This window comes from Chamaea fasciata, unplaced genomic scaffold, assembly GCF_029207755.1.
Source record: "Chamaea fasciata isolate MVZ Bird 193981 ecotype frontalis unplaced genomic scaffold, bChaFas1.0.hap1 SCAF_7, whole genome shotgun sequence".
Classification (NCBI taxonomy): domain Eukaryota; kingdom Metazoa; phylum Chordata; class Aves; order Passeriformes; family Sylviidae; genus Chamaea; species Chamaea fasciata.
The window spans coordinates 53,523,108-53,667,286 of record NW_027094092.1 but is presented as its reverse complement, the minus strand read 5'-3'; the positions used below and the strand labels follow the sequence as shown (position 1 = coordinate 53,667,286).

Here is a 144,179-nt window from a genome sequence, read left to right as displayed (position 1 = left end):
ATATTGGACTAAATGGGCAATTAATTTAATCCAGTACAGCAATTCCTAAATGTTTCTTTCCCTCTAAAATACACAAATATAGAAATATAAACACGGTTGTAAAAACTTGAATTTGATGTACTGAAGGTCACTGAACAGCACACAATACTCCCTCCCTCTCCAATCCACAGAAAAGCGTGCTTGGTTTTCTTATAATTAATTTCTATTTCATAACTAAGCTTCTAGATAGCTTGTTACTCAGAAAAGAATTAAATACTCATGACTGTGAGGTTTAAATTGGTCTTTTCAATAGATAAAACGATTAGGGCAGTAAAATATCCTGATTTCAAGACCAAGACACATAACTCAGAGTTCAAGCAGTAAAGCAATTAATCTTCAACAGAACAGCACATGGTAGCTCTGAAAACAAAGCTCTAAATTCTGACAATCATCCTAAAATATTTAACACTGAATCTCTTCTGAGACTTCTGTTAGAACTCAATAGAAAAGCCCCATCATCTGCTCACAAAATAAATGCAAATCCTTACAAGGCTGGATAACTGTAATATGGCTCCAGGCATACCTTTGGTTCTTTCTTACTATCAGCTCCTAGGAGAATCACTATATTCCCTGATGCTTAGGGAAAGCTCTTTAAATGCCTGTTTTTCCCATTCTCTTCCAACACAGTAATTTTAAAACATCACCTCATTTTCCTCTCACATTTAACACTTCCATTAATGACTGAGAGCAAGAGTTCACACTTCAGTGATTCAGTCCAATCAGCTCTCATCTTGTGATTTTCATGTTGTTTTATAGTTTATAAAAAACTAAGCAGCAAGCTAAATAAACAAATAAACAAACAAACAAACAAACAGTGTACCCTGCCAAGGTAAATTCAGAAAAAAATTATTTACAGTCAATTCTTAAAAGGGATTAGATCACTTGTGACTGATGCTTACACTAGAGCTGCAAGAGCAGACCCCCTGTGCTTCACTGTCATGGTCACACTGAACACACACCCAAGGTGGCAGCACTTTCAACCCCCGATTTACAGCACACACATTTGGGTGACAAATTAACCATTGGGTTTGAAAATTGCTATGATTTCCAAAAGGCCAAAATGAGGAACCCCAAATTTAGCTTCCTTCTCTCACTGATCCATACAACACACAGTCTTCTTGTGTGCCCTCAACTTGTTTCTTATGTTTTTGGAACCACCTTTGGGACATGTGTCTCCTCATAGAGGTACAAGGACCAGGACAATGGCTTTATCCCAGTGGCGACCTCCAAGTAGAGTTCAAAACGAAGTTTCAGGACAAAACAGCAAAGAGGTAAAGGGCATTTCTCAGCTCAAACTCAGAAACACATTCTCACTCCAAAGTAAAAACAAATTATTTTTTATGGATTATGCTAATTCACCAGGAAAAAAGGCCAACTTTTTTTTTCTTAAAGGTGGGAGGCATCATATATGAAATATTTGTCTCTTAGTATTTCTTACATGAACTCAATTCAGCCAGTTACATAATTTGCCCCAGCTAGAGGTCCTAAAAAAGTGCACGATTGGATGTTAAAGTTCATCTCAGTCTCATCCTTAGAGAAACCCTCCTTCCATGCTTTCTTACTCTTTGTGTTGATTTCCATGAACTCTTCTCACCTCATGTTTTATCACCTCTTTCTTAAAACACAGCCCCAGAAGGAATATTCCACACTCTGCTGCATCATCACATCATAACCCAGTATATGCTCCTTCAGTTAATGTCTCAGATTTCTGCCCAAGAAAAATATATTATATATTGGACTCATCAGATGGCGCTCTTCAGAAATTAGATTTGCAAATACTTCTTCAATTGTGATTAAACACAATAAATCTAGCACTAAACCATAGGGCACTGTTACGGCAATGAAACTCAAATCAGACACTTTAGTTTCTTTTATTTGCATAAAGGTATTTCTTCTTGGCTTGTCTGCCCTTCTATATGCTTGTGAAAGGGCTACTCATCTCTGCAGTAATAAAGCAGCGTGTCCAGTCAATCACACATTACTGCTGTAAATCAAATAAAAAACAGTTTCTTGCTTAAAACACAAAAAAGGTCAGAACCCAACAGAAGAGGAAAGAAATTGAGAGGAGATAGCTGAATCATTCAGAAATGAGTATGCAGTTATAAAACAGCTCTTGTTTTTCTGTGAGGCTGTATTATCAAGTCATTTGTGAAGGTTCAAGAAGCCCATTACTATTAAGAAAAAGAATCTTGAAAAGTTGAAGAGCTGAATAACTTTAGTAGGTGGATTATTTCTCAAAAAACTTCAGAATCATATTTTTTATTACATACTATCCATTTTGAGTTCAGTTTAATGTTTTCCAGCCATCCAATGGTAAGAAAACTACATGGCTCCTGATACCTTTGAATCCCATTTAAGTGAATATCTGGCAGTTGGGGAAGTTTGGGCATCACCAGCTGAGAGCTGCCCTGGAAGAAGTCAGAGTTGGAAGTATGTTTATCAAGTTTTCTTTTCTCCCCCACTGTCTTATAATTATTTATATTCTTCTTGTCATGCCTGCAGAAGATCTCTGAAATAACACTATGTCTCAAATGGTCTCCTTTCATTAACTGTCTCCAGACAAATCAATATATTGTGTGAGAGATGTGGGCAGCATCTTTCAAGAGAAACAAATTGCCATTGTAACTTATAACATGCAATTAGTCATGCAAAAATGAAATGCTCTGGAAATAGGGTCTGCTTTATAAATGCTTCATTGTGAAGAGTAGATGGTACTTCAAAATGCTGGTGGAGTAATAAGTTCTTGTTTGTCAACATCATATTCCCATATGTAATTAGAAAATTGTGCGTAAGCTGACCACTTTACTTTGCTCTATTAAGGAAATGGACCACCAGCATTAAAAATACCATGACAAAACATCCACTTTCAACTACGGAATGAAGAATAATTCCAGTCACTAAGATGTTTTCACTGCTTGTCTCTGACATTTCATCTGTGCCCTTTAACTGAAGTGAAATTTTTTCACAAATATTACAGAAAAAAAAAGTAATTTTTAAATAATTAAGAAAGAACTGCCAATTATTCAAACATTTCCTGTGTTTATAGGGTAAACACAAAGAATCAGCTTAATTGCATCTAAAAAAACTTGGAACGAGGACTAGGAAATCTTTCTACCACTAAAACTCATAACACACTAAAGTAAGGCTGCCAAGAGAGGTCACATAATCTCCTATACTGCCCTTACACAAGATTTTTGACAGCTCCAGAAGAGACCCACAATGTGTCAGTGCAGAGCAGTGGATTCAACTGCTTCTCAAAGTCCTTTCCAGCCTGACATTTCCATTATTCTCTGCTTATGTGCACCCTGGCTCTATAAGGACACTGCTGGACTGCTGCATTCATAGAGATGAAGCTGACAGGGCTTGGCACAAGTATAGACTGCTGTCAAAATACTGATACATGCTGAACCAGAGCTTTTCTTTAACACTCCATGGTTTTTCATTATTGACCACACTTCAGTTTCCTGAGGTCATCACAGCATCATTTTTATTAACTGCTTGGGTTTTCTGCAGCTGCAAAAAAAGACCTTCCTGAGTAATATGAAATGCAGCTTCAATTCCTGGTGAGCACAGCTGCATAGGAAGAGAGGTGTAAAAAGTTATTTATTATACTAAAACAAGGAAAAAATAGGTACTCGTGGTAGCTGTCCTTCAAACAGCAAATTACAGAAAATTTTATGCTTGGAGAGATTTAAAAAAAAAAAAAACCAACAGATATAATGCAATCTCCCTTCAAAAGATAATCAAAACTAAGTAATATGCTGGTTACTCCCTTGTCATCCTCTCTCAAATCAAAAATCTTTCCACAACTAACATGACCCAATCTGAAGATAGATAAAAACATAGCAAAACCATACTTGGAACAGAAGTGTTCACATTTTTAGCCATACTTTCGGCCTCCACAAATTGATGTGGGTATCCAGTTTGCCTTTTATTTTATTTTTAACTACATTCATAAACTAGACTGATGCCCTCAGGGAGATCTCTAGAGCTGGCCCACCTAATACTATTCCTGGTCAGTATAGCATGACTGCTCCCTTCAATACATACTCCCTAGTTTGCTCCATTACCCAAGAAATCACATTTTTCCACTAGCCTGAGATAAAAATCAGGTAGCAGTCATGAGATCTGATGGAAAAATATATTTTCCATAATCAGTCTTTTATGCTCAAGAAATAAAAGATATCGTTTCTTTATTGTGTACACAAAACATAAAGGGCCAGGGCAGGAAAATTAAAGTGTTTCCAAGAGACACTAAAATGGAAAAAACTTTCAAGCATTTCAGAGTCTGCAGGGTGAGTACCAGGAGCATAATTCCCCATCTGAAATAAAACCATTTCAAGTTTGATGATTCAAAGTGTTTGTTTCTTCTTTTTTTTCTCCTCTGAACAATGTCTGCTGACAGCAGACATGAGTAACAGGGCCATCAGGGAAACTTATTTTCAAGTAGCCAATCTTTTCTCTCTCATCACTGCTGAAACATGGTTTGGTAGTGAACATGTCACACAACTGTTCTAAGCTTGTTTTGTTTCCCTCTATTGACAGCTCATAAGAGCAGGATTTCACTTAACTAGAAATCCTGCCAATTCTAATCATGCAAAAAGACCTAGGCAAGCATGACAGGCATTAAAAAGAAAGCATAATTTCTTCAAAGATGTTACAATCAGATTAGTTTTCATAGAGAAAGACATAAAATCCATGAAATTTCTGGTTTATTAAAGTCTAAACACAAGATGGATATACCTGAACTCAATTTCAGACAATCCATGACCCAGTATTACAGGTTACTTTTCTTCCCTCTCACCACAGCATATAGCATTTCTTTCACCTATTGCAAAACATATGTTAAACAATCTCTGATGTTTCTGTACATTCACACAAAAGATAACAAATACTCTTAGACCAAAATCGGGCTGCTTGTGCCACAGGGCTACACATATAAAAATAAGCATCATCACACACTATATCATTTCCTTCATCACGTGAGACAAAAGCAAAAAGACTGCACAAAGCTTTATCCCTAAAATAAACAGAGACACGCATAGATTCCTTCGCCAATGGGAACAAAGGCTCAGGAAATTTCCAAGAGAAAGATATGAAATTCTTTCCTCAAAAAGTGGTGTAATATGCTCTGCTCCTCACTTGGGATAAAACAAAACATTTCTGTGTGACATTTAAATTCAGTGGCTTTTGTTGCTTCCATAATTTCAGAAAATAGAAAGATATTAATCTTCATGTGATATCTTTTCTTCCTTTAATACTGAGAGAATTCTCTCTCCCTCTAAATTGTCTTATTTTTGATGAGCATGAGTCCTCATGAGTCCCTACTACTCATTCTTGGTTTGGTTTGCTGCCTCAAATTTTAGCAAATTTACCCCTTTTTTGACAGAGCCACATTTCACCTCTTCTGTCTCTCCGAAGACCAAAAGAATCCAACAATAAATAAGCAAGCTTTATTTTTGCTTTTTCAAATAAAACAAGTATCAGCTGTTTCCTCATTCTCCATCTCAAGCTCTCTCCCAGCTCACCAGGGAATCAGCCCTCTGCATACCCACACACCACTGTCAGTATATTTGGAAAACCCTTGACCTCAGGTTAGAATGTACTGCACAGCTCTCCATGCTCAGTATTGATATTTACTCTCATTTGTCTTTAAAACAGTTTTGTTTATACAGCCAGTTGTATGTTGGAAGCTGCACAGTTGTTGCTTGCATCCTGCCGCGAGCTGTTTTCCCACAAAGGTCTCTGCTGCCCCTTTGCCCACACACTTATTCCCTGAAACTGGGATCAACATCAGCTGCAATCCCTCTGACCACCACTCCACCCCTGTGCTGTAAAGTGATGAATTCTAAACAAGATATCTCAGGGCATTTTACAGTCTCTCAAAGTCACTTTCGTGTTGCTTCATCTACTGCCCTCTCTTAACAAGTATTCCAAATTGGATGATAGCTCTAGAAGGTTTTACTCAGATACAAGTAGTATCCATTTTCCAGCCTTATTAAATCATAAAGCACTTGATTCATTTCCAGGGATTAGGTCCAAAATATCCTCTGGCTATATTGACCATTCAACAAATTGCATTATGAAAGCAGCACTACACTAGAGTAGTCCTAAAAGCCTGCTTTCTTTGGATTTTGCGTGGTTATTATTGCAATCAATATTGGAGCAATTCAAATCCCTCATGATCAATCCCCACGGCTTCTTTAAGGTACTTTTCTTATAGGTACAAACATTACACCAATATTTTTTGAACCACCCTCAGGGTCTGCAACAACAACCTGCCTTTTCATCAACTTCTCTTCATACTGCCTCTGGTTTACAGGACATATCAACACATCTCTTGGGAAATTCTTTGCCATCTTTCAGTATTAATTCTTGCTAGAGTCAGTTTTGTTTTGGAAATCTCAAAGCTCTAGAGCTTTCCTGGCTGTTTGGCTTGATATCACACCCTTGAAAATGATAGCTCATTCAAAACCGTGTGACAGAAAAGTTCCTTTTAAACATCAAGAGCGACAAACAAAATTCCTTGCTGTATTAAATATTTCAGAACATTTTAATTCTGAAAATAAAATGCCTTTTCCCCACCAAAAAGATGTGTAAGTCAGACTCTAATCAGGAGTCTGGTATTTCATTTCCTTATTATTCTAAAAGAAAGAAAATCTCTGGTTTCTAAGTCTCTAACTTACGAGAAAATTCCATCTCCTCACTTGGAGAAATGCTGCTTTTGGTATATGTTTCTAGAATACTGTACCATAAAAATATATCGGGTCATTCCATTCTATACCTTAATGCAGTATGACCTCCACCACATCCCCCAAACAGAGGTTAATTTTAACCTGTCTACTGCAGGGGTTAAATCAGTTAAAATCCAATGGAATTTCTATTTGATGCACTCAATAGTGTGACAAATCGAGGGAAACGGCAGGGGCACAAGAAGGGTGCACTAATTTCAATCAAGTTTTTCCAAGTGTGTGAATGCCAGAGAATGATTTGATTTCAGGTTTCATCATATGTGTGAGTATTGCTTTATTGTGAACATTTACATTAGTAGTTTAATCCCTTTAGGAAAAGAATACTGGAAATTGGTTTCAAAATGTTCCCTTCATTAAATCTGCTGCAATTTCTTTTGAAATAAAAAGCACAGTCTGAGGTAGTGAGAACCTCACAGATGAACTGTTAGAAACATTAGGTAAGGACCTCTCAACCCTTAAAAGGAATGAAATTGTGCTGCACATTTCCCAGCTGAATAGTTTGTAACATATTAACATCATTTGGGGGAATAGAATTTTAAGTAAAGGCTGTCAATGTGTATCACACCGTTAAAGGAAACCAGAGACAAAAATGAAGAGCTTAAAATGTGTGAGGAAGCCACATCCACACACAGCCACTCACATATTTTCTAAGCACTCTTTTCTGCCCATTATTGTAGTTTATTCACAATATTTCACTGTGCTGGGAGACAGAATGATACCACCATGATAAATCTCAGATTTGTGCTTCAGCAAGGTCCCACCTCAGATAAAATCCCACAAGATTGTCAAAAATCTTGATTTCCAATATTTCATCCACTCAGCATGTCTCACATTGGCAAAAGAGATATTGTGTAAAAATCAGCGGCCAGCAGGCACCTGCACTGGGTGCAAGGTCAGATGTCAAGTGCAGAGTTCCCTTCTGGGAAAAATGCTTTGGAGGAACCTCTTGCAGAAAGCAGAACTTGGTCCAGCAGCATGTCTTAAATTCATTCATGCTTTTCTGAGTCCTGTGATGTGTTAAAAACAGTTAACCTTGCCTGGTGCATGCTAAGTAACCTGCTTTTGTCTCTGTCCTCAATCTTCCCCAAACCACATGAACAGCCAACTATCAGATTATTAGAAGTATCTGTGCTTTCAACCTTAAACAAATTCAAATTTTCTCAGATCTGCTGTATACAGCAAACAGACAGGTAGGGACTGCTCTAAATTAGTCACAATTTATGATAATGATGATATGGCTCTAGTCCCTTCCCTGAAATTGCTAAACTTGACTCTCCCGGATGCCAGGACATTTGGGGGTGGCTCACACTTTCCAGTTCTCACAAAAATAAATGAAGGAAAGTTTCCCTGAAGCTGGTCTGTTCTGTGAACTTATACACAGAAGATTTTAATGGATTTAATGGATTCACGCTTTTTAAACACAGAACATAGAATTTACCTAAAATTTCTAAACACACCTAAAGGCAAATTGTTTCAGACACTTTAAAAAGTTTCTTCTGGAACTACAAATTAAGGATAAGCATCTTACAGAAACACTTAACTTCTCTATTCAGCAGTGTAGCACACTGAATTAAAAGCATGATGATACTGAAGAAATTATATAAGTAAGGCATATTTTTTAGATGAAATGTTCTTTTGTTCTCTCTACAAAATTTTCCAATAATTCTTTCTTTCTGTGCAAAGCACTTATGAATTATTAGAATATCAGAACCAATTTTACAAAGACATTTGACAAAAATGCGTATCTGACCCACACAGAAAAGCTACAGAAAAAACTTAGGTACTAATTTATGAATGAGATGAAACGGGGCACTAGGAGATTGATGTACAAAGAAGCGTATTTGGTGGAGTCTTCAAAAAAAAAAAAAGATATTACAGAAGTAACACTAAAAGGGACAGCACACAGGCAGCCTTAAAATTCTCCAGTTTCACTGCTGTGGGAATACTTTGGAAATAGGAAAGTAGGAGTATACTTAGATTAGTAACTGCCACCACACTGGTGGCCAGATACACCTCAAATGAGAGGGAATAATTAACTCATTGGAAGCTTCCCATATCACACACCTCTGATGCCTTTTTACTGAGTAAACAGGGCATCTTGTGCCTGCTCAGAACAAATATCAATGACTTTAAATCCAGGAAGGTTAAAAACCTTCTGCTGACACATATTACTGTATGACACTTAGAATTATATTGATAACAAAACCAGAAATTATCATACCAAAACTAAATGAGGTTTTCCCTGAGCTTACTCTTGATCTACCCTCTGGTATCAGTTGTTCGAAAAAAAGAGAGAATCATGGAGAAAAAGTTAATTTTCTGTCGGTGGAACCAACACAAACTAAAAACACATGCTGTGTATTCTCCTTGGTGGATGATTTTTCCACAAGTCAGTTCAGAAACGGAAATTTATAGATTAGTCTTCACCTGCAAAGATGCAATGGCTGAGAGAAAGAGCAGGAAACATTCCTTTGGACCAAGCTCTCACTAGGAGGGGACTGCACAAAGCAGTCATTCATTTTCATTCAGAAATCCCATTTAGGTTGGCAAAGCATAGCTTCAATACAACCTAAATGCAGAAGTGCACAGGAAAATATGTGAACACTTTCTCATGTTCTAGCAGAACATGTGGTTGAAGTTACGCATTTGCTTTTGTCCTTTCCCAAACTACAAGGCAACGAACAGACACTCTTCAGCCTTCATGTGTTCTAAGTAAGGAACAGCAAACTATTCCATCTATGACAACTGACTCTATGTATCAAATACATCTAAGGAGGTATCCCAAAGTAGGGCTGCAACTCTTTAAAATACTAATCCTAAAATCTGCAACATACCATTAGCTGAGTAACCATGCTGGCTGCAACTAACAAGAAACCAATTTAACAAAAACTCTCCCAGAAAATCCACAGCAAAGAAGGCATTGTTTTAAAAGTGCTTCATATAAATTGATTGTATTTTATCAATTCAGTGTTGTTTTTTAGTGCCAGAAGTCCAGCATTAACTCAAGAATGCCTGGGTCTGTGCTTACACAGACATCGAGTCAAACAATTAGGAACTTAATCATTAAAGAGTTTAAGACAGAAAACAGATGTTTCAGCCAATTTTGTCAGAGCTGGGAGCCTCTGAAGAGAGAATTCTGGATTGTTTAGCTTGCTTATTTCTGCAGAGCCAGAGATCATTCTCACTACTGTGTTTTGAAGCAGTAATTTCTGAATGATGACGCTGGCAGAACTACAAACAAAGAATTACACTAATCCAATCTGGATGTCACTAACACATGTAAGACTGTCTTCAGATTTTCACAGGTCAAGCAGGATTTAAACTCCACTCCATTAGTAAGACCAAAAGACACCATTCTTGGGCTTTTAAAAGTGTCTTTGCCTAAAATGGCACAGGAATCAAGAGTGGATGACAATTCTTTGTCCTGCAGCAGGAGCTTATGGAAATAATTCATGTACATTTTACTGCCAACCATGAAATTGTTTTAAACAGATAAAGCTCATCTTACATCAAATACTTGCAAAACAATAACCTTGCTAACCCAGAACTGCCTCTCCAGGGCCTGTCCATGTACATAAATTTTCATTGCAACTGATAGTTCACTCTCAAAGAACAAGAAGCAATATTTTAGTAATGAACTATAACTAACACTCTTCTCCAAGATATTGGACAAGAGGATTAAGGGTTGATTCAAACCTCTGGATCCATAGCACAGGTATTTGGGGTTTGGTTTTAGATCCAAGCTGGAAATCCAATTAAAATAATTATACCTCTAATTTTGATATTACCTAGAGCAGCTTCAGAAACTGATGAATTCTCAAAAAAGTTCTCTAATTACAGAAAATCTTACAAGGCAGTTGAGAACAAGCAGCTTCCCATTTCTCCTTCCCAGATATAAAGCTTGTGTGTGCTCCAGCCCTACTGGAAGAGGCAAGAACTATTTTTTTAAAAATTGCAAGACCAGAAACAAGAAGACAAAGTCCCCCACTGCTCAGGCCAGAGAAGCTGTGGCCCATGGAACACGCTACATATCATGCCTGCATTACTAGAGGAAAAATTCACAGGCACGCATTCTGAGTACTTTCAAGTCAAGCTGTCCAGATGTTTCTGCATAACTGCATGTTAGTAATGTTCTGCAGGCAGCCTGCAACAGACCCAACAAGCCTGTCTTGCTGTGCAGAACACCTGCAGGAAAATGAAAAGCACAACCATAACTCACAAAAGCTAAAATTTACTTCTCTTGTTCATGCTTTATAACTAAAGCTCAGACAATGTGCATGAAAGAAAAGGGAAGGGTAACCCAGATGAAGACAGCTAAAAAAAGAGAAAAATATATCCTTGCATTGGTTTACAATTTGGATTGTAATTATGATGGTGGTTTTTTTCCATTTCTCTAAGCAACCTATTTTCACATTCTCTTTTCCTTCTCTTTTTGTTCTGCATATTGCTGATTTATGCTCCTTCACGGAGGAATTTAATCATTTGGACAACTTCAAACCACAAAAACTCTAAAAAATGAAGCAGGCAGGCTGAAATAGTAATGACTGGTTCCACTCAAAGAAGCTCTGACCATGCCATTTCTGTTAAAAGATGTTGCATAGAATGTTACTGATTTTAATGACATTTTTGATAATAGCATTGGCAAGGTCCACGATGAAATTTTCTCCCATTTTCAGAGTATCAGAGTGAAAGTAGGGCTTTTTCTGGAAAATAAGGCTTTAATCGAGCTTCACACAAGAAAAAGATACATTTTGCCCTGCTATAAAGTAAAATAAACTTTAAAATGTCAGAATGTGTTGTCTGATCAAAACCTGTCTCTATCTAACCAAAAATCAGCTTTTTGAAATGCAGACTCTTGAGTACTTGAGCATGGCAGGAATTCGGTGAAATGTGGAAGAAAATTCAGAAACCTTTAGTACTTGGAAAAATTGCTCAGCTATCACCAACATAAATGCCTACAACTTAAGCTAAAAGCATCTGAGATTACATCTTATACCATTTGAAGCAGTTAAATTAACAAAGTTGAATCCTTGCTTGATAATCCAAGAATTTGAACAAATATGTATTGCAGCATCTCTCATAAAGGTCTATTGAGAAGATTTTCTGCTCCTCATATCTTCAGATAATCCTCAATTTTAAGCTTTTTCAACTAAAACCTCCCCAGTATGCTATAATTTTCCGAGCTCAAATAGTGATAGAGACAGAGAAAATCCAAACATATGCAACAAGAGCATTAACTCAGGTTTTCCAGGCATATTTTCTGTGGAAAGAAGCTCTGTGGCCAAAGGCACTGAAAGAAATTTACTGAAGGAGAAAAGCCTACAGACTTATTCCAGCGCATCAGAGGGAGCATAAGTGAAGGTCAGGGTTAGTGTTACACCTGTCCTTTGGATAAACAGAATCCTCACAGTTGTCAGTTACTATAAGGATTAAAATGAGATTCTCCTTTAACAACACAGGATTTGCCTTGTAAAAGGCTTAGAAACAAACTCTCCTCAGCAGGGAATTTGTAAAGGAAGCTTCAAGCCTGAGAGACCAACCCAAACCATACCTCACCTTCACTTAACCTAGACCATAAATGAGATCAGGAAAGAAAGCAACAGCTTCACTCAGTCTATGCACTGGAGGCAACACAGGTTATTAAAGAAATTCAAGGATGCTCATACAAGCTGGACATCCCAATGAGGAGATATGGTACAAGAAATGCAACAACATAGCAGCAACATCAAGAATATTAACCACGTAAATACCATTAAAAGTAACTGATGACAGGTGTAACTGCATTGCCTTTCAAAAAATAGATAATCAATCTGGTTTAGATGAAACCTCAGAAGCCTAAGGGCTTGAGACAAAGCCAATGTGAAAATTCACACTACGATGACCTTTGGATCAAGTGTTTGGACTGACAAGACTTCAAACCAGGGATCTCTGCTGCTGTGCCTCTCCTCCTCCTGCCATCACATCTCCTTTCTCACAGGATCTTGTTGAAATCTGTCCCACCTGCAAACTCACCTTCCCTTTCTTCTCTCATCACACAGATCTCTCTTGGCTTCCTAATTTTCAGCCCTTTACTTCCTCAGTAAACTCCCATCTCCCTCATGTCTATTCTCACCTCATTTTCCCCCTTCTTATGTTTCTCCCTATGAGGGTCTTCCTTCCCAAGTTACAATTATTTTAAGATCTTGGCCTTTACAATATCCACCCTTCAGTCCAGTTTATTATGAAGCTACCAACTCTTTTCATGATTCTGTTTTTAATCTCAAAACATGAACTGTGCTGTCTAGTCTGCCTGAAGTAGAACTGGATGTGAATCAGTTTTCCCATGCCATGAAAGATCCTGAGCTTTAATTGCCTTCTTTTTTGCTGTTTCACAATGAGATAAAACTGACATCGTTTGATATTTTTAATAAAACGAGAGACAGAGATATCTATCTCAGACTAGACAATAAGTCTTGCAAAGGTGCTCACGTGGGAAAATCTTGGTCTACCTAATTAGCATGAGAATTTTTCAAAGGATCACCCAGATTAATGATTTTCATATTGTCCTCAGGGCTAAAATAGGAACCCAGCACCACCTTACTTCCTTTCTCTCAAAAACTAATATTGAGGTGGGGAAAAACCCTCCATAAATGTTTCATTCAGAAAAAATATGGCCTCAAACAGGTAGAGTTTCAACAGAAAACTGGCCTAGAAACCATTTATCTGCTTTAACCTGAATTGCCTCCTACAGTTCCTCTCCACCAAAAAGGGTCTCCAGTAATTCTTAGCTAAAGCTTGCCTGAAGATAACCGTCAAGCCTAATATTTTCATCATTTATCTGGTCTTCACAAAGCATCTTTGTGTCCAAATTATTTTTGCATTCTCCTTTCCTATCATATCTCATATTAGCTCCTGGAATTTCTTCACGATGTGGGAGCCATGGGACTGGCTTTGGTGGGCTCCCTGTGAGTGAGAGGAGGTAACCCAAGACAGATACCTTCTGAGGAGTCCTCCTTTTTACTACTGAAAGGGTCAGCTTCAACTCTGTCCCAGTCTTCTGGGCATGAATAATGGAGCACATTTGACACCAGCTCTTGGTCCAGCATCTTAAGCAGATTTTAGCCACATATTTACCTACAAGATTACTCTGAAACAAATCAAGCCAAGTAAATCCGTCGCAGGAGATGGCTAGCAGTAGTGGATGCCATAGGAAACATAATCGAACTGAATAAATCTGTAGTCAAATCTCTCCAGTTTTACTGTTCTATTTCCTGAACCAGAGGTTTCTGTTCTCATTTAAGAGTTCCTATGAGATTTTCCCACTAATTTATATAAATGTTACTTCTCTGAAGCTCTTACAAGTCATTTCTCACCTGGGTTCTACCTGCAATCAGCCCATGAGCCAATCTAACACTCATTACTAAGCTCTCAGATATACCCTTCTGTTTTCCCTTACGATGCTCCTCATAGCAAACATGCATATACTTTAATTTTTGTGACCATGACAGTGTGTGGTGCTTGACAATAGCCTGCAGCTACAGCTGGGTCTGCCCAGAGCTACATCATCATGTTGTCTGCCAGTCTGTTGACATCTTGTACTTACCAGACACATTAGGACAAGGATACCCTGGATCTGTGTTTGACAAACAGGGAAATACTGAACAATGTCCCATGACTAGACAGTAAAGTAACAACAACAACAACAAAAAATTACAACCTGGGTAGCCAAGCTGTAGGATTTGGGGTATGAAACATCATTTGTAAAGTGGTTTGCCCACATCCTGGCATAAGGCTGCCTTTTAAACCAATTTGTCTCTGAGGAAAAAACTCCAGGTCCTTCCAAGGAAAGGTCAGCCACATCTGTCTGCCCAAAGTCAGTCTCCTAGTGTCAACAAAATGGCAACCATCCCCAAAACAACAGGTAAATGTAGTTTGAAGGAGGAGGAGTTCCACAAGTAATAATGACAGCTGGAGTGAATATGACCTCAAGGCTGCCCTTCAGGCCATTTGAGAATGGCAGGTGATTTAACAATGAAAATCTAATCACATTAACACGGGGCAGGGGGGGATATCAAAATAAATGTACTAAACCAAAATGGGCATCACTTTGCCTTTGACTATTATAAAAATAATACCAAACCTTGTCATTTTAGTATGTTTCATGATTTGGGTGATTATTTAAGTAATACCTCCTACAGAAATGTTATTGGCATCAATGCCTTAGCTTTTACATAGAAAAAGAATTTCAGAAAAAGATTAAAGACATGAAAGTCAAACCACATAAATCAGAAAATAAATGAAATATACCTTTATTTACTTGGAGGAGGAAGACACCAGGCACAATGATTTGGAACAATCTTCTAACTTTGCCTGATTAAACCTTATCCAGAAGTCTTTATTAATTCTAATATTACCACTACCCTTTTCCTGTAAAAAAGCTTTCATTAAAACAGACCTGAAAATTAAAGCTTGAATAAAACACAGTTTGTAGTGTTTGGGAATGAGGAGGATCTAGGAGTCACCCAGGGAAGGGCTGTAAGTAGATCAAATATGTAAACAACACTTACAGTCAGAATAATCCTGAAGGATGCTGAACTCCCACCATTCCTGCCTCATCAATAGCCTGTGTTTCTTCTCAAAGAGATTTTGTAATTTCCCCCTGGCATAATTATCCCTTTAACGAAACTAGTTTGTCAGTATGCAGAGGACACAAATAAACAAGTCATGGGCAATAAAGCCTTGCAAATCTTCTATTGTACTGCTCCAACTCCCTACCATCCCTCCAATTTCTAACTGAATGTTGCTATTAAATGGTTCACTTTAATATGCAGCCAGTGAGGTTCCTTTAACATGCAAACTACTGTACTCCCAGAATAAGCATTACTTGCATGACATTTCTAATTCTAATTATTTTAGATTATTTTCTACCAGTCATTAAAAATAGAGGGGTTTTCTATATTCAATTAAGAAATAGGCCAACAGCCTAAGAAAGAGCCTTAGCAAATACACTTAAGGTATTCTCAAATATTAAAAAACTGCTGCCAGAGGAAATAAGCATGATTTCCAAAGCTGCTTTCCAAGACTGCTGCTAGAGATAGCAGGATAAGCTGTTGTAATCCTAGGTCTGGAAACAGGGATACCACATCTTTCAAACTGCTGTAGGCAGCAACCAGGAGACCTTTCCCCCTCCTTTCCCCATGCTTTAAACCTGTTTCCAGCCCACTGGAGTGGGAAATACGTGCAGTGATACCACAGCCAGTTTCTGCCATCAAACAGATGGTGACTGTTGGAAGCCAGCAACACAGATCCTAGTCACTGAAACTTTATTGGGAGAGCCCACCAGTGTGAATAAATGTCTTTAGATGGACTAATTAAAATGACTCTTTTCATTAGTTAGGACCATCTGTTAGGCCGCAGACCTCGTGGAATTGCACACAGGTGGACATTCCTAGGTGGGAATTGGCGAAAGAGCTTCTCATGGCTCAGAAAGCTATTGTGTCCCAAGAACAGGTTCCTGAGCTTTCACACAGAATGGTCCCTTAGTCTGTGACCACAGAAGGACTTCTACCCATCTCTCCAACTCACCTAGATAGGCACTGACTCGTGTTGAGCACCAAGCTCAAAAGCCACTTAAGTCTTTCTGGCTAAGTGTATCCAACTTGTCTTCATGTTACAACTGTCTGTACCATCCCATAATTACCCTGGTACTTGCATGCAGCAGCAAAAGGGGAGGGAAAAAAAAAGCGTTTTTACCTCCCAAAAATTACAAAATACTAGCTTGTAAAAGCTCAGGAAAAATCCACAAAAATAAATGTGGAATCCACAATATTGAGCTTTGGGGCAGAAAGGATAGTGATACATAACACTTCCAAGCTTTTGCTTAAAATCAAATCCTTCACACAATACAAGGTCATCCATATAAGACTCAGCAGTTTAGCCTTACACACTCTTGTTCAACTTTCCTATGAAATGCACAGAGACATTACAGATACAGTGCAATGGGCCTGACTTGCAGTTTTACATTTATTCTTTCTTTTCCCTCACCCTGGAACACCCAGCATTGCTCAGTGCTCACACAACCTCATATTCAAAGCCATGATAACAGAACTCCTGCTGACTCCATATCTTCTGACTGCTCAGGGCTTTATAAAAGTCAGGCCAGCTCACCCCTGTGAAGCAAAAAGCTCACATGCAAACACAGAGTCATGACTGTGCATCACTGCTGGCAAGCGCTCGCTTTTCCTGGCACAGCAGCCTCTGACTAGCTACACTGTTCTTTCATATTTGCTTTCCTGTAATTCTCAGACAAACTAGAAATTGCACAAAATTAGGTTGAAAGTTGCAGTCTAAATGCACTAATAGATGTACTGGTCACTGCAATTTGTCTGCACTGCCCTGTACAATACCAAGACTTCTGGACATGAGAGCTGGACAGAGGAGGTATCATCGCCAAAGTAAGATAAAGGTCTGAAAGGAAACTATTTCAAGAAAACAGTTGTTTCAAGCCTTAATTTACACAAAAGGTCACCAACAGTTTATCCCCACCCCCATATATCACCTTTAGACAACCAAAGAGTTAAAGCAAGGCAGACATCCAGGAAGCTGGCTAGCCAACACGCAAAGTACTTTAAAAAGAGCAGTGAGGCCAATATGCTTCTATTTACAATATTTTGTGACCCTAACCTACTCATCATGTTTTATTATTTCCTCATTTCATAGCTCTGCTCTTTCACAAGAGCCAGCAGCCAACATTTCTTCTCCACTGGCCAAAGGAGCAGCCAAGTGTCTCCTTCGCAGCCAATATCAGTTACTGAGCCATAAGCAGCCAACATGAGGTTGTGAATGCACAAGGCAGCAGCTGATGCCCTTCCACTGGAAAATTAGACCTGGGTTTTAAGCACCTCAGGATTTTTTTCCTATCAACTTAATTCATTCTGGGAGCCCATTTGAAATGATTTGATAAAATTTGGTTTTAAATTAGGGCAACCAGTGGAACTATACCAATTTATGCCAGCTGAGGAGCTGACTGTATTTTATCACTACAGTCTCTTTCTTTTGTATGAGAATAAACAGAAAATAATTCTTGCCCAAAGAAAGCAAAATAGCATTGTGTAGTTTCAAGGCCAAATAGAAGGATGTGTGCAGAAATCAGATGCTCTAATTTTAAAAGCCTTGGAAAAACAGGGAAGATTTTCCCCAGTGTGGGAATCTGTAGAACTCAGTAGAAGGTGTTCAAAGCCCAGCAAGAAGCATCACTTAAATATAAAACTAATCAAGAGTTTTCACATGGTGCACTCACTTATAAACCTGTGTAAATAGCAGTCACAGCTCTTGGATTCCTTTCCTTGGTGCCTCTACAAGCAACCAAACCTTTGGTAGTTAAAACCAAATGGTAGATGGTTATGGCTTGTTCCCATGATCTGAGAATGATACATTGCTCCATTCTTTACAAGACTTTCAGCCCCAGCAATGACTCAGTCTTCTCCCTGTAACATTGCTCCTGAAAACAGCTGTCATGGAAATGGAAAAACACCATTTTAAGCCTGTTATAGTCCATCTTACCTGAAGACATGGTCAAATGTCTAGAGATTCACATTTAAAGACCATCTCATCGCAAAGTTTTATGGACACACCTCTGAAAAGAATTACTGTAAATTTAGGGCATAAATCCCCAGAGGATCCATAGGTTTCCTGCTGAGAGGAATTTGGGGAACTGGACCCTTAGGGGGGTTATTGGTAACTTAATTCTAGTTTACCCAATAAAATGCACCTTCATGCAGTTTTATGTGTTTTAACAGCTTCTGACTACAAAAAAAAGCAACGGAAGCTCTTGGGCAGCAGCAACCAGTGAAATTTCAGGCAGGCATCTGCATTTGCCCATCACAGCCCAAAGACAAAGTAAAATAGCTCTTCAGTCAATCTGGTAAATATAAAAATGGGATGACTGGATGTCTAGAGTATTTACCTTTTTTACATATTCATAAAAATTAATTCTGCTTTTAATACCAGCAACAACAGCTTTATCCTTAAACTGCCGTAATTTTCTTGCACCTAAGAGTACAGGTTAAAACCTACACTACAAGTTACTGACATCACATTTTACCTCTTGTGCTTTTAACTGGTCTCCTTTTTCTTTACTTTTCACTCTTGTTTTGCTCAAAAAGCAGACCTCCTAACAGTTCATTCACAGCCAGCACTGAATATGTACAATCAGTAGTAGACCAGCTTTACCCTTTAAGTGTGAACATGCCGCTTCTGTGACATTTAAACTCTCCACTGGCCCCAAACCAAGAAGCAAAACTTGATTTTTCAGCTTGGAAATCCTTGAGTACAAACAGCACAGAATCTTCAGCATTTCAGGGGGGGCTACAGTTGATCATTTACAAAGATCATAAATGAAGAGGAGGGGATTAAGGTGCACAGCAAAGGGGATGCAAAAAATTGAGGGAAAGACCATCTAGAACAGACATTAAATAGGAATGAAAACTATTTAGAGTAACTAACCACGCAGAAAGCACCACAACTTGTCACCCCAGCCCCACACAGTCTAGCAGTAGGGATGGGGGCCTGGGAGCAGGCATGATTCACATACATTGTAATAGCATCCTGAAACTACTGGCAACACCAGAAGCACAACAAAACAAGCAACACCACTCAGCTAAATGTGCCATTACAATGCATGCACAGTTGTTTTATTATGCACAGGCCAGTAGATTAGCACACATCACCTAATAATGTACAATTAGGTTCATCTCAGAAACAAAAACAGACGGGCAATGTGGATGTTCACAGAAACTGCACAAGCAATGAAAACCTACGTGCATAGGAAAACTGGACAAACCTTGCCCTATGACAGATGAAGCACATGGGTAAAAAGAGACTGGTGTTTTCCCTCACCACATGTCAGGGGATAAAAGGTGTTATAAAATCTTCCATTTCTTGATTACACACAACCATGAATGCCAGCTTGTTGTAATTAAAAGGATGGAACATCAGCATTCAACAACATTTAGAAAACTGCTTAGGAGACAGGTTCCCTTTACCCTTCTGTAATATGCCACTTAGAACACCACAAGAACCCTGTACCACACATGAAGCTCATATTTTTCAGCACTGCTGGTTGGGGCACCCAGCATTTCTCTATAATTTCTGCACAAATTACAATAGTGGGTGATGAATGGTAATGTCTGCATCAGCTACCTGACCATGGACTGACTGTACTCCAACAGCTTCCATGGTGCTGTAGTCACTGTCTGCAAGTGATTCTGTCTAAAATGGATCCTCTAGAGCAGAATAAAAGATGAATTCTCTAATGCTTCCAGGAGGCTGCAATCAGCCACCAGCCTGGCCATAAATATTTGTTGTGCATTGTGTAGCATCATTTCTCATCACTTCTTCCACTAATCACCTTCACCATATGAGCCTGTTTTCAGGCATTCAGTCCACCAAATAAAGTTTCCCTTTACCCCAGTTGTGATCAATTTTTTCCCCATACTACCTTCCTCCTTCTCCAAATAATGGCTTCAGAGGTTTGACAGTGTTGGTAACTGTAAAGATTTTAATATATAAATTTGTGCTTACACTATTCAAAAGGAACTTTGATAAATAATAGAAGCAGACCCAGACCACATACTTATTTTAAATATTTTTTAAAAGAAAATAAAATTCAAGACAATCTTCACAGATTAACCACAGGCTGAAAGCCAGGTCTTCTACAGTTGGTCCAGTTGGTGTCATCCACCTTCAAAAAAAACCAGACCCTAATGAGCCATGTTTCCAACACTCAGGAAGCAGTTGGAAATGCCATCATTGCTCACACGAGTTTTTTAGAGATTATTAGGGCAATTGAACCACTTTTTCAAACTTCTTACCATAAAGCTTAACCAAGGATTTCAAATAGTAGCTTGAAATAAGGTTGACAGGCCTTTAAGATTAACATCAGGCATTAACACCCATGATGAAAGCTGAAAAACTGAAAACACCAGTGCTTCCTTGTAAGACCAAGAGAGCTGACTCCACTGAAAGACAACTCATGTTACCAGTTCAGCAGTCAAAATAATGTTTGCAACCCAATGCTCTGAAGATGTGATTAGGAAGCAAATCTTCAAGAATTAATTGCCTCTCTACCCTTCATTTCAGCAACTCGCCCAGGTGCTTATGGCAAGTACAAACCAGGGTAAGCAAACACCCCAGGCTGGCAGGCAGGAAGCAGACCTTCACTATTAACTGAGCAAAGTCCTACTTCTTCTCCAACCTCAACCCACACACAGTTGAGATTTAGCCATGACATGCAATTGTTTCAGGAATGCGTAAGCACTCCGCCTCAGTCCTTATGGCAATGGGTTCTGCAAATTAATGAGTGAGGTCAATCAATTATCTACCACAATTAGTCAAGCTTACATGGACATAAAGATGTTCATGTATATATACAGAAATACAATAGCACAGCCTCCATCATAAGCAAAAGATTCCAAGCACTCAGTGCAAGGAAAGGAGAGTGGGCACAATTCTGCTGCACACTAGAACAGCCCCAGGATTCCTACAGCACAACAGCCTGTAAGGGCACCTCAAGACCACGACATCCTGGGTCAAATGCCTTGGTGCAGAGCACACACCACCTTCTGGTCCATAAACACTCCCTTCATGCCCTGAGATCCAACTGCTTCCGCACACAGCCCAGAGGGCAGCTGCAGTTACACTCTCTGACTTGGCCACCTGCTGAGTTTATTTCTCCAGCACATTTTTTGGACAGAAAAACAAGAACAAAGAAATTTAAAAGCATGCATGCATTTGAATAATGTTAAAGACAAACATTAAAGCAAGAGCAGACAGACAATTACAAACTGAAACTACTACATGGTTCATTCTGCAACTCATGGCAGCAGCAGCACTCTTTCCTTCCTCTTCCAGAATTCCTCTCTACATCAGATGGATGATTATTTAAATTCATTTAATTAATTATTGCCCCTTCCTCTTGCAAAGGAGACAAAATTCAAGCAGACAGTGATCAAAGACTTTAAAAGATCAGCAGCCAGAAGGACATGTCTATTTTATCCTCCCTTCTCTCCACCCATTCCAGAATAAATTGCAGAGGCTTACTGAGAATGAAAAGAAACTGGGACTCTCTGGTTGCTTCTGGCCATTTAATTAGAGCAGCAAGGTAGAAATAAACAAAGCCTGCCTTCTACCTTCACGAGCTTTGATTTCTGACACTGAAAGACACTCTGAAGAAACATTTTAATAATAAAATTCCTCTTCTTAGAGAAGAAGAGTCTGATCTTCCCCTTCTGGTACCATAGGTTTCTTAGAGGTGAGACTGTGGTGTATTTTTATTCAGCAAACAGCTCTATATTACATTACTGCTCTTTAGTTAGTAGGGGTGTTTCAGAGTCTGAAAGAAACTGCATCAGACAGTTACTGGTGAGCAATTGGTTCTCACTTTCATAATGAAAAATCAATGCAGAACCTCAATTAACTCAGCACAAACTATCCCATAACATTAGAGGAAGAACAAGTTTTTAAAAGTACTTCTGGTTCAATTTCAAAGTGAACAGTTCTACTTAAATTTCGATGTAACCCTGCAAAGCTTCTCTTTGTTGTTAATTTTTAAATCAATAACAGAAATTTTAGATAAATTGGAAAAATTCCTAAATGTAAAAATTCTCAGCTAGATGAAATCACCGGCTATAATCCAAATTTTTGACCGTTTTGGTTAATTTGGTTGACTTTTCAGTAGATTTGATGTTTTTTAAAGCAAATCAGTTCACTTAATATAATTTTACACAAAATTTGTTTGCAGACTTTGTTTTAAACTGCAACCAAGTTTACTGGCCTCTCTTTTCAGACAAAACCTCTATCAGAACAACAAAAATTGAGACAGATCCTCAAACTGGCATAATCTAAAGTAACTTCTCTGGCTGGTAGATTTGCACTAGACAGATTCTGGCTCTTCAGTTGAGCAGCAAACTTTGCTTTTATGATTCGTTCAGAAAGCATATTTTGTAGAAGAGCACACAATACTTATTTTAAAACAAACAGCTATGATCATCTGGTGTAGTTCTTCCAAGTGTACTAATCCAATTCATTTTGATCAGCAATTGTGTGGGTTTTTTTACACACTAGAGGCTCAAGCATAAGCAGTGATGAATGCACCAGATCCATGACCAGCAGGAAAACTGATGATTTCAGGAGATCACTCCCCATCAGTTTGGATCAGACAATGATTTGGTCCAATTATCTTATTCTTCCCTCTCTGTCTCCCTACAAATCCTGACCTATGATACATTTTAAGTGTCTATAATTTAGGAATTTTTTAAATTATTTGGGGTCTTTATTTTCAACATACTGCAAGAATACCAGTAAAGCTTCACTTCTCACACAGCCATCCAAGAAAGGGCCTTTTTCAAAGAAAATAGTCCTCCATTTCTCTCAGCAGCACAAGAAAATATCCCTGAAAAGCTTCCTGCTATTCTGCAGGGTGTCTGAAAAGGAGGGGAATTGCTGCTTTAAATATCCCTCTCAGGTTCCATTGTTATCAGCAACCGAATTCTTTCTTTGCCCATTTTCTTCTCACCTTTTGCTGCTTATATTTCCTCAGGCATAAATTTCTTGCTTTTTTGAAAACAGATATCTGCCTACTTCATGAGAGAGGATATTTAGAGTTAGAAAAAAAGAAAACAGAAAATCAGCACAAGTTTTACATGAGTTAGTGTAACTTGAAGACATGATGGGTTCACTTTTCTTCTGTAAATCCACACCTTCATTTTACAATGGGCACACTCATGGTAAGGAAGTGAGGCTCCATGTAATTCCCTTTCCTGCTGGTAACCCCCCAGGAAGCCTTGAGAGACATTTAGTCTGTTTCCAACACACTGTATCCCCCCGAGGTGTCAGAAAACTTTACTTTGGTTGTTATTAAAATCACTAATTCTCCAATGTTCAGTGGTTTGTTCTCAAACACTAAAATGAAGAGGGATAAAAATGGAGGTAAATACTACTGGGTTTTAGTTTTCACTGGTTGAAACTGAGGTATGTACCCCTGTTATAATTCTTTGGACATATGTTAATTATTTGCATTTAAAAGTCATCGATGTCTTGATGTGGCTTTCATATGAAAGATCCTTTAATTTGCTGAAAATATGAAATTGACATTCAGGTATAATTGGACATAATGTAGATTTAATATCTCCACTCTGTAACTGAGTTCCTGGCTGCTGCAAAGCAACTGCATGGTCTGAATAACCACAATCGTTCAAAGGACTGATATGTGCCAAAAAGAAGTTCTCCCCCCTGAAAGAAATGCTTTTGCTATCTGACTGACCACTTTCTCTGCAAGTCCCACCCAAAAATACTCTAGATGTACTTTGTAGCTAGCATCTGACTCACACTACATTTTCACCTTGGTAAAAATACAAGATCAAAAGAGCAAAGCCAAGGGGTATAATTTTCTCCTCCTTTGTCACATCCCAAAATGTTAAGTACATGTTCTTTTCCAGGAGTCCCCATACAAAAGGATAAAATGAAGAGCAGTGAACTTCAGTCTACTAAATGTCACTCCAAAACAGGTAATTACCATATGAACATTAAACTAATGCACTCCTCTCCTTACAAGGTTCCTTTTTACAAGCTAAAGATATTACCAGATGTTAATTGATGTAAAAATGAAATCTCTTGGAGCTGCAATTCAAAGACCTCCAAAACTTCACCTACCAGCTAGTTCTAAACAGAGTTGATAAGCCTGGGCCAAAATCAACCTTTAAAAACATTCACTAAGCACATGGACGTGGAGCGTGTTCTTGAGCCAGAATTGCATGCAGAACTTTGAATTCATGTCTATGCATACAACCTACATGGGTCACTTCTCCACCAGTGGAAAGGTTTACTGTGGAAAGGTCTATTGCATCCATCTGTGTCCTTCTCTGTGAGCTTCATGGTGAAGCACAGATATCTGATATCAGTGTGTTACAGGCTAGAAGCAAATCAAATGTCAGCAACAAGCATCAGCTGAGTAGTTCAAATCACAAGCTACAGGCAAAATTTGGCTGAACATGAATTTAGCACTTGGTTCATTCACTGAGGGGAAAGCAGCCATGCATTTCAGGTTCTCTAGAAGATTTACCTCTAAAAGTCAGAGTTACATGAAGACAATCTGATTTAGCGTTTCTCCCAAGAAGTACTTCACTGGAAATATCTCTTCTGTGATAGCTCCTTCATCAGCACTTTCCTAAAATACAGGAAAGGGAGAGATACCCCTGAGGAGATGACAGGGTTGCATTCATGGTACACCAGGACAGCCACGAGAGAAGTCTTAAAATTAGGAATCAAAGGAAAAAGATTAGAAAGAACTCTCAGTCCAGACAGGTTAAAGCATGAATCCATGGTACGTCACATTATTTTAGTTTAGGATGTCCTGGACAGTTTTATTCCTATATGAACTAACACAAAGTTCATTTTTCTGCTAATGAAGCACGTAAAGGAGAGTTCATATAAAAATACATTGATGTTGAAAGGCGGAACAAACCCTGGCATGTTTGAGACAATGATCTACATTCACTTTCAAACATTCATCTACACCCTTCCAAACTTAAGTAGCTAATATGAACTATGAATGAAGAGTAACTTTTTTTTTTTCCTAGAAGAGTTGAAGAGTCTGAGAAGTTACTTGGAAAGGAAGCAAACATTTCAAAAGTTATGCAAGCACTACGATTTTAAGGTAATGTCATATTATTGATCAGTCCAGGTAATCTTCACATTAACATGGAGAGGTTAAATATGAACATACACTATCATCTTTCCAGAAGATCTCTGATAAAGCCATATCTTTCCATCGACTCAGGAGATTCTTGGATGCTCAACACTCAAAAGCCATAGCCTGTAAAATATTTTCCCAAGCCCACAGTTTTCTACTTAGCTACAAATTTTCCTTAACAAGCAGCTGTGAACAGCTCTGTGCTCATAGTGATAAATGTGTTTCCTTGTTTCCTCACTGCAGATTTCATGTAGGAAACATCAACAACACAGCAAAAAGCTGTGAAGGAGGCATGTCACAAAGCTGGAGCTTCCAAAAGCTTTCAACGCAGACATGAGTTTCCATACTTCTATTCCAATTTGATGGCACTTTTCTCAATTTGTGTCCAAAGACAAGCCTCATCCCCTCTCTCAGTCCAAATGGCACTGCTAAGCTCACACAGGCTGGATGCACAAAGCTACCAAGTCTGACATGAGTTACTGTCCCTGTTCCACAGATTTCCTCTCTGCCAGAGCAGCCAGGGGAAAAATAACAGGGCTCCAATCTGCTTAGAAAGGTCTTATTTTCCACTTCTCAGTATTCATCACTCCAGAATTTATTTGGTACAATCACAGTCATCATGCTAAATTGACAGAAACTGGTATTGCTGATTTATTCCCATAGCAGGAAGATTCAAAAGCAGCACAACATACAATTCAACAGCAGTATGTAACTTCTGCCCCCAAAATTTTATGAGAGAGTTGTCTCATGTTACCTCCCTCCCAGCTGCTACAGTCCTCCCCTCTCCAAGCTCTCTGTGGGCTCCTGGGGCCTCCATTCCCTTCCATCTGCTCAAGCCTGGAAGTCAACCCTGGACCAGCACAGCTCTCACGAGCACCAGTTCCATACAGACTAAGTTTTACTGCTGCTTTTCAGCCTCTGAGCCACAACTCATGGACTGATTCATCTGACAATACCTTGCCAGCTCCTCACTTGATTCTGCTTGAGGAGAACAAAAGCAGCAGCAAAAAGGGTCACAAGTGCCACTGTTCAGCATGCATATTTTATATGCTCAAATAGTTTTTGCAAGAGGTAATACAGATGGAAAACAAAAAATCTTTGCTCCAGGATGCTGGCAAGGAAAATTGTTCCCTCTACTGACATGCTGGCAAGGAATTTTTTTTTCTTTTTTTGCCCCTTCTCACACCAGCACTTTCATTTTGGAAATTCTCCCTACAACAGGATGCTGGCCAGACTCACGCAGGCCACAAGCATCCTAAAGATCCTAAAGCTTCCCTCTTTTTATTTGCCTGACAATAACACTGAAATCTTTTAATATCATCTTCATTGACTGGATTAAACATCAATGATTACTTTTAATACATAAATTTTTACCTCTCTCACTATCACCTCTATGGAGACCGATTTTTAGGTATATGAAGTGCTCTACTGTGAGGTTAGGAGATAGCTAGATTTTGTGTTGAGAGAGATTGTGTACAGGGGGTGTTACTGACACATCTTGTCCAGATTAACTGTCATCCTTAATCCAGATCCCAAGGTCAATTTTGAAGCAAGAACATCCTGAGTTTGGCTGCTAACATGCTACAAGCCACTAGATCAAGGAAAAACAACCTCCACTTTACAATGTACTTGAAATAAAGAAGGATTTGCAAGAGCTTACTGTGACACTACTCACACACCACTTGACAGAGCAGACACAGCTTCTAGTTGGTAATCCATACTTCCTGTAGCATCAGATAAACTGGAGTGGAAGAGGGAACTATGAGTCTCATCGTAGACCCAGAAACTGAGGCTATTGGAGCCTGCCCACAGCTTCAAGATCTCCACATTCACATTATCACATCCCTTAGTGTGCTATACACTACTTCACAGCAGGGTTAATTGGGCTAAGGTAGTCACTGCATGACTTTTAGGCAAGACTAGGCTTGAGACATGGGTCCAGAGTCTTCTGCCTCTGCCAATACTAGCTGATATCTGTTTAATAGGCCTTGAATGTTGCAACATCTACCAAGGCCTCTTTTGACTTCAGACAGGAGTCATGGTGGGTTTAGCAGCAGTATTTCACAATCAAGGTCCTGCACAAACAGTTATTCCTGCAAGATGAAAGGAGCCTCCCTGGACAGCGAGTAACTGGCTCCCTGTGAAGTTAGTGCTCCATGCCCTTCAGATTAGGGAAACTGCAGATTTGTTTTCATTATGGGAAATAAACTGATTAGCAGATGGCTATTCATTTTTCCCCCTCTGTCAACTCTGATAAAATAAAAATGGAAAATATAAATACAAATCTTACTTCAATTAACATCCAAAGAGCTCTCAAAAAAATCAAAATTCCTGAACATTAAGTGTATGGTTTTGCAAACGAAGTAAATTAATCTTTTAAAAAGCTAGCTTGTTTTTACACTTGACTGATATTATGTAATATGATTAAAACACATTGATCTCCAAGCTTTAAAAAGATGACTAAAGATTCACTTAGACATTGGACCCACTTAACTAGGTTTTACCAACTGAGTGGATATTCTTCAGGCTACACAAGTGTCATTTCTTGACTTTATTTCACCTTCATATCTTCATCAACCTGGCAAACTACAATAGGGTGTTAAAGAATAAAAAAGTCAAGCAAGCAAATCCCACTTTCAGCTTGCCATACTCTCTTCAGGGCAAACAAGTCGGAAGCTTTTGCCTGGACTTTGGTTTCACATCTATTCAGCAGGGAGTGGAATGAGCCTTTGAAATAGGGAGGAAAAGAGCTTGTGCAGGGGGCGCTCAAGTGAACGCTGCAAGAAGAGTTAGAAATGATTTGCCATTCTGAATTTGTTGTTCCACGTCTTTCATCTCCCACCATTTCTCTGCCTGCTCTACTTTGATTATAAACACTTTTTGGGGCTCCGCATGACAGACTAGGGAAGTCTTACCTGAAAGGGTCTTCCCAAGGGCAGCATAATGTGAAAACCAGCAGCTCTGCAGGGGATTTACAGGACTAGAAAAATACATAGAAAGTATTTCTTCTGTAAGCTGTTGGTCAGAAATCACTGTAAAGTACAAAAATCACCATTACACTGGTGCCCTCCCCTCCAGATTCAGCAGATGCTACTTTAATGACAATGTGATCCTGCCTTGCTAGAAAATTTTACAAAATATACCACAGCATTTCAGTGTATTGCTATTGTGTTCTCACAAAGTGTATGCCTTTTTGATCCCCAGCTATCACCTACCCAAACCACCACCAGCAAATACATTCTCCCAGACTCAGAGAGATAAGGGAAAGTATAGGCTACAATAATTTCCTTCTCTTCCCAAACCCAGCAGTCAGAGCAGCAGCCCATCAGGCTCCAACTGACCAATGAAAAAAGTATGAAAAATACTACTGTATTGCAGTAGCAAGTACAAATTCAGACCAAATAGGAGGCCTGTGGAGCAAGGCACACAGTCCATGAGTGTTTGCCTCTCATTGGGAACATGCCTCGAGTCAAGAAAACACTTTAACATATGTGTATGACACAGTGCAGTCACTGAGCCTTAAAATTATTAAATGCTTTCCTGAACAATAGCTTATAGAAGAAATAAAAGAATCTCCTCCTCTACTTTCATAATTTATTTCAGAAGAGGCTTCATTGATTAGAATACTGTTTGACTTATAACTCTTTGACTCATGGCTTGAATTTCCTGCCATATAGAGCTTCCCCAAAGAACGTCTGCAAATTATGAAATAAGAATTTGTCTTAATGGCCATTTCCACTCTTGCAGTAAGGCAAGTTTCTCCTAGAAAACACATGATAAATTGGTATCTAAAATACCCAGCCAGGTATTAAAAACATATTCTGTATATAAGAATAAGATCTAGACATTTCATTCCAACCCCAGGGCCTGGAAAGGAATTGGACATGAAGCCCACAGGCCCTGCCAGTTCCCTTCATTCCCAGTATGTTCCTGCCTTACTCCTCTGATTCCCTGCTTGCTAAAACAATCACTGTATCTCAGCGGGCAAACCCACATCTCTGTTTCTCAAATCCAGGTTTGCCATTCTCAAAGTGCTCGGCTCCCACCTCAGCTAATGTCCCAGAGCCCTGCAGGAATTACAGAACTGAGAAAGCTTTGCCACCTTGCCCCCATGGCCATCCCTAGAGAGGCTGCCTAAAGCAGAGCACTCCTCAGCCCAGGCCAGCAGCAGCAGCTCCCTACCCTTCCCAAGGAAACCTTGGAGTCTGGAGCACTCAGCCACAGGAAGAAGTGCCTGGTTATGGGACCTGGCTCACAGTGCATATTGTCAAGTATTCTCCTCATCACATAATGCAAACTCTCCAGGGCTGCTTTATCACCACACAACACCCTGCAGTTTGCATGGCTTCTAAACTTTTTGAGCTTCTTAGTTATTTCACCTCAAAAGAAAGAGTTAAAGAATTCTGAAGCCAAGAGATTGGAGTTTTAGTGTGTGAAATGAATTCAACCAAACACTGCAACCCAGTGGAAGCTCCAGACCTCTTTAAATGAGCCCCTGCAGCAGATAATGTCTTTTTAATCAGTTTGATGCTCTGATAAATCGACTTATTTCCTAGCGGAGGAAAAAAGGAGCAACTGAGTTGATGCTTGCTTGAAACAAAGTATTTTGAGATAGAAGCTATTTGTGTTCATAAATGCCGGAAAGCTTCTAATTTAGAAACACAGGCAATTCCTTTCTATTTCAACCCCATAAATCTGTTTGTCTAATCCTGGGATATTTTGAGGGATTTTATGATAGCCCATGTGCATATCATTCCACTTGCCTGCACAGCAAAATTTGCTTGAGTACACAAAACATATAGCAACTTGTTGGGCTGAGTAATAGTAATAATCCATCTAATCACAGTCAATTCAGCTGCTGGTTGCTTATGGGCATCCTTTACACATTAATTTAAAGACTGAATAAGCAAGATCAGAGCAGCTATTTAACAAAAGCATGCTCATAAAGCTCCTCTAAGCATCCAACATTCATTTTCAGAGACTTTGTGATCTGGCAGCATGCTTTTAAAACAAGTTTACCAGCTTTAACCTTTCTGCCTGTCATGAGAAACTCACAAGTCAGGAGAATTTTATGTCATTTCTTACTAAATTATACACATTTCTGAACACTAATTTTGGCATTAAGAAAAAGGACACATGTACACAATGTTGTGGGGGTTTGTGGTTTGACTTTTTTCTTAAATAAAGCACATATTGCGTCCACTCTCCAGTCTCAACTAGCCTTATTTTCAGTCAAAATTACCCCAGTGAGGTGATGGGTAGCACAGAAGGTCTAGGGGGCACCATCAGTCTTTCATTAAGAAATATTTCTTGTTTAAATGTGTTTGAGCAGGAAAACCATGCATATTAATTGGCTGAGGTTTTGGCCCATAGTGAGTGCCCACTTTTTCAGCTGCCGCAGAGATGAATGGCAGCAAAGGTCACCATCACAGAACAATCCATGACCCACTCAAACACACCACCACTGCAAACCCTCACTGCTTAAACCTTGCGTGCCTTACATTGTCACAACAGGGCAATAAAAGCAGTGCATGACCTTGTGGCTTTAAGGGTGGATGTGCAAGAACTAAGGGTTCAATTCTGCCAACTGGGTGGACAGTCCCATGTGAAACAAGCACTCCCTGTATGGTGTGTCAGGAGGTGCTATTGCAAAGCACACAGTTACTAAACATGACTCCAGATTTACGTCCAAACTTTTGCCACAGGCAAAGCTATCATGAAGATCAATTGACTTGTCCCCCAAGGCAACAAAACAGCAGTTTGACTCCAGGAGAAGGTGCACTCATTTCTTCAACGCTAAAGGTATTAGAAATCAAGCATCAAAAGTCCCCTCAGCCTTTCCAGGAGGAACATCAACAATAAATCAGAAGTGGGATCTGTGGACACTTAAGTGGATATATGAGGGCCTAAGAAACACCATCCACTGAGAAAGAAATCCCAGCACATCAGAGAAAAGAACAACTCTTCCAAAGTTTTTCCTGGCTTTTTGCTTTAAAGCCTGAGATAGTGAATGCAGGCAAAAATTACAAGAATGAAAACCAGATACAGTGCAAAAACTGAGTGGAAGTGTCAGTGACCACAGACGCCTCTGCATGACAGTAGCTCTTCTGCAGGGTGCCTGTAACAACCCCAGCAAAAGGCCATCCAAGAATCAGGCCTTTTTGTGATAGAACTGTACTGATCAGTGAATTGCTACCCTACTGACCACAATGCCATCACAGCAGGGGGTTCAGGAAAGCAGAGATCAGTGGAAGCCATGGTGTTGAATCTCTGATTGAAGCAGGGTAGGGTGTTTTAGAGGTACATTTGTCATGAGAGGCAGGTATGCATCAAAAGGCCACTTGCTTAGCTCCACCATCACATGCAGAACCTAAATTTCAAAATTTCAGTTGGAAGTTACAGTTCTATGCATTACTTTCCCCTTCTTCTAGCTGGAAAAGAGATACTAGAAAAATTCCTAGCTCTTCATACAATGCTACCTTCTTTTTAAAACACTTCTTTACACATGACTAGGGATATGTTAAGTCCTTGACTATACTTCTAGTTAATATAAATTTGGCTTGTCACTGTAGCATCCAAACTGTTGGTTTATAGAGCAGGAAAGTCTCTGGGCAATGAACTCCGCTGGTTCAAAAAACTGGCTACAAAAATTTAGAGTCTAGTTATAATACATTAAAATTTATCACCTTTTGATCAGTAGAGATATCATTATTACATCATTGCTATGCTGTATTGCAGCTGGGTTTCTCATGGACGCCTATTAATCACCACAAGCTTCATCATATTCCAGTTACTATTACTGTACCACTGCAGAAGTAAACAGAGATTGAGAAACCAAGTATCTTGCCCTCAGATCCCTTAAATAGTCTGTGGCAGGTTCAAAGTGTTCTTTATAGCAAAGAAAAGGAAGGCAGCTTAATAGCTAAGCACCAGATTGATACTTGGGAGATCTGAAGTCACTTCTTTCCCATACACCTTTTGTTTTGTGTCTGGCATGCTTCCAAATATCTCCAGGTTCATCCTTAGTACATAGTGGGTGAAACTAATTAAACAGGAGTTAGAAAAATACAGAAAGCAAAGTAACCCAGCCACGCACAGCCCAAGCCAGTAATGTTTGTGCAGTAACATTGTTTGTCATATGTAAGAAGGGAAAAATAATTCCTCTTTTATTTCCCAACTGCTTCGTCCTAGACAATAGGAATTAAAGCACAGGTTAATCCAAGGAGATTACACACCACCCCCACTGCAGGTACATAAAGCATCTTATTCCACCTATCCTTTCAAAGCAGAAAATGATTTCACATCAAGGCAGTTTGGGAGTCCCAAGAATGTGGGCAAGTTTGTGCTAGTGCACTCTAACTTCACATCATGACTTGCTGCTTGTGACATGTGGATGGTCCTACACCCCTTGGTGAGTGTGCAGCTGCTTCTTGGCAGCAGAGGCATTGGGACACACAAGGAAATACACAGAAGGCTCTGCAGGAAGACTTGTAAATGCTGGTGGGAGTCAGCTAACCTCTTCCAGCTGAGAGAAGCTTCAGGATAAATGTTCATTCCCATGGGCTTCAGCAGCAGTGCCACCACTTCACCTGATACTATATGGGAAACAATCTACAGAAGCAGCAATATGGATCTTAGTCTTATTGAATTAAAGATGTGAAAGCAGAGGGATCTTGGCTTTGACTCCACAATTCCTTCAGTTCCGTGGTATCAACTGACTTATTAAAAAACTTGCTTAATAAGAGAACACACCTCATGCATGTGGGCTCCTAACACACTGTTTTGTTTTCAGCCTATCTTTGATACCTTCCCAGGGCTGCTGCAGTACATAGCACACATTAGCTTCAACCTTTTCATTCAATCAGCTGTCAAATACATGCTATACATTGAAATACCTTTCCTTGTCTAGAAAGAAAAATGTAAGATTAACAGAAAAGACCCCTGGGTCAGGCTTAGAAAAAAGGTACAGGAAAGATCTGGCTTTTCAAGCTTTCCTGTATATATTCTTCTGCAGCTCTCCCAGTATCACTAAGTCTGTTCATCTCAGGGGAATTACATTTGATAGCATATTTAGTTCACAGGACTAGCACAGTTACACTAAACAGAGGCTGCTGATAAAACATTACATGTCCCTCCCCCCGGCACTCCATTTGCTGGGATGTAAAACGCAGACACCCCATAGAGAAATTAATCAGAAAGAAGGGGAATGAATCTAAAGAGTGAAAATTAAAGACCCCATGACATCAACATCCATCTACTACATCCAGATGAAACAGTGTCCCAAAACTCACGGATGTATTAAGATCCCTCCGAGAGATGGAAGGGGTTACAGAATTCAGCATATTATCATCAATATAAATTACAGCTATTTTAATGGAAAGACTTCTCTTTGCTCAGCACTGAAGCTCCACATAGAACACAACGTCTTTTAGAAAAAAGTACACTTATTGCCTCTGCAAACTGATTAAAAAGACGTCAAGCTAAAGGATAACTCATATAGAGGCAGTATCAGTCTAACTTCAGTAAAACCACACTGCTTTACCTTCAATAAGGATATAGCCTAAGTATCTACATTTCTCCCACAAAAGGAAATCTAAGGAAGTGTCTGTGTTCAAAAAAACACCACAAACCAACAAAACAACCATAACTGTGTGTCCTCATATTTCAGTTCTTCCCCATTTGGTCTAATGCTCTCAAAGTTTTTCAATGCCAGAACTATTGCAAAAAAAGGAATCCCCAAAACTGTTTTAAGGTTATCTTGATTTCCCTTTATCCCTTAACCAGGTACTCATTTATCAGAACCCCTACAAAGACATTTGCAGAATCAAATGGTGCGCTATAAGGGAGGGATTCTAAATGCCTTAGCTAACATATTTGGCTGAAATGGATTAACCTGGATAGAATGTGAAAGAAGAAATCTTGGCTTTAAGCATAGATGAACTACTCTAGCCTTTGCAGACTTGAACTACTAGCACAGAGAATGGATTTAACCAGCAAGGAAAATTGCAAGACGTGGAGAAAAGTGAATGGACTATGCAGCCTCTTTTAATCACCATGCAGGTATGCAGGTTTTGTTTGCAATACCCTAACTAAATGGCAGGGTTTAAATTTATGATCCATGAGCAAAAGCATACGCAAGAAGAACCTCATGAACTCTTACAGACAGTACCACATTTATGAAGCAATGCTCAGATTACAGCTTCCTCAAAATGGAATTCAGTAGAGCAGGGTTTGAAATGCTACTTTCAAATCTATTAGGCTTCATTCAGGTAGACCTGAATTTGAAGTGTGGAGCATGGAGAGAAAGACTTTTAAATTAATCAGATCCACAACACAGGATACCGAGTAAATATATTGTCTTTCCTGTAAAGTTAAATCACTTCAGGTGTTTGCAGATCAATAAGCCTGAATCAACCATGCAAGCCTACTTATTTTACCAAAATCAAAACTTAAGTTCATTTTAAATGGAAGCTCACCTATTCTAGAGACACATAGCAACCTTAAATCACTTTAACGGAGATGGCAAAAATCTCTACAGGAGAATTATCAGTATAAAACTGCTTCTATTCTCAAAATACCAGCATTACTCCAATCTTGGCAGTTCTGGGTGAGAGATCAGAACTGGGCCTTGAAAGATTATTAAACAAGTATTAAAGTAGAAGAGGACTATATTGCATGTTCTTTCTGGGAAGGCTCATACCTTCTGTCTCTCAAATGCTGTTTCTTTGCAGCATGTGGCTGTACACCAGAAGACAGGAAATTTTAAGTTTAGTCAGAGCTGACTTTCAAACCACATCATCATTTATTCAGAGTGAAAATAACTTCTTAACCTCCTGCTCAGATGAGGAGAATACAATGATCTCTGTCACCCTGATTTTTTCAGCCTTCTGACGTTTACATTCTTGTACTAGAGTTTCTCACACATTGTAACATAAACAAAGAATGATGTTTTGAAAAACTGCACATTCCTTTCCGGGGGGAGGACAAATTGATGGACTTCTAGTTTGACCAGTGGGGTCAAAGAGGTGTCAACCTCGTCGTCCAATCCCTGATCAAATGCCAAAAACTATTTAAACCCTAATCCCAAAACAAACTTTTTTCGCGTTCTCACAAGCTGACAGTTGAGTGTGACCTTTTTGTGTCCATCTGACAACAGATCTCCTCTTCAGAAAGGATGGTAACATTGGACTGAGGGTGGGAAGGGTCTTCTCACATATTAAAGAATCCTGTTCATAGCCACACTCCAGTGAAAAAAATTAAAATTATACAATGATAGAGACTGCAACCAAATAGGAAGACAGACAGTGTTCCAAATAGTTGCTACCCATGCAACCCCACTACTTGACAGTAACAGCTTTGGTACAGTCCTGCCTAGTTCACCTTTCTCACTTTATCTCTCCAAATTCTCCATTTCCTTCACTTTCACAACAGTTTCCTTACCTTTCTGCCACTGCCTATGCAAAAGAAAGAAAAACTCACTGGCTGTCCAGGCCCCGTGTTTTTCAGAAAAGCCCTCTTGAGCCCCTCAGCTTATAAGGAGCCCCCTGCCTGAAACAGCCCCTAGAATCATAAATAGGCCAAGTTGGAAGGGACCCATCATTATCACTGGTTCCAACTCCAGCCCAGTGCCCAAGCAGTCTCTGGTACTAACACTACAGACATTTGATTTAACACATTTCTCTAGATCATAGAATCATTCAGGTTGGAAAAGACTTTTAGGATCATTCAACCAGCATCATCATGCCAAGTCCTTAAGCACAACATCCGCACATCTTCTAAATACCTCCAGGGGTGGTTACTCTATCCTTTCCCTAAGCAGCCTGTTCCAATGCTTGGATTTTCATTATTTATTTTATTATTTTATTAACCCCTTCCATGAAGAAATTTTCCCTAATATCCAATCTAAACCTTCCCTGGCATAACTTATAGCATTTTCCTCTCATCCTATTGCTTGTTGGCTGGGAGAAGAGGCCACCTTGCTATACCCTTTGGGCAGTTTTTGGGGGTGATAAGGTCCGCCCTGTGCCTCCTTTGTCCAGGCTAAACACCCCCAGCTGCTCCTTTATAACAGTGGCACTCCAGACCCTTCTCCAGCTCCATTGACTTTCTCTGGACTTGTCCCAGCACCTCAATATCTTTGTTGTAAAAAGGGGCCCAGAACTGAACACAGCACTTGGGATGTGGCCTCACCAGTGCTGAGTGGAGGGGGACAATGCCTGTCCTGGTCCTGTGGCCACACTATTCCTGATAGAGGCCAGGATGCCATTGGCCTTTTTGGCCGCTTGCACACAGTGCTGGCTCATGGCAACAGCACCCCAGGTCCTTTGCCATGTTCCAGTCACTCTGTCCCCGGCCTGTAGCACTGCAGGGGGTTGCTGTGACCCAAAGGCAGGACCTGGCACCTCACCTTGTTGAGCCTCACACAACTGGCCTTAGGCCCATCAATCCAGCCTGTCCAGGACCCTCTGCAGAGCCTCCCTGCCCTCCAGCAGATCAACACTCCCACCCAACATGGTGTCATCAACAAGCTGACCAAGGATACCCTCGATCTCCCCATCCTGAACATTGATAAGATGTTAAACAGAACTGGATCATTGCTTACTAATAGATAAGACACCTAAGAGTAAAAATTCCTTCCAGCGTGACCATGTAATGGACTTCCAACACCACCACCAACAGAACAGCAAACCACATGAAAGTATCATGACTATCACCAAGACTGTCCCAAGACTTAACTTTTCAAAGTAATGATGAAATACATCTTGGGCTGTAGCAACACCTGTGAGATCAAGGAATCCCTTTCTAGCTCTGCAGAGATGGCAATGTGCTTCCTGGCTACATCAAAGAAAAGAACAGGTCAAAAATAATGTTCAAATAACATCATTTCATAAAAATATTTGTGCCACAACTTCTGGGAGTTAAGAAACATTCCAGATACATCCTACAAATGTTGTTAGGCTGTTTTTGTAAAAGATAGGAGGGGAAAGGATGAGACCACCTGTAACAAATGTTCATGACATACTAAGTCAAGGTGATTATCTATGCCTAAATATTCTTTGGAGGATGTTGGTTTATCGACCTTATGAAAAACTTACATGGACTAGATCTTAGTTCAGATCAGCATCACACAAGCAAAAACTCTGCAAAACATTAAGTGAAATAAAGTGAGCTGGAAGTTTTCATATGTTTCTGACTTTGTATAATGCCAGGTTTTTCTAAGTTAACTCTCACTGGCTTATTCTTCCCATTTCCCTTGATTATTCTCCACTACAGCCTTACAAACCAATAGGCATTATTTCATTGCTATGTGCAATACCATGGTTTCCTCTCTTTTTATGTTACCATCACAAGGACAGGGAGGAGAGCTATTCTCTCTACCTTTAAAAAGAAGTTCTGGTGCCATGGGCACTTGCTGAATTGAAATGCAGAGGGCTTTTTGCCCTTGGCACATTAAGCCATTCCCTAATACAGTAGGCAAACAATAATTAAGATAAAGACTTAGGTATATGAATAACTTTCACTATGCATTAGACTTCACTCAAGGATTAATAATCTGCCCAGGGTTGAGGTCTGTGTGAAATGTCAGGATTTATCTGAAGCTATAAGGAGGGGTCTGTCCTAGCTTTCAACACCAGCAAATAAAACACCTTATTTTAACAAGATTACAAAGCACAGCAATACAATGTTGTTGCTGCCACAATTTTCTGCCTGAATGTGTGTCTGTGTGTATAATAAAATTAATCATTTCATCCACATCAACTTTCTTCAGGAATGTGACAATATCCAATTGTAAAAATACCAGTGAATTCCTACTTGAGGCAAGTTGAGGAGAATTCAGATTTGTTAGTGTTACAGTGATAAGGACCCTTTTCTCAGAAGTGCATTTTCGTCCTGTAAATAACATTTCTGTATTTGATTCAAAACCTTTTGGGCAGGTCCAGGCAATATTATACTAGAAGCTGTGGGATTTGGTCCATCTTCCAACAGTCAGAGTGAGGAATAAGGAGCCAAGACACACTTGCCTCACTAACTCATGTGCCTTTGCTTTTCCTCAGTTTACCTTCAATAGCACTCTTCTTATAATAGCTTGCTTTAATATTTGCAAAACATACCAAATGCATGTCCTGTGCACGTAAATACATATACAAATGATTTCACAGCAGAGTATTCGGCTCTCAAAAGTATTTTGGCATGGCATACAAACATGAGAAAAGGCTTAACTGAAAACTGCTCCTCAGATTAAGTACTTCAGTGCAAATTACCAATTTGCATTGGAATACTTCACATCCACTTCAGGCTAAGTTGTATTTCAAACTAAAATAACTTTTTGCACTATGACAAGAATAAGAGGACTCCAGTAGGAAGTACACACATCAGCACTTTCTTCACCCTTTAAGCACAGTGCAGGCTTTGAAGTAGCAACAAATAAGAACAGGTGTATTTTACAAACAAATTTCTATATCAACTTTTAAGACTACACTGCAAAGTGATTAAAATATTCATCTTTGTTATTGTAAAGAGTAACATAAACAATTATTCTCTTTTTTCTTTTTTTTGCAAAGATATTAGGTTGATCAATTATGCCTGTTGCAGAAAGACTTGAATTAGTCTGATTAGTCTCAGCTACATAAATTCAGAAGCAGATGCCTCACTTTGCAAGAGTGGTGATTAAAGGCTGCATTCACAAAAAAAATTGGATTACGCACACTTAAGACAATACCTACCATTTTTCAGTTCTCCCCCTCACAGCAGATGGCCCATACAATTACTGACTTCAAAAAATTCTCACTAGAACTCCTCCAAAGCTCCTCTCACTTTTTGAGACAAAGGTATGTGCAAGTCAAGACTATTTTCAAATGTTCTCCTCATATTTAGACTCGCCATGCAGGTCAAGAAAACCATTCGCACAGGATTGTAAGTCAAAATACAGTGCCCACACGTTCCCAGAAGAGTCACCCATATGGCTTTGAGCAGCAAGGGAGAGGCAGAATAATAACATAAGAGCCTTGGCAGCAAATAAAATCCACATCTCACCCTCACAGCACTCCAGCCAGCACAAGCAAGTGAGAAAGCCAGGACTGAGAGATACAAAATGGCTCATTATCTACCCCAGAAGGCACAGCACTGCCAAGCCGCTCTTTATCAAGTCCTTAACAGGTGTAAAATTAGCACTTGTTATTAAAGACAATGGAGTTACATTTATTGCCAGCAGCTGAAGAAATATGCTAGAATTGTTTTCACCTCCAGTTAATTCAGTACCATTCAATAATGCGCACGAAGCCCGTAAATTAGAGAAGTGCCTCCTGAAGCATGGCAGGGAGTTAAGGCAGTGTGTGCGAATCCTTTCTAAAACACAGGTGAACAAAGGACTGAGGACCAAATCCTCTTTTCATCAGCAGTGATGTAGGTTCAAACAAACTGCATTTACCTGAGTGTACTCCCAGGTAAACCTGTGCCAGCACAATCTGTAACCAGAATCTGGAGCTGTCAGAAATCCTCGTAAGCAAATGCCAGGACAGTACTGTTATCAGCTTTTCTAACCCCACAGAGCACAGATCGACTGGCTGCACTGACAACCTCTCTTCTCAGCTACTTACAATTCATTCCTGGGAATAATGCAGAGAAAGGTGTTATTTACTGAGAAAAGCAAAACCCTATTTCAGATGTATCTCATTATAGGTAGATCTCATTATAGGCGAATGACCTCTGGTTTAGGACAAGAAGTCACTGAATCACTCAGGACTGTGTAGCTTCATTGTATATTTTTCTGTTCTAAAAGCATGCTCAGCTCCGAAAACAAATTATTTAGATACATGCTGCACATAGGAATGCATCTAACTGCTCAGCCATATTATTCAATAGCACTGTATATCTCACCACTCTCCCTCTTTCAGCAGTAACTGGGAGAAGGGTTGGCCAACATCAAACAAATCTGATCAGGGACAGAAATCTCAGTGATAATTACATTCCCACAGGGTTTCATGAAAACTGGCAGTGAGATAGAGGAGGAAATTAACTCCTCCACCAAGGGGAGGCAAGTCAGACATCTCGCTATCCCTGTGGCAGCAATTGGCCAGGCAGCCAGCACACAATTTTGCTCTGCACTAGCCAAGGCACACACTGCCTTTTGTCTGCTGGGACTGTCACTGGGAGCATGTCAGGAGGTCAACTTTAGGGGGAGGGGGTTTTGAGTCCATAAGAAACTGCTCCTCCTGCCAGATACCATGCAGAGTCTGAAGTGCAAACCATGGGACAAAGCTGTCTTGCTTTAATATTAATATTGAGTCTGTTACTGGTGTGTGTGGGAATGGTGCTGGTCTAGTGAAGAACAATCAACTCAGAGTTACTAATAGCCGCAGGTTCTCTTCTGCTCTGGTGTTCTGCAGTTTTCCTACTGTCGTTTTATGATGCAGCCAGAACATGTCTGAAACATCCAAGATAAAAAGCAAACTGTGTTTCTATTCAAAGGCCGCTGGACAAGTTCAGGTTTGGAAAAAATTGGTAGCTGTTTGCTAAGGTATGAAACATCTTACCACTGCCCTTGGTTCATCATGCATCTTAGAAGAGGCAAAAATCAACATAAAGCAAATAAAAAGAGCAGTTTCTTTTTATACAGAGCAAATCTCCAACTCTTGTTGGATTGATAGGTGTGGTGAGTCACCAGCACACTGCCAGGGCTGTCAAGTTGTCACTTTAGCTGGCTGCAGTACAAAGCTGAGTCCTTCCACATGGTCACCACTCCCCTCTCTGCGTGCAAATAAAGACTACAGCCTTTTCACTCCTTTTTCCAAATGCACAGGGAAGCCTGTTATTTCTTCATCAGTCTCGCATCCCCCTGGGCAATGGGAGTGCTCATCATCTGATCCATGTAAATGCTAACAAAACTCTCATCTTGACATCAAATGGTTTTAAACCTATAAAATGGCAAGTGCAGTGTAGTAATGACAAAAACTGGCAGGTTGAAGGTGGCCTACAGGGTTCTGCCATGCTGGCACTGACATCTGTGACATTGCTAAACTAGACCCGGGACTTCCCAAAGGCTGGGAACTAGCAGGAGAACTTGAGTTATAGTCTGGTTGCCACAGGTATGTCTGTCAACCAGTGGAGCTGCTGGGTCATGCACGGACCCTCCCCAGCCCAGGTGGGTGCACTCCAGAAAGGAAAAGGAGCAGCAGGTTCCTTAGAAGAGTTCGTGCAAGTGCGCTGCAGGCTGGCAAAACTCATCACTCATTCACTCTGATAAGATGATAGCACAACAAAGGCAAGGCTGATGCAACACCTTTGTAAACACAGAGCCACGCTGGCTTTGTTGAAGTATTGCCACATTTCAAACCTACATACAAACAGCAGAGCTCCTGCAGCATGTTGCTGGGGTAGGTTACAGCTAAATCACCCCCTGCAATGCATCGGGGGTTCTGTGCAAGCAGCAACACAAGTGGAAGCCACTTGAAATGCGTACAAAAACTTGCATGGGTCCTCGAGTGCTGCCAGCAGCCTTGCATCTCAGTTACCATCAGCTGGAAAACTAGTAACCAGCTGCATCCATGAAAAGAGCAGAGAGAGGTTTTGCCAGGGAGAGGGAGGCAGGGCACTGGCGTTTCCAAAGGCTCGCAGTTAGTTTGCATACAGTGCTGTCAGACTGCTGTGCTCCTTTCCAGCCTGGTTATTAACACTGCTGATGGGGAGAGGACTGTAGAGCTGCATGCCTTGTGCACACAGAGACAAGATTCCTGGCCATATTCCCCACTTGTACAGACCTATCTATTACATCAATGGGTTTTATAACATCAGTGATTCAAACAGCACATCCGTACCATGTTAATTTTACGAAAACTTTCTATCCTGTATTTACAATTTACACACCTGAAAAGGGATCTTTAGTTGTTATGGTAAACTAGCCAGTTTATTGGAAGGCCTTCCTTACCTAGACATGGATAGATTTCCTAGTTCTGATTTTGGAGGAAAAATAAATGAGACATTTCATTGACGTTTAATGCTTTGATGCTATTTCAGAGCTTGGTTTGTGTTGGGTCACCTGTCTATCAAGGACAACCCCATCAAGTAACTTCATTACCTCTGCACAACACCTAATAGCATTTACAACAGGATTATTAGTAAAGAACAGGAAGAAAAGGGAGAGCGATCCTTTAGATACTAAGGAGCAGATCAGAGATCAAGTGAGACATCCAAAGAGGCAACAGTGAGAATTGACAATGTCCAACCAAACACTTAAAAACTGGAGAGAAAAAAAAAAAAAAAAAAGAAAAATCAAACACTTAAAAAAAAAAAGAAAAACCAAACACTTTCTTAAAAAGAAAAACCAAACACTTAAAAACTCACTTAAAAAAGGAGAAAACAGGGAAACTTTGTGTTTGCAATAGTGTTTTAGAGAATTTCTACATCAAAGCTATACACAGTGGGGTTGCGAATGATTTGGTTGGTATGAGGCTGAGCAGAAATGTGACCAAGGATAAAAACAGGGGAGCAACACACAACTGCCCTCAATCTTCTCCACTCCCTTGTGCTTGCCCAGAATGCACAGCTTTGCAAAGAAGTGCACAATCCATGTACTGGCATTTTCTTCCATCATGGATGTATTTGTATACATTGTTACATTTTTCTCCTTCTGTTTCTCTCCCCAAAATCGAATCAAATCTCTCCCTCATTTCCTGCTGCATAACTAAATAACATTATCTTCACTTTGAAAACTGAGCATTTTGAAAATGGCATCCCATTGGAGCCTGTCTGCAGGGTTTCAGCTGCCACAGCTGAATGTTTTGCTCTGTATTCAGGCAAGGACATTGGAAGAGACATATTTTTAAGAACTTTTATGTGCTCAATTTGAAGGCAAACACAGTAGCCCACTTTGTCCTTCCCTCTCGTTCCCTGCCTATTTAGGCTAAAAAATTGTGTTTGTACAGCACTTTGCCCCATGAGACTGAAACCTTTAGGTACAAATGTAACTCATTTAAATGGTAATGTACAACAAAATGAGTGGCACTCTTCAAAACAAGCAGTATTTTTAAGTGTATCTCTGCCAGGCACTGACAAATGGAGGGTCATGGTTGCGGGCAAAGGGAAAGGTCTCAGTGAGACAATATTTAAAAGTCAGTTTTTCCAGCCAAAGGCCAAACGCTAAAATGTCTGCTTATTTCTCTACTGGCTATGCCCTGAAGCACTGTGCCTGCTTCCCAGAGAGCAGCACACGAGGACTCAAAGGTATTTCCTATACAAGGTCAGATCAATTAAAATGCGCTTTAAATAGAGTCACGCGAGCCATGTGCAGGAACTCCAGAGTCTGATTAGATCCCTGACACACTGAAGGGCAGAGTGTGAGACAATCTGCTGACCTTGGGTAGGAAAGCCAGATAACAAGGAGGTGGGACCTGCTTTTTCCCTACCCTGGGACTGAAGGCTTGGCTCCTTCTGGTCATCTAATATTGCTTTAATACCAGAGATGCCAGGTGTTAACTGGTGACCTGGTTCTTTTCCTACTGAAGCTAACAGCAGAACTCCAAAACCTAGTCTTTCAAAAGTCAGGGCAAGCTCTTTTAGCTGTCCCAGTGAACCCAAGCAGGAAAGGAGCTGCTGCCGTCCTTTTCCAGACCTGATAGGAAGCTCTCAAAGAAATGTTTATATTAAAGAAATAAATGAAGCAAAACCTTGGCAGAGTGAAGCTGTACTGGCTCATGCCAGGGCTGGGCTGTCCACTTGGAAGACAAATCAAACAAAACCTGTATCAGAGAGATCCCCTTATAACCAAGATTTGAAAGGTCCTGGTCTCAAGGGAGAATATGAATATAAAAGTGCAGCAAGTGAATTATGCTACTGAATAAGGGTTGATGCAGTAGAGAGATGGCAGAGATGTTATCTGCGTCTGCTGTAAGAGCATCCCTTTACTCTCCACCCCCAGTGAGATGGAGTACAGTGATGCCACGCTTCTGTCTCTTATGGGGGTCCCAGGAAAATATTAAAACCAGTAATGACCTGTCTCAAGCTAAATTCAGAAGCAAAAGACATATGAACAAGGTTAAAAACAGGCTGCTGAGGGAGTGCATCACCCAGAGCCCCAATGTGGGTTGTTCTGAAATACTCCCCTCCTCATGGCTCCAGCTGTCCCACCCACCCTCCGCCTGTGGGGAGGCTCTTGGGAAGGGGAAACAAGGAGAGAAGCCATTGGCTTCCCTGTAAGCTGCTCTAAGGTCACCGTCATGCCAAACACACCCCGTCATCCTGCAGTTCCCCTCAGGTGTGATAATAAATCTCTGAGCATTTACACTGTCAAGGGTTATGTCTTATTCTCTGTATTCCACGAGCATATTTCTGCAAGTCAAATTCTGCATGAAGCCATGAGATGCTACACACAGGAGCAGCCTGGAAGGCAGTTTCTACTTTCTAATTTGCACTTGTGATATCACTGCGCATCAACAGAAGCATTCTTTCCTTTCTTCTAAATACCACTGATAAATGAAAAGTTTTTAGCAGGATTTTCATCTAGTGGAAGTCAGGGTAGCTCCACTGAACCACTGCTAAAAGAATTTACACCATCTGAAGCCCTGGAGCAGAAAAAAAAAGTCCAAGTCAATGGGATATAAGCCAAAATTGGAGCATTTTGCTGGATACAAACCAGATTTACTTGCTTGCTTAAACAGGTGCCTAAGTGTTGTAGTGAACTGGGTCCCAAATATGTAAGCATTTTTTATTTATGTCCACTTCTGCCAGCTTAGACATCTGATACAGAAGTCATCTTATAGCTAACATTTTTGGCTTAAACCCTGCCTATAGCCACACTATAGAACAGCTGTCTGTGGAGTTATGTTCCACATATAACTTTAAAAATAAAATGTAAGTGACTGGAAAACGTGGGTTTATAGCTAGAAAGAGAATACAAGGATACCTCAAAATAGAAATAAATGAAACATTTTCTGCATGCTTAGAAAAGAACTCACAATCTTATATTTCTACTGCATTCTCTTTTTGTACTAATGTTTCAATACTGCAGTTACAGTGTCCTAGAACTGCCCTGGCTGGAACTGGTTAGACCAGAAGCACTGTAGGGGAAAAGGGTTTACACATACATTAAACAAGTTTTTTTCTACAGAGCATCTTCCTTCTCTATAGGGAATCTATTTTTGTACTAACTACAATTCCAAACACTTGTAGCAATGTCCCCATCTGAAAGCTCATCTCCCAGGAGTAGTTTTATATATTGAACCACGACCATTGAATGGGAAAAGGCCAAAGTAATCTTAGAGGCCATGTTCAAAACACAAGTTCCTCCTCACTTTCTCCAATCCCTGGTCACCAGATGAGAGTCCTGCTTTCTCACTTGCTTTCTGTTCCAGTCCATACTCCATCTCCTCCTGAAATAGGCCTGATGATGTGGGGACCTCTCCTCTTCTTGTCCCTTACACACAGGCAAGCTCACCTTTGGCCTCCTTGTGAAACCTAGTGAGCCATGAAGTTTGAGGAAAAAGAAATTTCTGCCCCTGAAATTTAATTTTTAAACTTTGAATCACCATTGCACTGGTTCCAAAAAAACCCAGCAGATGTCAATACTTTCTTTTCCTGTTGTTGGGAAATAGGTGTGATGTGAGCTGCTTGATAAACTGGGCCATCAAGGGACCTAGAAAGTGTTACCCCAGCAAGGAGATGAGGGATTTCACAGGAAGAACTGCAAGCAAAGGAGAAAGAATTCCAGTGTGAACTATCCCTGCCAAAAGTTATTCAGGCAGCTCTCCAAAGCCAGTGGGTTTCTAAAGTTTAATTTGATACTGTAACAAGCTCAACAAAATCAGGTGCTTATGTGCAATTTAATGGTTATTTTAAATCATCACGTTTAAATAGACAAGGAATAAAATAAAGCACCCAGTTTAATTTTGAAGTTATCATCTGCAATCTGATTTAATTAGGTCTTTGTAAAATGGACTCCAATAAGTTTTAGCTGGACAGAACTGCAACGGCTAAAACAGTAAGCTAAAAGATTATCTCAAATCTTGAGATATGAAAGATAATTTACAACCCAAACTACCAGTAAAGAACAGTATTTGCATAGGGAAAACTGTATTTCATCCATCAGTGCCTCACCTTATTTTGCATCTCAGGCTTGCTTTGTGCCACCAAGCCAGAGGCTAAATGCATTTAATATGAATTTTATTGCCATATTGACATGGAACTCAGTAGCCCTGAAATGTCTCATTTGTTGTTTGGTGTTTTTTTTTTTTTTGTGGCAAACATAACCATAGTTAGAAACAAAGGAGAAAATACCAAAGGATGCAAGTCTGATCAGCAAACACTATACAGGGGAATATTTAAACAAGTTACTAGATTTATGAAAACTGGGATGGATGATTAGCAGCTTGATTTTTATTTCAGAGGATGGTAATATTGCCAGGGTGGGGGAGAAACAATGAAGACCTCCAAGGAGAGAATGAGGCAATTAAATAAAAGAAACAAAACCCCTTGGATCCATTCAAGATGGTGTTAGAGGCTACCTTGAAAAAGAGTGTGTGTCCAGCCTCACTGTGCCCAGGGCTCAGAGGTACCACAGGTCAACTCATCCTGCCATGGCACCACTGAGATGTGCATCTCCAGAGGACACTGCAATGGCACCAGTGCAGAACCCAACACCAAGTGCAGAGCTCCTCATGAATACATTCTCTTTTTGCCATCATGTTTGTGGAGGTTTTCCCTTCTGCTAATAAATACTTGTTCCTCAGCATGCTGCTCCTTCTTTTTATTTCGCTTTTATTTATCTAACCCTTGCTCTGAAAAACCCACCATGTAGTGAATCACTACATGGTTTTGATTCTATATTTGAAGAACTGTGACTTTCTGCACACAGAAAGTAAATATAGATGGAATTTACAAGTTAGTAAATATAGCTGGTATTCAAGAGTATCAGCAAAGGGATCCTCCAGAAATTCTAGATGCCATATTCCCTTGCACACAACCAGACACAGTGCCAAGTATCAGTAAACAAACATGATACACCCTTTTCCATAAATCAGAAGGGATAAGCCAGGATAGAGAAGGGTGCTCCTTGTAACCCATGCAGTCAAAAAGCTATCTAAGCATCAAACTCTTGCTCTGACTCTCCCACTTCTCCAGATGCAGAACGAGGAGGAAGGAATTTACCCCCACATCACAGGCCTCTTGTGAGGGTAAGAAAACAGTGCATGGATGCCATGCCTCCCTAAGGACAGAAAAAAGAGGGAGGGAAAAACTTCACACCTACTGGCCTTTTGGCCAAATGGCTGGAAAACACTGGAGATGGTGCCACTAGAAGAACAAGCTTTACATTAACCCTGCCTGGGGAGGCTCCAGCCAGAACCAGGAGCTGAGTACCAGGCACAGCTGCTATCCAGCCAGGGAGCAAACATAGCAGTGTCGCAGAGAAATGAATGTTGCAGTTTGCCAGGATGGACCTATGGGGCCCAGGGCTTGATTCCACTTCCCAGTTTTCCTGTGGTTTCAGAACCATTTTTAATTGCTTTTTCTCATCAGGGAAAACGAGCGTGTGAGCCGCAGGTCTTTCTTCTGTAAACTATCAAGTGCTAAGAGAATATAATTATTATCACTGCTATTTATTTCACCCTTTCGTGTTTTGTCTCCCTTTCCTGATTGGTTTATGATGACGAATGTCAGGACTCTGTTCTCAGTTATGCACCTCTTGGGCAGAGACGATGCAATGTGACATTTAGCACAGTGTACCAGACACCATCCTCCGTCTTCTGTATATTAAAATCACATACACAGCAAAAAGCACTCATAACAATAGATGTATCTTTTATTCACAGATAAAAACTGAAGCAAGCTGTTATAATACATATTTATACAAAGGATTTGAAAAAACCATAAAAAGGAAGATGATTAGAAAATATGATTCATTATGAAATGTGGTATTACATACACTATTAAACCTTTTCAAAAGTATTTGTTTGGCAACAATTTATCAATAGTTTCCACACTTAAGTGGCCTCCTTCAAAAAAGCACAAATCTCATGCAGCATGTATAAACTTGATCCTGAGGGTTTGCCTTCCTTAGAAAAACTGTAAAAAGATATACTATTTGTCTTAAAAGTTCAAAATGCAAATGCTATATTTATAGTCAAAACTATATAAAAATATGGACCTAACTTAACATTTACAAAAACTTTTTGCTCCTTTTTTTTTGCTTGTTTTATGGTTTTGGTAATAAACATAAATCTCAATTCCTGCAGTCAGAGAGGAAAAAAGAAAACCAAAACAAACCACAGTGCCCTTTGTAGACTTCCTCACATTAAGTTTACGACTCCAAAAAAGACCAGGTCTGTGAAAAGTGAGGTTAGTAACCAAGGAAGTAGGTAAGCAGTTAATATATATCTATATATGTATATATAAAATGGAAAAAAACATTTATTTTGATCTGAAAAAGTAATAATACAAAACCTGAAGGTAAAACAATCATCTCAAAATGCCATAATACTCCTTTTCAATAGATAAATGTTCATAAAAATATCTTGAACCCTAACCAAGAAAACAATTATAATACAATTTTAATTCTGCTACATAAAACAGCTTTTCTATGAAACAAGAAGGCAAGTTCAGGTATGAAAACATAATTTACTTATTGCTTTTGCTACAATGTTGTTTGTTTTTTACATATAGTCATAAATACACTATACAGTATAAAATATTTCGTAGGAATACATTTTGTGGTCTGCTTAGGTTTGCTGGCTTTAATTCTAGCACCAAATACAAAAATGAAAATCAAATGAACTTTAAAGGCACTTCCATTTCATGTTTGTTCATTTGTTCGTTAATTAACATCAGGGTTTGTACTAAATTTCTTCACTTCCCTCTGGCAGAAGCAATACTTGATCCTACTTTTATCTTTGTACAGCTCAGGTCACGTTGAGGCACCAAATGATTTATGAACATTCCCATTCCTCAGCTGTTTCTTTCTCTTACAACATTCATTGTTGCTTTTTAGTCTTCACCTTTCCTCCTTCACTTCCCAGCTACTTTATCCCTTTTCTTCTTCATGTCGGACGACCCAGCTTCACTTCCTCCAGTCCCTTGAAAAGCCTCTCTTCAAACCTCCACTTCCCTCACTCCATCCGGCGCGTCGGTTATCCCGATATCGAAACACGTCACTATCATGATATGTGACTTGCACAGATTAACACACTGCTCCAGTTCTTCTGTCACTTGTTCCAGTGCCTCCAGGTACTCCTGTGACTCCTTATCAAGATCAGGATCCACTTCAACTGTCAGACAAAAAAGTACTGAGTAAGAGAAAGTTTTTATCATAATAGGGATGCTGACAGCCTGGTCAAAGAGAAATTTTTTGGCATCAGGCAGCAGCAGAGCCTGTGAGAAAGCAAGTCAGATTGACTTTCCCAGGCATTGCTCTGGAGGAGCTGGGAGAAGACATTCCAAACAATTTTTAGTATTTGCGATTTTAAAACCTGCTGTTTTTCCAACTTGTTTACTTGCAAAGATGTTTACTGAGAGGTGTTGGTCTGAATGACCAATCATGTCCAATTGTATCGGAACAGTGAATAAAAAGAGTGTGCTTTTAATAAATGTTATGACTCCAAGAAGATTGGAGTCACACCGTTATTTCAGCCATCCCAAATACAATAACAATACTCATTAAACATGATTCTATCACAAAGGAGCCAATATGGTAGAGTAGAATTTAGTTTTTCTTGAACTAAGATTTTTTTTCCCCTTTGTTCAGCAGAGGCAAAACTCTACCTTGAGGCTCCAGTTATGAACAGCACTCAGTCTCGGAACAAATCTCATGCCTCAATTTCCCAGCTACAACATGGATATGGAAACAATTTTTTCCTTCTTTGGAAAGAAGAATAATAAAAGAGTATATATTTAATGTTAACAAACATCACATTTAATATTAACATTTTGATGTTCTCTTCTGGTTGGTTTGGATTTTTTTTGTTCAAATAGCATATTTCACACACACAGATTGAGTCATAGAGTATTTTAGGACTCTGTTCAGCAAAATATCTTAGCAAGTGATTAGGTTTTTCAGCGGGACTGCTGACATGCTGAAAATCTGTTAGAGGCTGATCATACTGCTGTTTTTGCAAAATACTTACAGTCTTCCTTCCATTTATTTGGATCCATCATCAACCTGCACTTTGTCTCTTCCAACTCTTCCTTCAAACATTCGTGCTTTGCCTTTATTTCTCTGATTCGCTGCTGGCGCCTCTCTAGTATCTTCAGCTTAGTATGGAAATACATCAGACCCTTTTAAGACAAAGAAAGACCACTCCATGAATTCTCCTGTTTTGGGCTGGCCCATAACAGTCTGACAAAAATTGCTCCCAGCTCATGTAAGAGTGAACAGGTGGGTTGTTTTATTTGGTTGTGGGGTTGGTGGGGTTTTTCTGGGGTTTTCAGGGGTCTTTTTATTTGAAGTTTACACTAATGGATTCTAATCTAGAGGAACTGCAAGCTACATCACTTGAGCATTTGTTGCACTTCTCCAAATTAGCAAACATCTCTTAACACATTCTGAAATTACTACTGTTTGTAGATAATTTTTTTCCAGTAGTGACAATGATAAACACAGCCTAATGATAATGTCAGAGTTACAGTTAATACTAAAACATAAATTCTTATTTTCTAAAAAGCATTCCTACCTTCTCAACATCCTGGAAAGGCTATTACAAAAGAAAGGGGAAAAAGGCATCAGTAGAAGATAGAATTCTGGTCTCTAAAATAGGATTAGCTGAAGTGTTTTCCAATTACAAGTAAGCTAAACTCAGTATATCCCTGATTTAATAGAATCTTGTCGTTTACATAAAGATTTAATGATCCTATCGTTGAGGGAGGCTGTAAGGTTCTACCAGCCAGGCTAGGATTATGAAGTCTTCTCACAATGTATTCACTGGTAACTTTCATTTACACCATCAGTCATGTTAGACACAATTAATTTTAGACAGTAATCATCTTCATTTTCTGTGTTAAGGGTACCCCAACATGTGAATTGTAAAATTAATAATTATAGTACTTTAATTGCACTCAATTTCCTGAACACCATTCTGGCATTCAAGCAAGGACTCTGTCTGTATATTGTAATTTAAGTTGTCTACACTTGTAAAATATGTGCTGACCTCAGTTTCCTCTTGTCTGTGTCGCTGTAATCGTTCCACATCATCAATCTCATAAACTTTAATTTCAAATGGCTCTTTCAAAGTGCCTGGCAAAGGTGGTAGATCAACCCATTGGCCAGTGACACTGGGTTTTCTTCCTAAGGAGGCAGCATCTGGCAATGGTGCAGGAATCAGTCTGCGACGCTGGAGACCTAAAATACAAAAACAAACATTCCTCAGGCTCTGAGAGACTAAAACGCTGGAGAACATACTGCAGTGAATTAAAGAAAGATCTAGGTTCTCAGCATACTTAGGAAGAAATGCTTTTCTTGATCTTTTCCTTTTAGTAAAATACCCTCAGGCTGCTAATTGAGTTACTGCCTTGACAAAGTAGGTTTCACTTGGTTCCCAGATGGGAGCAACAGCAGTTCCTCTCCCAGAGCAGATGTCTGAACATCAGTTCTTTATTCTCTCCTTGCAGAAGTATTTTGCCTGGATTGATTTTTCTTTGGTGGACTACAATGGAATTCATTACCTTGCAAAGCCAGTGAGATAGTGAATAATCTAAAACTGATACTGATAATGGCTAATTTATCTGGAAATCTTCTGCTCCCCCAGTTAAAGCCAAGCAAGCTTATCTAAAATCCCTGTCACTACACTACATCTTTGCAAAGCTCAAACAGTTCCCTCCAGAACTACTACTGCTATTTTAGGGTGCTAAATACCAGCAGTGACTTAGTGGGACTGAGAGGCATTCACAGAAGGCATCAGCCAAGCTGCACCCTGAGCACCTCTAAAGTTGAGACATCTCACACCTTTGCACCAGCACCCACAAGCTCAGTGCATGACAAAACTCACTAATTCCAGGAGCCTTCAATTAGAATGCTCCCAGATTTTGCAAGAAAATCATACTGCTTCATTATGCTTCTCCTAGGGTTCAAGTTTCATGAAGCAGAGATGAGTTATATCCTTAAAAAATGCTGATGCTTTTGATTGCAAGAGTTGGCACTCTGGTGTGTCCAGTGCTTTTTTCGTGATTATTAATTCTCTTACCATTCTCTAAAAATCTGACCTTTACAGTATATGTCTCAAGCATGAGTACATGCACAGAGCTGGTCAGGCAACATTAACAAGCCTGTAGTCCAATCCCTCAGAAGAGGAGGGCTGAAGGCCACCAGAAACAAGCTGAAATAACACAAGGTAGCAGTAAGTATAAACTGGCTTTGGGTGACTGGTGACAATAAATTAAGTACTCAATTGCCTCCTCTTACGAAAAGCTAACTTAGAGGTGAAGACTCTTGTTTCCTCTGCTCTTACAAAAAGGAGCACATCAAACAGACAAGGCAGCTCTGCTCAAAGGACAATGCTGCCAAAATAACTCTTGGGCTGAGACCTCTACAGGAGACGTAAGTGCAAGTTAAGGCTGTCAGATAAGCCCTGTCATGAACTTCAACAGGAAATGAAGACAAAATCCTGGCAGGCACCCCCAAAGCAACACACCTCCACTGATACCCTGAAAGTTACCTGCTTTACATATTCTTCAGAAAAGAATATTCTTAATTGCATCCTTGCTTATTTCCAAGTAATAAGAACAAAATGGGAATGTTTTCAGAAGGGGAAGACTTGATTCTACTTCTACCAGACTGTTCTCACAACCCCAATCCATTCAGCCTGAAACACCACTACAGTCCTGTCGGGCGAAGCCACACATTATAACCCTGATCCTGTAACTGCTTTGGGGACAGGAGATCCCTCTGAGGAGGACACCAAACAGATGAGGTCAAATACATGAAATAAACAGGCAAACTTCAACTCCTTTCACTGTACAACCCAGAGTCAACATCATTTCTCAAGAATGAAGTTACAGGATAAGGGGACAGGTTTACAGTGACAAACATGGGAGTAGGATCTGTCCTTAATTCCAGAGACTCCAACATAGTCTGGTGTTACATAAGCTACTCCAAGAATATCTAATAATGTGCAAAGATTACAATCATTTTAGAAAAATAATAGGTCTGAACCAAACATTTCTCGTAAGAAATATTTGATGCACTTCCTAGTAAACCGCATTTCATGCATAAAACACATTATTTTCTCAAAGTCTACAGCACTCCAAAAAAGTAATACATAATTTACTGATATGGAGCAATTACAACTGGAAAAAGAAATAGTTTGTCATTTTTAAAGACCTTATAAGTATTTCCTGGGGCAAAAACAAATACAAATCCATCAGTGGGTAATGCCTTCTCAATATGTGTGCAACTTATACCGCTGTTAATATTGATTTGTAGGAAAGGTTTAAGAGGCTGATATGCCATGGAAAGTGAAGTGCAGCAAATGTTGCACTAAGTTTCCAAAATGATTTATCGCTTGCTGAAGAAACTCATTGTCCTTGACCAGAAAGCACCATGAGATCAACTTCATTCATTTGGTTTTACTGCCAGAACTGAGCATCGTGGATATCTACAGGGATTGCAGTAATGGCCACTTTCCAACCAGAAGTTCAGATCCAGCACATTGCTGATCTTAGTTCCTACTATATCTCCAACAGTCAGTATGCCCAGGTTGCTGAAGGAGGCTGTTGGTCATGATCTACATGGCACTGGTTGCCATGGATTCTTTACAGTACCACAGGATCTCAACCTAGATCTGAGAAATGAACACTGTAACACCCATTATATGAGCCAGATTTTGAAGCTGACTACAAATACACTTGATGGCAGCTGCACTTATATGAGCACCAGTAGTGAAGGCAACACGGAAAGGCACTAGAGGGAAGGAAAGGGGACTTGGCCCCCATACACCCACTTTTGCTTGGTGTGCTCAGACACAGTGAGCCGGAGTTGGCCCTTCCAAGCAACTCTCCCAGTCAGTTTCCTACTGCTCATAGTATACACATACACACCCCCTAAAATTTCTTACTATGAATACCATTAGAGTGCAATACAATAATGTTGTGATTAGCTGTAGCATTAACCCAAGAGTTGCTGCATCTTATGCACATGCCCTACTGCTCTAAGCCTTACCTTTGGGTAATCTAACACACATTTAGCAATCCTCACTAATTCACAAGCACTCTCCTCCCCTCCCAGCCTATTCCTTTCTCTCTAAAATACAGTCCTAGCTGGTCTCTCTGGCATTCCCTCACAGACACCTAGCAGCAGAGCTCCTCCTCACTTCACTGCCCTTCTCTCACCAGTCTTCCAGGACCACTCTTTCGATCCTCACAAAAACCCATCAGCACTCACCCAACACCTCCTTTTTCCCAACCCACCCATAACACCCTCGTATTTGGGCCACCCTGGTCCTGGCCCTGCTGAGGAAGGAAGGCATGTCCCCCATCTGCCGGAAGCCAGCTGCTGCCTTCTCCCTTCACAGGGAGGCTGCCGGCACCCCGGGGCACCCACACCTCTCCTGCCCTCTCCACCACAGCACCTGTGTCACACCTGCAGCTTTGAAGTAAAATAAATGACAAGTAGCAGCTGTCACAGCAATACACATGCACACACAGGCACATGCAGTCAGTCAGTCCACCTCCCTGCTTCGAGTTCCCTCCAAACCTCCTCTCCTCTCTGTCAGAGATGCCACAGAACGCCTCCATCCTCAGGATGCAGTGGAGCACCAGCGAACACCTGGCCACCTGTCCCTTTTCGTCTTACCTGTTGACCTTTTCTTGGGAGATTTAAGGCTCCTCATCCGACCTGGCGACGACATCCCGCTCTCGCTCATGGAGTCGTGTGCCGAGGAGGCGCTGCCCGTGGCCTCGCTGTCCCGAATCATGCTCTCATAGCCACTGCTGCCCCCACTATGGTAGAACAGAGCCGTCCTCCCCATGGCAGGCGGCAGCTCCCCGCTCAGGACACTGCTGTTGTCACTGCCGTGCCCACTGCTGTAGCGCTGTGGCCGCCGCGGGGCCGTGATCTTGCTGTAGGGAGACGGCAGCACCGGCAGCTGTGACTTCTCGTCGCTGAGGTTGATGCCACTGTCATTGCCGCTGTCAGAGTCGGTAGAGCCTCGGAAGTGTCCCACCTTGGCAGAGCCACCTGACACCAGCTCGTTGACGCGGCTGTTGGCCGCCCTCATGGCCTGTTTGGTGCCCATGATGGTCCCACGGCCGGGTTTCCCGCTGACAGGCTGCACGGAACGGGGGGCTGCCTTCCCACCAGGGGCCACGCCAGAGCCCTTCCCTGCAGGCTGTGCCAGGGACTTCACAGAGGAGCTGAGAGACTTTGACCCACTGGCAGAGAGGCCCCGGTTTTTATTCCCGTTGGCTTGCACCTTCTGGTTAGCGGTGGGTTTTGCCTGGCTGTTTTTACCAGGTGCAGGGGCAGTGAAGGGCAGTGGTAAACCCATGCTGGAAGCAACAGGAGGGACCCCCAGCCTGGGAACAGAGCGCCCTGCCCGGCTGTTGCCAGTGCTCCCGCTGTCCCTCACCACACTTGCTTTGGATCCAACTGATGTCAGGCTGTCACACCTCTCCAGAGACATGTGGCTCCCGTATCGGTGCACAGTTTCACTCTTTGACGCCTTCACCTTCAAACTGGATGTCATCTTGGGCAAAGAGTGGTCACCCTTCAAGTTCATTTTGCAGCTGGCACTTTCACTAAAGTAAGAGCCAGCTTTCAACCGCAAATCTGCTTCATCTTCAGCCTTTGGCGTGGCAGCCCTGGCAAAATCCATGCCAGAGGCTTTCCCCCCACCATTACCCAGACCAACAGGTTTCTGCTCCAGGCTCGATTTACGTACAGGAGGTGTTGGAGGTGTTGGCCCACCTGGTCTGGGCAACATGGCTGATTTTTGTGGTGTGCTCTTCCTTCCCAGGGACGATTTCAAGCTGCCAGTGGCCAAGGGAGCATCTGAATTCCCTCGGGTCCCAGACTCTGGCAAAGTACTGTTAGCGTGTGACACTGGCATCACTCCCAGTGTGGTGGCTCCTCTCTTCAGCTGTGGCATCTTTATCGCCACTTCTGACTTCTTTGCAGCTCCGCTGGAGGATTTGCAGGCCACTTCACAACCATCCACAACCCTCTGCGAGCAGGCAAGCATAGTCTGTGACTTCGTTGGCCTGGATGCTGTGCCAAAACACTGGGCAGCTTTTTCTGGCTGCTTCTCAGTACCAAACATATGAGGTTTTGGAGACAGCAGCGTCTCTGCAGGTTTTGCTTCCAAGTGATAATCGGTGCGTAACAGCCAAGGATCTTCAAATATGCCATGTGGATTCTGCAGCTCTTTATAGTTGAGGACAGTATTATTGTGGATTGGAGAAGAGGTAGTTTTTGTTTTCCTAGGAAGACTAGAATGTATTGTTTCTATCACAGGCGCATCACGAGAATTACTAAATTTAATTTTTACTGGCTGATCAGTGACACAAAAAGCACTTTTTATCTGAGATGCTTTGGTAGTTTCAGAGGTTTGAGGGCTTTTGCTGATGCCTGAGGAAAGCTTGCTGGAACTCAAGCTCTCACTCTCCAGCTCAGAGAAGCAAAATCCACTGTCATTCAGAGCACTTTTCAGGGGGACACATAAATGGGATGAGTCCAAGTTGAAGGGTTCCTCGGACTTATTACAGCTGTAAGATGACTGTGCGACAAAACTGTCACTAGACTGGGCCCCATCACTTTCAATTGTACAAATGCTGACTTCACTAAGCCATGAACTGATGGAGGAACGTCTGCTGCTGGTAAAGGGATCCTTAGCAAAGGGCACAACAATATCAATATTTACACCAGTAGAAGTCTCCTGTGAGGTATAAGCATCAAACTCATCATTTATGCTGCTGATAATACTGACCGGCCTCGAACCTGATGCAAGGGCCTGAAGGGAGCAGTCACTGTTAAAGCTAATGATACTGGAAGGTCTCCCATTGTCCATAATTCCACTAATAGAGAGCTCTTCCACCACTGTGAAAACAAGCTCATCCTCTCCATTCAGCTCAACAGGCTGCTGCAAAGTCACTGTGGTGGTCAGTATATCCCGATCAAAACATTTCCCTCTGAATGCTGACCTGAAGCTGTGTACCTCTATTGCACCTGACTGACTCTGGGTGTTGCTACCAACAAGGAATGTGCTTCCTAAAGGGTTTTGCTCAGGCTTGTTTCCCATCTGTTTGCTCATTCCCACAGGAGGAGTCCGAACTGCATTGCTATTGTCCAGCTCCGAATTCTCAGCTTTGGAGCTTGGGGAGTGTTCTCTCTGCTGTGGAGGGGGAGGTGCTGGGCTTGGCAAAGGTCTCTTCACGTACAAGGACTTTTCCTTAGAGACACATTCAGCTGTGGCCTTATTCTGCTCCGGATTCCTCAAAGGGCTACACCTTGAAGTCTGCAGGGAATCAGTGATTGTCTCTCTCTCCCCCTCCAGGACAGAGTCTATTATTTTGCTGTCAGCTCTGCTCTGCAGCTTGGAAAGCTCTGCTTTCAAGTGAGGTGTGCTATTTTCTTGACAGTTGCCATTGCCACCCCTTGGTGCAACAGCCTGGAAAGGAGGGTTATGTCCCTTTTTGGGAGATGCAGTTTCTTGTGGAATCAGTTTCTTAAATCCTCCAGAAGGGGAGGATACTTTTTCCTTTATCAACTTAGACTGTGCATTTTCTGTACTTCCAGGAACAGGACTACAATTGGACCCAACAGAGATTTCTCCACAAGCAAATTTCATGGGTTCTTCACTTCCATCAATGCACTCTAACCTTTCCTGCAGTTCAGCAAAAGTGTTGCATTTGAAATGGTCCTTGTCAGAACTCCTGCCAATAGCAGAATTGTCTTTATTTCTCTTCTTATTTAGGGACGGGATAATGGGTACAAACTCTGGTGGACCTTCATTATCTGTCAATTCCCTGTCGGACAAAGCTGCACCGTTGGGACCAACATAGATGACAGTATCACAAGACTGTTCACTGCTGGAGGAATAATCAGGATCACTGGATATGCTCAGGACAGGGAGGTCAGGGTCAAGGGCAACAGTTCGTGGGTGGAATGGTCGCAGATGGGGTGGTCTCCGGACATGTCCTTCTTCACATGAACTCTCTCCTCCAGAGGAGCTGGATGCATACTGCAAATGACAAGTGACAGGCAAGTTATTAGCATCAATTGATAAACAAGTATATACATATAGAGTAAGTGATTTAAAGGTCAGGTTGCAATGTACTCTGTGCTTTGTGTATACTATCACAACTACATCTAGTGGGAAAATATTAGAGGGGAGGGTAAATCAACATGCTACATATATTTTACTGTATTAGTAATAGTATAACAATCACACCTTTTCAGATACTTTTCATAAAATATGATGCATTTTCTTTCTCCTCAGTAGTTTTCTGCTCCTCCTCTATTGATTTTTAATACTGATAGAAGCTTTTGAGATAGTTTCACATGTAAGCAAAGAAAGAATACGTGTTTGAAACAAAAAGAAGGGAATATCAGGATTAAGGATTGGGGGCAGTATGATGGCTCAGTGCCAAGTCATTTGTCAGTTCCTCTCCTGAGATTTTATGCATTTTGTATTACTTCCTACCATCAAGAAATCCCATGTTCCCCTGCTGAGAGGTTAGGAAAACTCATTTTCAAATGAATTCATTTCTGCTTGTTTGTGAACCAACCTTGGATTTCTTCTTTCTCATGCGGTGGATTCGCGATGCGAGCTGAACAGTGGTGAGAGTCTCTGCATAATTGGCTGGGGAGTCAGAAATGTGTGCAATCATAGTAGTCCTGCAGTTGATGTTCCCAAGAGATTCCCTCAACAACATTGTCAACTTGTTGTCCCTGTGCAAAAAAATGAAAACACCAGGATTATTTAAAGAAAGCACCAATTTTTTTTGCAGAATTTTACACGATAAGTTGTGTTTTCACTCTCGTGCATGCATCACGGTACATGTAGATAAGAAATATGACCCTGTTATTGGCCACACTAAAAATGTGTCTAAATGTACACATACAAAGGTACCAATGTTTTAATTTATCTGCCTGTGTATTTACAGTATGGTAAGTCATTTTGTTGCTTAGAAAACTGTAAAACAATTGACTGATAACTACTTTTCTCAGATTTAGGTCATACTACCCAAAAGAGCTCATGAGTGCTGTATTTTTAGCTGAACAGAATTAGTACCAGGATAGTTACACTCTGTGAGCTCTATGCAAACACTTTTATAACAATAATAAAAGAAGTCAACAGAAATGGTAAGAAATCTCTAAACAGATATAACGTTAGATACTAGAAATGCAAGTGTCACCCCAACTAATCTATTTTCCATTCTGCCACCTGTGGTCTGTTCTGACACAGCGAAAGGGAAGCAGAATTTATCTCTGCAGGCTTTCCTGGTGATGCAAAGCCTCCACTGTGGACAGTAAAGCTGACAAGACAAGTGACATTTTGCCATCCACTGGTCTCCAAGACATCTTTTCCCATGGCTCCTGAAGAGTGGGAAGCTCCCTGCTTCCTACTGGCCCCTCTGAGGAGTTCCACCCCGACAGAACTCCTGTCATGTCTGATCACTAAACCACAGTAGATGACCAAGTTGAGGATCTGCCCTTCCCTACTCTAACCCATCCATCCTGTACTCCATTCACAAACCTAGCAAGTAGCCTGAGGAAAATATCTCTCTGCCTAATGCAGGAAAAAAAAAAAAAAAACACCTGCTTGAGATGCATCACTAGATAAATATGTGAAATGACATGATTGATAATGCATTATAACTGTGTGCTGTTGGGAAGACAAGCAGCAATTAAATCTAAGGACTGAAGGCCAAGTTCTGGTAAGGGTGCTTACAGTGTGACTGTTGTCTTTAAGCTGGGCTACCCACAGGTGTGTTTGACACAAAAATGTTGTCACAGACACTCCACAAAGAAACACACCTAAACATTCACTTCTGCTAAACTAATGTGCAATATGGTGTTGTGGGTTTTTTTTTTTTAATTGAAAAGCTGTATCATCTAAAAAGACACACAGAAGTAACAACCCTTGATGATATACTTGATCAGTACTCAGTTAAATATTTTCCAAATTTTCGGTACAATTTTTGCATTTGCAAAAAAAAAGAGAAAATTCTATGAAATTTGGGGTCAATTATTCACTAATGTTCAGCTGGCTGAGATCAGCCAAAAATTCCAAATCCAGGAAACAAAGAGGAGAGAGAAGGAAAGAAAACATTTTACTCATTTTTCCCTCACTTTTTACAGCAATCAAACTTTCCCCAACTCTTCACTCAAATTCAGTATATACCAATATACCATTTTTGGCCATCTAACTAAGAATTTCATGTTACTTGAACATTTAAAAACCTGTGTGTATGTTAATATGGACAAGCAGATGAACAGATACATACATCTGTAGGAGTGACCTTAAAAGAAGACAGACCCCTCTCTAACAGAATTTCCTTTAACTTCATTCTAGGTAAAGAGTAAATTGTTGATGCAATCCATTTCTCAGGTAACACCAGCCACAAATTTAAGAGAATGCAGACTAGAATTCACTTACTTATATGGCACATGCTTAGCACCATTAATTAAGGCCAAAATTACGTTGCCCAGGGCAGAGAGAGAGAGACACAGAGAGCCTCCTCCATCTCGACTCTTGCTCAGCACTTTTTCACAACTCCCTAGATCAATGAGATGCAAACGACTGCGTCCTCCAGACACTATAACAAAAAGGGGAAAAACAGTTGTACATCACATTCTTGCAATGGACTCAAGCCAAACCGGGTATTCAAAAGGCATTCAAATGAGGAGAATAATGAATACAGCATGGAATAATGACCAAATTAATATCTAATTGTGAGGAAACCAGATATTAGTCACAGCTACAAAAGTTAAAGGTGACTCAACTGGCTTGAGAGTTCATTTTTTTTTTAAGTAATTGCAAATTATTATTAAAACTAATGCAGGACCACATCATTTAAAAATAAACAGTATGGTAAGAACATTCATACTTCCTCCTTTGCCGCTCTTCTCCATACGATACTGGTATATGTGAAGAGTAAAGAGCATGTGTGAATTCCTCCTATCTTCCTCCTCACATTCAGGTTTGCTGGTGCTTCTGGCAGCAATTGCAGCATCAAGGAAAAAGGCAGCCTTCTCTGCTGTCGGGGCCCTCAGCTCACTTTGGTTTTGAAGCTTGAATATAAACAAGAAAATGACTAATTAGCACAAGGGCATTTTTTTATTATTTTTTTCTGAACATGCTAAATCTCCAGGGCACTAAAAGAAACAAATATGTACACCATGGGAGAAAGGCTTATAAATTAAAAGCAATAATTTTTTTTTTTACTGGCTTAAAAGTTGTCATATTTGTTGTCAGATAAAAGGAAATAAAAAGTAGAAGAAAGTCAGGCTCAGAAAAATCTATGTTGTGAAATTCATTATACCTGGGTTCCACATATTGGATCTTCTCTCAGATAAACCCCAGGAGACTGGCCATCCTGAAGGCTGCCAGTGGCTACTTCAGCTAACAAATCCTTAAGGTTTTCATCTTTGCCACTGATCTCTACAGCAGATACTCTAATAGAGAAACGAGTTCCAGTTTTTTCTTTACGTTCATTGATCAATTTGAAGAGCCAAGAAATTGCACAGGGGATGATACCAAGGCTTTGTGTGGAGTTATCTTTCCCAATCATGGTAAAAGATTTTCCTACAATGAAAAGAGAAACATAAACAGAATTAGCCTTTCTTGTACATGGCAGTGTGTCTTCATACTGCCACCTGATATCACCAGAGTACATTACATGTAATGCCACGTGCTGCACAGATAAGGGAAAGAAGAGGTGAAAAAATTCAAAGTATGTAATTAATAATCCATTCCTATTTATTCAATTAGGTTTGCAAGTTTTGTAAGCCAGACCCACAGCAAATTAATGTTAAAAACATCTCTGATCTTTTGATTTTCATCACAATGCACTTACATAAACTTGCTCTTGAATAAGCTAATCTGATGCTACATTTTACCTTTTCAAATTAAAACTTACAATCACAGTGTAGAAATAAACCGTGATAAGTTTGCAAAGCTAATTAAAAAGAAATTCTAATCTATTCATATACTCCAGGTTTATTGTTCCAGGAGCTGACAGCATGTAATTACCAGACTGACATAGTAATTAACTGTAACGAATTTGGGAGCTCACCAAGCTTGACGTGACCAAAGCAAAATATGCAACCATCTGCACCATTCACAACAGACTGGATTACTTCTGCTACTGTTCCAGAGCATACCTCAGCCTGAAAGAAAAATTGGAGACAAATAAGTGAAAGAGCATACACTGCTGTGGTTTTTACTATTCTTCTGTAATGAAATGAATGACTCAATATTTTTGAGGCGCAATATTCTCCCCATTTTTATGGCATCAGTTCTATTATTTTAGTAACTATGCTATCTTAAAAAAATAATAAAATATGCTACTACAGCCTAAAATAGTTTTCAATTCTATTAAACCTATTCTCTTGGAATATTGATTCTATGACTAATGTAGCAAACTGAATGCTATCCAACCAGGCTTCCTGCTGGTATAATAGCTTAGCCACGGCTTTTCAGTAATAGTAGCAACTCCACTGAAATTAAGCTACTCAGGAGTGCTCACAGGAATTAAAAAGACATCCATACTGGAGAAAATACATTAAGATGCCTGAATAAGATTTCATAGTATCACATTTTCCTCTTCCAGTGGAAACATCATCATCAATAAAGAGAACTTGCTAAAATACTCGATTGTGCTAAAACCAGTTTATCCACATCAGGGAATGTTTCAAATACACAATAAGATGATCTATTAAGTACAGCAACTGGGGGCAGGGTAGGGGCCTGCTGTAAATATGTAACTACAGTGAAATGATAAGGCTGTGTTTGCAGGTGCTCTGTTTGCAGCAAGCTTGCCTCCAGCAATAATGCCTCCACAGAAGGAGCTGCAGTGGCCAACGTCACCCGAAAACGTCACAACAGGCCACCTAACAGGCCTGCTGCAAGGAACGGAAAAACCAGCCCAAACCAGGGGTCAGCAGCCGGAAGGACTGGTGCCAAAACCAGCAGACAGGCAGTCGGTGACCAGCCACCTTGCAGCAGGGCTGGCAGCACAAGTTAGAAAACCTCACTTCCAGTTCTGGACTAACGTTGAGATTGCTGTTGCATATTGCTGCACAAAGATCCTGTTTGAACTTAGGCAGGATCTAAAAACAGCTTCTGGATGTGGTTACCTGTGCTTTGGGCACTGATGTGTGTGGGAAGTCATTTTCCATCTTCAGTGCTTGTCTAGAACTTAGACTCAATAGATATTTTCCTGTCTACAGACCAGGACACAAAAAATTAAACAAAACCCTAGAAGAAGATCTGAGGAGGGGATTACTAACTAGACCTTGTCATATTTTCTCAACATTAATAAAACTGTTTTCACCTTGGATGCTTTGTGCCGTATTTTTCACCCTAACTTTTTTTCAGCAGTTCAGACTTGGTGTAGTTCTTCAAACGCTGTTGAGTTACTTCTTTTTAAAGCTATTCTAGGATTTTATTTTCCGAACCAAAGATTTTTCACAGAAGGAATTATCAGATGTCCATGAGTGCAACCTCACTGAATATACTGCAGACCCCAATCCTCTCAAAGACCAGCCATCCTGTCTGTGTAGCAGATTTCAGGTCTGAGGCTACTACTGAATAAATGCTCCATTTTGCAGGCCAAAAGAAAGACATGCACCACCATCAGCACAACCATCAACATAAAATAATCAGTCAAAACCAAAGTATAAACAAACTGGAAAAGGTGCAGATAATATAAAAGCTCCCTGTTCCAGTATAACAATCCCAAGGGGTTCGCTTTATCTATGCTCCTAACAGCATTTAGTTTAACATTAAGCACATTTATCTCCCCTTGAAAGCTATGGGGAAGGACTTTATTTCAGTTCCATCAAATGGGTTAAAACCTAGCTGTATGGAAAACTGGATTTCAAGCTGGCTGTGAGACTTTCTCTACCAAGAGAATGCACAAGAAGGTAATTTAGTGAGCAAACCTATCTCCCCAGCTATTATTCCTTAATTTTACATCTCAACTAAACAGAAGATGTAAGAATTTACCCAATTGTCTACTAATTACCATGTTATTTCCAGGCATTAAGGCATTCAAATAAAACTCCCCAGAAACAAACTCTTCAGAGAATCAAACGCAGTGGCCAAGACTCAAGAGGTTTGCGTGAGTCACTCCAGTACCTGTGAAGCGTCCTGGGGGAAAACTGCATCAAAGGCAAACATCTTTGGGACAGCAACAACACCTCTTCTGTGACCTGCATTGGAAGGCCCAGTCACTGCTGGATCATAAAATGTGATTTGCTTTTTTCGTGGGTCTACCTTTAGGAAGGACATGGATTCAGACGTTTCGTGTGCTCCTTGAGAGGAACAAATCCTTACCATCACTTTCACCTGCAAGGATTCAGAAGAAAGCAACAACTTGAGTTCCCAGCTACAGATAAACACATGCAAAGCATTCCCCCCAAACCCACTTCCCTTCCCATGATGTGTTTGTTTGTGATGTTTAGGTGTGTCAGAACAACCGTGGGACAAAAACAGAGCCAGATATTCCAGCCTGGGGTCTTCACTGAACTAATTAGGTTTCAAAGGTGCACTTTGTCTCTTCAGTTCATGCTGTTCCAGTTTTACCAATTCAATTTATCAATGTCTGATCTGCAAGTATGATCCACTGTAGGTGTAACATGATGCCAAAGAAAAGAAAATTCTAGTCTCCTGCCTTTCAGGTACTCAGTGTGACTGAACGGACACTCTGAAAACCAGTCTGAATAATGCAAAGCTCAGACAGCTACTGCATTTGAAATAAGTCTAGAAACTTTCAATTTCTCAGTCATATTATTCTAATAGAAAGGTGTTTCTCTCACGACTGTCCCAGGCAGTTGCCTTTATGCTGTCATTGCCAGGCTCTTCAGTGGTTAGTTGCAGATTTAATGGGGGAAAAAAAAGAAGGGAATAAAACCAAACCACAAACCACTAAAAGGTCAAAAAACTTGAAAAGAAACCTCTCACAAGGTACATTTCTATTGCAATGCTACAGATTATGATATCCTACACACAGATTTTTAAGACATTATCTTTAGAAAGCTCCAACATGTTCGCTGTGATTTCCAAAGCACCTTATGGGAGCCAAGTGACTGGGTCTCAGGAAAATCCAGCAATAGCTGCACACCTGCTTCTCTTAAGCTTCCTAGAAATCATACTCTTAGTTCAAAAACCTGTGAAATACTGCCTCACACCCACTTACAACCATTTATCCATATGAAATGCTCCCATGTCAGAACCAGCATGTTTTATACACCTTGCACTGAAGTAAATTACTGTTACAGGTGCAACTTCAACTCGGAACTGCCCTGCAGATCAGACTTCAAAGAAAAGCAATGTTCAGTGAGAATCCCTTTTTTCTACGGTGCATGACATGTTTCAGTACCAAGCTGAACAACAGTATAATCTCCTTATTCAACTACCAAACAACTCTCACAGCACCAGAGTTAACCAGGTGGTTGAAGAGCCTCCATGGCTGCGATATACCACAGCTGAACAATTTACACATGCACCGTCCACAGCATCCATCAGCACCTTCATCTTCTGCAACACAAATACTGAGCCACAAAACACCCTCTCCTGTTAAAGCACATGGTTTAGTGGTGGCCTTGGCAGTGCTGGTTAACAGCTAGACTTTATCTCGAAGATCCTTTCCAACCTAAACAATTCTATGGTTCTGTGAGTCAGGCTCACTTTTAGCCCTGAGCTGGATATTGCATGTAGAAACTGGGTTCAAAGTCACTTGCCTTGGACAAAGAATGAATCTCCATTTCAGTAATTTTTTTTGCTAAATGTAACCTTAAATGTGCCAGAACAATTTGACTCCTATTTACTTTGTTTCAAGAACGTTACGTCACTAAAATATGTGCACTTATTCCATGAACACATTCTTTTTGTCTTTACCAAAAAAATGGACTTTGCAGTCAGCACTTCCCCATCAGTTCTGTGTCCACAGAGATACTGGCAAAGAAGAACCAAAGCTGAAAACCTACTTCAAGCAAAGCACAGCATGTGAAATGCAGGCAACAAGCAGAGTCCAGGCTGAGCCACCCTCAGGGACTGTCCCTCGTACCAGACAAGATGAAAGGTGACAGTAGACACATCTACGCCCAGTGAGTGCAGTGAAATGCAGTGGCCAAGCCAGGATGATCTACAGCAGATGTGGGAGCAGCAGGAAGCACCATGCTGAACTGTCCCTGCCTTTACCAGCTGGGGAGGGCAGGTAATTCAAACACTGAAGTTCTCAACTGTCCCATTCTTTCATCTCTTTCTCTCTGTGGGGGCAAAGCTGCACACAGGCATCCCTACACAATCCCTCAAGCACCCTCAAAGGAAGTATTTTCCACAAAGCAGATCTAAAAGATTTTCCCCAATATTTCTTCCAAACAAAGAAGTTAAGAAAGAACCAACCCTTCCCATAAACACTGCAGGGGGTTCCACCTGTTGACTCAAGCTGTCCCCGGATTCAACACTTTCTTTTCTTTCGCCTTTCACAGTTATATAAATATGAAAATACAGTCCCAGAAAACAAGCAAACCTTAAAATAAATGAAACAGCTGCCTCAAAAGCAAAGTGCATCAGAGGTGACACATTCAAGGCTGTTTCCCCTTAAAAGCTGCATGAAGCCAGCTTTGTGTATTAGCCTGCTAGCTGAACCTTGACGTGCTACCAAGGTGCTCATAAAAAAATAACCTCCCTCAGGGCAAAAAAAAAAGAAACAAAATCTAATTATATGAATATATGTAAATATAAATGCCCACTTCAGGGTCACTTGATTAAAATGAATTTTAAAATATATGTTGTTTTGAAAGCACTTATCTAAACAGTCCTTTCTGTTCCCTCTTCCATCTATTATTAGATTATAGCAGCCAGAGCTTGGATAAGAGGAAAATTGGTTTACTCCTGACCTAAACAGCAAGTTACCCCATCAGAGCATTGCTCCCCCTAAACACAATGATGGCTTCACCCACAGAAAATCCCTGCATGACAAATTAGCTTTTTAAGACCACCTCTCTGAAGCAGAAAGATACTAAAATAGCTTCCCATAATGAACCAAATCCCAGACTTAACAGATCTCAAGTGTCATCTTCATTTTTACAATGGAAATGAGCTTTCAAGACAAATGTGAAGGGGGAGAGAAAAGCAACTTGAGGGACCTCCTCTTTTAGTGTTCTGTGTATAAAAGCTGATTTGCAGAGTAGAAAAACACTGATTTCCCATTTAGTTTCCCTGCCCACTAAATATATCTCTAAGTGATATCTATCAGTAATTGTAGAGTTATAATGTGCCACATTCATTCATGATGCTGAGCCAGACCGATTTCACTCAGAAATAAAGCAGAAATGCTCATGGAAGTACCATCAAGCACAAAGATTACTCCAACATATCCCTTCACAAAAGCAAAAACTAAGAGCAGGCAGATCCCAGGTGCATGCACATGCTTCTGTGTGTATAAAGGAAAGGTTTAGTGTAATACTGTTTATTCTTCTCACACTTCCTGCATGCCTGTGGTTGAGGACCAATCTTAAGTGACAGGTTTATATTCTCAGCTCCGAAGTTCATCCCAGTGTTCTTCTGGAGTTAATACTGCAGGAAAACAGTATAGGATGAGTACTATAGAGCCAGCATGGCTCTTGCCTTAGGATCAATTTAACTGCAGCTTCTCCTGGGTCCCTTTATCTCGCGCTCATACAAAAGGCATGCTCACCTGTAGAGACAGCAATATGTGGTGCAGGAAATCATCCAGAAACAAGGGCTTGCAGGGAGGGGAGGATTCAGTATAACACAGGGCCTGTAAATTTGAAAGTAACTTTGGCCCAAAATTAGAGAGCAAATCAGCAATGACTGCACTCTACTGCTTTTATTTGCTTATGAAAATGAATTATTAGAATTAATCACAATTAATTTCAGGCCCACTCAAGATCACACCTTCTGTGGGCAATTATTTGACAGTATGTCCAGGTTTCTGGAGACAACTCCAACTGCAGTGGTACCAGCTACTGCTAACATTTGTACAAAGCAAGGAAACAAAAGAAAAGAAATTTAGACGAGAATTAATAAAGAAAGGGAAGAATAAGACAGGTGTAAAGGAAAAAGAACAGGTTGGAGGGGAGGGAATCGAAGAGAGGTAAAAGGACTGGGAGTGAGGGGAGAAAGAGAGAGAGAACACAGAAAAGGAAAGACAATACAGATTTGGTGATTTCAGAAAAGTCATCTCAGGCTCAGGGCACCCCACAACTTTTATATTCCTAAAGGAGAGCTAACACAGACATCCATCCTGTAATGGGAATGACCGTTTTTGCTAAAAGTTGGTATTATTACTCCCTATTTCCCTCCTTTTGTTGTTTCTTCTTCAATGCAGAGAATAACACAGAGTAAAAAAGAATTACAAGTGAAAGTTTATAATTATGAAGGATATAAGACTTTGTATATAGACATTCATTCAGGCATTGCATACTGGATAGAGGCTCTATTTTAATGAGGATGTTGATAGAAAAAGAGGCTAGGTTTGTATTTGAGTTCAATTTCTACAAATAAAAATAAAAGAAACATAAATATCACAACATTTGCACATTATTAACATTTTTCTCAGTGCCTGAAGACAACCTAAATCACAGAAAAAACTGAAGTATCTCATTAATTTACTGACTCTAATCTAGTGGGGGTTGTACACTGGGGGTTCACACTCCATTCCTGAACTTTTCCAGATTCGTGTATATGCAGAAACCAGGAGGTCAGCAAAATTGCTGAAGGAAATCCTATTACAATCAAAAGTGTTTGGGAAAAGAAGATGGTAAATAGATCTTGAATATGTCATTACAAGATAAAGAATTCAAAAAAATAAATAAACAACCACCTAATTTGGAAAAGCTCCAGAAATTTGTGGCATCAGGTCAGAGGCCCCTCACCCAGCACAACAGTGGGTGCAATTTTAACCTTCACTGGCAAGGGTGAGACACAGTCTCTGAGCAATCAAAGAATTTTTTTTTTTTTTGAAGTTTATCTGTCAGGCTATAGTAGAAGTCAGGGCAAAGAAAAGCAACACCAGGAAACACCCACTAGAACTCGTTTGCTCCAGATATGGAAGGGCAAACCTAAGCATAAAAACAAAAATCATACCCATTTTATGCAAACATATAGGATTTTAAGGAGACAAATTGGCAAAAGGGTAGATCTCTAAAAAAAAAATAAATGAGGGGAAAAAGAACGGTTCTCTGTGTGGAACACAAGGCTGTGTGTAGGATTCTGGGGGCAAACCCCATGAAATTTTAGAAACATCCAATGAGATCACTAGAGAATCTCAGACCCACTCAAATATCAGTAACCTGCTGGCGTCCTGAGACAAAACTCTAGACTTTGAGACCTTTAACATTTATGGAAGTCAAATCTAGATGGATATTTAACAGTTTACACCTAAACACCAAAATATCTCAGAAACTGAGGGATCTCCATCCTGGCTGGCACCAGCCCTTCCTCTCCTTGCAGCGCAGGTCCTCCTTTGATACTGGCAACCCCATTTCATACCAAAGGGTCACAGGAGAGACCTTCTGCCCCACTGCCATGTGGAGTCACTGTTCCCATGCTGTGACCTTCTCCAGCATTGCCACATGACCCATTGGGGTGGGCTCATAATTTCTAGACCTTCCCAACACACTGAACCAGCTGGAGTTGAGAAGAGCCGGACAGAGGAGTCACACCAACCAAAACAATGGCCTGGCTTCAGGACTCATCAAGACAGCACAGAGCATCACGAGTATGTCAGTGCCAGAAAGCAGGTCTGGAAAGACACAGACCAAAAACCTGTGGAACCCAAAATCTGAACCAATTGACAGCTGAAGGTGAGACTGATGGTCAGAGGCAAGCTAGCAATTTCATCTAGTAAGGCCCATGTATTTTGGAGCTGAACTGAATGGAGCTATTGCAAAGCTACACATCAAAGAATACAACATCCTAAGACCAGTGAGGCATGTGTTGTCCCAGAAGAAATCATGTTCAAGCCTGAATTTGCAGAGAAAAGAGCCACTGATCAACAGAGAGGATGACACAATCCTACTTAATTCCAGACAGAAACAGCCAGGAGAGTGACAATCAGGTCCTCACAGATTATTATCCCATAAGCAAGAGAGATGGAAAGGCTTTAAACTCTGAGACCAGAGAAAGGGGAAGGACCATCTCTACACTCAAAGAACCAAATGATTTGAATTCTGTTCCTAAGACTATCATGGACCTGTACTACTTGTTTTAGGCAACAAATACAAAAAATATTTATATATATATATATATATATATACATACATATACACATACATACATATATATATTTATATATCTGTATCTGTATCTATATATATATCTTGGAAAATTGGTCAGTCATCTTTCAGTGGAGGGTGCCAAACACTCTACACAGTTTAAATAGGGACAGACTCGTAGACAGAGAAGACTGTAAGTAATTCACTAGGTAATGACTAGACTCCATGGCATTTTGAATGTTGAGGAAATTAGGATCCTGACCCAGCCAAGTATGTTAGCACAGGCATAACTGTAACATATGGTACCTCCTTTGAAATCAATGGATGAGCAGTGTTTATGTTTTTGTAGTGATGCTTTGTTAGCATCTGATGCTTGTGTAGTTGTCAAGTTTCACATTAGACATAATGAGAAGGAAAAAAATAAAAGGAATGGATTAAAAAGCATGTAGATTTTTAAAATACATGTGCTCAAGCCTCTTTTACTAAAATAAACTCTGTCTGTATTTTGGGAAGGTGCTGGCACTACACTGGAATCCATTTTAAAAATGCTGGTCATATTCTGCATTACAACAGTATCATAATCCCTAAATGAGCAAGCAATTTGGTCTTTAGCAATAAATGTCATTATAACAAATTTGAATGGACACTAAATATTCCCTAGAAACATGCATCCTTGACAGGCATTGTGCAGCCAGGAAGTTAATTTTGTCCAATGTTCACAAACTGGCGTATAACAGCAGGTTAATTAAATAACTATGTTTAGACACCCACCATTCTGAATTAAGATTTCTCACCAAGAAATTATGAAGAATTCACATTCCATTGAATAAAGACCATTTTCCAATGAAATCACTTATTTTTCAAATACAGTGTAAAACAAATTATAAAAGTCCTAGTTCAGAGCCAATATTTTTCATGGATTTAATTGTAACTGACAGATATATAACCCTTGCTAAATTGGTTTACCATGGGTGGTTCTTACAAGCCTTTCATATACTGCCACTACCAATGGATGGCAAATTTATATGCAAAATTGCCACACTAGGATAGACCATCTAGCTCCCCTGGGAAAACCTAAAACAGAAAGAAAAAAAAAAAAAAAAAAAAAAAAACAACCCAAAAAACTTCTATATTGTACTCTGCTAAAAAAGAACTGATTCTGTACAGTCAGAAAACATGAACGAAAACTATTTCATTTCTTCAAGGTAAAAACACAGTACAAGAACTTATGTATTTTTATTTCACTTTTCCACGTTTTTGTTTAAGCAGCTCAAGGTGTTTTGGCAGGGATGCAAGTACCTTGGATGATACAGTGCTACCTACATCAATAGGCAAGTACTTACTGTGATACATGACTTACATCAGAAATAACGCTTCAGTCATTAAGGAACAAGGAGCAGTAAAGATGACAAAATTAAGTACCTATTTGTTATCCGTCATCAAACCATCGTAAGAACCAGTGAATGGGGCAAACAGCACACTTAAGACAACCCTGTATGATCAGTAAATCATATTAGCAGTACCTTAGCTATGGCTTAGTAAAGCATAAATGGAAGTGAATGTCTAAAACTCATAACTGGAGAGCAGTATGCATATACCTCTCCAAGAAAGATGTCTGACAGTTCTGGTTCTCTTTAAATGCTCCACTTCAATTGTCTCACATAGGAGCATTCTGTCATTCTAACATTAAAAAAAAATTGACAGAATCCTTGGAAGAGATAAGCACTTAAAGTTGCTGTTGTAAGTGATGCAGTATTATAAAAAATGAGCTGAATAGAACCCCAGAAAATAACATTTTGCATGAAAAAGGCTTCCCACCATGCTAAAGAAAAATAGCCCATTAGAATGCTATACAGCAGCCACTGTAAAAAGGATGTCTTTCTTAATACCACAATATGATAAATTATCTTAAGTAGCACATTAATGTCAGAAATTGAGCATAATCTAACTTCTTTCCAGTGACAATATTAAATGGCTTTCAGACGTCTTTCCTACTATTCTGACATTAAATTTAATAACACCCAGAGAGACCACAAAAATGATTCAGTTACAAGAATCATAGTGCACTGGATCATTGCCTTTTAAGTAGGATTCAACTAAATGGTTTGGACTCTGATGCCTTTGGCACATTCAAGAGAAAGATATGAATTTTGCTACGTAACATTTATCAGTAGTGTGCAAAATTCCTTTCAGCATCCAGTTTGAATTGATAGTGGGATCTTCCTTTGTGCAATAATTTGATTACAGTTGATTATATGAAACACAGGTCCCAGACAGAGCTACTGTTTGAAATTGTCGCGCTTTTATTCAACTTTTCCCTGCTTGGTATTCCTGCGTGTTGACAACCCCTGCAAGTACCTGTGACAGTGTATAACATTTTGCAATCTTACTAAAGAAAATTAAGCAAAAGGCTTAATTAAAGATTTGTATCACAGGACAAGTCCACACACTGCTGCTGAAATTATTCCAAGCAGAAAAACATTGGTATTTCTGAAATGTAAAAGAAATTAATAAGACGTTTATTTTCCACCTTCCAGAAGAATACTTGAAATAGTGAGAAATTATAAATACAAATTGCAAAAGACATGTAAGGGCTCTCTGCTGCAGTAAATCTTTAATAACAAATGTATTCAACCATAAAAGGTGTATAGCAATTTCACTGCAGAAGAACTGGATGATACACATAAAGAAGATGATGTGAAATTAAGAATAAATTTAGATATTGGGCTCAAATAATCAATAACTGACTGCAAGTGCAAGAACTGGCCATCATGATCTCTCCACATTCCTGCCTCACCCAGCAGTGCTCACAGTGCACAATAACTGCATTTTCTGCAGCCATGCAGCTTATGAAAAGCGAGAACTCAAACCTCTTCCTTACCCCAAATGTCTGTTGTGCTCAAATGTTCAAGACAAGGTCCCACAACCAGTGGCATGACCTGTTCAGTTCCTGACACCAGAGAAGAACAGGATAGTCCAGATGCTACTTTCAGTCAGTTCCTTCAATTCAACTGTCCCATCACCCAGTTCAGAATAACTCCTATTCCTCTGTTGGCCTCAAAAATTCTATCACATTTTCCACATTGTTTCTGTATCTCTTAAATACATTTAACCAACCTTGAGTATGAGTGCATGGAAAAAATGTTAAGAATTCCCATTGCAGAGACAGTACAGAAAGCCAGTCGTATTTGCCACTGTAAACGCTTCAACATGCACTTTACTCTAAGCCTCCAGTGGGTTTATGAGAGAAATGGGACTGCACAGAATGTGTCAGTACAAATAATAATTAGTCACTGTAGTATTCAGGCACTACTCGTGTAGAATAAATAGTATTTTGGCACAATTGGCATATCATTCATCTCTTCATTTCTTCATAAAGGGAGGCACATTCCTCTCACTGAAGCATCCTGAAAATAGCATGGGTTTCCAGTTTGTTACATCTCTTTTTCCTTCTCACACAACAATTTCTCCTCAGAGGTGAGGGAGGAAAAGGCCGCCCCACCAGCTGCTTAACCCTCTGTACCCACCCAGTAACAGTGAGGGACACTGCTGACATGGGAATGATTACCCATACCACACAGAGTACCAACCACAGCCACAGATGCTGTGGTAGGAAAAAGTGACTCCAGAATTCATCACTGATTCTGTTCCATATGTGTATCTTATATTCATTATTGGACAGGCTGCAAGAAAAAGTCAAGGAAAATGATAACCAGGAGGAGTCTAAAGTAAAAAGCTGTTAGAAAAAAGATTGATGTTAACAGAGGACCACAGCACAACTGCCAGTGTTTACTGATCCCTCTCTCCATTGCTGTGATACTTAAAACAGTGAGGAAGAGAAGTAATCACTTTATTCCAGTTGCTCTCATCATGAGATCCCAGCTGAGTAAATCTTGATCAGCAGAAGCTGATGAGTAGGAAATAATGGAGAGGGCTAATGCATAGTGAGCTAAATGCTACCCAAAGCTGTTTAGCATTGCTCAAAAAAGGTGAAACTATGGATTTTCAGTACTAAAGAACACCTATAGAAGAGTGACACTTCTCCTTGGATCACAAGTTCTAAGAATTGAGACACATGAAATTTCATTTGTGCTGACTCATAATTTTTAGAAAAAGCTGTTATTGCTGAAGGGCTTTTTTTAAGGCAAACACTTATATTTACGAAGTTGAAAAAGAGGAATGGGTTAAGAGACATTTAGTAGGTACTGCATATCTTCCACTGTGTTTCAGAGATGGCTGCTTTGGGTTTTGAGGAGCATTAACACTGGCAACTAGCCTACCCGATTACCATTTGGATGCTCTAAATCTCAACTCAAGAACTAAAGGGTTCAATTAGCAGAGAGCTCTTATCCTCTCCAGCAAAGCACAGGATCCTTCCAAATTGTAGTAAACAAATATTTGGTGAGAAGAACACAGCTGGAACCCTCAGAGATTCACAGAATATGCTGAGTTGGAAGGGACCCACAAGGATCATTGAATCCAACTCCTGGCCCTGCAGAGGACCATCCCCAAGAATCAGAACAGAATCTTCAACATTCTATGATCCTTGTTAGGTTCCTTCCAACTCAGGATATTCTGTGATTCTGTTTTTAATGTTTTTAGCTGAGAGCTAAATAACAGACATTTTGAGAGTCAACAGACAGACATATCCTGTGCTGGAGGAGAAGCCCCCACAGCTGAGCTGATCAGGGTCCTGCCATATCCTTGGAATTCTGGTGGAGCTTTTCCCTTGGAAAGTTCTCCGCTCTACTCACTAATGAAGACAGTAGGTAGAGCACATGACCCAAGGTATGTTATCTCCTGCCCTCTGGAATCATGCACTTGATCACAGGTTTTGTTAATCTGCTTGAAGACACCAGGAAAACCAGTGCTTTCCATGAGGTACAAGTCATGCTAGGAAGTTCCACCAGCCCCCCTCAAAGCACAGGAAAAAGGCTGTGGTCTCTTGGCTACAAACAGCGGCAGGCACACAAGTGGAGAGACAGTTTTATTGAACTGTAGGCACAAGAATATACAATAATACTTTAAAGGTCTTCCCAAGGCAAAGTGCCTCAGAAATGCCATGCTCCCTGTTTTTCCTGGTGCCGTGGCCAAGTACGAAGTTGCGCAGAACAAAAAAATCAGGCACAACAAATGCGTTTTGTTAAAACTCATACACAGAAAGGACATTCCTTAGAAAACACTCCTCCACCTGGGAATGTCTATATTACTGTTCCAGGTTTACCGCATTCCATCATTACACCCTCTTTTCTAAGAAATGGGAAAAGCAGGAGAAAAAAAAAATCTAGGTTCCTCTGTGATTTTTCATCTGCTTAAAATACCCCAAATTACTCTTTTATTTTCCATTAAGCACACACTCAGGAAACACAAAGTATTCTCTGTGAGCAAGTGTCAGCTCCAGGTATTCAGGCTGACAAACTCTTTATGTTAATGCTGATTTGTATAGATACTCTAGTTGCATATTTTAGCTCTCCTGTGCACATTACATACTTCAATTCTATCTTCAAACACTAATCTCTTGTAGCCTATGTAAATAAGTGTTCAGACTCTGTTGTGTGGGTGATTAAACAGTTATAAATATGAATAAAGCTCCAAGTAATTGGGTTGTATTTTAATTAATTTTAGATAAACTTAGCACGAATTCTTTAATTTCAAAGGTGCTGTATTTCCTTAGTTGGCAAGACTGCTACTCCATTTCCATACTCGTACAATGACATGTGAAGCAGAGGGAAACAAAGCCCCCTCAGCATACCTCCTTAACCTCAGCAGAGAGACAGCACCAGTGCCCGAGTCCTGCTGGCAACACAGAGACTACTTCTTCCACAGCAGAAGCCTGTATGGGCACTGGGTTTGGACCAGTGAGTTTGAATGTCAAAGGAAATGTTGTCTCTTACTCTTTGCAAAGTCCCAGGAGGTAACAGCACTCGGGCTCATTCAAATTGACGTGGCTCTCTCTATCCCAAGACCCTTTTCAGGAGTCTATCCAGCTCTGTTCTAGGCCGGAAGCTTCCAGCCCGGTTAAGATTTGTCTAGAGAAATACTTTAAAATATTGAAATCCAAAGTTACCTTTCCAATGCCAGGGTTGTCCTTGATTTTGGACACAGCTCTCAGAAGGCAGGGTGGTGCTGGGGGAGGACAGAGCTGCAGGATGCCACTAAAGTTAGTAGCATAAATAGAGAAGTCATGCGTGTGTGGCAGGGGTGGATGGTATTTCTTTCTCTTCGAAGACAGGTTAAGCTTCTGTGCTGCTCTGTATAAAAGTAATAGCAAGAAAGGACAATGTTACTTAGGCGTTAACAGGAATCTGAACCAGACAAACAGATGCTCATTGTCATCACTGCCTGCTTAACAAATCAAGTCATTGCATTCTAATCTGATTTCGTAAGGACAAGCCATCATGACACTAATAAAGGAAATATGGGTAGAAAAATTACTGGCAAAATATTTAGTTAATTTCTCCGCAAACAGAATTTCAATCTAACTTGCCCTTCTTCCCCCCAACAGCCTGACATCTGAATCCTAAAAAACTAACATCTCACTGATGTAATAAAATGCTGAAATAATTCCCCTTGTCACTGGCAGAACCAGATGGACTTTGCTGGTGATAACATTATGAAAGTGGTTCTTTGTACTCTACAAGTTACTCAAGGCAGAGGACAGTACTCCAAGTCAGCTGAGCTCAAGATCCTCTCCTGTTGGCTGCACAGAAAATCCTTAGATAACAGAAAATTTCCTTCAAGACAGATTGTTTTTTCCTCCCCAATCCCATTCTTTCACATTAAAATGGAAAGCTATTAAAAAGACACACTTTAATGTGCTGAATGATAATGATCCTGCTTTTGAAATGTATAATTTCAAAACATAAAAGATGAAGAAGAAGGAAAAATTAGAACATACAATTAAAATTGCAACATTCTTCCTTGTGAATAAAAATAGGAACAAAATCTGGTTTTTCTGCTATTTCCCATCAGCAGCACCAAACAATATAGCAAAAAAGCAAAACAGAAACTCTTCCCTACATCAAAACCCACACAGGAAAATAAAATTCACCCTGCAGAGTGATTCTTTTAAGCAGAATAAAATATATATGTTAGCAAGCACATGCTGAGCAACTGGACATGGCAATGAGGGTGAAATTTCAGTTCTCTCAAAGTCGAGCTTTACCACCTGAAAAAGACACGTGTGATCCGACCCTGAGACTGTCAGTAGACAGTCCATCCACAGATAAACATCATAAAAGCATCCAAATTGTTACCTTTTAGCATTACTTGGAATGACTGATGGGGCAGCAAAAGCACAAGGCATGCCACTGCCAGCATCTTTGGACATGCTGTGACCCCACTACTGATGCCAGCAACTCTTTTGGGTCCATGCTTGCAATATAAAGGCTTGTCACTTTAAACAAGCTAGTAAGTATCTTTATACAATGACTACTTTATATTTTCATGATGTCTTTCAGCCCAAGATCTCCAAGTACAGTGAGATCAAACTGGCACTAGCATCTGTGCAGCATTATAAGCAACAGACCCATGGAGAAACAAGGCAGTGTTTTGCTGTCATAACAAATTAAGGGTAAATCTAGAACCCCAACCTTGCTATGAGTCTTGTAACCATTGTCAGGCAGCCTTGGGTTTAATCAGCTTTAGTAAGCTGATCAGAGAGGGAAATTGTTCCTTTGCTTACATTTATTGTGGGTTAGAAATAAAAACTAACACCAAGAGCAAAAGGGCTCCACAGTTTCTTCCAGCTGCTCTACTGGCTTCAAATGAGCAACACTACAAAGAACTGGCTGTATCTGAGGAGCAAAACTAGACATTTGAGTCAAAATTAGACAGCTAGTTAGTACAACAGCAGGACTCTCAATACAGATCTCCAAAATTCCCACTGCTTTTCTCTATACTCCAAAACTCGTGTGCTAAACTCCTGAACCTTTCAACTTCTAGAGATGCAGACCTCCCGCGTGCTTCCTTCTCCCTCTACAAACACTACAGTATTTAGAAAAGGACAAAGATTCGTGTGATGAAAAAGTGAGGCTTTAGTTCCAAACTCAGAGGGAGCCCAAAGGCACTGTCTTTTGAGGAACAAGCTGGACTTTTGCCTCTGAGGAAAGAAGCAGCTTTTGACTCCTACTGCATCCTGAAACCAGCAGGAACTGCATCTCACAGCAAAGCCAAATACCCCAAGCATGGGTTTATACAGAACCTCAAGGGTTTGGTGGCAATAAGAACTGATTTTACTGCCTAAATCTCAAATCCCCTTGCTAATACTTCGTTCAGTATGAAAACATATGCTGAAATAGGACACCGGGAGCACAGTAGCACAACTTCACTGTGGTTGCAGCTGCACATTAACACCGTAATGCCTCCTAAATTATACGCAGCTTTACTGTGCAGAAAAGAGTCTACCTGTTGGTACTGCCATTGTGGAACTCAAGACAGTCATTAGCATGTATCTCCAAGTACCAATTAACAATCCTGCTTATTATTTAATCGTCTTGTTGATTAATATGAAAGATAATGTTTATTTTCTTGTTTACATGCTATGATCCCTTGTTGAAATTATAAAAACTCCTCTAGAGAATGTCTTCAAATTACAGTCAAGATATACATTAAATCCTGATGAAATAATTACTCCTGCAACGGATCTGGCTGAAGGAGCTCCTCTGGGAAACATACATGAAAGAGAATGTGATACAAAGGACAAATTTACTCAGGAATTGTGTGTTCAAGCAGCTAACTGAGCACAAGCACTCAATGAGTAACTGCTCCCCAACAGGCCAAGCTAAGCAAAGCACATAAACAATGAACAGAAAATGCCACTTTTTAGAAGTACAGCATTTCTCAAAACACCTCAGTAGCACATTTCTGAGATATTCTGAGAAGCAGATCCAAGATACTGAATCTGATGCTAGTTGTCTTAACTTCTGCACCAAGACAGAGCCGCTTTCAAACTGGTTCCCTTTGACCTCCCTGCACCTCCACTGTTCCAAGGACAGTGGCACATGCTACCTAAAGCAATTAACTGCGGTAGTGCTGATAAATCCTCTTCCTGTGAGTCTGGAGGGCAATGATTTTACTAAGAAATTTGGCAAAGGGACTGTTGATGTCCATGTGAGATAACAGGAAGCTGAAAGCAGAGGAACTGGAGTAACTGTTGTAGAAAATAATCAGTGCTTTGATGGGCAACCAGCCAACTGCACTAATAATGATGTGTGTGGTTCACACTCAAAAAGCATCTCTTGTCAGGTAACAGAGCACGAAGCTTAATTACAACCTCTCTGTGTTTGAATGCAAGAATGGCTTTGCCTGTCATTAAAACAAGGTTATTTCTGGAGTTGGAACACCACAGACAACTTGTAAAAGCAGTATCAAACAGCTTGCTGAGTTTGATTTTGTTTATTGTTTTGGGTTTGCTTTTTTTTTTTTCTAAAAGGGAAAGGGTAAGGATCTAATTGAAAGCACAGGGCAATTTAGGCAAAACAAAACATCACTATCAAACTGTAGACTTTGAATATGAATTCAAGTAATTGTCATCCTCAGCTCCTAAGAAAGCACAGTCAGTTCTTTAACAAAAGGCCAGTTGGGCAGGCCCTTTCACATGCTTTGCTTGGGCTCCTGGACAGGCCAAGGTAAAGAGCTCAAGAGAAACACTCATCAATCCCTATGTGCTTCTTGCAGAACAAACAATACACTTGGTGGCATCCCAGCCACCTACTCATTAGGCCAAAATATAGGCCAAGATGGTCTGGACATGGGCCCAAATAAATCAAACAAAATCTAACTTCAGAAACCTCTTTACTTCAGTTAAATTCACAAGAGGATGCATTTACATGGAGACAGCCCTGAGACACTCCAGAGTGCTGGACTTGCTGTAGACCTTATCCAACAACACATTTCTAAATTTACACTTAGGTTTCCAATTCTGTCTTTTCTCCAGAATTCCTTTTCTTGGGGGGAATTTGTTCCATGGAGACAGGGTTGGAAAAGCTGTCCTAAACTGGACACTTTTTGCCTATCACCAGAAAGACAGAACTCAAGCTCATACCAGATCACTTTCTGTAGGGAGCCTAATTTGGTGCCATGTCCATTGCCTGATCTGCTTCTTTTTCTCAAATTTACTCTTGAACAGGAGGCCCTCCCACGCACCTTCAGCACCACAATGGGCTGTCTGACCTTGTTCAATATCAACTCCTGTTTCCTCACGGGGAAAATTGTGACCTTTAGGGAATTCTACACAAAACTTAAGCATTACAGTCATGTGTTTCTGGCATGTGCCAAACATTTGTCATAGCTCTGACTGAGTTTTACACTTTCCACCTATCTTCTCTTTCCCCATCCAGCCTTCACAACCACTCTTCTACTAAACACTTAAAAGAGAAACTAAGCCCCACGCTCTTACTCTTCTCTTCCAATTAAAGCATGAGAGACATCCATGTATATTGCTTTCACCTCCAACTGTGAGATCTACTGTCTGTATTTTGTTTAACTCTTTCCCTCTTTAATAGAAAATGTCTTTTAAGACGCTCTGGAGAGTTCTTTCCTCATAGCTAGGCGTCAGAGTAGAAAATAAAACTAATATATGGCACATGCAGGGGCACTCAAATATCAAATGACAAGGGACAGTCTCTAACCTGCTCTTTCCCCCACACAATTTACAGATTACTAGGTTTTCTACCATGCATGGATGAGACCAGTGAGGAAAACCACAGCCAGATCAATTACATAATGCTCACTACCTAGGGAACAAGACTGCGCAACAACAGTAGCTACAAAGGCTGCTCATTGAAAAAGCCATGCCATTTTAATTTTAAATTCTGCCTATGTAGTTAGCATGACATTTCAGATATTCTGATGTACAGCAAGCTGCTTCTAGCTTACACTCCCTGCACACATTCTGTACATTACAGCTGAGAAAGCAAACAGCACAATTTAAATCCCTAAAGCCCTCCTTCTGAGCATAATTTCTTCACAAAAAAAAAGAAAATTAGATTTGAAACTTTCATAACTATGCAAAGTTATAAAATTTTTGCTTAAAACTCTGTGAATTTTATTAACCTTCAGAAGGAAGAGAGCAATGAAATATACTTTGGCACACATACTATAAATGGGTCAACTGAGATAAAGGCAGAGGACTTCATGGACACAGTACATTTATGGGAAAAGTACCACAAGCCAGAAAAAGAACCGGGAGTCCTGCTTCCCATTATTAAGCTGACTGACAAGAACAATAAAAGAAAACTTCTGCACATTCATTTTAACATGACTCATTAAATATTAACAGTTTTAGTGTTATTAGCCAGTCTTATCTTTCAAAGATCACTATCAATATTCATATTGTGAGAATGCTGAAGGGCTTCACTGAAATGGTCAAGGCCAAAGAGGCATACTGTCCGAGCCTTAAGTATCCTGAACTTTGGACTTTGCACAAAAATATGCTTACTCAAGACTTTTGGTTTGACCTTGACAGACATCACAGAAGTGATTTTTATCCTGATTCTGAGCCATCCCCTAAGTTTGAAAAATTATGGATGCAGGCTTACACTGAGGACCAGTCAACTTTAAAGCAAAGCTTTCCCAAACCTTCCCAGTTCTCAGCTCAGCAATAAATCCCCTCCACATAACCAATATCCCAGTCTTTTCCTGCTGCCAACCAGTTCCAGAGGAACCAGTGGGAAAGTCACAGCCTGTCATCCTATCTGCAGTTCCAGTTATTGTTTCCTTAATCACTCATCAAAACAGGCAACAAATAGACGGATGTCCTACAATACATCCTCCAGCACCCTGTCCCAGGCCTTCCACAACTCACAGGATAAACTTGGTTGGCATTATTATTTTTATTGCTATTGCTTTTTGATTTGTGTTTCAAATATTAGAAAGGTAGCATAATGAAAAAAATGCAGTTGCTACCCAAAACTGCAAGCAAAATTAAAAACCAACAAGGTATCTGTTTCCATTGACAGCATTCACCTTGGAAAACAAAATGTGATCCAAAAGCCACATTTTTAAAGAGAAAACCAGGAATGTCTAAACACATCATGAAGGTTTGCAAAGGACAGGCACCATCTGTATTTCTAAAGTAAATTTTGTCCAAGGAGCCACTTACAAAACATATGATAAACTTTGAGGGTATGGTCTCTTCCTCCCCCAAGCTTACTAGGTTGGGATGTACAACTTCTGGAGGACATAAACACTTGCCCCACTTTGTACCTTTACACAAGTTTTGCACTAAACCTTTGTTTGCTTAGCTGTCCCAGCAATGTTGCTGAGAAGCACTGCCAGGAAGAACAAACAATTAATATTCCTTATTTCTGTGTTTTGACTTCCTCAATAAATAATTAGTTCATCTGGATCACAATGCACAACCTCAAACAATGGCATTTTTATAATGGGTGAGGGTAATAAAGTTTCAATAGAAGCCCATTATTCTGAAACGTTCCAAAATGTTAAACCACATTTGATATTTCAAGGATGTTACCTCACCAACACTGTGAGAGCAAGCATCTCCAATGAGAGGCAAAGTTCATGCCTTGCCTCATGCACATAGCATAATCTTGCAATTCAGACTTGAATTTCAGCCTCTCGCTTTGACCTTGTAATTTTCTGTTACTATCTCTTACTAAAATCAGCAAGGCTGAAATAAAAATCAGCAGTGTTGACATATTAGGAACATCATCATCCCACAGTTTTTTACTAGACAGTTTTTAACTACTCCTACTCTTAGAAAATTCACATCTCATGTCTCCCATTTCTTATTTCCCCCCCACCTCACCAGCAGACATGCAGAGGAGCTTATTTCCTCCTCCAACGCAGCTGGTACCTGGATGAAAACCACTACCACACCCTAGTCAGTCTTCTCTTTTCAAATTAAGAAGCACCAATCCTTCCAACCTCTCCTCAAAGGTCAAGTTTCCTTGATTTCTGACCATCCTCGTTGCTTGCCCCCAATTCTATTCACAACTTCATAAAGTATGGAATAAAGGCTTTGTGCCCCAGTGAGCAATAATCAAGGCTTACCTGAATTCAGGCACAGTACAGAAAGGCCAGGCAAAGCCACTTTGAGATAAACTCAAAACAATCTCCAGAAGATGAGAAGATAAAACAAACCTGCAAGGTACTCCTGACAACAGAAGAACTCCCTCATGCTGTGGAGACCCAAGATGTGGTCCCTGCACCCAGCTGTTTATTAATTTAACAGAAGTAACTAATCTAGCCCATCTTCAAGCATTCAAGAAATTTTCATACAGGTATCCAAGAAGAAATTTTCACCACACTTCTCTGTAATTTTTCCCCAAGTGTAAGAAACATCCAAGGGCACGACACGGCATGACCCATGAGCACTGACAATTGCCCTCCAACCATTTTTCCTGCTCTCCCAAACCAGCAGCTTCTGAGCTGCTACAAAATTGTCACTTCCATGTTCTCTTCAGCTTGTAGATTCAAGACATTTTTCTGGCCAAAGAACATTGCTTCAACAGCCAGAACCAGTGTTCAGGAACTGACTTTTATATATATATATATATATATATATATATATATATATATATATATATATATATAAAACAGCTAGTCACAGCAGCCTGCCACACACTATTTCCAGCTCTGCTCACTAATGATGTTAAACAAAGCAAGAGCAGATGAACATATTGCTGCACTTCCACAGTCGCTGTTTACAACTGTACCATATGACAAACTGCTGAAAACCTGTGTAGATTAATCTTTAAGTAAGCAAGACTGTCAACACCTAATATAGAAATATGTCAGTTCCCAGGCTGCACACTGCATGGATAGCTATATACTGAAAATACAGCTACCTGAATGCCAGCAATATTTCCCCACTCTTTTTCATGAGCTAACTGAGCTAAAGCAGGCAGAACCACATCAATCTAAGCTCACTCCTTGGGCAAAAAAATAGTTGGACTTATTTGCCAGTGAGACACAGATGCATGAAACAGTCAGGTTGGGCAAAATAGAATTCTAGTCTCATTTGTATTCTGCCAAGAAAAAGTAAGAGAGACATTTTTAAAACTACAAAGTAATGCAACTGAAACAATGGTGCTAACTAGCCCTTCACTACTGAAGTAACACTTAAATTGATTGCTTAAAATTTTACTTTGTAGTATCAGCTCCTGGTGTACAAAAATCATTCTGCTCATTCACACTGCTCCAGGGAAGAGGTAGATGTATTTGCAAGTGGAAAACATGAGAGATAAAATACATGACATGGCTAACAAGGGTTTATCTGAAACACCAGATTCAGACAAATATCTTATAGGAAGGAGAAGGTCCAAACGAGGGGGAAATTCAATATTTCCATGTTGCCGATCGCATATAGCAGGCTGAATACAAGTTAGCATCTGTGAATGTAATGCCTTCTTTACAATAAAAGCTCTGAGGTGGGTTACATTTTCCTGTTACCTTCCTTTGACCCAACACACCATCGCCATAGATATACCTTTATCATCAATTCCAGCTCCCTCGGTTCCATATTTTATTGTACAACCAGAAAATCCACAGAGGATCCATTCCCTCTTCATCTGGGTTTTATTTCAGATGCTTAGTCAAAGGTTTGACACCTAAACTGCCAAGCAAATAACTTCTCAGGGGGGCATTTATTTATTCCTACTGTTAGTGAGTTAAATGGTCACTGACAGCACTAAATGATGCAGTGGAAATCATCCAAGTACAGAATTGGTATGCCTACACAATGAGTATTTTTGAACAGAGGAGGGACACATGGGCTTCTAAACCCAGGGTTACTATGATTTATTTAACTGACATCAGTTCTGAAGTGATACTTCTCAGAGGTATAACAGGCTGATACTGCAGCGCCCTTTAAAATAGCACTTAGAAGGAAAATTTGAGATGCATGTTTTTCCATCATTGCAGATGGAGAGATCTGACTATTTCTGACCCAAAGATGGTAACTTCAAATTTCAGTAAAAATGAGCAACTGCTGAAGACCCGCTTGAGACACATTAGCAAACTGTATTCTGAAGCTTGCCCTGAAGTCCAGAAAGCTTCACTAATAACATTTAGATTATATTTATGATATGCTGATTAACATCCATAGAATCCTTTCCTCCAGAGGGCAAGTGTTCTTAATAAGTGAGCTCCAACACTGAGGACACAAAAAGCCAAACAAAGCAGAAAGCAAACCCAACAGCAGCACTAACCAATGATGGGTGAGATACTAGCTAAGTTCTTTGAAATGTCCTGCCAAAAGAAACATCTTCCATGCTCCAGCATGAAGGATGAAGGAAGTTTTAGAAAGCCAAAATTCAGTACTTCATAGAGAATTAAAAAGTAGTATCATAGTAATCCTGCAGTTGATCAAGCACTGCAGCTTTAGTGCTGGTGCATTTCTTTGGCTTGACATTTTACTTTTGTAATAAATGATAATGTGAGATGTCTTGTTTTGCCACAAGCACAAGCAAGCAAAGCAGTTTAGCTCTGAAAAGAGACAGTGCCACTTCAAAGTCCATCTGCCCTGCGAACCACATCCTGCACACCATAAACTGAATGTTAGAGTGACTCCAGGTTAGCCACGAAAACGAAATATTCAATTAACTATCGGTCTGATTTAAAACTATTTCACCTGCCAAGTCTGTCTGTCTTAACAATGGTATTAAAATAGTTAAATATGTTATCGGAAGAGTCTGAAAGTCACTAATAAAGTTGCGAAACAGGTGCAAACTGTCAAATTACATCCCCACAGGAAAGTCACCATTATCAGTTTACCTATGGAATGCTCCGTTCCCACTGCAGAAAAACCACCAGTGCAGCTGCCACTGCTGCCAAGCTGAGAATCCCCAAATAACGGAGTTAGAGCAAGCGCTGGTGTTCAGGAGTCCAGGAACCAAAAAAGCAGGCAGACTGGGAGGGCTGGGCTGAGGGGGAGGCAGGAGAAGTGCTCCTCTTGACAAGCTAGGAAGGGCAGAAAGAAAGGAAAAATCCAAGGGGAAAGAGAGACTCTGGTAGCTAGGCAGCAGTGAGATTCCATACACTCAGGAAAACAGAATAATCAAGTGCATTCAGCTAGGGAGGAAGGAGAAAATAAAGAAAGAGTCATAAAGGAACAGAAAAAAAAAAAAAAAAAAACCAACACCAACCACTAAGGGAGAAAATACTAAGTCCAGGTGAGCAGAAGATGCAAGAGAAGACAGAGTAAGAAAAAATATCTGTGTGACTCCAGTCAAGTACTTCAGACCTTTTCCTAGTTTAAAATCCACTGACCACCACTTACCCCCAAAAATAAAAGCAAACCTTAGTAGCTCTGAAGGCATAGATTGTCCCCTACTTGTGGGTACATCACTTCTAAATTATTCTTCTTTTCTCTTTCTCATAGGCATCAGGAATGCCTCAGTATATAGAGCTAATCCAAGACCCAACTGCTGCAACCACTGTCTCCACTGAACCACCTACAGCAGCTCATAAAGTCACCACATCTCCTGGGAGGGCTGCCCCTGCTGCTCCAGAAACTCTCGTATCATTCATCAAGGCATTCAGGGGTGACAAAAATCAGCCCTCCTCAGGTGTGGCCTCAGATTATAAAGATCTTTAAGGTATTCAGTCACCAGAAAACACTAGAAGTGCTTTGTTGTACCTCTGCTTCTGCTTCTGCTCTCAAGCTGAAGACCTAGAACATCCTCTCCAAAATCCTTATCTCATCACGTGATCCCCACATTACTAGATCCATTTTTCCCCCTCTTTCACTGCCTCTTCCTTTCCGTATTTCTTTCCAATCCGATTGGCACCAGGTTCCCTCCTTCCTTTATTCTGCCACCTCCTGCACAGTCTAACCTGCTCCCACACATCCTACAGGCCTGTGCTATCCAACAGAGGCTTCTCCTTCCAAACATTTCTCCAACACTGCTGTCTTGCATGATCTCTCACACCATGATCCCTAACACTCCATACAGGAGCTTTGTCTTCCAAGGCAACAACTCCCAGATGCCCAGTCCTGCTTCATCTGGTCACCACGCAGTTCCCTCTGTCAAACCCTCACCACGGGCTCTCCACTTTGATCATTCAGTCCCTCACCCCCCTAAATCAACAGGCATACCCTGATCACAGATCTGTTGGCCTTTGGCACCTTTCTATGCTTTGTGTAGCGTTCTAACTCAGCACTATTCATTTCCAAACTCCACTTTGCCTCTTCTCTCAGCTACTCCAATTCTCTTACCTCTCCCTTTGCTGAGCTACAGTTCAGTGCCTCATCTCTGCCCCATCAGTCTCACTGGTGAGCTGTTCCTAGCAGGGAGGCTGTCTCACCACATGCCAGTAAGGCAGTGTGTAAATACATGATGCTGTATTAGCAGTGATACCAGGAACGATGTTCTGCAGTTAAACATGCTGTCCTCAGAGTCATTTGTGCTTCCAAGAACAAAGCCTAATAAATTCAGGCTTATCTCCTAATTTATCCTCCTCACGGGCTAACGTGAAATGGGATATACCTAAAGCACACACTCTTTGTTTGTCCTTAATTATAGGCAGTATTATGCTGCCACAGCAACTAGGAAAGCTTAAGCTGCCCTAAGTGATACAAGATACTGCACAGAGGCTCACACCCTGCCCCATCTCCTGTCCCCCCTGCGATATGTGAGGGTTACATTTGCTCTCTGGGGACAGGGAGCAGCCACATTCCAGCAGCGTGGCATGGCACTGGCGAGACAAGGCAAGCCCCTGGTGACACCTGCTCCCCCTCCATTTGCACATCTGCATGAGGGCTGTCTCGCTCTCTCTGGCTCCATGCAGAGAGGAAAAGAGGGACAGGAGGGCATGCCCTCTCCAGTCCCATGCAGTGGGGAGGACACCCCAGGGATCAGGCTGCACCAGTCCTCTACTCTAAATCCAGAGCAGGGACTCATTAAGGAGAAAATATCAATTATGCATCTGGCTGCCCTCGAAACAGCTGGATGCTCCACGTTATCTGTACATCCAAAGCTCTCCCTCAAGCTGCAAATTTCTCAGCTACTGTTCCTGAGCAGTTACCAAATGGTACAAGAGAAAGTGGGGATTTTGGGGGCATTTAACAAAGAAGGGATGATGCACTGAGGGCCTGCTGGGCGGCATTAATGCCAGCAAGCCATCACATCCCTGAGGAGTCCTGCAGCTCCCATCTTATTGCTATGGCACTGTGAAATAGGGACAAACCATGCATGGGGTTTGAATGTACCTGCCAGCAAAGCAGCCCTGATCAGGAAGAGCTCCTACCCCACTTTCTGAGGTAACTAGTTCAAATTTAATTTTCCCACACCACATCAACACAGGATTTACTGGGTGTGGGTTATGTTTACTGTGGAAGCTTTAACAAGAGACTCTGCTTCTTCTCTTGATCTGTGATTAATCAAGACTTTACCGTGGTTACCTGCAACTATAGCACGGATTTCTGTTTCAGCCTCACAGACTAGCTTAACTATCACAGGTCAGCACAAAAATCTCTAACTCAGGATCCAATGAATCACAGACTTGCTTCACCTTTTGATGAACTACTACTTATTCATAACCCAGTTATTCATATTATCTGTCAAAGAGATTTAATTTGTGCCAGCTCTGCACAAAGCCAGGATACCTGTGCACCCCAGCAGGGTACTGGGCAGAAGTTTACAGCTCTTAAATACAGGGAACTGTGTGTACATTATGAGCTTAGCAGAAATATAATTCCTGCTTTTAACAGGACAGAGAATGACAGGCTGAAGTGATTTACCTAGAAACATCTTAAACATGACAACTTATTTTAAAAATTATGTTTCTCCTTTTTCTTTGCTTTTTTCCTCTGCATTAAATTCTGAAAGTACTGATAGTCACAGAATAATCAGGTTTAACAGGTTAGCAGTAATATATGCCTCAAGTGTTCCTAATACATCATAATCTTCTTTCAAAGAATTTGCATCACTGTCAAACTGAACTACTGATTTTCAGTTGATGCTTTTAACATGTTTCTATGGTTACTTTCCAAGGTCGCATCAGAGCAGCCTGAACAGCAGTTCAGAAAGACAAAAGGCATTTTGCATCCTTCACTATATTAAATAATTTATGAAAGTTAAGGCATCCTCGAGGAAAAAAAAATCATAAAAGAATAGGTTCTGAGGTTATTTTCTTTGCAACAGTTTGAAGCTCAGCAAAATCAATATCTCTACAAAAGCTCTCAAGATGAGACTATTTGACTAATGTTCCATATGGTACGAAATGCTAAAGAACACATTCTAAGTTCAGATCTATATGCACAAGCTTATATGAACTACATGAATGGACTTTAAAACAAAATGTAGACATCTAATTTGCCGCTATCAGATTCATCTTTTAAATCAGGCACGAGGCATTGTCTCAGTATTCTAAATTTAAAAGATGCAAAAATAAAACTGAAAAAAAAAATGAAGTAAAACCAGTAATGACAGGCTTTATTATTTCCACCATTTTTTATTCAAAGCTATATAGATTTCATCTGTCCCCTAAATGCTACAGATTTTGACTAGTGTAATAAAAGCTTGTACAAAAAATATCTGAATTCTCTGCCTACCACTACACTAGATCAGAGTTTATTGGAACTAATTGAAGTGTCTAAGGCTTGGAACAAAAACACATTAGTCATTTAGTGGTTGTGCTAATATTGCTATGCCTTTCCTGCAGTTTCATTAGATACAGACTGCTTCAATACCCTAATCATATGCTCAGTCACAGCACAATCAGAACACAGAGTACTGACAAGCTGTCCCACCATGCCTAAAGCTGATAAGGTGTCTGCTCTATGAGCAACCTCAATTATTGACTATATTTTATGGTCAATCTAATGACCAAATGCTTATCAGCGAACCATCAGGTGCCTGTAATAGGATAGTGACCCTTAGTTTATATGTACCATTACTGCTCATTAGTGAATAATTAGATTCTTTAATCCAAATTCACAGGCATTAAAATATGATGGAATATCCTGAGTCCATAAAAAGACAACTACGCTTATTTTAACTCTTCAGATGTTCAATTACATTACTCAGAGATTGTATATTTTGTTAAGAAAATCTGCTTGCAAAAAGCATATAATGTGCAATGTTTTATATCATGCCTAAATTGACACAGCTTTCCCAAACATGCAGGAGGATGACGGGAGTGGAAAGATAATGGGTGTGATTCACCACTGTGATTCTCCAGATTTATTATCTTAAATGGTTTTAATCTAGCAAAGCCCAGCAACATCACAAATAATTTAGAAACCTGAAAACCAGTGAGTGCTATGTTTGGAAGATTAATTTTTCAAACAAAAGCAGGTGGATACAAGGGAAAGGAGTTGCAACTATACAGTTGTTTCCCCACTTCAAAGGCAGCAGACCCACAGCAGCAAGTGCAACCCTATAAGCAAACCAGTTTGAAAAGATCAACAACATCAAACAAGATGAGAATTTCAGAAGAGGGACTCAATGCAGTTTGTCTTCTGCTCAGTGCTGCTTGGGGTTGCTTGCTTAGAAACATATTTTCTTCTAAAGAGTTTTGATTCCTTCTCGCTGCTCTATCACTGCTCAAATCTTCCTTGCAGCTTGTGCACCCAGGACAGGAGCCCCTGTTCTCCAAACACCACACCCCCACCCAGCTGCACAGGCACTGCTGCCACCATTGTCACCAGCCACCAACAGGAAATGGCACGTTAATGGTGACAGCTTCGATTTATTGGGGGTCTTGATTCTTTTCCCAAGGGAGTGGTATTTTCTTTTTTGTCAGAGAGCCCATTAACGTCTTCTCAAGTGCGTGCCCACTCTCCTTGCTGCCCTTCTCCTGCCTGATCTTGGAAACACCATTTCCTCTCTTCCCCCACTATTCACGTGAAAAGAAAACCCAACTTTGTTATAAACCTTATTACAGCATTATGACAAAATATGCCAATATTTACTTAGCTGCAAGCACAGCCCACAGAAGGGTTCTACAACTATCTCACATATTTTCCCTTAGCAATATAAAGTTTGTTCAAGTTCCTTATACAAAAAACCCACCTGGAAACTGGTAAAAAGTGTGGAGCAATAGGCAAGGCACAGTTCGTGCCACACCAAGGGACAAAGCCAGCTGCATTCTTCTTAAATCTGAAGAATGAAAGAATAAACTTCTCTTGAAATGTAAGGGTGAACTTGGAGTCTCTTCACAGCCATCCATGAACATAAGCCGTGCTTTTTGCCCTGGCTTTCTCATTCTGCCAGTGACCTGCTGAGAAGCTCCATTTTCTGCTAAATCCTCTGGTCCTCTGGTAACACGACCACTGAGTAATGTCTGGCAATTTGCTTGCGTGACACAGTCAGATGTTAATCAAAGCTTTCCTCCTTCTGTGACAGATCACAGTGAGGAAAAAAGCTTAAAACTGATTTAATTTCTTAATACGCTTCTGTCTGCTGTCTTTAATATTTGGCTTTGATTTCGAATACTTAGCGCTTCTCTGCATTTCTTGGTAATGAATAAAATACTTTTTTTAAAAACAGAACATAATTAAGCTTGAAGAAATTAAATATGACATTCAAATGAGAAAGAGCTTTGGATGAATATGTAGATTTGGGCTGCACATATGCTTAAAAAAATCAATGCATTCTCTGCAAAGAATATCTTAAAGATACTCATTTTAACCATGGGGACCTCTTATGATATACATTTTGTTGCATCTCTTAGCTATCATTTTCCAGGTGAGGACATGAACTCTCTGTCCTGTCTTCAGAGTTTGTGACCTTACAAACACAAAACTGATCCTCATCAGGGAACAAACTGGAGTAAAAAACAAAACAACCAACCAAAAAATCCAGCACAGATCTCCCTTCCCAGGCAAAAAACAGTCCACAAGAGTCTAAGGGTGTTATTTCAGCAAATAGAAACTTCAGTTTTAATGTGAAAAGGTATTTATATGTGGCCAAGAAATCATGTCACAACCCAAAAGTTAATTGTGCTAAGACCTGTACAAACACAGTGAATGCTGTTTCATGAAAAACAAGATTGGAATACTTTATTCATGGGGGAAAAAATTGTACCTAGTGTTGCTGTGGCTAAGGAAATCACAGATGCAGTTTTCACAAGCACCCTATGAAGGCTTGGCCTTCCAAAGTAACTAACCCTGCACCCAAATACACTAGACATTAGCATATATGCATATTTTTGCCTAGCTACTTTATTCCTAAGGCAAAGCAGCCCTTTTAAGAAGCCAAAGTTCCAACCACAGCTCCTCTTAAAAAAGGCTCATGTAAAAAGTTAAAGGTCCTCAGTAGATTTGGTAAAAGAGAGGCCAATGATCTGCAAAAAAAAAATAAATAAAGATGTGTGTGCCTGTGTGATTGTCAATATATTAACTGCATTTATTCCAGTAGAGAACAAGAACAAAATTTGCCAGGCTCTGCATAATGTGAGTAACACACTGGCCTTGCTATGAAGTTCAGATTTTAAGTGGCTGAGGAGTTTCAGCAGGGAAACAAAATCAGCAAATATAATTAATGGAGACTACAGCATGACACTACAGCCATGACTCTTCTTTCATCTCCAGGTGCTTCCTGAGAAAGGATTAGCTGAACAGGAAGATGAAGGAGAGAGAAGTGAATGCTGCTGCAAAAGAGCCAAAGCAGAGATGACCTTCTTCCTCGACATGTTCAAGGCTGGATGGTGCAAAGGGAAGCAGACAGGAGTGGAAGGGTTGATGCAAAGAAGCTTGAGAGCCCATTTACTAAACAAAACGCCCCAAACTGGTGATACTCTAATATTTTTGGTTCCTGGATAAGCCATTTCTGCCAGTATCTGTGTTCTTTCTCACGCATCCCTGAGGATTTCCTCCTCTTCCTTTCCCCTCCTGCTGAGAGGGCTGCATGGTTTCAGGGTGGAGGAATCAGCAGGGAAACTTTGATCCATTGAGGTCCCAATGGCAGAAGAGTCTAAAGAGAAGGAGCAATGGCAGAGTGAGCCTCTCCTGAGGTTAATGCCAAAGTTGGGGGAACAGCCTGGCCAGGACTTTGTACCCACCTGAAGATCTGCTCCACCTATTTACAAGTGCCAGGGATCAATGATGGATCTCTCTCCCCCACAAAAATGTTTGTGGGATTTTTTTTTCTTGTGTTTCAACAACAACAGAATAAGAAACAAAAGTGCTTTGTGCACAAAAATTTCCATCAGTTCTGTCCATCAGTTTAAAAATTCAAGAGAATCAATTTTGAACATATGAAACATGGGTAGGGAATAAAGCAATGTACTAATGGGGTTTTAAAATGTTTTAGCTAGCACAGAGCTGCTAAAGCTATAAAATTCTGATTCACTCAAGGCAAAGACAGATTCATGAGAAGCAATTAGGGCCTGATCCAACATACAATGATGTCATTTGCAGTCTTGCTGCTGACTTCAAGAATCTTTAAATTAACCAATGGCACCCACTTAACAATAAAAACAGAACTGAGTTTTGCTGACCAGTGACAAAAGCATCACTGAGAGAAAATATTTTGGGTCTTATTTTAAACTGTTAGGCACTGATTTCTTTTTCTTATTTTAAAGGAATGTATTTTATTTTCTGGCTTCCCCAGTGAAAGGGAAAAATCTTTGCATTTGCTTATAACATACAGATCAACACTGAAATAAATCCCAAGTAGATTAAGCTAAAATCATTCCCACAATATGAAATACAGTAACAAAAGCTGTGCTGCAGTCCCATCTAAATACTTTGGAAAGGATGCATTTTTCTTTTCTTAGGTAACTAAACAAGAAAAGAGACATCTGAGGTTCTCCCTTTACCTTTCCTCTCCATTCCCACTGATTATTTCAGATACCTATCTTTGAATGAAACAAATCATGCTCTGCAAGCCACCATTTCTCTGTGTTGACTTTAAACTCACTGCACAGAGACAATCCGCTAAGTTACACACAACAGAGCTTTTGGGGCAGTCATTTCCCAACCTCTTGTGCATAGACAGATCGTGATCCACAGGCATTTGACACTTCAAATCACCGTACTGTGTTCTTGTAAAAAAAACAGAACTTGGGAAGTCGAGCTCTTTCTGAGGTCAAATTGTAACTTATAGTAAACATCATTCATTTAATGGTACAAAACATGCTGAAGACCAATGAAAAGGAAACAATACAATTACCATTGTGATTACATTCCATGAGGGATTCTTGGTGCATAAATTTTACTTTACTGCCACTCACAGACATACGCTTTTCAATATTGTCTCAAAATATGTTCAGTTCTGAATTAAAAGAGGAGTTGGAATGCAAGTACAAAGCCCTGAGTTTTGTTGTTTTAAATACCATCTGCTTGACAGTGTATTACATTTAATCAACATTGCTAATTACAACAAACATCCAAACAAAACTAACATATTTTTGTTATAAGATACCAGAATGGAAAAAAAATTATTGTTCTGAGCTATTGCTAAACGAACAATGTCAAACTGTTTAAACTGTTTTTATCAACCATGGAAAAACTTTTATTTGGACACATAGGCCATGTTACTGGATAAAAAATATCTTTATTTTTTTATCTAGATCTGAGTGAAAAAGACTTGTTACTTCAGCTTGGTCTCCAAGGAAACCTACAGAATAGCAGACTTGTGGTGAAAATGGCCATTTAAGGACTAGACAAAGCCCAACACATGTTTTCCTGGGTTTTGGTCAATAGAGATTCCAGGCCTCCAGAGAGAGAACTGGGGTGCCCTGCTCTCCAGTGGCAGCAGAAAGCCACAGCCATGACCAGGTGACAACTCCACCCTTCATCAACCAGCACTCATAAGCATTTGCCAACTGTCTGAAGACCCAAGAGCAGTGACGGAAACCAGAAGGAAGAGGAAGTACCTTATGAAGAAGGAAGCTGCAGCCGAAGCGCCTGCCGAGACCCCGGCTGGAGCCACCGCGCTCTGTGCGGCCGCCGCGCCGCCCGCCGGCTCCGAGCTCTGCTGCCCTGAGCTCACCTGAGCACTGGCAACATCTCGGCCACCTTCTGGTGCTGCTTCTGCCTGGTAAAAACAAAAACACACCCACAGGTCAGTACACATGGCCATGACAGGGAAAAATTTCACACAGCACTTCCAAAGACAGTCTTTGCAAGGGTGAAGGCGAAGATCAGCGACAGGTGAGGGGTGATACAGGTGGACAGGTGTACCACAGTAGGTTCCGCCACAAAAAAAGTAAAAACCGTGACCACAGGGGAGGAGCAGAAAAAAACACACAGAACCTTTGTGAGGAGTAATGCACAGTTAAATAGTTTGACAGGCATGAAGAAATGGAAAACGATAAGCAGAACCCTTTTGTTTTACAGTGTTATTTGGGAGCTGGCAGGACTGTTTATCTGGTTCAGTTATGACTGTCAGGAATTATTTCTCAGTGGCACATCACCTACAAGACCTATCTGTTTAAGAGGAACTAACCAAACAGTCACACTTGTAATATGTTTCCACATGAATAACCCCAAGAAGTAAATAAAAGAAAATTGATTTTTTCAGAAACATATATACAGCCCTATTTTTCAGTGTTATTTTTCTTAGCAGCACAAGTGTACAACACTTTTCTCCTGCAAATCGTTCCAGTGGAAGAACAGGAGAGACTGGAGATACATCTTTTCCAGCATAAAGCATTTGCAGTGTCTGAGACACAGTTTGGAAGGAGGCAATCGTATTGAAATTTTGCCAAAATTTTAGACATCTGTATTGTGAATTTGTATCATGTCTATATCTTTATGTTTAGGCCACCAACTCTTTCAAGTACCGAGTTCAATTATGCCCCATCAGTCAAATACTCATTGACAGTGCTGGGAAGGCTCCTTTTTGGAAGAACCTGCTCTCTGTCTGGGAGTCCTGAAGATTTAATTAAAGATGTCACCACAATAAATATTTGTCAAAAGAGTTAATTGCTTCATGTATGATAATATATGATGTTTCTGTCATCTGAAATACTACTTTGACATTTCCAACTAATTAGCTAAAATAGATTCCAGGAAAGAAGACAGCCTTGTAATGAAGCACAAGCACAATTAGGTACTTCCTGGGATGCCACCAAATTTTAAATTTTGAGCTGCCATAGATCATGTTTTACAACTACAGATACGCAGACATGGCAATAGGGCACTCCCAGTTACATACACACCCTCAATTTTCTCATACACTGACAATACAAACAGAGATTTTCTCATGAGAACTGAGGCAACCTGGTTATTAGGAACCAAGGAAAAAAACTTTGCCAACCCAGTACTGCTCAACTGGTGCATGAAAGCCTGTCTGGAGTTTCATCTGGACTCATTCCTATAGGTTGAATGCTATATTCCCAGTTCCCAACAAAGACAACAACAAGAAAGTGCACCCAGCTCTTTTGAAGGTCTGCTCGTTCAAGATTAGTACTATTATCAGTATTATAGCGTGGCTGACTAATGCTTTACCATAGAGTGCTACACAAAAAAAAGTACTTTTATAGAGCACACCAAAGACATCTGAGGCTGAGACACAGAATAAAGTTCATGCAGATTACCTTAATCCTAGTGAAGCTACTCACGCTAGAAGCCAAACTGGAAACTTCGAACAACCCTCTGCAAAACCATTCACTTTGTAATACAGAAATCCCACTAGATCAGATTTCTCTGCCATGAAAGCAGAAAGACCAAGCAGTGCTAGAGATCAAGATCAACACAAAGAAACAGTGTGGCAGGAAAAAGTCCTTTTAAAAAAGGAGTTTGTCTGTCCATCCTACATGATCTACTGGCAATGACAGCACGGAACAGAGAAGCTTGGAAAAGGATCAGATCCATCCACGTGGTTAATTGCTTATAACTAAGTGATGGAGTAATGAACCTTGAGGGGGTCGATAAAGCAGGTTTTGGATCATTAATGCACTGAAGCAACAAATGTGTGGTCTTGACCTACACCAGTGACAGAAGGAATATGGCATGTGGAACAACATGCAGATGGATAAAATCCAGTGTGATATTTGAACTTCACAGTTACGTGAACTGACGCAAAGTGTTGACACAAGTGAAGCTTATATGGAGTCAGCAATTTACAAAGTAAAAAAATCTACACCACAACCTCTGGAGCCAGCACGTGGAGCCCACAGAGTGGCAAACCAGGGACTGCCATGCTCAGCAGCAGTGGCATGATGGCCAGCAAGAGGAGAACCCAACCTGCAGCCACTGGCAGGAAAACATCTGTGTCTGAGCACTTCCCCGTGTGCTGTCAGGAAAACAACCATGACCCTCTGCCACAGAAGCTGCTGTCTCCGATTAAAAATTACAGGCTCAAGTCGAATTCCCAAGACGTATTTTTTCACTCACTTTCAACAGGGGCTATACCTGACAAGATATCTTGTCACAAAGAAAATTGTGTTTAAGCAACATTTCGAAAAAAAGACCAGAGCAGCATCATGTTTCTAACCAATCACAATAATTTATGTATAATCTAAATGATGGCATGATCTGAAGCTAAATATGAAATCTGTAGAGTTAGCATAAAACTTCATTGAATTTTACAGCAAAGCTTAACAGACTTGTAAGAACTGACTAGAATGTTTTAACAAATCAATTCCTGTAAAAGCTATTCACACTTAGCAAAAAGATAAGCCATGTGCAACACACATTCCTTTCACACTGCTACTTTATTTCTATGAGAAGGTAAAAGGCTACATTTCTAAGAGACCAATGACCGTGGACATATCAGGCGTGTAACTTGAAATATCCAAATCAAACCTGATATTTCAGATGGCAGATGGTAATGTACTTTCCAAACCAACATATCTAAGTTGGATAAATTGCTCTTCCCACATTAAACACATTTGAAAACTCGAACTGTAATTTCTGTTTCTGTAAGTTTTATTCTCAGTTCTGTGTGAACATAAGAGGATGAGGGGAAGACAATGAGAAAGCACTGATTCTTGTAAAGGAACAAAAAGTGAAGATATACAAGATTAAATCATCAGAAGACTACTGCAAAGGACTACTGCAAAAGACTACTGCAAACCCGTATCAGCTTCACTGTCTTCAACTAGCCAATTAATATTAAACACAGAGGTAACATCAGTTTTGCTGCATGGTAAGAAGCTGAAAAACAACAGAACTTCTTCCAAGTTTAGGATTCATTTCAAGGACTGTTTGCACCATCCAAAATGATGGGATTTTCCATCACAGCCATTTGCTAGTCTCCCTGAGAAGCCACATTTCTCAGGTGATGAGGAAGGCTCAGGTATGAGGAAATTTGTCAGGTCCAGAGGAACCTGAGGGAAGAAAACTAAAGACAACTAATGGACCCTCCTGAGCCTGGATACTCCAGTCTGACACACCCCCCCCGCCCCCCCCCCCCAAAAAAAAAAAATTTGCCTTTTTTCTTTTTAGCTTTTTAACTAAATGCATCTCACTCATCTCAACAAATACTTTCCTGAGGACTGTGTATGGAAACCAGAATTCTTTAGAGGAATTTGAGCAACTTTTGACTTTTCCAAGCATTCAAGTCTGCACAGAGAGAAAGCTCCAGACTGCAGCTGAGAGGGAACTGTGCTCCTCCATTTAATGAATTTTCATAAATCATTAATGATCAAATGCAGAAAGCACAACCTTGTCACTATAAAGTGTTACTGACTGCACTGAATATTTAAAATGTTGTAGGGCTTCACATCCAGAGCGTAATGTTTGTTTCAATTTTGTAAGAGAATATTTGCTGGACAAATACCATTGGAAAAAACCAAAAACCCTCTGGAAAGATGCTAAACCTCAAAGGAAGGATTTCCAAAACTGCTCTATAGGACCCCTTTCCTCTACTGCCTCCAAAACTCCATGAAAACTGGCACCAGTAAGAGGAGAGCAAGGATGACATTTGAAAATGCCACACCAAGCATTTTACACATGCACGAATGAGCGATGTCTTGGAGCTTCATGTCAGTGCCTGTGTCATGGACAGGTGGGTTTTGGGATCAGGTCCCAGCACCCCATCCTAAGGACATGGGCGCAGGTTAGTCACACTGTATTCCCAGCTGGCAGAATCCACACACACAGCTAAAGTTGGCAGGGCCACAGCAAGCAGCTACAGCACGAGTTGCTCCCAGTAAAGAGACCAAAGGCTGGGGGAAAGGGCAGGATGAGATGGGGGTGGCCTGACAGGCTACAGAGGTGGAGGTGTGCTGAGCAGAACAGGAGCACCTCCTGTCCCATCCCTGATTCCCAGCACACAGGCTCACTGTTGTGACTAGATGGCAGGAAACATCTGCCCAGGCTTAGGCAAGTCAGACTAGTCCAAAATTACACTATAAACAAGTTGGCCCTAGATGAAATATCCAGATACACAGGACTCTGTCAGGCCATAACCATCCAAAGGACAATTACAATTCTAACAAGCTCTTTACACATTTGAAATGCAAAGCCAAAAACTAAGCCATAATGTTTCCAGTTTTCTGAGTATTTCCATTCTCTGGACACTGACCTTTGTCCAGAGAATGTCCAGGAATCCAAAAAAGCCAAATGAGGTCATGCCACTTGGTCTCTGAAATGCATGCAAAATATGTATCTGGCAACAGGCAAGAAAAACACAGGACTATAAAAACCTATAGAAAAGTAGATCAGTCCCAGGATAATACTGTCATGGCAAAAGAAAACCAGAAGGTTGGATAGAGCTGCAAAAGAGTATAGAGAACAGAATCACTAACGAGGGAATGAAGAAAATTACAAGAGCCTCTACAAATCTGACACACATCTGTTTATCAGAACCACAATTCAATATCATTTATTTTACTTTAAAAAATTAGTCCCATAAAGAACTTAACAGGGCAGTGCAGGTAAAGCACTAAGTGCTCTGTTACAGCCTGAGTCTGTACTAGTGATTTTTTTTTTCCCCTTTTTCTAACCTTTTTTATCCCTTTCTGACTAGCAGGCAGACAGAGAATTTTGAGGATTTGCTCTAACTCACTATTTTCCCCTTTCTGACTAGAACGTCACAGTCAATTAAATTGCAAAAACCGCTTGATGTAATGATTTTGCAAAATATTAAACCTAGTGTTTATATATGATAAAACAATAATTTTCCACCTAAATGATTCATGCAAAGACTCTTACGACCTACTAGCAGTGACTGGAACAAACGTGACGTAAATCTGGAGCTGGATAATGCTCACACTATAAACCCTTCTTTCCCATAAAAGTGGATAAGTCCTGCACGCAGATCCTGTGAGAAACGTCTCCTCCTGACTGACAAGCATTACATAAAGCTAACAGGGCAGCATATGCCAGGCTCAAGTGAAACGTGTTCTGGATAAACTTTTTACTGCCATTTGGCATTGTTTCTGCCAGGGCTCATTATAAAATAAGTAGGGCATTTTATAACTACAATACGCTACTGTAGTCATTTATAACCTGCAGCTGCGATGTGGTAACAGGAATGCCTGAACCTGTAGTTTCAGACTTTTATATGCATCTCATGTTCAGTGTAAATCAAATGCAGAGCGTAATATCCCTTCTCTCAAAAAAGGTTTTTCAGCTACAAGAGTTGCTAATGCCTGGCTTATGATCAATCTCTGAAGATGAGGCAGAAGGAGAAAAATTACAGAGAAGTAGAATTAAATAGAAATAGGAGGCCCATCTGCTGTCACAGACTGAACAGTAATATAGGCGATCCAAAGGCAACCTCAGAGTGCTTGCTTTTTGAAATAGTATCTGAATTACTAAAGCAGGTTTAAGGTTTGGATCTTTACCACGAAAAATCATTAGCAGGCTGTGCAGAAAGGACCTCATCCTTTTGAGCAGGGCTCACACCCAGCTACATCCAGCACTGGCGCCCTTGGCAGTACCAGAATGGAGAATCAGCAGCTTCTCCCTTCTGACCAAGGGCTTTTGATCTCAATCTGACCCAGATCTCTCCTAAACCATACTAACTGGTCCTTGAAAAACTTAGTAGGGTTCTGGGCAGGCCTCAATCTACAAAAAGAAACATCTTTCCTTTCTTCAGATTGAGAATGTGGGCAATTCCTGCAGGCAGGGCTCTGGTAGTGCAAAGATGTCCAGCAAACACTGAGAGACCAATTCCTTCACATTTCAGCTATTCAGGACTCCCATTCTAAAAGACACAGCAAGCAATGCTCTTTTTTTTCTTTCCTTCTTCACAGCCATCTGATCACCAGTCACGTGAACAACACCCTCCTGTCTGCACACGTAAACCCACCACCTGGAAAGCCAGGAGGTCATGAAATGGGCTACCAACAAGGACACAGATCCTGCTGCACATTAACACTATCAAATCAGGACTTTTCATGTGCAGTGGATTCAAAACAGCCAGGCTAGAGGAACTGCCTCTAGGCAGGCATCAGAAAGTGTTGCCCAGAACCCTCCCTGTTGACTTTTATTACAATAGCTACAGCCTCCAAAGCCAAAAAACCTAGCTGTGAACTTCCCTGGGTATTTATTCAAATGGACAAATATACAATAAAAATCCCTGCTTTTTGTCAAAGGCTGATAAGAGCAAGCAAAGGAATTCATTAACAGGTTCATAATATCACAAATTTCTGCCATTTTAGGACTGGGTTTCCTACAAGAAGACAAATGCTTTTTCATTAGGACTGACTTCCACGGGCCAGATATGTTTCTAACAGCCACTAAACACAGGAGGCATGCAGAGCTTTGAATTGGGAGAACCTGTGCCCCCTTCCTGACTCCACAACAGCACTTCCCAATGATTTGGGCAACTCAACAAAAATCTCACTGTATCTTGATTACTCTCTACTCACCAAAAGAAATTACCATGTTCCCAATTTCATTAAAATCACTGTATTGTTACAATGATTGACATACAGTGTCATCAAATAAAGCAAAGGTGGACGGAGATTGTCATACCTAATTTCTATCTCAATCACACTTGAACTGCTTATATATTAGATGCAGCTGCTTTTAAAAGAACATCCCTTGGGATCAATTTGCCTGACAGCTACCACATGGAAGGCACCCATTGACTAGTAGCTCACTTGAAGAGGTACAAGCCCTCATTATCTGAAGGGAAAACTGGCTTTTTATTACACCCATATTTAGAGACCAAGGTTCAGTTACAGGTGAGCTCATGAAGCAGCGTTAAGTTTACAAAGACAAGGACAGCTGTGATCATTGGGATCATTGTTGAAGGACAATGTGGTCACAAATTAGGGAGAGAGCTGTGCAGATGACACTCTTGTGGGTTTGCTCCCAGTGTTGGGGCCATGTAACCTAGACATGATTCACTATGACTAGAATGAAATCTGCAAGCCTGCAGATGTCCCAAAGCTCTTTCAAGTAACCAAATGCCAACAATAAGGAATTCCAGAAGAAATTCTCAAGTGTGACTGTGCAAAGAAGTGTTGGGTGAGATTTGACATAGATAAGACCACATAAAAGGTGAAAAACAACCTAAATGACACCTCAACAATACTGAACTCAAAACCTGCAGCTACAACTTGGAAGATCTAAGGGTCATTGATAGTTCCTCTAAATCAACATGTAGTAGCAGCCAAAAAAAAATAACAGAAAGCAAATTTTGGACAACACAAGGCAGGGCACAAAGAACAAGGAGAGCGTCCACCTATTGAGTCTAGTACTGCATCTCAAGACAGGGTAGTGGAGTAAGAGAAACGACAGAGACAAGCAAGTAAATAGTCAATAAGATAAAGCAGCTGCCCCAGGAGGAGAGGTGAAAGAGGCTCAGACTCTTACTTGGAGAAGGGAAGATTGAGGACAGCCTGACTGAAGTTTACAAAATCATGGAGGTACAGAATAAATGGAGTGAAAGTGAGTACTTCTTTGCACTGGGGTAGTGAACTCATGGAACCTGCTAACATACAGAAGGCTGTGGAGTTAGAGAGTGTTTCAGGGTCAGAGAGGTTTTGGATAAATTCCTGAACAGCAGGTCCTTAAACAGATCCTGAAGGGAACAGACAGGTGTATGTCCCTGTGAATTTTCCAACTGAGCATGCTGGGGGAGTATGAGCAGACTGCAGAAAGCAGCCAGGCTCCACAGCTCTCCCTAAATACCATTTCCAGCTTCACTGCTGGAGACAGCCCTGGGCTAGACAGGCTGCAGTTGAGACTCAGCAGGATATTACTAATGTTCTTATCACTCCCATTCAATCTTTTCAAGAGAACCTCAGCATAACTAGCAACAGGAGGCTGTGCCCATATCCCCCATCAGTACTTCAGAGTCATCAGCAGAGGCTGACAGGACTCAAGGGGATGTCCACACAGCTACTTTGCATGAGCAAACTAAACCTAGACCTTTCCCAAGTCAGGCATCACAAGGGCCACTCTCCCCTTCTTTATCCTTCCACTGCCACCTGACCCCTAAAAAGGCCTTGTACAACTTCATCACCTTGAACAACTTCATCACCTTCTTTTCTGAGAGGCACAACAGGGACAGTTCTGAATGGCAGATCCATTATCTGTGCCCAACACCAAAAACACAGCAACAGACTCATGCCTACAACAGCAGCTTTCAAATTCTTCCTCGTATAAGGTACCACAAAAGCAAAAACTCATCCAGATTTGAAACAGGAGCAGCCATGCAAATCCAGAGGAATTAACTCAGCTGTCACTTCTCCAGGCTAAACAGGCCCAGCTCTCTCAGCCTTTTCTCATGAGAGGGGTGCTCCAGTCCCCTCATCATCATCACAGCCCCTCCACAGAACCCTCTCCAGGAGCTCTGTGTCCTTCTTGAACAGAGGAGCCCAAAATTGGACACAGCACTCCAGATGTGGTCTCAGCTAGGGCTGAGAAGAGGTACAGGATCACCCGCTCGAGCTGCTGGCAGTGCTCTTCCTAAGGCAGCCCTGAATACCATTGGCCTTCTTGTTCACAGGGGCAGTGCTGGCTCCTGGTTAACTTCTTGTCCACCAGGACTCCCAAGAGCTACTTTCAAGGAGGTCAGTTCTGTACTGGTATGTGGGGTTAATCCTCCCCAGCTGCAGAACCCTGCACTTGCTCTGGATGAATTTCATTATGTTCCCCTCTATCCACATCTCCAGCCTGTCCAGGTCTTGTTGGATGGCAGCACAGCACTTTGTGGCACCAGCCGTTCCTCCTCAGCAAACTTCCCAAGGCTGCACTCTGTCCCTCCATCCAGAGCATTGATGAATACAGTGAACTAAACTTGAATCAGCACAGACTCCTGGGAAACACTGCTGGCTACAGGGCTCCAAGTAGACTCCGCATCACTGATCACAACCAAGGTCCAGCACAGCACCTCCCCTCATTTGGCTCATCTGTCATTTGGAGAAGGAAATTACCATCAACACATTCCAGGAACCTCCTAGATTGCTTACACCCTGCTGTGCTGTCCGTCCAACAGGTATCAGGGTGGTAGAAGTCCCTCATGAGGACCAGGACTTCTGAACATGAGGTTGTTCCTATCTGTCTTTGAGGGACCTCACCTCATCCCCAATCTTCCTGGTTGGGCAGCCCACTCTCTATAATGACACTGTGAAATTATCTCATCATAGTTTTAAAGTTCTATTTATAAGTCTGATAATCCCATCATTGATTACAGTGACTGTATTCAAATTATAAATCCATTAGCTGCTCAACAATGAAATAAAATCAATAACGCACGTAAATGGGGAAAAAGGAATTTAAATGCATACATTAATGTCACTTGAAGTAGTGCTATTTTATGCACCATCTCTAACAAAACTGTGTCACATCATTAGCAATAATGTGAAAAATCTTTTTCAATTAACAGAGCTGATTTGATGCTATGTTCACTAAAGTGGCAATCCATTCCATTAAACACACACACATGAAATGCTTGAAATATCTATGAACTCTATCCATACATCATAAATTCTCTCCTAAGTGCTGAAACACAAAAATAGATACATCATTTTCTACTGATGCTTTTTAAACCTCCTGTCAGAAGTTACCAGGCAGGGCACTTCAGTGACTCTAGTTGCAAGCAACAAAGAGCACCAATTTTTGCCCCATGCTCAGGCACTCATCCCACAAAACAACAGGAGATGCTTTCAGCAATGCTCATACTGTGCACAGCTCAACCATCTGAAGACCCACACCCTCCACATGCCATCATTCCAGTAAACAGCCTGCTGAGAAAATGTCAAATTCAAAGCACTTTAAAAAAAAACCAGATGATGTTCATATACTATTCTACACAAGCAGGACAACTGGGCAATCCTACCTGCATACAGCTGTGCAAGTCAATTCCTTTTATCTGCTATGCAGACACCACTGCAAGACTTTCCCCTCCACCAGCCTGCACACAACTAAGGTCTGAGCTCAGCCTGAATTTATTTGGTTTCTCTGCTGCATTAACTCCTGAAGCCAAAGGGTACTATTCATCTGCAGCCCACCCTTAACCCATGTAGTCCATGCAACAGCAGCCTCGTAAAAGCTGTTCTTTCTCAAATCTCAGATGACACCACTTCTGAGCTTCAGCCAAAAAGTATGAACCTTCCCTGTATAGTGACTTCTACTGCTGGGGTGGCATGGGTTGCATTGTTTATCAGTTCACCAAAGGATTTAGAGTGGAGAAAATTCAGAGTATAAATGGACCAGCAGGAAGCAAAAGAAGCTGAAGGGAGCAAAGTGAACAGAGAAGGCCAAAGAAACAAGCTGAAAGGCAAGAGCAGAAAATTTGAATATTTGGGGTACTTAGTGTAGCTTATGATACAATTGTCAGATGAGAGAATGGACTGTGGACCAAAGGTAAATCCAGTGGATTATCATTTCCACATAATCTCTAAAGTCTGCTTGTCCTAAATCTATCTCTGATGAGTTACAGGTGAAGTTTGGGCAAACATTCCTTATTATTGCCTGTTGGCTTCAATTGTCAACAGAGGCAAGCACGGACTTGTTTCCTCATGAGAGCTGTAATAGCAACTGTTTAGCCTGGAGGGGTGAAAGATCAAAAGAACTGGTTTCAGGTGGTAATTTGAGCCACAAGAGGGTCTGAGTCCTCAAATAATTACCCTGTCCCACACCTGTAAAACCAATACCATGGTGGAAGTGTCGAACGCAATAAAAGGAAATGCAATCCACACCCTCACCCAAGAAAATGTTCATTTCCATCTTGTAGCCAACAACCTTTCTGTTAACACTTAATAATTTTCCTATATCACTCTGATACCTGGAAATACATTAAAAAGTAACCCCGTTTTCACCTTCAGCACCCTCCACTGGGGACAATCTAGAATAAGAGAGCACAAAGGTTCCATCAACTACACAAAAGAGAGGGCTACACTTTCAGCTGCACGTTTAAGGCTGAATTTCCCACTCACTCTTTCTAAGCCAGTCTGCTCCCTGGCTGCTGGGGCAGGGTCTCACTGACAGTGGCAGAGTTGTCCTCCCACATCGCACCCCTCCCTCTGCATTTGCCAAGGCAGCAAAGCTCAAAACAAGGCATGACTGCCCAGCTGACATGCAGCAGTCACAGCAAAGGTCTTTTCCATGGCAACATAGGTTAGGTTAGTATAAGAAAGCATTTAGTAACTTGGACCAAAAGGTTTCCTTCTGCTGTTGAGACTTTTTATGGAGGGTGACCAACACTAACTTTGAAAATTAGTATTTTTTGCCATCCCCTTTCTTTTATGTACTTCCTCTACAAGAGCAGTGACATCAACACTACTAGAGCTGAAGGGAAAACAGAAAGGCCTCTGTGCAGTCCCTGCTTCACCATCTGTCTAACATTGACTTCTTGAGGATCAAGATGTTATATGTGGAGTCTGAGAAACGTCCCAAAGCTCAAAGACATCCATATGTCTCACGGACAAGATTTATGGTCAATGCATTGTATTTTAATTGTTTCATTAGAAAATATATTTCCCACATTGTATTAATAAAAGGTCACTGAGAAAGCTATCAAGAAGGGTTTTAAAAATTAATTTAAAAATCCATTTGGCATGACATTTATCAAAATAAAAAAGTAAATGCTGGAAAGTAAATCTTGTCATTGTTCTGTTTTCCACAGTCAGCTTTTTATTGCATCTTTTAAACAAAATATAAGTCACCCTTGCTATAAACAAACAAAGAGGCTTTAAGGAAAGTCAACAGAGGCTGAACTACTCTCAGACAAATCCATCTGGTTTAGATTAGGGCAAGCAGAAGACTTACTCAAACTACAGGAAAGCTTGAATTGTGACTAAAATAACTCATAGGTATTTCACATAAGACAAATAAACACAAGTTCTTTAACTTTAGAGTCTGTGCACCCATTTACCTGTGCTGTGCTGGGGGTGAACCCTCCCTCTCTGAACCTCACAGACCCAAGCAATAAACCCATACCTAAATTTAAATTTGTGAATACTCTCAGGGACATACATTGAGCATTTGATGATTTTACAATTTCACATACATAGGCTTTAAAAGTTTTACTTAAGGCACTTCAAAATTTTTAGTGCTCCAATTTTTTCAATTTCTTAATGGTGCATTTTTAACATATTTTTAAATCCACTTCCAAACTGGTTAAGTATTCAAGGAGCCATAATGCTTTGCCTTATAATCGGTGCCAATTGTATATATTCAAGTAAGAAACACAGTGTGACCAGGATTTCATTTAGTGTAAGATCAAAGAAAAAGCAATTTGCAAATAAGCTCTATTTCACTGAGATGTCTTTATAAAACATGGCATGGCTACTTTAGCACTTTTATGCAGTACATAACACTGCATAATAATAACACAGTCAATTTAAAATATACAGTAAGACCTCTTTTTTCCTACAATACACAATAAATGCAGATACTTCTAACAGGCGTACAAGTTATTTTCACTGGTTTTATTGTTCTACTTCTCAGCCAGATTCCAACACACCTGGGAAGCCCAAACTCCCCTCAGTCCTCTCCTTTTGCATTAAACTGGGTGGCAGTGCTAAACACTGATAATGGCTTTTGGTTTTTTTCATTTGAGTAGTAACCTTATATTCACTCGTCAGGTCTAGAACTAAAAACATCAATATAAAACTATTTATTATAGTTGCCAGGTGTCCAGCACAAATCAGCTGCCTTACCCAGAGTTACTCCAGCTCCCTCCTCTCCACTGTGTTCACTGACTGTTCAGACAACTTATCACTGCTACTGGTGATTATGTTTGGTAATTTTTCACAACAGGCCACTTGGGTAAAGCAGCTGATTACATCTTCACCTTTTGCACTTTGATTGCAATCCTAGTCTTCCCCTCCCTGAACCTTCCTCCAGATCCTTAATTACTGTTCCTCTCCACAGCTCCCAATGCCCATGGTTATTATTTTGGTTTGAGCAGCACCCATACTCTGCTTCAAACACACGTTCCTGTTCAAAAAATTTATAATCTATATAATGGATTTTTCACACTTGAACTCCAAACACATATTAAAAATTTACGATGCCCTGCACTTCTGACCCCCAACACTCAGCCCAGAAGTGTTTTCACAACCATAAGTGACATTACAAGGTAATACATGCGAGTTTGGGGAGGGAAATGAGAGGACCAGAAACCAAATCTTTTTTTTTTTCCTCTCCACAGACAATTCCACTACACTAATCATGAACAAAAAATATGGCTCCTGGAGAAATGTGTGCGGCTGCAAGGTCTCCTGAGGTCTGGCAGATGTACACTGGGGTATATTTTCACATCCAGAACACACTGGGGACACAGCAGCCTGCATCCAAAAAAGGATTTGCTCCTCATGACCTACCTGGGCTCTACCAGCACCAGCACAGGCACCACTGGTGGGCAAGGCAGGCCAAGATAGACATCCAAGATGAGAAGGACAGAGAATCTCTTGGAAGTGCCTGTTGGTCTTCCACAGCCACAAAGGAAGCCACAGTAACTATGTTATAATCAATACCTGGGGTTTTGGCCATTAAAAATACCTGAGATGAACCCCAGCCTTTACCTTTGCCTTCCCAAATTTGTAAAGTTAATCCTGCCCACTTCATAGGCAGCAGTGAGTGAAATCACTGGGAGGACAGACATTGGGTAGGAGCCTCCCACCAGGGAGTTCAGCACCTGTTTCAACTACCCTTTGGTAAGGAAAAAAGGCCTAAGTACAGATTCCCAGTGAAACAGGAGTATTGACAGGGTGGTCAAAATAACCAGTGTCTCAACCAAGAGTGGAAACTCCCTGGGAAAAGAGCCATCTTTTTCTTCTGCATTTATGCAGTATGTTGCCTAAATGGGGCTGAAGTCTTAAAAATCCAGTCACATATAATAAATACTACATTCAGTGCTGTTTTTCCTACTGCAGTGGTTCTTGCTCCAGAATTCCTCTAGCCAGACCAGCTTTGCTCCACAAGACAGGAAGTATTACTAAAGACAGACATTACTGTAAGTATGTATATGCAACATTCTCTTCTGGGTTAATCTGAAACCTAAACCCTATCTCTAACTTCAGAAAAAAAAAAGACAAAATTATCTCTCTAATGAGGAAAAAAAAAAAAAAAAAGGAAGAAAAAAAGGTAAATAAATCAAATAAACCTTTCCAATAGGGAAGCAAGTTCGGATGTGAGAATCAATAGAACTCAGAAAATCCCAGTCTTTGAAAAATTGTAAAATTATGTAAAATAAGCATTGGACAAGAATGTCCATGTGGATACTGTCCTAGACAAGGGCTAGACTAGCTGTTTCCTGAAATCTCTCCAATCCTATTTCCTTCAACACCTGTGATTCCTCAGGGGAAGAGCGTAGGGGAAGCCCCCACCCAAACAACTTCATCAGACACAAGACTCTTAACAATACAAAAAGCAGTGGAAGAATTCCGACAGACACAAGAAGCACCATCTGGAAAGAGATGCACTCACAGTCTTCAGTAACTACATTTGGGTTTCAAAAAATAAAATAAATAAAGAGAGAGGAGAGATAAAACAACCTTAAGACTAGCTTCTCTCCAAAAACTGCTTATAAATCTCAACGATCCTTGCAGATGACTGGATCACATCCAAGCTGCCTCCAACACTCACAGTGTTTGTCCTCCCGTTAAAGGTCACTGCTTTCCAGGCTACTGAGTTTCTTTGCACATTTCTAAATCACACTTAAGCTCTGCTGCATTATACACATTTTTCCTTCACAGGGGTTAAATGAGGCAACAGTTTTATCTTAGAATAGCAGAGTGGTTAGGGAAGACCACATCTATCAGTCAGCATGGTTAAGCAGGAAGAAATCTGTAGCTGGCTGTTACTGAATTATTCAGGACAAGAATAAGGGCAGACAAAGAATGAGCAGACAAATGGAAATACTTCTGCTTTCAGAGTGCAGGCTTCTTAGCCCAGCAGCTTTCCCATTTTTCCTTCTCTATTTCTGTGATATACAAAAAACTTAAAAGGCAATTTAAAGGTAACATCATACACCATACATGGCCAAATTGATCCCTAATGCATGAAGCAACATTTTAGAGAAAAGCTCTCATAGCAGAAGTTCCTTATAAACTATGAGGAGCTGAATGGGCTATTTTCCCTTTTCTCAGTGAATGACCCGATGTCAGTGGAGACTCACTGGATTGAAATGGGAACCTCTCAGAGGTGGAATGTATGGGAATTCACAAATTTCCTTAAGAGAGAAAAGTATGGGAGGGAGGAATCAAGTCTCCAAGCCTTTTCTGGAAGGAAACACAAGTCAGCCTGAAAAAGTAATGTTACACAGCAACACTCAAATATTTATCTCTGATGATCTTGGAGCTCAACCAGCTGAAGATACCAAGCAATATTAGGTAGTGTTTACATACAACAGTACATAAGGCATTATGTTAAATTTAAAGCTGCTTGGCACCAAAATACCTGATCTCACAAGATCTGCTATGTCACCTTTAAGTGAAAACCATGACTTCAAATTGTCCACATTTCATTATTACATACACTCCCCCCTTCACTACCTGAAAATTGGTCAGGAATAAATCTTAGTCAAAACCAACCACATATTGCATCCTTCTTCTTAGCATAGTTCCATAGATAGCCACCTAATGAACTTGCTTTTAAAGGTAACATGCACCTCCATAAAGCTTTTCCATTTCCCACAAGAGTTTGTAAAATGCATGCAGAATACAGGAAAACAACATCAAAGCTTAAAATCCAAGTGCAGTAACATTTACAGGCACGTGGCTCTGAAGCAACCTCCTGAGCCCCTTCCTCAGCGGCAAACTGCTCAGCAAAACATCTAAGCAGCAGATTAATCCTGTGCATCACAGTCCACCAACAGCAACTGCTGAACTGCACACAGCGTTAGAAGCTCAGCACTAGACTTGAGGGTCAAGTTCATCTTTGATAAAATGCCATGAAGCCCCCAGAGTTTCACATGTGACAAACGTGGCCTTTTGTGTTTTTCTAAAGGGGTTACCAGGTATGTGACAGACTAACAACATCACCTGTATACATGAAGCTAAAATAGGTGCAAAAACATCTGAGGAAAGGATCTCATCATGTGAGATAAGAAAGCAAATTCCTGGTGACATCTGAAAGAACGTCTTTCAAAGCTCTTTAACTCTTCAGCTCTTGAAGCATGGCTAAGAATACCATTAGCTGATCCCCACAAAGATAAATATGTATAGATCTCAAATTTTATCTGTATCTCTCTGTCCACACACACACACAAACAAAACTCAAGCAGCTGAAAGATCACTACTTACAAGACAAGCCTGAGGCAGGAAGCTGTTCACCCTGGAGATACTCCACATGCCCTCGAGGTACTGCTGAGCCTGGATGGTGACAGAGCTCAGGGCACCGCTGAGACCACTGGGGGCCACCGTCACTTGGACGCTGGAGTTGGGAAAACTGCCCACGCCTTGAGACCATCCGAGTCCTTTCTTCCTCTCTGCCGCAGAGAAGGGATTATTGGGTGACTTTCCAGGCTGCCTGCCCATCTGCCCAGCAATGACTGGCAGGTCTCTCTGGGAAGAGACAGTGACCATCCTGGGTACCATGCTGGTCACTGCCCCGGCGCCGGGCGGGAGGTCGGGCATCTCTGGGTAGCTGGTTTGGCTGAGGGTGTGCATCATCTGAATGGCTTCCTGCTTCAGCTGATTCAAGTGAGTGGCACAAGTTTCGCATCTGCTCTCTCCTTCATTCCTGTTTTTCTGTAAATAGTCAGGCACTTGAAGCTTGTCAAAAATTAAAGCTGATAATCGTGGGTCCTAAAAAAGCAAAAAAAAAGGGGGGGGAAAATACACCATACTCAGTCAAAATCGAAGCAGTGCAGAAAGATAAAAAGGAGAGGTAAAAGCAAAGTTCTCTGATTTGCTCTCCCCTCACAGAAGTACTTTAAATCTGTTCTAGTAACTCTCAGCATTTTTCCCACTGAATACCCTAACAGGCTCGCAGTGGATTAATAAACCATAAGTGAATTCATTTGTATTAGACCCAGCATGAAAATTATCATCAGAATTAAACAGTGGAGTTGCAGTGTTTCTTGATAACTGCTCATTCTTCTAATTAACTCTCCTTTGGAGACATCTAAGGCACCCATGTTACTCATGCTCAGGAACAACGTTAGTTGAGATGCTGAACCTACAAATACTGTAACTTGATTCAAAGGCATACCACCATCAGAAACCCAGGAAAATTAGACTTTAAAGCATTTTAAAAACTTAATGTGTGACCTGGTAATCGTCTTGCTGGCCTTACCTCAGAAATGATTAATCAAGTGGCATAAAAGCCAGTTTACATTCTGCTGCCACAGGACTGTTATTTCTGATCTTTGCAACCCAGATGGTCACAATATTCCCTTCTGCTACAGTTGCTTTAATGAGAAATAGATTTGAGCCTACAGCCATGTGCGAAGGTGTGACAATGTGCACACAAGACCCTGATTTAAAAGCAACACCAATTTTGTTTCCACAGAGCAATTCCCCACCACCCCTTGGCTAGTTCATTTAAAGGCTGCTAAGACATTTTAAAACCCAGCACCATGTTTCCACTTCAGAGATAGAGTTACCTATCTCCTGAAACACACAAACGCCTTCCCATCCCAGGCCTGCTACTGTAAAGATTAGTCAAGAGATTAAATCCAGCCCTGTCGTAAATCTGCTCTCAAGACTAACACCAGGCAGTAAAACCGACCCAACTTCACACACTCTCACAGAGCTCTCTAAACAATTAAGGTTCTAATGAAATCACAGCAGAGCCAAAGGTTTATTTGTATAATTATTTTAAATGAAAATATTTAATTTTCTTGTTAATAAGTAGGACACACATAGCTGGTAAATCAGCCATCCAACATATGCTGGGGATATCCCCAGATTGGCATTTGTTTTTAAAAATGTATTACTTTATGCCAAGATGCAACTGCTCTCTAGAAAATGAATGTCCTATTAGAAAACTAATTCTGGTTTTAATTACAATGCACATCAATAAAACTCTTTAAAGAAGTCTTGGCACTGGTACTTTGGCTTTGCTCTGAATTCAGAAAATACTGAAATACTGCTTAACTTCTGCAGCAGCAGCACAGAATTTATCCCATGTTTAGCTGTTGGACTACTCCTGCAATAGTATTCATCTCTCATGAGACACAGTACATTGTTGATAGAAACCACTGTAAGTATATCTAGCATCACATAATTCCACAGCCAAAAGCCATTAACCAAAGTTGCACTTTCCGCAATAATCTAAATTATTGTTTATCGACTTAAAATAAAAAATACTTCTCAGACTAAGAAAAGCTACTCCTGCCACTGACTGAACAATAAATTGATTCACATTAGTGAACCAGAAAAAAAAAAATGAAGTGAAAAACACTGTTTCTTTTTTGTCTCTTCTCTTTATTGAGGTTTAGATACTGCTAAAAATTCCTTTGAAACTGCACCATTTGCTTACCCTCATGAGGAAGAAAATTCTTTCCCACCAAACCTCCCAGAAGATTGTAATACTAAATTAAGAGATATTAGTCAGGAAAGAAAAGTAATTAATATTTTAGAAACTTTTTTCTATCCCTTCAGCAGAAAGTGCTATTGGTTAGACTAAAAAAACACAGAGATTCAGTGCTGCAAGATTTAGCCTCGGGCAAAACAAAGGCCATGCAGTCTATCTCCCAAGAAAAACAAACAGCACCGCGCTCAGTGCTCCTCAGAAACTTCTCCAAGGGAGAGCCCTCTGAGCAAATACTTGCCGAGGCTGACACACAGCATCTATTCAAACAGCCCCAAAGCACAGCACCTTCCAGCACTGTGTGCCCTGTCTGTGGCCAGGCACATCCCTGGGCTCACTCCTTTGATCCAACTTGGGCACACAAGGAAGCACCTGCACGTTCCCAACTGCAGGAGCCTCATCTGGCAATGTTTAAATTGCTATCAAATGTCAAAAGTTTCAAATAAGCAATTAAAGCGAATTACTAGGTGAAACAGGCTTCTCATTTAAAAGAAATTACTTCTTTTGATGTAAAGAAAATTAATGACCCCAATTCTAGCTCCATAAACACAGTTTACAGCATAAGGCAGATCAGAGTCAGGCCTGTCTCGCAGTTACAAAGAAATCAAGTGGATGTCATATAAAAGGGGGGAACAAAAATAAATTTTAAAAACACGTATATTAAGAAAATTACACAGAGCAAAGCTTATAGGCACATAGTATTCCAAATCTAAACCTCGTAATTTATTTACAGTATCAAAAACAAACAAACAAAACAAAAAAAGCATCTCATTTCCAATGCTTATATTTTGCCAAGCTTTACCAGGAGCCTCTTAACCCACACATCCAGCCTCTGTGACCCCCCGGTTTGCATTGTGGCCAGCCTTCTCCAGCACCTCAGGGAGGGCCCAGCTGGATAGTTAGATTACTTTTATTTTTCCACTCAGAGACAAAAACACCTGGCTAATGGTTGGGCGTGAAGGCCAGAGGAAACACAAGTTACTGTTAAAAGCATTAACTATAACTTAAAAGTTTAGCCAGCCCCATTAAAGCGGTTTTACTGCCCGGTGACAATGCCTGGTCCTGGGGAGCCCCCGCTTCGGCAGCTGGCACCCTACTAAGGCTGGGGTGGAAGTTACACTCTCGTGTTTAACAGAGGGAAGAAATAAAACTTGAGTGACCAAATGTGTGACACACACGTGGGAGGGGTGAAGCAGCGAAAGCCATCCTTGCATCCAGCTCCACCAGCAGACAGGCAAGCCTAACAAAGGGAGTATGCAAATCGCTGAGGGGAATGGCACAAAAATTAAACATACAACACACAAGCCTCTGTTCCAAACAGTGCTCCAAAACCTCTTTAGTCTGCTGTGCTACAAAGAACATGACTCTTTTGTTCCTCCACAGTGTAAATAAAGTATACTGTCTTTGTCACACCTACTTTCCGAATGCTCTTCTTTCCTCCTGAACAAGCAGGATAAGCTCAATACTGTGATGCTGTAACATTCACAGCTCCCCCTCCCACTGCAGAAACCAGAAACCTCATTTCAGGCTCAGCTTGTTAACTTCTGCATACAAATTTTAGATCTTCAAACATCACAGACTGTTAGAATTGTAAAATAAATGGTCCCACTAGGAACCGAGGAGCCCAGCAGCCCCCAGCAAGGTCAGGGCACGAGATAATTACATGTTCTTATATGAGGACAAATTTTCTGAATGCTTGAATTTACCACTCCTTTCCAGCAAGCAGTTCTTACAGACACAAGCCAGCTTGCCAGCTGCCGCTGGGAGATTAAACACACACATGCCAACTGCCCACATGAGAGGAGCTCACAGAAATGGTCTGCAAGTTCAACTGGGCAGGATGGTAAACTTGGAAAACCAGGACTGTGCCCCTGCTAGAACACACGACAAAGCACCCATTTCCTTCAGCACGGGAGCATTTAGCCTGAAGCCTGCCTTCAGGCTTTACCTCTGAAACCAGGAGAAGGGAAAACATGCACAGATTTGAACGCACGTCCAGCAGCTTGCAACAGCGAGAAGGAAACAGTCTCTGTAATTCAGGCTTCCCTCTCTGATGTACCAGCTCTGCTGCCTGCACATGAAAGCAAGTGGACTGAGCAGGGTCTCAGCTATTGGGGTAACATGCCGTGCTGCATGTGGGGCACACAAACAAAACCCATACTTCACAACTGTAAAATACTACATCCCCAGACCACTGCCCTTGAAACTACAGACATAACTCAAAGCAACTGGGATGTGGCCAAAGGCCAGTATCTCCAAAAATCTGTGCTACAGCTTAAGACACCAAAGTCACAGCCAGGTTTTCAAAGCATGAAACACCAAATCACCTTCCTGGACCTGAACTATTCTGAGAATTTGAAGCAGTGTGTCAGTGATAACTGCACTTAAATTAGATTATTCTGAAATTATAGCTCAATCTGCGATTTCCCAAGTACTTAGAGTTTGCAGTTAGATTTTCTGTTCAGCTAACGAGAAAGAATAGAAAGCTTTTTTTTCATTGCAAAAAAGAAACAAAGATACAAGCTTTGAATCTTACCTGCAGCTACTGACTTCTAACTCCCAAACTAAGCAAGAGGAGAGGAGGCAGAAAAGCATCTGGATTCCCACTTAAGAAGTCCCTGAAGTAATACCCACCCATCTGTAACCTAATCCTTTCAGCGAGGAACTGTGCACAGAGTGCGAACAAACGATGACGAACAAATGATGAAAAGTCAAATTGCCAGCAACCGTCCTCAGTAATTACCCACAATTTTGCCTGGCACTGGTTTCTGCAGTGCGAGTGTATCCGGAGCAGTACTCCGAACTGAATTAAATTAAAGTCTTGATATAAATATAATTTAAGAGAAAGAAGAAGCATTGAATGTCACACTAGAAATATATAATTAAATGCAGACTGAGGTGAACAGCATTTTAAAAGGGTGCTTTTGGAGAAAGGAATGTACTATCCCAGTGCAAAAGAATCAATGTTAATGATTTTTTGTCTTAATTGTCCTTCCAGATCTCTGCCGCGCTGCTTACAAATTAGTTTTTATCTTACCTGACATTGTGAAATATCCCCTAATATCTTCTATATTGACAAATACCTTGAAGGCTAATGCCTGCTCTCAACTATATAGCAGTCATTGTGAAAACAAACAAACAAAAAAAGCAATCACTATATTCAGCAAACCCAGAGAGTGTTCAATGTAATCAAGGAAAAAAAAAAGTGTTAACAATTTTTTTTAAGAAAAGTTTCCAACTATCTGATGAATCTCAAGGGAGTGAAAATATGAGCTTTAAGTCTTCAAGTAACACATGTTGTGAATTCATTCAGTCACTGACCTCATCTTATCAGAATAGAAACGACCAAGGGAAAACAAACACATGAAGCTTTCACACAAACAGAATTCACCTGAAGTCCCATCTCCTGTGGGTTAAGGGTATCTGGAACTTGCAGTGTAACTTCACTGTCCTTGAAAACATTCCTCTGAACAAGCAAGAGAGTAATCCACATTCCCAAAGTGAGCAAAACATGCAGGCATTAGGAAAAAAGTAGACACATTTTTAGGGCCGAATTCCATTTGGGCTCTTTACAGTAATGTCTCACTACCTTTAGGTGGGAGGTTAATTTAAGCCAATGGACTGTGGCCCTCCTCCCATTCTATCTCCTAAAAGGATTTCTTCAGATCTCCAATCCCATTATTCTGTTTCCAGCCACAAGCTGAGGTAGTGCACACAGACATATCCCCCCGACTCGACCCAGATGAGACTCAACCCAATTTCTTTTCATCTTTGGCATCCCAAAGAGTTTAAAAAAAAAAAAATCCAAGCACATTTTCTTACTTATTAAGAAAAAAAAATTATACCGTATCTCTTTTAAACAGTGCCCATCTTTCTAACAAAAGCCAAGCAATACGATAAATCTGCTCAAAACCACATGACCCTGCACTAAAAATGACTGCGCCGTGTTTAGTTATTCGGCAGCTCCACTGAACTCTATTTATTTCCATTTCCTGCCCACTTTAATGTACTTCAGTGGCCTGCAGTAAAGTTAAAGCAATAGGTGTCTGTCATAAAGATGAATAGTGCTATTGGAATGCATAATACAGTGGAAAGAGGAAATGAGAGCAATCTGGTTTATTTACATCTCAGGCTCCCATCAGCACCTCAACCCACCTCCCAATGGCTTCAGCTGCCTTTCCTGTTATCTTGCGGCATAGTCCCCTGCAATGAGTTGGCTTTTAACCTCTCAGAACCAGAGGGGATGAGCTGATCTCCCAGATTTGCTTTCATGAGCTGGCAGAGTACTGGAGCAAACAGCCATGCAGTGTGTTCAGTGCAAAGAAAACAAAATAAAGGTAGCGGTTGCCATTTAAATTAATTAAAAGACACAAACAAAACAAAAGACCCCAAAGAGATCTGCTATCACCGGTAAATTTAGATCAACACACAGGAACCTGACTACTCCTGAAAAACAGTAATTACTGTTTCACAAAATATTACTTTTAATCTTCTTTCTTTACAATCTAATTAAACAGATATTTTACTTGCCTTTGGAAAATGTTTTTCTTAATTTCATCCAATTTTAACATTTGGTGTGTTCTATAAACTACACTTCCAAACTAGTATGCAATTTTATGCTTATTTTTAATAGCATATGACTTCATTTAAAATTTATGACTTTTAATTTGCATGTTTATTGTTGGTTTTAAGTAATCTTTTAATTTTCCCTCTTGGGTCTGAGGCTTACTATAACTTCACAATGTAAATTCAGTACTGATTTTGTTCATGTGAAAACACCATCTTCCAACACACATTATTTCCCTCTTATTTTTTTTATAAACCTTCAGGAAAGTATTATCACTTGGAACAGCAAGCAAGTATGTGTGGAAAGAGTTGCGTATCTATCACCACACAATACTTGGTGTCTGAAAAGCCTTTGTTTGATTCTCCTTTCAGAAACAGACACTCGGATGAAGCTGACTTTAAGAAATCCAGACAAAAACCTCTTACAGAAATTAGACACTTTTGTTTAACAGATAAAGAGCTTTCCATCTCTCATTATTTTTTCTTTGAAACCAGGGAATAAATTTTGGTTAGCCTATGAGCACAGTAACTCAGATTATAAAAACTCTGCCTATTAGAGTCGCAACTGCATAAAAAGTCGCAACTTCTCTTTCCTCTTCAAAGCAAACCAAGTGCTCATGGGTTAGAACAGCTACTCAGGAAAATGATGCTGTTTGATGTCATCATATTGAATGCCACCAACTCCACATACAGTTTGAGTTCAGTGAGGCTGCCCAGATAATAGAATAGCTCTGAATTTCAGCATAGGGATGAAAATGAGAGCACAGCACCACTACACAGAAACATGCTGCCTTGTCAAAATGCCACAGAAACACCAACTCTTAATATCATTTTATGGGAAACAAAAGGCTGTTCCTGCTATTAGAATTCAGTCAACAGCCTGTGTTTCCAGAATTACAAATTGCACTGAAAGCCTGATGAAACAGACTCCCTCACTGATGAACTCTGACCAGAAGCCCAGCCCAGCCAGCCCAATGGACTGGGAGAGGAGTCATGCCCCAGATGAGATCTTCATCATGTTCAAGTGATCATAACTTCTTTTTGTCCCAGTAGAACCGTGCCCATTTGTATCAGACAGACCTTTGATGAGCAAGTTCAAGAACAGCTGGACACCAGCCACAGTGAAAGCAACTCTAGCTTAGAAAGACTACATAGGAAAAAAAAAGTGCTTGGAACACTCCTCCGTATACGAACCCTACCACTGTTTCAGTCCAACCATCTGAATCCAATTAACAGAACGCTGAGCGGCAGAAGTTAGGGAGTGGACACATTTTCCAAATGAACATCATTAGCATAATGTAGATTTAAAATCAACTACGGAAACCAACACTTGGCATTGGATCACACTCTCTTAGTGTCTCATTCACTTGCTCGTTTTATCAATTATTTGGTAAATGAATACTTGAAGACTGTACAGAAACGATTTAGCCTTCACAACCAAAATGCTGTCCATTGTGCACTCCCTTGCAAGCTACAAATTACTGCATACAGTGCACAGTTAGAACACCATGCAGTTTTTATGATTACAAAAGTGGATTTTACTTATTCTTTATCTTAATTAAGTTCTACTACCTCAGTTTGACTTCTTCACAAAAAAAAAACCTCACTGGCTGAAAAATTTTGGGTTCTCATCTGAATTTAGGGAGTACTGTAGTGGAGTTGAGTTTTAACTTTTTCTCCTTGCCTCGCCTTAATTAAGGAAAAAAAAAAAAAAAAAAAAAAAAGAAGAAGAAGAAGGAGGAAAAAAACCTAACAGGGGTCTATAGTCAAGGAATGATGAAGAGCATCTGTAACTCCTCAACCACAAACTGGCCACACTCTGCCTGAAGAGTCTGCTGCAGTTCCTTTGCTTACTAGGTGGCATGTATGAGACACCGCCTCCCTCCCCAAGCTGTTCATCCAGCAGCTCTTTAAAGCGGATTCTTGGGTGGCTTTTTTTAATACCACTCTTCAGCAGCACAACTTCAGCAAGAAAATTCACAAATCTGCCATCAGCTACCTGTTGGTCCTGTGTCTTCAGTATCTCTGGACTAGGAAGGAAGTAAAGTCCACTGCTGTCCCTCAGTTTCAGATAGGATGCCAGGGCATAGAAGTAATTGATCTCATTCTGCTCACCCCAGCTTACACTAGAAAGAAAAGATAAATATGCAGATTCCAAGGGATATCTTGAAAGAGGAGAACACTGCCCAAAGAATCAAGTGATCCTCCCATGGAATCTCATTAGGGTGAAGGATGATCCCAGCCAGATAAAGCACAGCTGGGTACAGACATTTGAGTAGTCTCTACAGGACAAATAGCAGTTTAAAAAACAAGAATGTTGTAGGAAGTTAGAAGAGTTTGGTTTATTTAGTTTAGAAGGGTGAAAAGTAATCGGAGTCCTCCAGTACAAAAAGTGGTTACAAAGAGACTGGTGATGAACTGCTTTCTAGAGCCACTTGGGTAAGGAAAGGAAATCATTCTACTTTTAAGCAAAGGTAACTCAAGAAAAATTATCAAAGGTAAGTGAGCATTGGCAATTGCTATAGAATGGTGTTGAGAAATCTTGTTATTTGAGAATTTCTGAAGAGTAGGTGAAAAACATCTGTGGGAGGTGATCAAGAGATAGATAACCCCATTCCAGTGCAGGAAGCTGGACTACTTTTTAAAGATCTGAAGATCATTCCCCAGCCCTATGGTTCCTATAGTTTTGGAAAGATGGATTACATATCTGTGCCCGGACTTGCTGATTGGGTCCAAGTGCCACAGACTTCAAAATACTGCTCTACTTAGATGACTGTTAGTTACTATTAGTAACCTACACTATCTTGCTCATAGCAAGTTTTCCAATTTGCATCGTTCCTAATTTCATACCTTTTGTCCTAGGTGTGACCCTCTATACACTTTGAAAAATTCTTCTGTCAAATACAGCCCATCATCACCACACCCAAAACTTTCTTTCATCAATAATTATGCTACATTTTATATCCCATTTTCAATCTTCCTTTCTGAAGTATAGAATAGCTACATTTCGTTCCCTACAACTTCAGGGACCAGCTTTCAGAATCCAAATGAGATGCCTCAGTTAGAAGGTGCAAGTCCAGCTACTCCCATCTGTCCATCTCAACGGACATCAGGTACAAGTGGTGTACCTCAGGATCCATATTGGTACCAGTGTTATCCAACATCTTCATTAAGGTCGATCAAGGGAAGCCTCAGCAGATTTGCAGGTGACACCAAGCTGAGTGGTGCAGCTGACACACCTGAAGGGTGGGATGCCATCCAGAGAGAGCTGGACAAGCTCCATTCAATGGGAATCTCATGAGATTTAACAAGACCAAGTGCTGGTGCTGCACTTGGGTCAGGACAAGCCCCAGAACCAATCCAGGCTGGGGATGAACAGACTGAGAGCGGCTCTCAGAAGAAGGGCTTGGTAAGAATTGCCTTTATCAGCCCAAAAAGTCACACTCGCATGAGTGGAATGACAACAGTCTGGTCATCAATATCCACCTGTAACCCTCTTGTTGGGAAGCCATGCAGTGGCCCTGTGAAAACTGCAAGATGTGCAACCTCTCACTATCCAAAGGACTGGTGTCATCAAAGAGGAGCAGCTCCCTTTGCCCAAGGTTTGTCTTCTACAAACATAAACCCATGGGGCTATGTCCACAGGCAGACAAAAAGCCACTCTGCCCATGCTCAAAGCATCTGAAAAGCCATGTTAATAGGGTTTATAAACACTGCTAAGGCATGGGATGTAAACATATTAAACCCATGGGCAAAGTGAGCTGATGTCTGCCTGTAACACACACACACACCTAGACGTGCCCACAGATGATTGGCAAAAGTACCTCTGCAAACTTTCAGGCTCCTCACACACACACAAAACAAGCCTTGTCTTCAGAGACACAGAAGCAATCAAATATCTGGCAACAACTTTCAAAACCCTTCAAGCCAGATCCTATTAAAACCAGCAACTAAGAGATGAAAGGCACTAGCTCGTCCTACCAGTCACACTTAACAAGGCTCTAAAACATTTACTGTATCTAACATTACCTCTATAGAAATTCCACAACTGTAGACAATGCCTAACATCATAGGATACATTTATGTTTCCGTTCAATTGAAGGTACTACATAAAAGGATGTTTTTGTTTTAATTTGTGTTCTGGGACCTTGGAAAAGAAGCTGCCTCATCACCTGCTGGAAAAGGCCAAGTACAGAAGAAGAAAGGGTTCTTTTAAGAATGGAAATTATAGCCCCAGAATGAGACCTGGGCCCTAAAGAAATCCATGGTAACATTCATACTGAATGCAAACTCATTATATCCCCCTCTAAATTGAAACATCCCTGCTTCTAATTTCAAATTAGCAGTGAACTCTTTCACCGACCTGCCTCTCCATTTCATAAAAAGTCCATGAAATGCATGTTTATAGTTGCTGGGTGATGACTTAAATTACATCTTGGTGTGAAAATTTCTCCATTCTTTTTAAAACAAGGTTTTTTGGCATTATGTGTCAAATTTGCAGTGAATTACTAAAAAAAAACCTGCCACCCAAGTTGCCTCAGTATTATCATTACAGTTGTAAATACACACTTAAAACTAGTTGTGTAGTCATGCCTTGCTAACATCTTCATAAAATCTGACAGCTTGTCAAATAGCCCCCACTGTGGACAGCACTGAAGCAGTTCCAGAGATCATCAGAGTTAAAGGGCAGTGAAGGTAAGGACCTTGTCCCACCTCCTGCACATCACAGCTCTGTTAATTTCAACCGTGAGAACTAGTGACCCTGACAGGCTTCTTTAATGAAAATAGATGCTTTAATATTTTAAGAACACTCACTTTTATTTAAGCCCATGTGTCTTCCAAACCCACAGTACTTTGGAAAAACATCGTGTTTTTGAAGTACACGGTATATGAATAAAAACCACAATCAAGCAGGTAGGGACAGCAATTGAGGATATAAATCCAGAACTGGCACACACTACTCTTTGCTCTTGTGACAGTTTATATCACCAGGGCCAGAAACTCTGCTCCCAATGGTCAACTTGAAAAATCCAAGTGGCTGATTCCAGGACTCTCAGCACCATTACAGGCACTGACTGTGCACTGTTAATATTTGATGGATGCTTGCAGCTCCAGTCTCTCAGAAAGCCATTATGCAGGACATGCTCCAAGATGTGTGTTTTACTCCACATGCCTGATGCTGTGATTCACAGGGAAAACCTGCACAGAAGGCACAGGCTGGGATGTTACTGCTCCAAGCTCCATCAGCAAACGGTCACTGAAATAAATTAACATCAGCATCTCATAGAAGTCCCTGCATGAGAGTGTTAGGCAAGATTTATTCAAGACTACAGTCTCTGGAGCAACTGATCAGAATCAAAGGTAAGCCAAAAACTAAATAAATTAAAATGGGATGAGCTAGAATAACAAAGCAGCATGGCCAAGGCAGCAGCCACATGACAGCCAGAGGCATCTCCAGAGCAGTCAAAACAACTGTCCTCAGAGCTTGCCAATGAGCCAGATGCTCCTGCTGGAAGAAGGGTAGTGTTGATATAAACTCAGAGATACGAGATGCTTAACACCAAGAGCAATCAATCTTCAGGATTCCCACATGGCTGCCAAGCTTCGCTATTATGCCACAAAGAGATGAAAACAAACTTCATAAAACACATGTAGATCCTACATGAGAAACTCGCTCCACCCTCCCCTTACTACTCAGAAACAAACCCACAATTTGGGTGTAGCTGTAAATGACCTGATGCTTTTCCTGAGTTAACAACAGAATCAGGAAAGAGTATCGTTGGCTAAACAGTGCATAGTACACACCCTGCCAGAAAACCAATGGACTTATCATACAGTATAGGAAATGCCTATCTTCCACATCAATTAGTGACCCAAGAGTGATTGATTTTGTAATCCCAAACTTGACTTATAAAGTGACTTCCTCTGGGGCCAATTTTCCATTACCCAGCATGTGGAAAATTGCATACGGTCAGTGCACTAAGAAAACCAAGGAAAAAAAAGGGCTATTTAAACCCCAATTCTACCATGCCTCCACATTCTTGCTTTCCTGAGGGAGATGCACTTTTAACAGTTACTTCCTTTCCCTGCCCCAACATCCTATCTGCACCACACACCAGCTGGGCACTCAATCAAAACAGAAACAACAACAGGAACCAGCAGCTAGCTATTCATTACAATAGGATCAAAACATTTCTAGGCACTAGTGCTTTGCCAAGTTACCATCCTTGAAGACCTGCCACAACCCTCCTCTTCCCTCTCATCACGGACACCATTGCTGAAAGCAGCCCCACTTCAGCCTGAAGCACCACATTTTGAAGATCACGGCTTTTGAATCAGAAGCCACATCTCAGAACTGAAGGAGGAAATGGAACTGGGCAGCAGAAAGGTGAGAAAATTACCTGGCCAACAACACAGGCTGATGTTTGCCCTTTATTCCAATCACGTTAACATTAGCTCCAGTCTATAAAACCAGGATTGCACTGCACACTAACTACCAGGGTAATCACAGAAACAGCACCGCAATATGATTACTGGGTGCTAATTATATCTTATAAAGAGTTAAAGACAATCAACTACACGTAATCAAGATTTATATGCAGTTTTTCACTGACCTGAAACAGCTTCATACATTAGCAGGTTTAACATTACTGCAGAAACAAAGCAAACAGTTACATCTACATGAGAAAATGCATGAAACCCAAGAGCCAGATGTTGGGTCCTTTCATCCAGCAAGCAATTATTTAATTCATGGGAAAAGATTATCTCTCTCATTGTTTCATCAGTACATAATGTATCTCAGAACCAATCCCAGCACTCTGGCCTGGGCTGGGTACAAATCTGCAGGACTGCACAGGGTCATGAATCAAGGGTCTCCCCCTTTTCCTCTGCTGCCATTGCTTCTGGGCAGTGAACACAGAGCAACTGGAGATACCCTCAGCCCATATCTCTTTTTTCCCATTCATGCACAACAGCACAGACCCCAAGGAGGCTGTCAAGAAAGACTGTGCTTCCCCTCACACCCCTCCAGGAAGGCCAATTCTCCCTGGGTAAGCACAACAGGGAATGCCAAGGAGCTGCCCACCCTCTCCAGCACAGTTGCTGACCTCCAGCTCTGAGACACAAAGGGTCCCTTGGCCTCAACTAAGGGCTCCTTGCCCCAAGCACCATCAAGAACTGCAGACCTTTGGTGAGTCATTTTGGCCACACCACCCTCATCTATTGTCCATCCTCCCAGATAACAACCCTCATCACCTCTGGAGAGGTGGACAGTCAACAGCCACCATCAACACCACCCAAAGACGACGAATACTTGATTACACTGGACCCTACACCATGAGCAATTCAGCAGTTTTGCTAACTACACTACAAACAAAACTGAAAAAGCACATCCCTCTGCAAGGTTACTCCAAGGCTGTCACTGGATAAACCAGCCTGAGCATACCACATGTAAGGTACACTCCCGAACAAGGCACAACAGATAGGAGCATTTAATAAACACAGCCATTAACTGGGAAACATCCCTGCAGCAATTAAAAGTTTGCAAAGCACTACAACGTACACCTGGTTATTGCTCTGACATCTGCTTAGGTTTTCTGTGTGTTTGTAAGTGGGACCAAACAGGAAGATAATTGAGTTTATGGGCATTTCATGACAAAAATGAAAACAAGGTACTGCTAATTGTTCATGAAAAATGGCATAAAAACTCAAAATGAAGCACATGTAGTGTTTGAAATGTTTCAAAGTTACCACATTTTATAATGAACCATATATGACCAAATGGTGTTTCTCCTACTAAAGAATAAAATTATTCTAAACTAAGGATTTCACCATAAAATGAGAGGAAATTCACAGTCTGAACAATTGCAGTTGTGCTGAGCACATTTTAAGACATATGGCAACTTTATAATGGTCATTGGGGATGAAGAGCTAAAATTCCGTTGCAGATTTTGAATTTAAGACATTTCACATAAAATTGCATATCTCAGGAAACAAATTACTTGTTAAGTGTACATCCTCATAATGTTACAGACAATATTTGGCATATGTAAATATGACTACCTCAAATTATGAATGCTATTTTCAGTACAACTACCCAATTGTTTTAGAAAGGCTCCAAGTAAGTTTTTAAAAAATTGTGTGAAGGTATCATTAAAAGTAAACAAATATAACAAGATCTGCCATAACTTTATACAGAATTACTGCAATATTATTCAGCTATAATGTTATCCAGTGTTCACAAGTAAATTCCCCAATTACTATTGTAAGTCTGTCATTAAAATAGTTCCTTCCTGTTTAAAATGTGGAGAGCCAAATGCATTTTCCCACCACTAGGTATTGTGTAAGACTCCTTTCTCTTCCAGCAAGCTGGCTGAAGATGGATGAGCTTCCAAACTGATATCATTTTTAATTACGTGTTTTTCTCTCATTACTAATTTCCTAAACATGTCTCTAATCTCGCAGCGAAATCTCTGAGCGCAGTAGGTGTATCCACATACATCATGCTCTCGAAAATTAAAATGAGATAATGATCAGGACTGCCATCACAACATAACCTGAAACAAGCAAGATACATGTGAGGTGATACATACTCATAAGACTCTGATCTCAAGTGTTTCTGGAAAGCAGCAGCACACTGGATGGTTTCCATCCTTCCTGGAGCCCCTACTGGAGCCAGCAACACAGCCAGTGGGGTCTAGGAGGGGGAGATGCCTCAAGCCACCTCCCACCTTGCACAGTTACAAGTTCATAATGCCAAATGCATTTCCACCCCTTCACTCCCTTCCTCTCTATATATATATATATTTACTAATATATGTAGTCATATTTACATATGCCAAACACTGCATCAAGAAGCCCTGTGTGCATAAGGGAGCCAGACCAGCTGCTCCTCTACAGAAGATACCAGAGGGATCCCAGTTCCCTCCTGACATCGGGGCTCCAACAGCTCCTTGCAGCTAGGTCAAGGTGTCCTGAAGGGGCTGCCTTCTCCAGGAGCACAGGAGGGTGGGAAGTGTTGGAGGCAGCCACACCCAGCAGACAGGTAGGGAGGCACATGCCCACGCAGGCCCCGGGTACCAGAAGGGGTCACACCCCCGGCAGCTGCTGCTGCATCAGGTGCTCTCTTGGCAGGAACTGGGACTATGTATAGATCCGTCAGGTTAGGTCAACCAAGTGCCAGCCAGTTATTCCCATGGGATCCCTCTCATTCCTCAGATACCTCTCACTACCTGAAAGCCATTGCACAGCTGAACAGAGTTGCAGCATTCTTTAACCATTAAACCAGCTGGGCAAAACCGAAGCTTTTCAGAGGGAGGGGGCAGGGGGGAAACAAAAGACAACAAAAACAAAAGGGTAACTGTCACGGAGCTTTCTTCCCAGCTAAACACTTCACGCACCAAATTCCTAAGGGAGTGATGCTTTCAGCACATCAGCTGCCTTCCCATCAACTGACACTACCCAAATAAAGGAGGAAAATCCTAGAACTCTTCAGAGTGGCTGACATTTAAAGAATCAAATAAAGCAAAACCAGATAAATCACAAGCACTTAAATAAGTTTATGTCTTCTAAGCAGTCTTAAAATATGTCACAAGTATGGTTCTGCCCACTCACTCAAAGGAAAGGGATCTCTGCTGTTTTGCAGCCAAAAAGATGAAGGTAAAAAGGGACTAGAAATAAATACAGTTGAAGTGTACACACCAGATTAATGCTCATAAAACCAGTGCATGCCTAAAGAAAACCAACACCAGGGCTCTGGTACATATGCATGCAAGTCACCAGTCTGTAATCGCAGGCTGATCAAAATGCATGTGCTAAATGGGGTAAGCTTATCTAAAAATGTAATGCTAGCTGAATTGCCCTGGGCCCCTAGGGAGGCCTGCAGCAGAGTGTGAGTGGGCTGGAGTTCAGATGTTTCGCTGTATTCACACATGCTGCTGTGGAAGCTGGATGATGGAAAAACTAAACAATTTCACATTTTCTTCTCAAAAAAAAAAAAAAAAAAAAAAAAAAGAGTCCATAAAATTTCATCCTATTTTTTTACCTGCTATCCATCCACTGACTAGGAAAAGCTCTAAAGCTCTAAATCCAGCCTTAACCTCCTCAAGAACTTGATGAAGAAATTCCTACAAGAATCCAGGTTCCTCTTGAAAACAAACACTTCTGAACTTCACTCAGCTGAGAGAAGGAAAAGCTGGGGGATGCTCCCTTTTTCTCCTTCCCACAGCATCTTGGGAGGACCATGAAAAGGACACACACATACCCAAGACTCCACCAGACCTTTTGCTGCACCACCCACCCCTGGAATGGAAGCAGCGCCCACCTGGGAGTCAGGGCAAGGCTGAGCTGCACAGCACAACCCTCGACCTCAGGTGGGAATTTGCTGACCACTGAGGGCAGGGCAAGCCTTTCGTGTGACTCTGCTGTGTTATGACTGGGCTCCTACTCCTTTTTAATTCTCATTAACATTTGCTGACACCTCCTTTACAACCAGAGGGGCAGGTTCTTTACGAGAAGCCATTTCACCTTCCCCAGTTAATGACTTAATCCACAGACTGAAGCAGGTCAGATTATCTACACTTATCAAAGACAACATTATGCTTCATAAGCTATTTTTCTGCTTCAGTAAGGAACATGCATGTTTTATTTCTTACTATGTTTACCCATTACCTCACTGAGCTGCATTATTGTTAGTCTTTCTGAGGCTCTCCTAGAATAGGAGCGCATAAAACAGGATTTCCTCCAGCTCTGCATACCTACTTACTCCAGTGCCATTAATGACATAGGACTGGATTGAACAAAGACTTAACATCAAATGAGCATTCAAAACAGCTGGGAACTAAAATATATCTGCCTGGAACACTGCATCTGTGTTTTGTCTTTTGAAAAATGCTAATGAGGCAAAAATTCGCTTTCAAGATCACTTTTACAAGGATGTTTTCATGAGACAAAAAGGACTTGTGAAACATTTGCATGTGGGACATGAATCCCAGTGGGCTTTAAATTAAGTTTATAACAGTTTTTATACATAAATCTGCAAATCAGGTTGTCCTCTTTCTGGAGATCAGACATAACTTAACTGCTGTCAAAAGGAATCCTGCAGAAAAGAGCCAAGATCTGCATAAGAATCCTCCAAAAACCCAAATCCAAATTGTCTTCCATGTGATAACAAGCAGTAGCTGAAACACCCAGGCGTAGGTAACTATCCTCAGAACTCAACTCTGAGATTTTTAACCAGTATTTTAAGGAAAAATTACAGATGCATACATGTAAGAAAAATACAAGTGATACTGTTCCAGGATTCATAGAAATTAGGAATACTGCTTGGGTTCAGTGTTTAGCATCCAAAATAATCTTGGCAATCTCTCAAAGACCTCTGTATGGGTGGTGTACACAAAAGCAGTGGCAGCCAGCAGGTTGGGAGGCAATGCAGGGATGCATGAGGAAAAACACTACGGGCTCTGTGTAATGCTGTCAGCTCCCACCTGCCCCAGGACATTTCCTACCTCTGCCTACAAACACAGCGATTCTCCAACCGCTGAGTAAACAGTCTTTGAAGATAACAAAGCTTATTCTAATCTCTCACTGATGCCACTCATGTACTGTACTCAGCTGAGCTATAAAACTCCTGGGTTAACTCACTCTGTAAGATCAGGATTACCTTAACTCTCTGTTGTTGCACAGACTTCAGGAACCCTGTTCAGGTACAGAAAGAAGTGTTTTTCACTCAGTCAATGTGTGTTTTTTCTCATTGAATAACCAGACATTTTTCAGCTCACTCCCTTAGCAGCAGGTTGACTGTTTCTTACCATTAGGCTTAGTGAGACAGCTTTCCCAAAGCAAGCACAAGCACAGTCTCTTGGAAGGACAGAATGCCAAGGACAATTTTCTAACACTAGCATACAGGACTGTTGCTCCAGTGACAAGAAGGAAAAATCAGGTTAAGCCTGGGCCAGAGTGGTGTCCTTCTTGGAGTGGTCCTGTCCAGGGCCAGGAGTTGGTACTTGCGGGTCCTTTCCCACTCAGGATATTCTATGATTCTAACAAGAGAAATTAAAAAAAAAAAAAAAAAAAAAAAAAAAAACAAAAAAAAAAACAACATAAAAAGAAAACAAAAAAGTAGAGACTTCCAATTAATCACCTCAGAGGGGAATGCCTTTGTGTTCTCACTTGTGTTCACTTCCCAGGGTTAAGTGTTCTGCATCTCTGTTCTTTAACTATCTGCTCCACACTTCTCACTGCACCCAATCCTCCAAGAGCCAAACCCTCCCACAGGAATAAAACACTCAGAGAAGAACTCAGGGTGAGTCAGGCAGGAAAGCCAACCCCGCATATAACACATCTTTCATGTCATCAAAAGACTTGGCAATAAGAAGCTGAAACCCAGCTAAATTCTTACAGCACAAACAGAGCTGTTTTGCTTTTGAGCTGCATGTGCTTATGAGCAGCCATGACCAGAATAATAAAAGGACACACAGCACAAATCTGAGAACAGGAGCTCAAGTTGTGCCTGAATATTTACACTCCCTGTCAGTCCCAAAAGCAAGTTTCTTTTGGAAAGCCTGAATATTGTCAGCCAGGGGTTTTTTGCCCTTCAATAAGCTATACCATAGTTATAACAAATAGATCCTAGCACTATTTCTACACACATACACATGAACAGGTAATTATGTTCCCACTGAACAGAAAAGCAAAGAGGATGTGTTGGAGAAAAGCAGACAAAGGTAATGATACCAAGACAGAGAAAGGGATTTGGAACACAGACAATGACCAGTTCTGCAGTCTGGCCTCCTCTGCAATTCACCCATGTAAATCAGCTGAAACTGCACAGAGCAAACAGGCTTCACTTTCCACCTGTTAACACAGGTTATTGATTCCACTGTCAATGAAAGAAGCACGATGCAAACTGCTATGAAATGAAAATCCAGTGTCGCATGTAACCGGAGACAGAAGTAATGAGATGTACATTCAGGATGACGTATTGCTGAAAATACTCTTCCCTAAACCCAGCCATGGCTCCCCAAAGGGTTGTTACCAAAGACATGACTACTTCCCACTGCCAAACTGCCCTCAGGGAGCCAGTAAAACTGAGCCGGGGTGTTGCTCCTTGTGATCAACTGAGCAAATGCTGAGTGCAAACTCCACCTTCCACACAAAAATCAGAGAAACCCATTCACAGCCTGTGTTTCACAACACGTCAGCATGAGAAACTCCCTTAACCACACAAATATTCTTCTAATCATTTAGCTCTTTGTGGAAGTCTCAGATTTTAAACCTGAATAACAAGTAACTTCACCAGAGGTCAGTCAAGCAGCAGTAAGACTGCACAAGGTGGTAGGTTAAAGTATCTCATGTGTACAAGAGTACAAGTATGAAATTCAGAAAGGGCCCCCAGGGATCCCAATGCAAGACATGAAGATGTAATTAAAAACCATAAATCCATCAAGTGAAAAATATGTAAACTTAATGTATTAACTCATATATTTTTCTTCCTTGAACCCATTTGTCTTACTCTACACCCCTTTGGAGCACACAAATAAAAAATTAAAAGTATCAGAAGAAATATTTCTTCATATGTAAAAAATGAGTATCAATAATAAATGCTTTTTACTTTATTCTTACAGGTAATTGCTGAAAGAAGCTCTCTCAGCAGTCTGCCGAGATTCTGTGCATATTATGAATTATTTCAACTGTATCTTCTCTTTACAAAATCCACAAAAGGACGGTATCTCACAGTGTTTCTATGCCAGTCAATCATCCACACAAAATTACCCTTGTGAGAGCTTGTTGGAGGAATGTCAAATGTATTTGCCTGCCTTTGCAACAAAATCTTCACAGAAAGAAACAAATAGTTCACAGTTTACAGTTACACAAGTTACACTAACACCTGAACATCTTAAGAGCAGATTCTAGGTTTAACTTTGAATTTCAAGCTACAGGCAAAACAGTTATAGGTCAAATCTTGCCCCATGTTTTGCCCACAGCATAGTTTTCAAGATAGCTAACAAAAGCTCTGCAGTACCTGTAGATCATACTAAGTCTAAGGCACATCTTCTAAAAAGGGAATTTTGGACAAACTATCCCTTCCATCTTCTACTCACTGACCACAGAAGTAACACCAAGCATTGCCCAGAAATGACAGTGGCAAAGACATTTGTCCCTCACCTCCATCCTTCAAAGGCCAAATTTTGTAGAGCAAATTTGTTTCTCATCATTAATGAGCCTTTCCTTGAAACCAGGTTTCCCGCGGCCATGCAGCAGTATGGGAACACCATGAGTGACCCAAAAGGAGTAGAACAATTAAAATAAGGGTGGCCAGATGTCCTGATCGTACAAGCCACTTGTTAGTCCTCAAGCTTCTGACAACTGCAAAGACTGTCACATTCCACAGAGTCTCTGGAGACAGCTCCTGTTTTGGGGTGGGAATTGGACATGTGCCACCAGTCTGGCAAACTGCCATTGATCTCAACCACTTCAGCAGTCTCACCTCCTCCAAAACACTCAGCAGCAGCACTCTGCTGAAGGCCATGTTATGTACCCTGGGCATAGGCACCATCCCTGAACTCCTCAGGAGTCACGTAAGATGCAAAAGCACCAGGCAACCCCTGAAGAGAATTTTTCACTTGATAAAGCCATATGCAAGCTATGGGAAACTGTGTAGTCTGACATCTAGGAGAAAAGCAACAAAGCCAAAAGGCATAAATACATGCTACAACATACAATACAATGAGAACAACATAAGGTAAGAAAAACAGAATACAATACAAACTGAGTATATTTAACATCCCAAATGAGTTCAAACACAAAGCCAAATGCTGCCCATTTACAGTATAATGACCACTGATCCATTTATACACACAGACAGCAACACAAACCGTGTTGTAACAAACGGTATGTTGCAATAAAACAGGAAACACATTTAAACATAACCTTTCGAATGCTGTGAGAACCAGGACTAATGCTTCTCTTTCACTGTTTATGCTGAAAGCCAACTCAATGCCCAGCCTAGCCAGAAATATCACATTTCAGTCTTGTACAGAAGGCCTCCCATCCCATTCACCCAGCAGTGTAAAATCCCTCAGCAGCATCACGGGAAGATTTGCTAAGAGTTAAATGAAAATTGATCATCTTCCCACAGCTGCCCAGTGCTCCAGTCAATCCTGCACGGGTATTGATGTTTGGTAATAGCAGCCCAGCCCCAGCTGAAACTCAGCACAGCTTGCAAACTCCAGGAACGCTGATCAAAGGCAAATTGTAAGACTTGACTCAAAGGAGGGCTGTACTCACCTAAGCCTCTTTTTGTGAGCAAGAGCTGAGATTTCTCTGATTCACTGTACATTAGGGTGATGTATACAGCAGTCAAACTCTTGATGATAAAACAAACGCACAACAATGGCATTGTGCTGCCTAAAATAGGTGGATATATTTATACCAAACCATTTTTCTCCAACATGAGAATGAACATCTGCCAACTATGCCTGAAAGGGTCAAGCAGCTTCAAAGCAAAGTCAGTCCAAAGAAGTACATGTCAAAGATTTACATTTCTCTTAGCTTATCCTAGAGAAGAATGCATTACTTCTACTAAGTAACATGTTCTCACCATATTTCAAATGAAAGCAACAATAATTTGAAGCTTTGCCTTTAAGTTCCTCTATAAAATTTAGCTTTCTTTCCATTTAAAATTAAAATATTTTTAATGAAAAACTAATAATTAATACAACTTAGCATGAACCTCAACAGCAGTAGGAGGGACTGAAGCCACAGAGAGCTCCCAGTTTGCAAGGCTACATCACACTTCCACAAGGCAGCTTTCCAGTTCTATCACAGGGAGGCATTGTGCAGTATGCAGATAAAACCTTTTAAGTACCATCAGCACAGCTCTAACCCCTGCTCCCTGAGCTGATCTGACATCTGCTGCTTACTGAAGCTCCACTTCAACTGGACACACACCACAGACCTTCAATCTCCTTCCACAGCCTCACCACTCCCCTCCTGGTGAACTAGCAGATTTTCAGGACTACCTGTTACTAACTTTACAGTTTACCTGAAGTCCCCAGCTTTTTTAGCTCTTTCTGCTATTGCAGTGACCCCAGTTCTGACACCTGACCTGAAAGTTCAGTTGCAAGGCACAGAGTCCACTATTTTCTGTCTCTCTGTGCTATATATTCTTATTGTGCACATTACAGGAGCAGTCAGCTCTGCTAACAGCAGTTGATGATGCTTAATGCCACACAAGCAAGAGAGTCTCCACCACAAAAAAAAAAAAAAAAAATTTTTACTGGAAAATGAACAAAAGATGGAAGAATTTTCTCTTTGCTGAGCAAAGGAGAAATCAAGCCCATGGATATTAAACTGCTTGTCCAAATTCACAAACTCAGTGATAGATCCAAGGATTAATTCAGATTTTGCATTGGGACAATTGCTGTTAACATAGGCAGCAGGAGGTATGATTCTCCTTGAAGTAAGGCCCAGGTTTTCTCCCGTAAGTCACTACAAAAAATTAGTAGACACTTGTAAAAGAAGTCAGGCAGGTCCTGATCACAAGCACAGCCAGCAGTAGACAGGATTCCCACCTTCCTAAGGATGCCTTCCACTTGGGCATATACTGGACACGGAAGTACAAAATAGTTATTTCAGTGCTGCAGGTCTGCAGTCAGATGACAAGGAGACAAAACCAGACAAGTTAAATTCCACTGATTTCCAGTAAATAATAAAGAGTAGAAACAGTACTTCCAACTGGACAACTGCCTGCCATACTCAGTGTGACCAATATCCAAATAGATCTACTTCCTGAAGGTCATCCAATTTTGAGAAAGGCAACAGCATTGTCATGGAAAAATATTCCATAAGACATGTAGATGCTTTCAGAGAGGTTCTCCTCATCTAACCTGGGTGAAGCAAAATCTCTGCTCACTTTTCATGACAAAATGTTCATCTGCCAGCTGAAAACCCAGGGACTGACCGGCTCTTCCCTAGATCAGCATCTTCACTGTGGCAAGGACAACTCAGGCCCAGAGAGAGCAGCTATTCTGAGGTACCTGAGCAGCAGGAGACACATGTAGCAACTGTGAAGATTGTGGGTAATTCTGATCTTGGGGGGGGGAAAAAAAAAAAGAAAGAAAATCTTGGTGGTTTCAGTCATCCCCACTCCTATACCCTGAAGTGCCAGGTCCACAGCAGCAGCCACTATCAGCTGCTGTGAGCCAGGGAAGAGGAGGAGGATGACTACTGCCTCCAACAACCTCATTGTTAACAAGTCAGAGGTTGGGATCACTGTAGGTGGAAGCTCTTGGCAAAAACAATAAAGCAGCTACTACATATTTCAACAGGTTCAAAGTAACCTCAGATGTTAGGAGCAGATGCTCTTTTCCACCCCCTGGGATTTTGAAACGGTTTATGTGTTTCCTCCCTTTCCCCTAATAGGCCAGGGTGCTGAAGGAATTAGCCAGAGAAAGAGCCAGAGAAACACTAATTACCCTCAGCTACCCAGGAGACCACAGTACCTTCAGATAATTGTGCAATCCCCACTCCCCCACTTCAGATCCCCCAGTGAGAAGGTCTCTTGCCTCCAGCATCCAAACTGCAAGATAATCCCTCTCACCTGTATTTTAAAAGAGCATGCTTGAAAATCCTGAGCGTTTAAAGCAAACTCATTACAATTAGTTTCCACAGCCTGTCCTGTCACACGGGGAATGACTGGGAACTGCTCGTGTCAACACATTTGACACAGTGCTGTCACTAACCCTGTTATTAGACTGCACACCTACCTGAAATCCACATCTGAGCTCACTGCCTGGAGCACTCCACAGCCAAGTCGCTGCAAGAGTCTCTCTCACAAAATTAAATATTAAATGTGCATCTTAAAAAAATGCCCCCTAGTTTCATATTTATTGACGAAGACATTACTTTTCCACTTATGCTTTTTTGAAATGTTAAATATAGAACATTTTAAGGCATATTTAGTGCTTGTAAAAAGCCATGAAAATTGGATTCCTCTAGAGAGCAATCTGTAAGAGACAGCTCTCCCACTCAATTCCCCTTATCCATATCAACCCAGTTGCAAAAAGACCTCCCATGAAAACATGAAGAGCCCCTAAATAACAGAGGACCCCAAACTTAGCCAAGACTCAGCTGTGTCACCACTGTGACTCCCAAATTCCGGGCAGTATGGGCTGACACACCAACAGAAAACAACAGGCACAGGCAGGAAAAATCAGTGAAGCCAGGGACTCCTCCTAAAAGCTTAGACCGATTCCACATGCGCTTCAAGTGTTGCAAGAAGCCCCCATATGCTCTGAATCCTTGTTCTTTCAGGGAAGCATGAGCCTGCAGGCAAACGCTGAGGACACAGAGCCCTCTCCCAGGGTCCTCCACGTGTAGCGCCCAACAGTGCACAGTGAGGAGACAAGTACTGTCAGCCAGGGATCACACGAGCCCTCTTTGCCTCTATTCCTGCTGATAACAGGCCATCAGAGTGGCCAAGGTGGGGATTACAAAGCATCCCTGACTCTCACACATCAAGATTACAGTCCTCAAGCCCATAACTGTCCTCTCAGCCTGGTCTTCCAAAACCATAAGAACTACTGCACGGTCCTTCTTTCCATCTTTCTTACTGAGAGCCATCCTTAACAGCTTTTGAACCTGTCAGGTGATCTGAAATTGAGGCAGAAGGCTCAGAACAAGTTCCTACAGCTTCCACAAACTATGAGATGAATTGGGCAGTACCCATGCGTTATTAGTTGTTTGGCAGAAGCGAGACGTCCAAGTACTGGCTTACTGTCAACCAGTGTGTGCAGCTGCAGAGAAGATGCTGCCTCTTATGGAGTCATCTGGGACAAGGAAGGAACAGCTGGGATTAATGCAGAAGGATGGGCAGAACAAATGCAGTGAACATCCATCCTACCAAACCTTCCTTCCCTAGTTCTGCTGCTGGTGAAAACATGGGGGAGTTATTTGGCATACAGGAGAAACCCACAGGTAAGAGCCTGCCCTTCCCAAAACTCTGTTCTTCATCTCCCCTGCAGGTGATGCAACCAGCAGCACACACAGGTGTGCCATGGCCACCAAGAGACCATCACTTTGACTAGGAGGCGGAGTGATGGGAGTTCAGTCCAGCAGCACTGTCTGGCATTTGCACAGCTGAGACACATCCATGTAAACAGCACATCTGAAGCCAGAGCCATCTTCCCTTTTTTCCCAGAGTACCAAAGATTCCTCCAGCTCTGGCTGGTGTAACATCAAGCCCTGACAAGGATACAGCAGGCTAGGACTTGCTTAGCTCCCTCAAATGATTCATGGCTCATCAGCAACAACGCCATAACCTGTCCTGGTCACTGAGACTCCCTGCAGACAAGGGCTGGCAGTGGGATCCTTTGTACCCAGCTTACCTGGGCAACTGGGAATACAGGACTTTTTAGGTACTGGGGAACAAAAAGATTGCCAACCCCACCAGCAATAGAGCCACACTCTCTTCTCTGTCCTCCAGGCCTTTGGAAACTGCTCAGTGGTGTGCCTCACACAACACACAGTGCAGATAATGCAATGGGGCTAAAAATTTAAAACAAAACAACAGAACAGGGAAGAAAAAAAAAGCTCTTAAAAACTAAGACAGCAAGAACTTTCTGAACTCAAGCTATAACACAGAATGAATGTTTCTGCCCTGTTCAATGTTGCCTCTGGCACCTGCCTGCACTGGCAGTAGGTACAGGATACACTGCTCAGACTGGGGGTGTCTGGGGATGAGGGGGGATGGGGACAAGTGAAATGCAGTGTCTGAGTCCCTGGGCTGGGAGGAACATGATCATCAAAGCTGATCACTTTCAAAGTGAACTTCTGCTGGTCCTGGCCGCCTTTCAATACTGTTAGAAAAAAATCTTCTAATATAGTATACCTGGGCACAAGCACTACTCTTCTACAACCAAAATATTTACACTAGTATAAATCCCTTCCGTGGAGGTAGTTGCATCCACGTGCACATTCCTCACACCAGGAGAGCTTTTTTCCTCTGCTCATAAGGGATTAGCTAAAACCATTTTACAGTAGCTATATATCCTTAGGGCTATTGCCTGTGCCAGAGGCAGCACAGAGTTTACTTCCAGAAATGCAGCTACAGGAGCACATCTCTCACACTGAACAGTCCCTGCCTCTCCGCTTCCTTGTGGAGACACACACCTCACTCTGACATACACCTCTTCAGAAATAACAGCATGTTTGGGTTTTACCTAACAAGGGCAATCACACAAATTGATTAATTAGCATTTGTGAAGCACAATGAAGAATTTAGGTGCTTAGTAATATTATTACTAATTTAATCTACATCCCATTCAGTCCTCAGTGTCTCCCTGAAACTGCCAACAATGATGCCAATTAGTGGTAATTGTGGTTTGTGAAAGGCTATTTGCCAACTGGGAGTGAAACACAGACCACCAACTCATTTCCCATGGATTGTCCCACAGCTGCCAACAGCAACAACTTTCAGGCACAGCGACCTGCTCTCCACTCCAGCCAGAACTCTGGCAGTAGGAGATCCTGTATCCCATTACCAACTCTCCAGGGACACAGCCTGCAAAACTTTCAATTATGGATAAACCAAGATACCTTGTTTTTCCCTCCTACATTAGTTTTCAGTACATGACCCAGTAACTGATGCCAACACTGCAATACCAAAATGTTAATCTGGGATAATTTCAGATTAAACTTTGCTTGGTTCCATCCACACTTAATGAAAATCACATTTTGATTCACACACAGGCCTCACTGTGGTGGAAAACTGTAAAGGCAGCAGCAGTAAAATGAAGGGAATTGAGAGCGTAGGATGCAGTAAATCTTGTGCTTGGGAGACTGTTTAAAGAGTTTTAACATAAGCAAAGAGGTCTATCTTTTTATCAGCTGTCCACAGAGATTTGGAGGACTTTGAAGAGACACAAACAACTAACAGTATTCTATAATCAATGCACAACATCTGAGCACTGGAACTTTAAATTATTTATATATTTTAAATACATCTAATTGAAAGGATAGCAACATAAACTGTATGAATCATAGCCCTCTCAAGTAATTAGACTTGTTATCCCTGCAGACTGCAAACAGTACGTTGGTTTTCTATTCTAATGTGAATTCAATCCCCTGTCAGCTGCCCCACGCATGAGAATACACCTCCACTCTTTCATCAGGAAAGATATCAACAGCAGGAAACTAGCCCTTCTTTCATCTCTGAGGCACCCACCCACCTTTCCAAAGGGTTTTCAACCAGGTGTGGAAACCTTTCTGAATCTGTGCTGAAAGATCTCTTAATTATTATGGCAAAGGAGGTAAATCCTTTGAGAGCAGTGTGCTCCAAGCAGCCGCCTTCTGGTGTTTACTCATCCAGTAGTTGCTTAGTTTGACAGTGCATTAGAAGAGCTTGTAGGAAACTTTGGACTTGCATTGTATGGGCATGAAACTCTTACAGAGAGGAGCTGTTTTTTCAGATGTCTTGTTATATAATTAAACAAGAAAGGGAGCGGGGGGGGGATCGAGCAAGCTGCCTTTTTGGCACAAGCATTACACAGTGCTCATCCTGCCAGCATATTGCATCAGATTCCCACTGCAAGGCCAATTCACAGCAGCTGAGTAGCCGAGCCCCTAACTGTTATCTCCTGCTAAACCTACTTCACGCTCACGAGGCAGTAAGTACAACTGCTTATTGCATCTTCCTTCCTGAGGAGCTGCTCACCACACCAGGATTAGAGAGAATCTGAGCTTGCAATTAGGCTGCAGGTCTCACAAGTGTCAGAGGATGCAGTTTTCAAGGAATTTCAACCATCAAGCCTTACTGCATGCTGCACAGTGAGTAAACTCCAGGTATCTGTTACCCCGTGCTCAGGTCTGCCGAGGTTCTGACACTGTGATGACTCCTATTTTATTACGTTCCTAGGCATGCTTTGAAACCCTGCAGAAAAGGGGGATTAATTTACCCATCATCGAGTGCTTATCAAGGAAGTCCCCCTGAGACCTGCAGGAAGGAGACCACACAAACAGGCCTTTGCTCACAGGTCTCCTCACCTGAACACCTGGCTGAGGCCCCCGACTTTCCAACACTGGGATTTTTTTTTTCCCATGGCAGAGATCCGCACACAGATAGGACCCAATTCTTTATGGCAGAGGCCCACCCCAACAACAGGAACAGGGGTTTCTGTGCTCCTCATTGAAGCAGCCTATCTCAGGCACTTCACAAGGGAAATTAAACTTCTTTCCACCATTTGCAGCAATCCAGAAAACAAAAGGTCCAGCAGTCCTGAATCCAGTGAGATAAGATATGTGACCTTTTACACCACAGAAATAAGAGCCTACTCCAAACCCAGCAAGTCAGAAGAGAGACTCCTGTCAATTTCAAAAGGCTTTGGATCTGGCCTGAAAATGCAAACCTCACTGTGCATTCAGACACTGCTCCACAATGCACTTCCAAACAAAACTATATTTAGATTCAATGGGAATTCTGTAGATCATACAGGAACTCTTTGAATGAAAACGAAGGTCAGTAGGGTTTGGCTTCCTCTTCAGACCCTCCCCCCCATTCTTGCAAACATCCAGATAAGCATTGTTTAGAAAACAATACATTACTTCCAGATGTTATCAAAACCCCAACACACATTTTGTATGTCCTGAAACAGAATCTCAGGGTCTTCTGTTGCATTTTGCCCCATCAGCTGATTCTCAGGATCTCTTCAGATGTCTAGGCAAGACTCTTATCAAGACTGTCTTTTTTTCACCTTTCAAAAGCTTTGCTCTACCTGCTCTAACAAAGGAAAAGGGACAAGGATAATAAAGGCCTTTGATAGACAGAAAACAAACACGGAAAGGAAAGACTGTGCAGACAATTAGAACACATGCTAATAAAGCTGCACCTGTGTTAGAGGGAACCTTTTGGCATCCTCAAGCACTTTCTCCATTCCCTACCAGGGATTTCATGCCACCGTGCAGCACAAACTGGAGGAAAATGACACAGCCAGTGCTTGCCCGAGGGACATGAAGTACAGGAGAGAGCCCATCAGCCAGGCAGGCACGTTCAAGCACCCAGAGGGCAAAAGTACAGCCCACTCAAAGATCATCCCACTCAAAGTTTCCTCCAGCGCCACAGACACAAGTGTTTGATTGTCAGCTGCACTTCTCGGAAGGAGGAGCTGAACGCCTGCCGCCGGCAGCTTCTCTTAGGAAGGATGAAGGCAAATCCCAGTCCCAACACCGAGCCGGCATCCCCGGGGCGGTGTCAGCAGGACTGGGCGGCCCCGGCTCCTGCCGAGGGCCACGGGGAGCTGCTGCCCCGGCACCCGCGCCCTGGGGTGGCCCCGAGGGCGCGTCCTGGACGGCACCTGCACGGCTGCTCCTCGGCTCTTTCCCGAACTCCCTATTTTTACTGTTTCTGGCAGCCGGTGGCTGTAACAGCGGGTGAGCATCCAGCTGCACAGTTTCGCTTTTTGATACAAATCCGGGACGAGAAATCCTTGAACTTTTAAAGAACCCTCCTGGGTCGGAAATCTCCGGCTTTGCCGTAACGCTCCGTCCCAAATCCTTTGGGGATGAACCGGTGACCCCGTGCGGGCCGGGGACAGGCTGCTCTGCCCCTCACCACCTCCCCGCGACCCCCCGGCGGTGCCGGGCGCTGCACTTACCGGCGGGGCGTTGGGCGGGCAGCCGCCGGCAGCCAGCCGGACCGCCTGCCTCCTCAGCTCGGCCAGCTGCGCCTGGCAGCTCCGGCACCAGCCCCCGGCCGCCGCCCGCTCCAGCGGCCGCGGCTCGGCCCCCGCGGCGGCTCCCGCTCCCTCGGGCGGCGGGCGGCTGGCGCAGCGCTCCTCCTCGGCGGCGGCCGGCGGCTTCTTCCGCGGGGAGAGCTCCCGCACCGCGCTCCCCTCCGCCACCTGCGGAGACAGCACAGCTCAGCAACGCGGGACGCGGAGGCAAAGCTGCTCCCACCCTTCTCGCGAGGGGGGGGAAAAAAAAAAAAAAAAGAAAAAAAAAAAAAAAAAAAAAAAAAAAAAAAAAAAAAAAAAAAAGGAAGATATACTAAAAAAAAAAAAACAACCCTACCAAAGAAAAGCTCAACCGCGGGGAGGAGATGAGTGTTGGAGGAACTTACCCCCGGCGCCCGGGAATCAGGTCCCAGAGCCTTCTTGCCGGCGGCCGCGAGCATGGTAGCGGGGGATGGATGCTCCCCTGCCCCGCTCCGCTAGTGCGGGCGGCGCGGAGCCCGGCGGCGCGGCCGGCCCGGGCCGCCCATGGCGGGGCGGGGGTCAGGGGTGCCAACAGTGATCGCGCCGGGTCCCCGCCGCCCGGGCTGCCGCTCTACGTGATGTTGCCTCCCATGTCTGAGACGGGAACGAAGTTTGGGATGGGAGACGGAGGCGGAGTGAGCTCCCCACGGCGCCGCGGGGAAGGACCCAGAGCACGGGAGCACGTCGGCAAAAAAAGCTGGAAAAGTGCTCCGAGGGCAGGGGAGGAGGGGCTGGGCGGGGGCGGGTGGGGTGGAGTAAGCGGGGCGGGGGAGCCTCGGCCGGGGCGGGCTGGGGTTCAGGTTTAGGTTTGGAATAGCGGCGGCGAGAGAAAGATGCCATTTCACAGTGACCCTAAGGGATAGTGCCAAAATCAGTGTGACTTAAGTCATTGCTTCCTTCACACTCTAACACCCAAGTTCCTCGGGAGTCGGAAAAAAGGGCCGGGCGCGGGTTGCGGTCCCGCCGCGGGGAGCGGAGTCAGAAAAGCGGTGCTGGGGGTGCGGACCAGCTGCCAGCGGGGGTCAAGGGTCCGGCCGGGCTCCGCTCCCGTCGCTGCGCCCCGCGGCTGCTGCACTCCAGCACTGGCTGGGATACGGTGCCCCCACCCGCGGGCAGATGCGCGGTGCCGTGGGGCACAGGCCCCGCGGGGCCGACTCTCGCGCCGCTCGGCGGGCGCGACGGGATGCTCCTACACGCGAAAATTGACCTGACAGATGGA

The 144,179-nt window shown here is 41.2% G+C and overlaps 1 protein-coding gene across 1 annotated transcript; it reads right to left on the bottom strand.

The window, feature by feature from the left end:
- Positions 1-48,289: 48,289 nt before the first annotated feature.
- On the bottom strand, positions 48,290-143,583 carry KIF26A (kinesin family member 26A). The gene is made up of 15 exons (XM_066188918.1): positions 143,326-143,583; positions 142,862-143,107; positions 112,415-112,918; positions 95,690-95,850; positions 76,968-77,151; positions 64,794-65,003; positions 62,728-62,821; positions 61,975-62,237; positions 61,540-61,723; positions 61,089-61,248; positions 59,215-59,377; positions 55,283-58,667; positions 51,645-51,835; positions 50,625-50,775; positions 48,290-49,769 (listed from the first exon to the last, which is right to left on the bottom strand). The coding sequence occupies exons 1-15, from the start codon at positions 143,377-143,379 to the stop codon at positions 49,594-49,596; spliced, it is 6,126 nt and encodes a 2,041-aa protein (XP_066045015.1). The 5' UTR covers positions 143,380-143,583; the 3' UTR covers positions 48,290-49,593.
- Positions 143,584-144,179: the final 596 nt, after the last annotated feature.

What these genes read in the sequence shown, in the direction of transcription:
- KIF26A (XM_066188918.1), bottom strand. Translation starts at nt 143,379, where the DNA reads ATGCTCGCGGCCGCCGGCAAGAAGGCTCTGGGACCTGATTCCCGGGCG. An exon ending in GAAGAGCGGCAAAGGAGGAA is followed by an intron (nt 61,249 to 61,539) that starts GTATGAATGTTC and finishes TTTTTGTTATAG; the next exon opens with TGTCTGGAGGACGCAGTCGT. An exon ending in AAATAAATGGAAGGAAGACT is followed by an intron (nt 49,770 to 50,624) that starts GTAAGTATTTTG and finishes TTTGTCTGACAG; the next exon opens with TTGAAGTGGATCCTGATCTT.